The sequence below is a fragment of the Rhinichthys klamathensis genome, unplaced genomic scaffold, assembly GCF_029890125.1.
Source record: "Rhinichthys klamathensis goyatoka isolate OS25496 unplaced genomic scaffold, OSU_Roscu_1.1 h1tg000395l_1, whole genome shotgun sequence".
NCBI lineage: Eukaryota > Metazoa > Chordata > Actinopteri > Cypriniformes > Leuciscidae > Rhinichthys > Rhinichthys klamathensis.
In genome coordinates, this window is record NW_026606897.1 from 929,387 (window position 1) to 1,043,300 (window position 113,914).

The following is a 113,914-nucleotide window of genomic DNA, read 5'->3' on the forward strand; positions in this document are numbered from 1 at the left end:
TTTTTTTTACTTGAAATCTGTGAGAAATCTTGTCAGTACCAAAAGTCTTAATTTTACTAAAACACATTCATCCATCCATCCATCTTCTTCCGCTTATCCGGGGCCGGGTCGCGGGGGCAGCAGTCTAAGCAGAGATGCCCAGACTTCCCTCTCCCTGGACACTTCCTCCAGCTCTTCCGGGGGGACACCGAGGCGTTCCCAGGCCAGCCGGGAGACATAGTCTCTCCAGCGTGTCCTAGGTCTTCCCCGGGGTCTCCTCCCAGTGGGACGTGCCCGGAACACCTCCCCGGGAAGGCGTCCAGGAGGCATCCGAAACAGATGCCCGAGCCACCTCAGCTGACCCCTCTCGATGTGGAGGAGCAGCGGCTCTACTCTGAGCTCCTCCCGAGTGACCGAGCTTCTCACCCTATCTCTAAGGGATCGCCCAGCCACCCTGCGGAGAAAGCTCATTTCGGCCGCCTGTATCCGGGATCTTGTCCTTTCGGTCATGACCCAAAGCTCATGACCATAGGTGAGAGTAGGAACGTAGATTGACCGGTAAATCGAGAGCTTTGCCTTACGGCTCAGCTCTTTCTTCACCACAACAGACCGGTACATCGACCGCATTACTGCAGAAGCTGCACCGATCCGTCTGTCAATCTCCCGTTCCATCCTTCCCTCACTCGTGAACAAAACCCCAAGATACTTAAACTCCTCCACTTGAGGAAGGATCTCTCCACCAACCTGAAGTGAGCAAGCCGCCCTTTTCCGACTGAGGACCATGGCCTCGGATTTGGAGGCGCTGATTCTCATCCCAGCCGCTTCACACTCGGCTGCAAACCGTCCCAGTGCATGCTGAAGGTCCTGGTGTGAGGGGGCCAACACGACAACATCATCCGCAAAGAGCAGAGACGAAATCGCGTGGTCCCCAAACCTGACACCCTCCGGCCCCTGGCTGCGCCTAGAAATTCTGTCCATAAAAATTATGAACAGAACCGGCGACAAAGGGCAGCCCTGCCGGAGTCCAACATGCACCGGGAAGAAGTCTGACTTACTACCGGCAATGCGAACCAAGCTCCTGCTTCGGTCATACAGGGACCGGACAGCCCTTAGCAAAGGACCCGGGACCCCATACTCCCGGAGCACCCTCCACAGGCCGCCTCGGGGGACACAGTCGAATGCCTTCTCCAAATCCACAAAGCACATGTGGACTGGTTGGGCAAACTCCCATGAACCCTCCAGCACCCTGTAGAGGGTATAGAGCTGGTCCAGTGTTCCACGGCCTGGACGAAAACCGCACTGTTCCTCCTGAATCCGAGGTTCCACTATCGGCCGTATTCTCCTCTCCAGTACCCTGGCATAGACTTTCCCAGGGAGGCTGAGAAGTGTGATCCCCCTGTAGTTGGAACACACCCTCCGGTCCCCCTTCTTAAAAAGAGGGACCACCACCCCGGTCTGCCATCCCAGAGGCACTGTCCCCGACCGCCACGCGATGCTGCAGAGGCGTGTCAGCCAAGACAGCCCCACAACATCCAGAGACTTGAGGTACTCAGGGCGGATCTCATCCACCCCCGGTGCCTTGCCACCGAGGAGTTTCTTGACTACCTCGGTGACCTCAGCTACGGTGATGGACGAATCCACCTCTGAGCCCTCAGCCTCTGCTTCCTCAATAGAAGACGTGACGGCGGGATTGAGGAGATCCTCGAAGTATTCCTTCCACCGTCCGACGACATCCCCAGTTGAGGTCAACAGCTGCCCACCTCCACTGTAAACAGCGTTGGTAGGGCACTGTTTCCCTCTCCTGAGGCGCCGGACAGTTTGCCAGAATCTCTTCGAGGCCAGCCGATAGTCCTTCTCCATGGCCTCACCGAACTCCTCCCAGGCCCGAGTTTTTGCCTCCACAACCACCCGGGCTGCAGTCCGCTTGGCCTGCCGGTACCTGTCAGCTGCCTCAGGAGTCCCACAAGCCAACCAGGCCCGATAGGACTCCTTCTTCAGCTTGACGGCATCCTTTACTTCCGGTGTCCACCACCGGGTTCGGGGATTGCCGCCTCGACAGGCACCGGAGACCTTACGGCCACAGCTCCGAGCCGCCGCTTCGACAATGGAGGCGGAGAACATGGTCCACTCAGACTCAATATCTCCAGCCTCCCTCGGGATCCGGTCGTGGCTCTGCCGGAGGTGGGAGTTGAAGATCTCTCTGACAGGAGATTCGGCCAAACGTTCCCAGCAAACCCTTACAGTACGCTTGGGTCTGCCGTGTCTGTCCAGCTTCCTCCCCCGCCATCGGATCCAACTCACCACCAGGTGGTGATCAGTTGACAGCTCCGCCCCTCTCTTCACCCGAGTGTCCAAGACATACGGCCGCAGGTCAGATGAAACGACCACAAAGTCGATCATCGACCTACGACCTAGGGTGTCCTGGTGCCACGTGCACTGGTGCCACGTGCACTGATGGACACCCTTATGCTTGAACATGGTGTTCGTTATGGACAAACTGTAACTAGCACAGAAGTCCAATAACTGAACACCGCTCGGGTTCAGGTCGGGGGGGCCGTTCCTCCCAATCACGCCCCTCCAGGTGTCACTGTCGCTGCCCACGTGAGCGTTGAAGTCCCCCAGTAGAACGACGGAGTCCCCAGTCGGAGCACTTTCCAGCACTCCTCCCAGAGACCCCAAGAAGGCCGGGTACTCTGCACTGCCGTTCGGCCCGTAGGCACACACGACAGTGAGAGACCTATCCCCGACCCGTAGGCGCAGGGAAACGACCCTCTCGTTCACCGGGGTAAACTCCAGCACATGGCGGCTGAGCTGGGGGGCTATAAGCAAACCCACACCAGCCCGTCGCCTCTCACCATGGGCAACTCCAGAGTGGTGAAGAGTCCATCCTCTCTCAAGGAGTGTGGTTCCAGAGCCCAAGCCATGCGTAGAGGTGATCCCAACTATCTCTAGTCGGAACCTCTCAACCTCACGCACGATCTCAGGCTCCTTCCCCGCCAGCGAGGTGATGTTCCACGTCCCTAAGGCTAGTTTCCGTGTCCAGGGATCGGGTCGTCGAGGCCCCCGCCTTCGACTGCCGCCCGATCCTCTCTGCACCGGCCCCTTACGGCTCTTCCTGCAGGTGGTGAGCCCACGGGAAGGCGGTCCCACGTCGCTCCTTCGGGCTGAGCCCGGCCGGACCCCGTGGGGAGAGGCCCGGCCACCAGGCGCTCGCATACGAGCCCCAACCCCGGGCCTGGCTCCAGGGTGGGGCCCCGGCTGCGCCATACCGGGCGACGTCACAGTCCTTGTATTGTTGTGCATCATAAGGGGTTTTTGAACCGCTCTTAGTCTGACCCGTCGCCTAGGACCTGTTTGCCTTGGGAGACCCTACCAGGGGCATATAGCCCCAGACAACATAGCTCCTAGGGTCATTCGGGTACTCAAACCCCTCCACCACGTTAAGGTGGCAGTTCAAGGAGAGGGGTGGCAGTTCAAGGAGATGTGAAAACACATTCATATAAATAGCAAATCCAGAGAAACTGCTAATTTTGCAGCATTGGTCTCTAATTTTTTTTTTCCCAGAGCTGCATATTACAGCACATGGAAATAAATAGTTGCCTTTATATTTTAGTAAGTCGTGCCTAACAAGGGGATTATCATATTTGGTGGTCCTTGGCCACCAAAGATTGTATGTTAGACCCTATACCGACTAAGCTATTGAAGGTGCTTCCAGAAGTTAAAGATCCTCTTCTTAATATCATTCATTCATCTTTGTCATTAGGATACGTACCAAAAACGTTTAATGATTAAATGTTTGAAAAAAACGCAACTTGATCCTACAGAATTAGTCAATTACAGGGCGATCTCGAATCTACCTTTTCTGTCAAAGATACTAGAAAAGGCAGTATCCTCACAACTATGTTTCTTTTTAGAAAGAAATGGTATCTGTGAGGATTTTCAGTCAGGATTTAGACCGTACCACAGTACTGAGACAGCTCTCATCAGAGTCACAAATGATTTGCTCTTATCATCTGATCGTGGTTGTATCTCTATATTAGTGTTACTTAGTGCTGAGTTTGATACTATTGACCACAACATTCTTTTAAATAGACTCGAAAATTATGTTGGCATTAGTGGAATTGCATTAGCATGGTTTAAATCATACTTATCTGACCGTTATCAGTTTGTAGCAGTTAACGAAGAGATGCCATATCGATCACAAGTTCAGTATGGCGTACCACAAGGCTCAGTACTAGGACCGTTGCTGTTCACTCTGTACATGCTAACCTTGGGAGATATCATTAGGAAACATGGCATTAGTTTTCACTGATATGCTGATGATACTCAGCTCTATATTTCTTCACGCCCCGATGAAATGCACCTATTCACAAAATTAACGGAATGCATAGCTGATATAAAAAACTGGATGACAAGTAATTTCTTACTACTTAATTCTGAAAAAACAAAGAATTCTAATTATTTAACAAAAAACATCCTCACATAATAACCTAGAATACTGTCCAACACTTCATGGATGTTCTGTCAAGTCCTCGTCGTCGGTTAGGAACCTGGGTGTGCTCTTTGATACCAATCTTTCATTTGAAAGTCACGTGTCTAGCATCTGTAAAACCGCATTTTTTCATCTTAAAAATATATCTAAATTACGTCACATGCTGTCGATTAAAAATGCAGAACAATTAGTTCATGCGTTCATGACATCAAGGCTAGATTATTGTAATGCTCTACTGGATGGTTGCCCTGCGCGCTTAATAAACAAACTACAGGAAGTATAACCATATTAGCCGGTTCTGTCAACACTGCATTGGTATTTTGCACAAGTAGTTTGTTGAGGGTTGGTTTGTAAAGAAGGACTACACGCCTGCACACATATATATTCAAACGCGCATACCTATGCACTAAACGCATGATGCGCATGTGCACGCCGTCAGCGTTTTTTTTTTGTTGGGGTTTTTGTTTTCAAGGCTTGCACCTTGGAATCTATTTCAGGCTTTGCTTTCTCAAGCCACCAGGCACTGTTTTGTGCGGATGAGCGGGCCGGAGCGCGTTGAGGGTTTTCTGTTAGAACGGTGTCGTGTTAGCGGCCCTTAAGTTAATAACTAATGATCTTTGCAACAGAAGTCAATCAATCAATCAATCAATCAATCAATCAATCAAAACTAACTTTAGCTGGACAATAACTTTATTCTAGAGCTGCTGTAAAGCCAAAATAATCTCTGTTACTGTAATTTCCTATTACCACTGTAAAGCTGCTTTGAAACAATCTATATTGTTAAAAGCGCTATCTAAATGAAGGTGACTTGACTTGGCATCAAAAAGTTGGTTATTTTAACCAAAAAGGAATATAATTACCGAGACAGGCAATTTAATAGCATTTAATGAAAGATGATGACAAATTATAAAATATTTTTAGAGAACATTTTTTTTTCTTTAAAACAATGCATCCACCCTGATGTACAATATATGACCAACAAAGTAGTATATTAAAGTAAATACTATCAATTTTGGTTTCATGCTGTCTTTATACACATTTAAACTCCCTGTTTTCAAAGAGAGAGACTGCCACCACAGCACAGATCTGGCTCTATTAAATCAGAGAATCAAAGTGGTGCACTGCTTTCTCTAGAGGCTTTTCCAGGGCTCAGAGACTCTGCCTACACGGTGCCTAAACCATCTGAGCAGAGCTGGTTTCCCCCTCCACTCAGCCCAGTCCAGCCCTTCTCTGTGCAGAGCAGAGCTCCAGGGCCAGGGCATTCCGCTGGGCTGCTCCAGACCGCAGTTAAGCAGCTCCGTCTGGAGTACGTGACGGCATGCAGAGCCGCCCAAGTCCCTGCTCTCACTTTACAGTTCATCACAGAAATCATTAACACGTTTCATTCGGAGAGAGAGAGAGAGAGTATGCTAGGATATCAACACACCTAAGTTGCAAAACCTCTCTGCAATGACAATAGGGCTAAATGTCCTTTCTACGCTCAGCCTTAGGTGTCTTTTAGCTGGACATTTGCCCCTGAACACTGCCTGAAACGTAGGTACTATACGCTAGACTAGTATACTTTGCATTCTTATGGCGCTTTTCCACTGCATGGTACGGTATGCTTGGAACCTCAACAGAGGTGGAACCATTTAAAGCGAGCCATACCGAGCCGTACCATGCAGTGGAAAAGCTCCATATTAGTGTCACCGAAAGTGACTGTATTTCTGAAACTGGGGACATTTCCTCCTATCACTGAAACCTCGCTTGTTGTTATCTATGAATTTAAAAAACGGGGACAGTAGTAATATATATATAGTCACAATACATTTATAACATAAATAGTCACACTCAATACATTCGGGTACAGGACCCATAAAACTGTCCCTGGAAAATGAGGACGTCTGGTCACCCTGAAACCACGAGGGGCGCTATAGCGTGATAGCGTAAACAGTCTTCTTTTGCAGTATCTTTCAGTTTGAAGAGAATCTTTCAAGTTAAAGTTAAAAAAGATAAAGTTTGTTTTCCGCAGCTTACATGAATAACACTTTCGGTTTAATGGCACAGACATGTGAAAGTAACTCTAACGTCCCCCAGAGTTTGATACCGCCAGAACAAAGTAAGAGCGCACGTGACGTATGTTTTACTTGACAACGCGTTACCCAAGCGCTCGCGAGTTTGCATGATCAATTCTTTTTACTTAGAGGAATTTATTGTCTTTTTAAAGTCATAGGGTTGAAAATATATTTTTTTAATAAAATGGAATAATTTCTTCCAAAAAAAAAATTCCCCATCAACCTTGTCTATAGGCAAATGAAGTTCTGTGGAGGCTTCCTTCATGCAGTTGTTACCTTAAAGGGAGAGTTCACCCACAAATGAAAATTCTGTCATTTACTCACCCTGAAGTTGTTCCAAACCTGTATGAATTTCTTTCTTCTGCGGAACACAAAAGAAGATATTTTGAAGAATGTTTGTAACTAAACAGTTGATGGGCCCCATTGACTCACAATCCATAGTTTTTTTTTCTCCATACTATGGAAATAAACTGTGCCCCATCAACTGTTTGGTTCTCATTAGAGTTACAAATGCTCTCATTAGAGTTACAAATGATTTGCTGTTATCATCCGATCGTGGTTGTATCTCTCTATTAGTGTTACTGGATCTTAGTGCTGCATTTGATACTATCGACGACCACAACATTCTTTTAAATAGACTCGAAAATTATGTTGGCATTAGTGGAATTGCATTAGCATGGTTCAAATCATACTTGTCTGACTGTTATCAGTTTGTAGCAGTAAATGAAGAGATGTCATATCGATCACAAGTTCAGTATGGCGTACCACAAGGCTCAGTACTAGGACCGTTGCTGTTCACTCTGTACATGCTACCCTTGGGAGATATCATTGGAAGCATGGCATTAGTTTTCGCTGATATGCTGATGATACTCAGCTCTATATTTCTTTGCGCCCTGATAAAATTGACCAATTCGCAAAATTAAAGGAATGCATAGCTGTTATAAAAAATTGGATGACTAGTAATTTCCCTTCTACTTAATTCTGAAAAAAAAACGATATTCTAATTATTGGACCAAAAACCTCTGCACATAATAACCTAGAATACTGTCCAACACTTGATGGATGTTCTGTCAAGTCTTGGTCGTCGGTTAGGAACCTGGGTGTGCTCTTTGATACCTCTCTTTCATTTGAAAGCCACGTTTCTAGCATCTGTAAAACCACATTCTTCCATCTTAAAAATATATCTAAACTATGACATATGCTCTCAATGACAAATGCGGAACAGTTAGTTCATGCGTTCATGACCTCAAGGCTAGATTATTGTAATGCTCTACTGGCTGGTTGCCCTGTACGCTTAATAAAAACAAATTCCAGCTGGTCCAAAACGCAGCAGCTCTTGGTTCTTACCAGAACCAGGATGTATAACCATATTAGTCCGGTTCTGTCAACACTGCATTGGCTCCCTATTAAACATTGTATACATTTTAAAATCTTGCTAATTACTTACAAAGCACTAAATGGTTTCGATCTCAAAAAATCTGGCCAGTTGAGAATACTTAGAATATCAAAATCAACTACTGGGGGTAGATCCTTTTCCCATATAGCACCTAAACTCTGGAACAGTCTTCCTAGCATTGTTCAGGAAGCAGACACACTCTGTCAGTTTAAATCTAGACTAAAAACACGTCTCTTTAACATGGAATACACATAACACATTTTACAATTTCTATAATTCACATCATGTAAAATGATTGTTAGGCTGGATAAATTAGATCAGCCAGAACTAGGAACACTTCCCATAACACCTGATGCACTCTGTTTATCCCAAGGTTTACCGTAGTCAGCTGTATCCGGGCCGTATCCAGATCAGATGAAGGACCTGTGTAGACCACAACACAGCCCTGAAGTGTCAGCAGAGAGTCAACTACACTATCCCCTGCAAAGGCCTCCTCGACCTCCTCCCCTTCCCTTTCCCTCTGTACAGATGAAAACGTTATCAAAATGATTCCCGTTCACATGGATCCGCAGACACGACTAAAAACGCTGTATTATGCATGCCAGACAAGTAATTGGCAATGTCACTTTGTAAAGAAAGACTACACGCCCACACCCATATGCATTCAAACGTGCATACCTATAGACTAAAGACGTAATATGCATGCCTTTGCCGTTTTCACAGATTCATGTTTTTGAAGTTTACACGAAGATGATAACGGTATTGTTACGCATAAAACTTGCACTGTGAAACCTACTTCAAAATTTGCATTCTCAGGCCACCAAAACTTCGTTGTCGTGTAATGAAAAGCCAGAACGCATTAAAAGTTTTGTTTTCAGTTGAAAAGGGTATCTAATGACTAATGATTTTTTACAATGGGAATTAACCAATCAACGGACAATGACTTTCTTCTAGAGCTGCTGTACAGCCAACAATTTATGTTCCATTAATTTCCTATAATCACTGTGAAGCTGCTTTGAAACAATCTGTATGATTGCTCGGTGACTTGACTTCCCACTGTTTAAATCATTCTTACAATCCTGACAGTTGTCATAAATCACAGAAAGATGTACAGGCAAGAGCGTATTATGTAAACAAAGCAGTCTATTGTGAACGCTTGTCATTACATCAGAAATTCTGAATGCCAAGAAACTGCTGCTTTTGGTTGGGTGTCGAGTTGGCATTAACACAACAAACTTTTTTGGCTCTCAAAAAGATTTACATTACACGCAGCTCTCTCTCTTGCCAATTTGAGCAATTAGCTAAAAAATCGAAACGAAACAGCTTCACCACCTTCTGCTATGTTTTTAAAGTGAAATACTATTATTCAGAGCATGTTGCTTAAATGTACAGGAAGAGGAAAGAGATTTGTGTATTATTACGATTAAATTAACAAGAGGATAACCAGATTTGACTGTTTGGGTTAATGGTGCAGAAAAATATATTTTCGATAATTCCAGGTTCCTTGTTTTCACTGTAACACTGCACCAATATACATCATTAGTGTCATACAATACTACTTATTTGCTCACACAATGTATTATTTATTTTCTTTAAAAATACAAAGATACCTCTAAACATCAATATTTCATTATTAAAAAAGGACAAACATAAGTGATAGATACATAACACGGATGTTATTAATATGAAAAGCCTCTCAGCACGGAAACATCAAGTCTCAGCACTAACATACAGAAATGACCCTAAAATACATACATGGTAGAGTAAACCAGCAAAGCACAAACCTGAGCATTAAAAGTAAAGGCACCAGAGTTTTTCTCTCACATAAAACACAAAACATAACTTTGCTTTTAGGTTGCATTGTTGATTAAAGTGCAAACCAAGCACATTGTGAATGAGACACATCTTTTGTCTTTATCAAAGAGGATCATTCGCTAAGGCAACTCGACTGTACATCTATATATTTTCGAATATACAACTCCCTTGTGCAGCCCATTTAGTGGTTTTCCTCTTTGGAAATCATTAAACACCTCAACAGTGTAACATTGCCCTTGACAAACCACAGTATAAAAGCTGAATACTTCGGTGTTGATCATTGTTCGAATGACAGAAGCACTGAAATATAAATATAAAAGCACGATTGAATCGCATACATGATGCTTTCTCTGGCACTATGATACCATTCCACAAAAATGGAAAACTGTCATTCATGAGACCGCAGAAATGTTCAGAAATGTCCGTGTTCTTTGATACCAACCACAGCTGAAACCAAAACCACCCGAAACACTGACAATGAAATTGTTCAGCATGAATGTGTCTCGGAGAAAACAGAGTTTGTTTTGACACTACAAAGAAGATCTTATTAAGCTTAAACTGCCCATGAATCCTGGAGGAAACATCTGTCTCGAGCAGAAAATGTTCTGAGGTGGCGGAACATCTCAGGCTGTTGAAACAAAATTCATAAGTGAAACGGTATGTTTAATAAAACCCCTTATTATGTCCAATCCTGCTCTTCAAAGTCTTAGTGCACGCTGCAAGGCATTCTCCTTCGAAAATGAGTCGGTTGATGCTCTTCCTCTATTATTTTAGAGTCTCTTTCACTTTCACGAAGGCGTAAGCAACATATTCAAGTATTCAGACTACTGACACTCCTTGAGAGGTGGCGGTGAGGGCGGTGATGATGTCCGGCCGCTCGATGCGTGCCAGAGCGGAGCAGAGCAGGCCCAACGTTGACCCTTCCTGTTGGGCCCAATCAGTTAAGAGGGTGTGGATGGGGTCCTGGCCCCGTCCAAAGACGTCCACACGGTCCTGTTCGTAACCGAGCGTGGCGGCCAGCTGCCTCCAGCTCCGACTGCCCCCCTCTGCGAGAAGCCCCTCTACCTCCTCCTGCCTGTGGGGAGGCAGGTTCACATAAAGCCGCGTGTCCTGTTTGCTGTCCCGTTTGCTGCCTGCCGAGAGCATGAGAAAGCGATCAGATAATTACTAATCAGCCATTTAGCAGACACTTTTAGTAAAAGCAACTTACTAAGGCCCGGTTTACACCTGGTATTGAGGTGTGTTTTGGTTGATCGGATGACTTACTGACCTAACGCGTAAACTTTATGAGAAGCACGCTAGCCAGACAGGATTTAAAGTTTGTTGGCTGGAGACCCAAGTTTTGTTTGAAGACGAAAATGCACCAAGCACAATGTTCTCTCACCATTCCTGATTTCTAACACGCACTCACAGCGTTCGGTGTGGTCTTGCGGCTGTCAGAGCAGAAGCGAAAGCTGTTGCTCTCCGTGTGTTTTTCAGTCGTCTCCGGGCGCACTTATATGTAAATTGCGCAAACTTATTTTGTCCACTAGATCGAAAGATCTGAAAAACCAACACATAGACCCTCTCCTCGAAGAAATCAGGACAGAAGTGCTTGAAAGTGGACAAAAAAGACGGATTAAAGGTGCGTTCACGTGCTATGGTAATTATGGTAAATACCAAAAGCCGACGTGGAAAATGCACATGAACACCCCCTCGTGTGGTATTTTCCACTGGGCAGCTCGTAGAATATTTTGATGCACGAGTTGCCGAGATGAGATAACCTTTGACCTTTTCAAAATGGCGGAGAGCAACGCGAGAGTCGTGAATGGTAAAAATTTGTACTATTCATAATCTAGAAAATATACAGCATATTATTTACCGTTTGAGTTTTGATAAATCATTTTATTGCTGTAGCAGATGACTTAAGCAATCTAAAATAGTTTTAGCTAAATAACAGGTCTGGATCTCCATCTTTTTACCACATTACGACAACAAAAGCACTTGAACGCAACACACTGGTAAATACAAGTTCACAAGTGGAAAATATAATATTTTCCATAACACGTGAACGCACCATAAAATACCAGGTATAAACGGGTATGTGTCTCCCTCGTCTACTTGTGATCCGTTTGACCAAAACGCATCTTAATACCAGCTGTAAACAGGGCCTAAGAGTGACAATACATCCAAATACATGCAAAAACAAACATTCACCATAACCAGTGTAATCGAATTGTCCAACAAATGACTCTTTTGAACCGATTCTTTTTAGTGAATCAAAAACAAATTGTGCGACCAATGTAGCTGGATTTATGTTGTCTTATGAACTGGTTATTTTTAGAGAATAAAAAAAAAAAAAAAAAAAAAAAAATCCCGCACAACCATTGTAGTCTGATGATTCCCAAAAAGAGTCTTAAAAGTTGGATCTTTTAATAAAAAAAATGAATAAATAGAACAAATGACTTAGCAAGTTATTTTAATGAACAGTTCAAAAAGACGAATGAATAGTACAAATGAATCTTATGAGATGGTTCCTTTAATCAACAGTTCAAAAAGATGAATGAATAGTACAAATGACTCGTTTAAGCTGGTTGTTTTAATGAATAGTAAAAAGAGACGAATAAATAGTACAAATAATTCTTATTAGACGTTCAAAACAGCAAATGAATAGAACGAATGACTCTTGTGAGTCAGTTCTTTAAATAAATAGTTTTAAGTTTGCGGTCTTGATTTCTAGAATCAAGTCAAATCAGGAAACCTGTATGGATTCTCAGCCCTAGACAGTGTATGTGTTTAAGCGGTTCTCTCATACCTTTGCTGGGCTGGCTTTCCTGAAGGCTTTGACAGTCCAGGAACACGCCACTGTCGCTGTGTAATTTCTCTCCTTCCCCGGCATTATTCAACTCGCCAACCCGTGCTTTCACCAGAGCCTGCTTCTGCTGACATGACTTCCAGCTGAACACACACCCCCAATCACACACTTATTATATACAGTAAAAACCTACAAGAATAATATTTCACTCAACAGACACATTATGGTATTCTATATCTTACATATACAAGTAGAATGAATTTGTAAGTAAATCCTCTCGTAAAGCATAGTTTTTCTTCTTGAAACCGCTATATGACCTCACCATTTGTAGGCAACGTAGAGCAGGAGGCCGAGCACCACTGCAGCCAGTACAGACACGTAGACCAGGATGTTGTTGTTGCCCCCTTGATCCTGTGGTGTGAGTCGAGGGGATCCGGACCCTGGTGCTGGGCTGCTCCTGTTCTCGGTTTCATCACTCAGAGTCGGCCATCGGGGAAATTCCCGCGGTACATCAGAACCAGATGGCCGGGACAGGATGCTGAGGTCTTTTACTGCAAAAAGAAATCTAACAGAATAAATCATTTTGAACTGGCTTTATATATACAAATGAGATATTGAAATACCAGTAACTTTTATATATACTACCGTTCAAAAGATTAAAAAAATAAATAAAACAATTTTATTCTATAAGGATGCATTAAATTGATAAAAAAATGATAGTAAAGACATTTATAATCTTTCAAAAGAATTCCATTTAAAATAAAATCTGGAAAAAACTGTTTCACGGTTTCCCAAAAAATATTAAGCAGCACAACTGTTTTCAACATTAATAATAAGAAATGTTTCTTGAGCCGCAAATCAGCATATTTAACATTTTTTACTATATTACTGTATTAAAAAAAGCAGCCTTGATGAGCTAAGAGACTTTTTTCAAAAACAGTTTACCGACCCCAAACTTTTAAACAGTGATATATACAATATATATTAGGGGTGTGACAAGATCTCGTGCCACGAGATCTCGCGAGACTAAAATGTGACGAGATTTCCCGTCGTGTGAAAAGCTGTCTCGCGATATCGCCATGGCGTAGCGTGAGGGTGAAATAAGCATAGAATATTCAGCCGCTACACTCAGATTCGCCTCAACTGAGTGCAGCATTGCGCTTAATAAGACTAAGAGAAAACTGTTATTCATTTTTGATATTTATACTGTTTTTATTTCTATGTTCAATTTTTGTAAAGTCGTTCAATTAGGTCACACACAGCCTCAATCAGAAGTTCTGAAAGCACATAAATGTACAGTAAGGTCTGAAGAGACTCGTGTGAAATCATACAGGAGAAAAGCCAGTCAGTAAAAACCTTTTACAGTGGTTGCATATAGGCCTATGTCACACTTCTTGCTTCCGGAATGCGGAGTAGGGATTCAGAACTTCCGGTCAACAGTATTTCTCGATAAGGATTTAGATTATCAGCCATAAACCATCCGAGGTAGACTGACCACGAGCTATGAGGTTGTGAAACAAAGGTTTTTGCTCCTTTAGAAGCTATAAGTTCGTATGAAATCAACCTTGTTTTAAGAAAAACATGTTTTATCCGCGATCTTATGAAAAAAATACACTACCCACAATCCTAAGCGTAGCAGCAACGTCTGCTGATTGGTCCAACTCACTGTTACCATAGAAACGTTTACCTTACTGGCGAACGACACCCGCAGCTGTTGTTGTAGTGTACCGGGTGGCTCTGCATCAGGACGTAGACAGCCACACCTCAGCTTTCACGCTTTCCCGAAGGACGAAACACTCCGCAAGTCTCGGGTTAGGTTAATAAGGAGGGATGAGGGGCCTTCTTTTAATATTCTCCGGGGCAGCACTTTCGTTTGCAGTTTGCATTTTGAAACTGTTTGTGGAAGGCAGGTCTCGTTTCCAACTGATGTTCTTGAGTGATCCTCAGATCAACTGAATTAACATCACACAGAAATGATTCAGTGTGTGACACATTGTGTGAGTGTGAGAGTGTGTGTGTGTATTAGCAGTGATTGTTAGTGTCCAGCAGTCATGAGTTTGATTCCCAGAAAAGAAATGAACTGATGTGAAATTATCCCTGTAGCTCAATACTAATTGGTGAAATTGGCAATGTTGCAAACTCTCCCCAGTCTTACTTTATACTTTATAATATAACTTTGAGTTTAATTATTTTACAGTATAACAATAGAAGATTTGGTCCAGCGGTATCTATCGGACTAGGAAAAGCTAACCGGATGAGCCGTATCCCTACTAAAAGACGTACTTCCGGTCTTAAATTTTTTCGTGACATAGGCCTATTGTTTTCTTTCAATGCATTTGATAATTCATACTCATAAAGTAGACCTGAAATTACATGCATTAGATTATTAGTTAAAACATTTCAAAATGCACCTGCATACTATTTTTTCAGTTAAGAATTTTGTCATTGAGGATTTCTGAAAATTTTGCAAAAGTCTCATCTCGTTCTCGTAAACCCAATCTCGTGTCTCGTCTCGTGAGATACGTGTCTCGTCACACCATAAATATATATATATATATAAACTGAATAGATATAATCTGAAAAATGCATACATATATACTCCTCTGGTAGTTGAACTAAATGAGTAGTTGTGCAGTCTTCATAAAGAAAAGTGAAACTCATTAGACTCACAATAGTTAGACGTTTGAAGCACACTCAAGTACCCCCTAGAGCATTCAATCACCTAGATGGCAAAAAAATGCAGATGCTCATTTTAGCCTTCACGTGAAACCCACATCTGACACACATCTGCTGTGAGTGATTAACACATCATCAGTGTGTGCAGGCACAGCTGACAGACTAAATACCAGATCGAAATGTTGAAAAGTGTGGAATGGTCAGGAGGATTCATGCCTCCCACCCTCCATCCTGAAATAGATCGTGCAGGCGAGGCCACCCCACACACACTATCACACAGATGCATGCATTCTTTTGTCCACTCACTCTCTCTCTCACACACACACACACACACACACACACACACACCCCACAGGCTGCCTGTGCGGATCAAACACTCAGTGTGGTTGCCCTGACCTCGGCAGGTCAAGTGGTCTAACTGGTCACTCCACCCTGCAGAGAACAGAGGGCGACGTGGGATGCGACCCACTAACCAGCTGGTTAACCTCCAAACCGATTTAACACACCTCAGGCCATAGTTTAACACACAATCCAACGCGGACATGCCACTTTTTAAATGACAGTTTATAAAAAATAAATAAATAAATAAATAAATAAAAAAGGCGAAACAATTTAATATTTGATCTAACAAAATCTATGTGACGTGTTTATCTTCTTAATCTGATCATGACTGGATTGTTGCTAAGATCATTGAAGAATGAGCAGAACATCTGAAGTCAAAGTGAAAGCTGCATTTTCTCAAAAGCTTCTCTCTGACTGAACACAGGTGTCAGCCACATGTTAAAAATCTAACCATACACACTCACACACACATGCATAAATGTTTTTATATATAGCTTGGCACAAACTTCAGCCACAACACACATGCATATCGGGTTACGTTCACACACAGTCAGTGTTAATGACAAATAAAAGGTCCGAGATACAGGAAAAGGAAACTTCTTTTAAAAATCTAGTTCAAAAAGCAGGTCAAGTTCTTAGAAATGTACTCATGCTTTATATTCATGCTGGTTTTAAAAAACATTTATACCATTTTTGACAAAACAATAAGTACTAAGTTGTATTTTTCCTTACACCATGAATACATGGGAGTGCACACATTAATCATTATTTAAAGGGGTCATATAATGCCATTTTCATACAAGTTAATTTGATTCTTTAGGGTCTAAATGAAAAGTTTGTAATATACTTTAATTAAAAATTCTCATTAGTATTGTAAGAAAACACTAATTTTACCTGGTCAAAAACAGCTCTGTTTTCAGCACGCCGTTTCAGTGCATGTGTCTTTAAATGATAATGAGCTTATCTCACTCCGCCCCTCTGTTCTGCGGGCGTTTTGACTGGTTTTGACCATATACTGTAAAAAAAAAGGTTTTGACACAACGCACGTGGAGTGTTGCCTTGACAACAGTTGAGGGTATATTTTGGAGTAAGAATGGCAGCGGGAGTCTCTGAGGACACATCTGTGCAACCATATCAATTTGAACCGGAGTCGCACCCGGAACAAGATGACGGCCGCAAAGAAGTTCGACAATTAAGGCTCGAACAGGACGTTTCTGAATGGTTGGTTAACGTAATGTCACTTTGATCTATCTTTGTGTACTGGCAGGGTAGAGTAACTTAGTGAGATGTACGAACGCTAACGTTATGTGTTTACTGATGTATACGTACTCAGTTTGTAATAACACAATAACCATAACTCCAAACTCCGTTGTTCCAGGGTTTCTGCAGGTTTCACAAAGTCAAATTTAAGACTTTTTAAGACCTTTTTAAGACCATTATGAATTAAATTTAAAGGTGACCTATAATTCAAAATTGAATTTACCTTGGTATAGTCAAATAACAAGAGTTCAGTGCATGGACATGACATAGAGTGAATCTCAAACTGGACTGTTTTCGCGTTCTCATTTAATTCACGTTTATGAAAAACACCCCTGAAAAACGGTCGGTTCTCCACACAATACCGACTGTGACGCAATAGTCGGGATCATTAATATGTACGCCTCCAAATATTTGCTTATGCCAGCCCTCAATGCCAGGCGGAACTGCGCAGCCGAAGCATGGCAGTTGCTCAGTGTGGATGTACACATGAACACAAAAGTATTTTTTTAGTTCCTTCATCTGAGCCTCTGAAGAAACAATGGGTTAATTTTATTTTCTCTGGAAATTTTCAAACATTTCACCGACTGTTTCCTCAACTTGGGCCAATACAGAGCTGGCCTCGGATCGAGCTACCAAGCAACACTTTCTGATGTGTAATTGTTCAAGTTCAGACAGGTAATCTTTCTCTCAAAATCGTTCAATACTGTTTATGCATCAGTAAGTCAAGCCAGTGACTAAAATATCAGCTTCACATCGTTTCTTTTAGTAGGATGAAAATAATCGTATTTAAATTGTGAACAAATTATATACAGAAAGCGATCAAAGAACAATCTTTCCACACAGCGCGAGTTTGACACTTACCAAACTCGTTATGAAATCAATGACGCACGTTACTGCACAACGAAGCTCTTACTGTATTTACATCATCGTGTGTGCATTGGTGAAAGCTTTAGAGAGTGCAGAAACTGCTTTGCAATGATAAGATCTTCATTCTCGCGATCAACAGACTGTCATCTGCTCAATGCTCATCACGGCAACATTTTATGTGATGGGAATAGATCGAAATACTTTAATTAAAAACATCTCACGATTCGTTAATCTCGATAGCTGTTATAGTAAAAACGTATAATAGCAGTAGTAAAAGTATTCGAGAGAGTTTCACATGTAATGCGTAGCTATTTCACATGCAAGCATGTCAGCCAATCACAGCAGTGGCCGCGGTTACACTGAATCCCACAGCAGACACGCCCCTTCAAACAGAGTGTTCAAATCAGAGGCTACAAGCAGGCTAGGAAAAATGCCATTTATTTCTAAATTATGATTATTTTTGATCTAAAAAACATACTAACATTATAAGGGCAACCCAGGAAACATTATAAAATAATAAAAAAAAACATTCTAGGGCACCTTTAAGACCTATATGTCACGACATAAAATAAAAAAACGTACAAAGGAAACGCAGAGTCTCAAAATTACTTGCAAAGTAAATTAATTTATTCAAACTGAACAGTACTGAAGACAGCTTAGAATTTAGATGGATGCACAAAGCTGATTGGCTGTTGCATGTTGGTCTATTTTGTAGTCGTAATTAAAGTGAATTATATTTGGACTAGCGAAATAAGGAACTATATTTTAGACTTTTTTAGACTTTTTAAGACCCCGCGGAAACCCTGTGTTCATTATAAACGTGGGATTATGAATTATATTGAGAACGTCGTACATAGAAAACATGCCGTAATGTACCCTGAGTGTAATCCTTAGTCCCATTCATCGTGAAGCGTGCAAGCGATTTGCAAAGATTAATATAAAGGTTAATACAATTTTACACTCACTTCTTCTGGAGTTGCAGCAGAAACATGAATAGTTGGTACCGATTCTTTTTTCAGGAGCAGCTTCTTAGCAAAACCAGCTTTATACTGATCCTCGTTTATAAAGCAGTCTGGTGGGAAAAGATTCGCGAATCACGCAAACATGAAAGCATTGACGTTGCTCATGGGGAATATTCTCAAAACTCAGCCACTGCGTCTTCAGCGGTTCAGATTTAGGAACATCAAAATGACTGCTGTGTTCGTTATTACACCCAAGAACAGAACACCACAACCGCTTAGACGCCATTCTGCTCCAGCGTATCAACAATGACGGACTTTGATGACAGCTCGCTCAGGGCGGGTCTGTGTTGAAACGCTGCTGTCAATGAACAATCGTCGGAGGGGCGTCCGACCGTGTGACGTCACACGGTCGAACGGCTCGATTTGAGGCAGGGGAAAACATATAAGGAGATTAAAACAAAAACACTGGATAGATTTTTATCATTATATGATGGTTGTGTACAGGCACTGCCAACACACATTTCAGTACAATCAACTTGAAAAAGTATGTAAATATGTAAAACAAATTTTTTAAACGATATTATATTTGTTTCAAACTAAACTGTATATTTTACAAATTCCATGAATTCTATATTTATAAATATCATTATGTTATTAGGGGTTTATACCATATTGTAATATGTATATATATATATATATATTGAACTTACCTTGTCATGTTATAAAAAGGTCAAATAATCTAACATTTTTGCTAATATGATATTGTCTGTAGGGGCAGGCTCTATGATATATACCGTATATATTTTTTGTTTTATGTATTTTGATCATATGACCTGTTTTTCAGTTTACAGAAAAATGTTTTTTAAATATTTATAATATTTTAACACAACAGTTGCACAGTTTTTAATGAAATAATAAAATATGAACGGCAAATTACTTAAGGTTATCTTTTCATCCTTTTAATAAGGGTTTTGTCTTCATTATGATATCAGGACGGTTGAATCACCCTGTTTTAAGGGCTGCACGATTTGGGAAAAACTAGAATTTAATGAACAAAACACTCACCCATACAGACGGTGTCAGAATCCGGCTGGCAGGATCTGATCTCCACCTCTTCGTCACTACAGCGCGAACATGGCACGCAGGGTTTCCAGTCGCTCCTCTCCCTTGAGTAAGTCCCTGGTTTACACCGCTCACATACGGTATTTCCCAGCGGACCACATTCCCGAGCCACTCCACTTCCATGCACACACATGCTGCAGGCCGCGCACAGCGAGCTTGTGCTGTTTCCATCCCGCCACAGGAAGAAACCCTCACCGCAGTCACACTGGGTATCCTGAGTGAGCGTGCAGCGAGCCAGTTCAGGAATGCCAGAAGGGCAGCGGGCGCACAGTCGACAGGCTGAAAGACTCTCAGAGTCTGAGAACGACACGCCTGGGAGAGATTTAAAGTGATGATTTTTATCAAGAATATGAATGTAAACATTTGCAAAAAACAACAAAACTCACATTTAGGCATTTATTCAAAGTGTGTTTTAAAAACACTCACCATCTTTACACGGCTTACACTTGGTGTCTTCCTGGCCGCAGTTGGTTGCCAAGCCAGAGCCCGCAGGACACATGCTGCAACATTCTCCTGTTTTTGTGAACTGCTCACTGATACAGACCTTGCCAAAAGCCACCTGCAAAACATACAAGCACATGTCAAATTCAAATTAGCAAGAATAATTCAATGGAATGTGTAGCATTATTTTGCTCTCAGCGACATAAAAGACAACCCTAGGACACAGAATGACTGTCATTTTTTGGAACTCTCTCAGTCTCTCTACTGAGGACGTCACCAGAGCAGAAACAAGAAGATATACTGATCTTCAGCCAGACAGTTATGTTCAAAGAATGTGTGGAATAAATACAAAACTGTAAAAACCATATAAATGGTGATTATAAAGATTATAGGTAAAGAAGATTATAAAGTTCTAAACAATATAAGCCTGGTGGAGTACATCTTCATTAAGAGACTGACACTGACATATGTGAAAGGGGCGCTATGTTTTCTAACACACACACACACATACACAAACACAATTTTGCATTATAGATATTAGAACAGTAATATTATGTTTAGTTTAGTTTAGTTTAGTTTAGTTTATAATGACGTGGACAGTCCCTTTTGATAAAAAGAGTAGTTTTAGCCTCTACGGCTAATTTCCAGCTGTAGTCCCTGGCCAGTTGTCAATAGGCATACATCAAATAAAATACATTACATAACCGTTAAAGTGCACTATATGGAGAAAAATCCTGGAATGTTTTCCTCAAAAACCTTAATTTCTTTTCGACTGAAGAAAGAAAGACATGAACATCTTGGATGACGTGGGGGTGACTAAATTATCAGGAAATTTTAATTCTGAAGTGAACTAATCCTTTACGGAGTCTGTGTGACTTTACCACCCCAATTGGGGTATAAATACTAGTGACTGCGTGTAACAACACACCCTTTCAAACAACTATAAAATACGTTATTAAGAATGAGGCGGTTAGAGCGTGACTAGGGGATGTTTAAAAAGACTCCTCGTTCATGGGAATGGAACATTATGTGTATTTGCACCCAGTTCAAACAGAGGCATCAGCAGTGAGGACAGCGGTGCAGCTCGAGACCTCAGGGGAGGGTGTGATGTGTGTGAGTGCGTCTGTTTGGGTAAGAGAAAAGACTTTGATGTTCCCGCAGCTCTGCAGGTGTGATAGAGGAGGTCAGTTCTGCGGCATCTTAAACATGCATATGTTTAGGAAAATTACCCCCCACACACCCCCTCTGCTTCCCAACTGCCCCCTGGGGCTCTGACAAGAGCCAACAGATGCCTAACATGTAAAGCTCCTCCAAAGAGGGAAAGCAAAAACCCACACAGCCTCTCTGATGTCTCGCTCTTCTTCTCTCTGATCTCTGTTGGGACAAGAGAGCGTGTGTAAACCTGTTGAATGAGCGCACAAGCTCATAATCTCATTTAAACACTAATACACATTTGTACACAGCAGCCCACAGGGCAACAACCTTCACTTTGTGAGTAAAAAGAGCACCTTTATTCTGCATTTCAGCCACACTTGCCTATTGTTGAAACACCAGGATCTTTGCAAAGAAGTAAAGCTGAGTAGCGATTAACCAAATATTCAATACATTGAAAGGGACTGAATTTAAATGTTTAAGAATGTGCCATGTAAAAAATCCCATATTGTTGAACCACAGATTTTGATATTAAGGAAATGCCTCCTCGATGTCCATGGTAGTTGAAGTAATAAATAAATAAATAAAGTAAATAAATAAAATATATATTCCGTTCAAAGGTTTGGGGTCAGTAAGATTTTAGTTTTTTTAAAGAAATTATTACTTTTATTCAGCCATTTTGATCCTTCTATTCATGAAAGAATCACAGTTTCCACAAAAATATTAAGCAGCACAACATTGATAATAATCAGAAATGTTTCTTGAGCAGCAAATCAGCGTATTAGAATGATTTTTGAAAGGATCATGTGACACTGAAGACTGGAGTAATGATGCTGAAAAATTCAGCTTTGCCATCTCAGGAATAAATGACATTTTAATATATACACTGCCGTTCAAAAGTATGGGATCGGTACGATTTTTAATCTTTTTAAAAGTAGTCTCTTATGCTCACCAAGGCTGCCTTTATTTGATTAAAAATACAAAACACCCCCAGTAATATTGTGAAATATTACAATTTAAAAGAACTGTTTTCTATTTGAATATATAAAATATAATTTAATCCTGATGCAAACCTGAATTTTCAGTAGCATTACTTCAGTCTTCAGTGTCACATGATCCTTCAGAAATCATTATAATACGCTGCTTTGCTGCTCGAGAAACATTTATTATTATTATCAATGTTGAAAATAGTTATGTAAAAAAAATAAAATCAGGATTCTTTGAAGCTTTGCATCTCAGGAATAAAATACATTTTAAAATACATTCAAATAGAAAACAGTTATTTTAAATTGTCATAATATTTAACAATATTACTGTTTTTTTGTATTTTTTTTGTATTTTTAATCAAATGCAGCCTTGGTAAGCATAAGAGACTTCTTTTAAAAACATTAAAAATCTTACCGATCCCAAACTTTTGAACGGTAGTGTATATTCAAATAAAATAGTTATTTTGAATTGTAATAATATTTCACAATATTATAATATCAAAAAAAAAAAGTCTTGGCAAGCATAAGAGACTGAATTATTGAAAAATCTTACAAACCCAAAACTTTTGAACAGTTCTATAGTACCTGTCCAAAGTTGGGAAACTGTTGTTTTTAAGATGTCTCTTATGCTTGCCAAGGCCACATTTATTTCTTCAAAAATACAGTAATGTTAAATGTTTCACAGGAATAAATTACTTTTAAAATATATTCAAAAAGAAAACAGTTATTTTAATTTGTAATAATATTTAACAATATTATTGATGTTTTTACTGTATTTTTGATTAAACAAATGCAGCCTTGGCATTCCTAAGTAAACTTTTGACAGGTACTGTTTGAATTAAAACTAATTGGAAAAAGCTTTTGGGGGAGGGGTCCTATAAATAAGTATACATTATTTCTTGAAAAGATGGGTATAGACAGAGACATTTCTGAGCAGTACCATTGGAATGCACAGTTTTCCTAATGTGGTGTTTAATACTAACCAAACAAAGTAAGCTGAGGGGAACTTAACATCCTCAATGATGACAATATCTCACCATATAATTTGTACCTAAGTCTAGCTAAATAGAATGTACAAAGTGGGGACAAATGATATATCACTACACCCATAAACATTTGGGCAGAGCAGGAATGTAGTGCTCTGAGGAGGGACGGGGGTGGGCATGAATACAGACACGTCAGTGCTGATTCCACAAGAGAGATAATGCATATGAATGAAACGAATTCACACAAAACATCTTTGATCTACCCAAACATTTCGTTCCCTTTTCTGAGAGACAATGTCAGTCTAGATGCCACACTTCATAATGCCCCACACACTGAATGATGGGGTATTTCGTAAAGGGATAGTCCACCCAAAAATGTTAATTCAATCATCATTTAATAGTCCTTCCAAACCTGTATGGCCTTCGGGACACAAAAAGAAGATGTTTTAAAGAACTATTTTTGTCCATTCAATGAAAGTCAGTCGGGTCAAAAAGACAACATCGTACCCCATTAACTTTCATTGTATGGACAAAAACCGTAGAGACGTTTTTCAAAATATCATCTTCTTTACAGAACAAAGAAAGTCATACTGATTTGGAATGACATGAAGGTGAAGTAAGCAGGGGTCCAGACTAACTTTTCCACTGGTTGCACTGGTGCTACCAACTTTCTCAGTTGGTCGCACCAGCATATGATTTGGTCGCACCTTTTTTTTTTTGCTACATGCCATGGGGTTAATCAATGCATGCTGATGAATAGTGGTTTTAATGGACCAAGGCTAGCAAAGGCTTTCTGGGTTGCAGCATAAATACCTGTAATATATTATATTAAAAAAAACACATGTAATATATGATAATTATCATTGCCAAATTTCAGGATTTTCGTGGATTTTGGACAGTAATTTTAATCTGTAATTTTAAGCATTTTACATTTGAATTATACACTCTAAAAAATGCTGGGTTGTTTCAACCCAAATTTGGGTCTAATATGGACAAACCCAAATGTTGGGATGAAAATGTAATAAAAAAAAATTACAGTTGGAAGTGAAAGTTGAAGTTGGGTTGAAATTTTTAATTACATTTTTAACCCAACATTTGGGTTTGTCCATATTTGACCCAAATTTGAGTTTAAACAACCCAGCATTGTTTAGAGTGTATACATCTATCTATTTACATTTGAATTATATTCTATCTATCTATCTATCTATCTATCTATCTATCTATCTATCTATCTATCTATCTATCTATCTATCTATCTATCTATCTATCTATCTATCTATCTATCTATCTATCTATCTATCTATCTATCTATCTATCTATCAGCATCATCTTTCTATCTTTTAAAAATCATTAAACATTCAAATGTATGCATTACCGTTAATGTCTATGGCGAGTCACGCAGGCACTGGGCAACTCCGCAGCAGAGCCCGGGATAAAAAAATAGTCAGAATATAAACACTTATTATAAGCGTACCGTAGGGATTCAGGATAAATCAAAAACACGGTTTGGAAAATGGATTCATGATGTACTCGTTCATTTTGAACATAAGTTACGGACTGCAGCAGCTGATACAACGGCGTTCTGTTGCGCGAGCGTCCACTCGCACAAATGCGACCACATACAATTTTAACTCGCACATTCTCAAAAAACGGTCGCATATGCGACCAATTTGGTCGCAGTCTGGAACCCTGGAAGTAAGTAATATTTGTTTGGGTCGGTTGACTATGCCTTTAAGTCCAATGCTGTGTATGATATAGTATAAGCAAGCACATCTGTGCTGCCATGAGCGAGTTTGGAAAGAGCAGTCTGAATTATGAGAACATGAAAGGAGCTATGAGCCCCTAAAGGCAACAGGGATTGACCCCTCACTCCTTCTGGCCAAACATACAACCACAGACATCCACTGAGACTGACCGCTATCTTATCTCCCGCAGCCAACAGTAGCAGAAGATCCATTTCACAACAGGCTAAACACGGCCTCGGGCCTGTACAACTTCAAGATCATTTACAAAAGTGTCAGTTTGACAAAAAGTCAAAAAGTTGACAAAGACTTCTCTATCGAAACGAGCAGGGAACAAGAGAAAGGGAAGGAGGAAAAAAAGGAGGTTGTGAGTTCAAGAGGAAAACCGCAATTCTGGCCCCAACCGAAAGAAGTAAAGTGATGTGGCTAAATGGAAAGTCAAATTACTGAGCTGCGATTTATACCCCCTCGTTCTCCACAGACCAAGAGAAAATGATGATAATTACAATGCTCCGGATATCCCGGGCCCCTGCAGATCTTAAGCTGTGGTTGCCTATCAACCAACGGGTGGGGTGGGGGGTGGGGGTCTGCTGCTATCCCTGGCTCCCCCACAGACTGTTTGAACACACCAGGAGACATGGTTCTGGATCAGGCCAGAAGTATTTAATGCATTAACTACCACTGACCTGAAAAGGGTGCAAAATCATCAAGCAAAAAACGTTCATCGTTTGGGTTTTGAATTCGTCAGCACAAATGAATCAGTCGTTTTGTGATTAACAGTTTTAATTTAGAGTGAAAAAGCAGCTTTTTATTTTGGTGTTCGGATAAACGGGAATAAATCACAGGGCCATTTGTCTCTGCTTTGACATCTGCAGGGCGTATTTCTTTGAGCATAATTTATAATTTGGAAAACTTTCCAATTGGATGGTAAATATTCAACATTTTATACCCACTGAGAACAACTGCAGGATATTGCACTAAGTGTGAAAGAAAAACAATAAAGTTATGCTATGCAGGTCCCAGAGAGACACAGGGTGTTACTTTCCTGTCTTTGCTTTTGTGCCAGGAAACACCCAGGATTTATTAAAAAATAATCATAAAAAGAAATACATGCTCCACACACTTACCAATAACATTCTGCATAATATAAAACTGCAATTCTCAGACAGACTAACATGCTAGTTCAGGGAGAACAGGGAGTGTTGGAATGCAGTTGAGTTGTAACACCTTCAGTTTAACCAATTAGAATTTAGCCAAGATTTCTTTCTTAACCTGCTAGTTTGATCTAAAAAAAGTAAAATTGGATGCCTGACTTGTTGTGAAAATGTTAATGGATGCTAAATAAAGTGTCATCTGAATCAGTTTCTCTTGTTTAATGTGTAACACTTTCCGAAGTGTAGAAAAGTCAGTCAATATATGTTTTTTAATTGTTGTAAGCTCCAATTAAAAAAAGTTTCTATTCCTATTTGTTTCAGAATTTATTTTAAATTAGATTTTTTTTCTATGTTTAAATTAAAAAGTTTACAATGAAAAGAGGGTGGGTGTTTGTAGTTTGAACATGTAGCCTAAATTTGATGTTACTGCGTAACCGGGTAACGTTAGAGGTTATAACAACAGGCACTTTTTGTACTTCACATTAATTGACACAGTTTAGGGATACGTTTTTTAAAGATTTCTAAACTACTTAAATATGTAGCTTAAAAACATGGGCATACTAAATCAAGTTTTAGATACATGGCGCGCAAGAACATCAGTTACAGACCTTAGCAAACAGTGTTACAAGGTTACAACCCTCCCGGGCTCCCCTAATTAAAAAAGTAACTGGAAAGACACTATGTCGGAAAATATGAAAAGTTAAAACTATTTACAGCCATGCATCAGAAATTAAATAAAAAGCGAAACGAACTGTTACAAGTTTACAAGTCTTAAATAGTGCAGAATAACTCACCTTTACGGCCAAAATAAACACACAGAGTTGAAGTGCTGCCATCGCTTCCTTCATCGTCTTCAGGACTTTCCCTCAGTGTTTGGGAAATAAATAATGCAACGAGTCTCTTGTGCTCAAAACACACTAATGTTCATAACGACAAAGTATAAACATAAGACATATAGAGCAGCTGTTGAACGTATCTCGTACTCTCTTCCATATGAACCGTCTTTTTTTCTTCGAGACTTCCACTGAACAGCGCTGTAACAGTAAATACGGATAATCCTCGTAGGAAGCTTTAAAAGTTCACAACATCATCTTTCTTCTGTCTCCGCAGTCTAATCTGCTTGTTAGTGCCGATCCTTCACTCGACTGCTGCTGTGGTCGCGGTCAGCTGTCGACTAAATAGCTTTTACTGAAGGGGGAGAACATAAAACCCCCATATACGCGCGCACACAAAGAGCCTCACTCGCACGAGCTCTGTGATTGGACAGACTGGCGCGTGATGGAGAAAAGTTGATAAGTCAAACTCTTCTGTCTCATATAGTGCTCATTTATTACATGGTCATATTAGATATAGAGATGTTGCACAAATATTTTGAAATATTGTTTTTGCATTTTAAAAAATGTGTTGATATTTTCTGTTCAAATGTGTGTGCCTATTCTGTTTCCCCCATTTTGTTCAGTAGAGGCTTCAGTTAAGACTTTGAGATAAAAACAGACACAACAGACGTTTCAGGTCTGAGGGGGGTTTAAGTAACGTCGTAAAACTCAGTATGGGGTCTCGAGACTTCAGAGAGCAACAAATGGAGACTTCCCTCGCATACAATGATCATAGCGCTTCAAAGAATGACCGAGTAGAAGCGGAGGGAAAGTAGCCTAAAGATATGGTGTTCACAGTTCAGTTAATTCTTCGCCTATTCGTTTCGCCTTTTCCTTTCGTTCCCGATAGGTCTTAATGACTGGACTTAACGGTGAGTAGGCTACTGGGGAACACGTCTGAAACGTTTTTTGGAAGATGTCCTGTCAGTTTACAGAGAATTATCATTCTTGTTTTTTCTATGCTGACAATTTGTTAAAAATAACGTCAATTTTAAGATTTAGATATTAACCCTCAAATAGGCAAATTACCATTCCCATAAACATTTTTTTTTTTACTGCAGGTAAAGTAGGCTAACTGGAATATTCTTTGTCATATATTCATTTATGTTTAAACATAAAAGGGTGATTTTGTCCAACAAAGTGACAGCTTTACTGAGGCCCCATTTTACAATTAGCCTACTTCTGGTGTCTTAAATAAAAGATGATCCCTTTGTCAGAATATGACAGTAAGTACACAGTACTCGGAGGACCTACTGCTTCCAGTGAGATTCTGATGTGCATATGATGGGCTGCGGCTCAATCAGCTCCCTAGGTTGTGAATCAGTATATTGCATAGGCTACACGAATTCGGGGACTGGTGGTAAGGACCCTGACTCACTCACTACACATTGGGACAGTGAAGGCTCTAGGCAATGTCCTCAAATGTACAACTTTCTACTGGTAACAACAGCCGCACAGAAATCTTGCTGACATTAATTGTTTATTTAAAAGAACATTATGATACTTTGATTGTTACATATCCATTTACAACATTTCAGCTATAAATGTTAGCTATATTCACTAGGCTAACTGTCTAGTGATGTATGTTTATGCCGAAATACAACGTTATGTGTAGTGTTGGCTCACACTATTTATGTTTCACTCTTCAGAATTTCCAGTAAGAGAACATGCGAGCATTGATGCTCCCTGGTTTTCACGGTGCATTGTGGGACTTTTTAGGGAGCGAAGGTTTCAGTGCACTGGAAGCATTTTGCGATTGAGACAGCTCTTAAAATAACCGACTGTCTGATCAGTGCCCTGACTGTTGAACTAGGGAGCTGATTGAGACACACCCATGGAAACTATCCCATGAGGCCGCAGGAGAGAAGTCGTGAATGGAAGTGAAGCAATGCAACTGATGCCATAAGTCACGTGTCAATGGCAACATGGGGAATATAGTACGTCGGGATTGCATTCAGACTGCACACTATACAACATATGTTTTGAAAGTTTGCGAAGTATGCGCCTCATCAAATGTAGTAGCTACTTAGTATGCAATTTTGGATCCAGCTGCTGAAAAATAAGGAAGAAACCAGATTATTGTATTACAAACTGCAGTGATCTCACATTTTAATGGAAAATATGGTTAGGCTACCATGGTAATATGCCTAGAAATGGTTCAATGATTGAGTGACAAAACGTAAACAGTTCAGATGTTCATATTTGTCACAAAAAAACAACCCCAAAATTGTCTTACTTAAAGGGTTAGTTCACCCCAACATGATCCCAAAATGTACTCACCCTCAAGTCAGATGTATATGACTTTCTTCTTTCAGCCAAACACAATCTGAGTTATATTAAAACATATCCTGGCTCTTCCAAGTTTTTTAATGGGAGTGAACGGTACCTTAGATTTTGAAGCCCAAAAAAGTGCATCCATCCATCATAAAAGTACCAGGGTGTTAATAAAGGCCTTCTGAAGCGAAGCGATGCGTTTTTGTAAGAAAAATATCCATATTTATAACTTTTTAAACTATAATCACTGGCTTCCGGTAACGGTCGTCTGTGAGTCTAGTTTCGACGGAAGAGTGACCTCTGCCCCTTTAAGAGTGAACTAACCCTTTAAGACCCTTTCACACCGAGGAAAACAACCATAACGGTAACAATAGAGTTAAAGTCCACATCACAGCTAACAGATAACGGTACAGAGGAATGCTATTGTTGGAATCGCTTTCAGAGCGATTTGTTTTGGCATAAAAACATGTGGCGTCATAACTGCAGCGCATGCTTAAAATAAAAACAATGTTATGGTCCTCGGTGGGGACGCTAATATAGTTATTATTATAGTTATATTTAGATTTATCGGGCCAACACCCATGTGGATAATGGTCAACAGACGCTTAGAAGCAGAGAACTGTGAATTACAAGACTATAAACCCTCCAAAGATGCAAAGTCTTTGGCAGCCTGTTACCAGAGTGTGAATTTGTAGATCACAGCAAAGAAATCTTGAAAGATGGAAGATGATCATGGCCTGACAACGCAGAGACAGGATAAGGGGGTGGGGGAGACTGGGAGGCTTTGTGGTTGTTTGCAGGTTGTTGTGGTTCAGGAACTACCCAGACAACAAGTGATTGTCAAGACGTTTTAACCTACACCCCTTCCCCCACCTCTTGTTTTGGGGGTGGAGGGGAGATGCCTGGTTCTACTAAGAGCAAGGTGTCAAGCCCTCCTCCCATTGTTATCCACCCAGATCAGAGCAGAATTGCCACCATAACCAGCACATCCCATCTCCTCTCTGCCCCGCTGCATGTACTGACTGGAAGAGGCGCATTCCATCCTTCCATGCCAGAGTCCTCCCCCCCACCTCCCCTCCCCTGTCGTCCACTCAAACGTACCCCTTGGGGTGTTTATGGGTCAGCCAACAGGATGCTCGGCCCATTGAGAGATCAAAGGATTCCCGGCTCAGATAAATGTGGTGTAACTGTGACCTCTTCAACTCTTTAACACGTCAGGACAGGAGGAGGAGGGAATAAAAGGCTGAGACGTCAGGGAAAAACTGAGACTTGATTTGAAAAAAGAAAAGAACCTTTTTTAGGATCTTAAAGGAGTCAAAACTGAGGAGAAAAAAAATCAATGTAAGATCAATTATGATAAGTATTTCATTTTTATGATTTTTTTGTTGTATTTTTTAAAGTAAAAAATGTCAACTCAAGTCAATTTATTTAGACTAATATATTTAATTAAAAGAAACAATATACATTTACACAAACACATCACTCACTCAAGCAGAAATGGACATGTGTTCAACAGAGAATGGTTGTTTACATCTCTTTTGAAGCCATCATTTGTTCGAACAGACATGAAGCTTAAACGTAATTCAACCAGTTTGACAACATCATAGTCTTTACATAAAAACAATCATGGAGTGATTTAGTCGTAAGCGTTTCGTAAAAACGGGACTTAAACTCTTATGGCTTCAGTTTCTCATCACAAATCAAATTCTATCATTCGATCTTTAAGACTAAACTCAAACAAGACAGACTCTCAAGGCTCTGTGTGTGTGTAGCTGGGAAATACAATGAAAAATAATGCACACTTTCAAAAAACTCCCTTAAGTTACACAATATTACAGTAATCGTTTCAGTGGCAGTGTTTAAACTGAGTGATAGTGATATATTGTATTTAAGGAACAATTCACTGAAAGAAAATGATAATTCTGTCATCATTTATTCACTCTTACGAAGTTCCAAACCTGTATGACTTACTTTCTTTTGTCAAACACAAAAAGAGGATTTTAAAGAGTCCTCTAGTCACTCTCACTCTAGATGACTGAAGCATCAAAAAAAGCCATATAAAAAATTATACAGTAGCTTTGAATGTGGAATTTTAAGTCATCATTCATTACACTCTTCATAATAAAGGCTCCAAAAGGGGATTTTCACAGCAATGCCATAGAGAAATCATTTTTGTTTCCCAAAGAACCTTTCAGTTGAGAGTTAAAAGAACAATTTTTTTCTCGCGAAGAACATTTTAAACATCAAGAACCTATTTGGAATTGAAAGGTCCATGGATGTTAAAGATTCTTCGTGAAACCATCAATGCTTTTGAGTGTAACATGAACAAATTGTTCTTTTGAGTTTGAACTTTTCAGTGAACGATCCAGTTCACAAAGCCTGAAAGATTGGTCCGTAAATCAAACTCACTCATGTGTTCCGGTCACAGCAGTTAACAGCTCACCAGAGGCGAAGATTTTCAGCGATTAACACCTTAAATATTAGTTTGTTGTTAACACAACGCATATTGTACAACTTAATATATAGTGTGCAAGTTGTATGGACAACTTTTATGTCCTATTTGAAGCTTGAAAGACTCAGTCCTCAGTCATTGTCGTTCTAAAAGAGCATTCAGTACATTTTATTCCATGAAGAAAGAAATTCATACGAGTTTAGAACAATACAAATGTGAGTAAATATCAGGAAAAAAAACCCTTTAAACAGTGTGTATAACTGCTGGCCGTTGTGCTCGGTGCTTCCCTTTGTCTCTGCTGACTTTGCTATCCAGTACAGAGCAAAAGATTGAACGCAACCATCCCAGAGAAGCCAGCAAGATGTGTCCGAATACCCATGTGTCTCACAGACACCACTCATACAGCACAGCCTTCAAAGTATTCAGTGCGTCAAGAGAAAAAAACAACAACCCCAAAACATCTAGACAAAAAAATTCCAATGGTAACATAGACAGAATTGTGGCCCCAGCCAACAGACACATTCACAGGGCAATTAAGACTAGCTGGCATATGTTTCACATATTAATAATTACAGTGAAGAACACAGTTGAGGCACTTTGCGAAGTTCAAAAGTGGATAACATTTGAGTTTCTATTAAGATTCAGATTTTGTGTAAGCTAAATGAATTTGGAAATGAAGCACATTAAGCGGCATCCAAGGATGCTCTGAAACCATATCGTAAATATGAAAAGAAACCAAAAGCTTTTCATATCAAGTGCAATTTATGCCTATTTTAGAAAGCGCTACCCTACAGTGGAAGAACAAACAAGTGCACTCATTGACTTTAACATTTAAGAGGATATTTGTGATGGCTGTGTGAATCCCTCAGTGCACTGACAGGAAGGCACTTTCTTTTTTATAACACATAACATATGAAAGATGTACCCAGTGTGAGTATGGAGAATATCATCATTTTTATCAGCAGGACCTAATGAAATAAAGTGATAGTTCACCCCTAAATTAAAACCATGTGATCATTTACTCACCGTCATGTTGTTCCTAAATCTTTTTTTTTTTTGACCATACAATGTTGTTTTGGACCCCATTGACTTTAATTGGTACAAAAGACGATTCTTCAATATATGTAATTTGTTTATTTGTTCTTATTTTTTACTGACTCTTTACTTGTCTTTAACTTTTTTTTTTTTTTTTACTTTTTAGTAGTTAGGCAAACAGTTTTTGTTAGAAATTGTAATCAAGAATTATGACATTTCACTGGTATGTAAAATGCTGGTGTCAAACTTATTTATTAAAATACAATGTTACATAATCCAAAAACAACTAAAATAACTTGTTTCTGTGGCGACGTGACATTCATTAAAATGGGTTTATGAAAATATTAAAAGTAACTTTTTTTAAAGCCTATTAAATGTTAAAATGATAGCTATTAAATATACTGTGATGTTGAAAGGCTATAATTAATAATTTTACCCCCCCCCTCCCCCCCCCCCCCCCCCCAAAAAAAAATGTAATCATGATAACTTACATAAAAATGTTTGAATTTTAGATGAATTACTTTGATTATTTTTTTAATCAACTGACAGCACTAATATATATATAACTATATCTCTCTTCTTTTGTGTTCTGCAGGAGAAAGAAAGTCATACAGGTTTGGAACGACATGAGGGTGACTCAGTGATGACAAATTGTAATTTTCGAGTGAACTATCCCTTTAATATATATAATTTCATAATCAATCATAATTATGAACATTTATATTGTTTACCTGTTTTAAGGCACTGGTGGTACTGAATCAAGTCTCAAGACTTAGTAGGGCTCAAAGCGCTTCACATCCTTGGACAAGAGTGAAAGGATCTTGTTCCAATTTAGGCGTCACATAATTATTGCATTATACAACGCATCTGCAAGTAACTGTGCAAAGCAATACAAACACCCACACCCACGTATAAACACAGAGCTAAAATATCTCTGTCGGTGCCTGTCCCATGGAAAAATCTGGATTCATAGATTACATTGCTCAATATAAGAAGCTTTTCAAGTGTCAGATGGAGTACCAGTGTTGCTGTGCTGACCGTGATCAGCAAAGCAGAAGCAAAAATCAGCATAGGAAGATCTACTATACTATTAAACGGCTCAGGTGATTAATGGTTTGTCACTCAGTGACAGAGACGTTGAGCTACAGTGCCTCGGTCTCCAGACCAGTCTGTGATTCACAGGACAGAACATACTGCTTTTAAAAAGTTCAAGTTCAGTCTCAGCCGCCAATGCTCAAAAAGTTTGCCGCCTGATTCGCCTGATCAAAAATCTTTGGAATGTTTGTTTGTTAAAAGCAGTATAAATCATTGCATTGTCTAAAAGAATGTTCCCTTTTCATAAAAAAGTGCATGTTTTGGATGTTCACAACTGTTCCCATTATGTTCTCTTCTTCCCAATCTCTGATTGGAACTGCAGGAAACCAGACTGGAGGCAAAGGTTTTGCCGAAGGCACGTGGAGCTCATTTACCAGGAGGTTCAACAGGGTTGTATTCGGTCTCTCCTGAGGACACCTGGGAGATTCTGCGTGTGGAGCCCCACAGTCGCCGGGAAAACTGTCCTGATCGCACCTGAAGTAAGACAAAGGTTGAAATTTTCTTGAGAAAAGAAGGTGCTGATTCATTTTCTACATGTGCAGTAAAACATTTTACCAGTACATATATAATGAACTAACATGAGCTAATAATTTATAATATTACATTTTAGGGATGTCATTTTGAATAATTTTGTCTAGTACACCATAAAAACTAAATGTAATTAAAATATTATCTTTTGAAACAATATATATATATATATATATATACAAAATAATTATACACAGTGTACCCACATATATTATGTAAACAAAAACTTTTATTTTGGATGTGATTAATCACGATTAATCATTTGACAGCCCTAATATATATATAAGTTGTTTTACACTGTTTACACAATTTTTACTTTATATTTACAAAAGTTTACTAACTGTTACACTTAAAATGTTCACTACCGTTTCGGGTCAATAAGATTCTTTTTCTTTTAAGCAATTAATACTTTTATTTAGCAAGAACGTATTAAATTGATTAAAAAAATGACAGTAAAGACATTTAAAGAGTTATTTCAAATAAATAAAAAAAGCTGTTCTTTTGACCTTTCTATTCATGAAATAATGCTGAAAAAATGTATTACTGTTTCCACAAAAATATTTGTATTTATTATTTAATACAAATATTAAAAATAATACAACCATTGATAATAATAGTAAATGTTTCTTGAGCAGCAAATCAGCATATTAGAATGATTTCTGAAAGGATCACACTGAGGACTGAAGTAATGATGCTAAAAATTCAACTTTGCCATCACAGGAATAAATAACATTTTAAAATACATTAAAAAAGAAACCAGTTAGTTTAAATGATTACAATGGTCACATTACAAATGGTCACATTATTACTGTTTTAATCAAATAAATGCAGCCTTGGTGCGCATAAGAGCACAAAACATTTAAAAAAAATAATACCAGCTCCAAACATTTGAATTGTAGTGTAACAGTAAACTGTACATTATGCTGAAGTACTAACACTATAACCTTACAGAATATAGGTGACAGTTTCATTGGTCACTCCTTTAATGAGTAGCATGCATTTGATTTCAAACAGTAAAAAACTTAATGGGCTAAAAACCCTTCCACATACAGAGCCTCTCAAACTCACTCACCTCTTCTGGTTTTCCTGCTCCAACCACAATGAGTTTGCCATCCTCTAGGCCCACCAGGATATGACTGCTCTCTTTCGTGACAGACACACAGCGCACAGGGACCTTCAGGGCCAAGGGCGCCACAGCCAGATTTAAGCTACACACACACAGAAAGAGAGACTTGGGAATGAGAAGTAAACATGGACCCAGCTGCTGAAGATTTAATGTGATGACACAAAGGATTTAAGAATTCTTCTACAATAAAGATAAATAAATGAAAATGATCAAACGTGTTGTGCTAAGCTGGGCAGCTGTACGCCTACACTACCATTAAAAAGTTTGGGCTCAGTAGGATGTTTACACTTTTTTTTTTTAAGTCTCTTATGCTCACACAACATTCATTAGATCACAAATACCGTAAAACAGTAATATTCGTACAATGCAAAATAACTTTTCTATTTTAATATTTTTAAATTTAAATGTATTCCTGTGATGGCACCGCTGAATTTTCAGCATCATTACTCCAGTGTCACATGAGCCTTCAGAAATCATTCTAATATGCTGATTTGCTGCTCAAGAAACATTTCTTGTTGAGAACCGCTTAATATCGTGTGGAAACTGTGACTTCTTTCAGGATTCTATTCATTCTTTGATGAATAAAAAGTTCAAAAGAACACTATTTATTTGAAACAAATTGATTTGTAACAATGTAAAAGTCTTTACAATCACTTTTGGCCAATTTAATGTGTCCTAGCTGAATAAAAGTATTCATTTCTATTAAAAAAAACACCGACCCCAAACTTTTGAACGATAGTGCACAATAACCGTTAGAGGTGTGTTTACCTGTACAAGTCTCGAATGTGAAGGTTCCCCTGTTGTGTGCCCACGATGAGGTAGTCAGGCACCAGGTGCAAAGCTGAAATCTTCTCATCCAAGGTCTCAGATGCTAAGAGAGAGCCATTTACAGAATACACATGCAGTGCATACTTCTCCTACAGGCACAAAAGGCAAAAACAATCAATCAATGTAACAGTCAAACAACAGGGTTGAGACGCACTGCACTAATGGACCTACATATAAAAACAATATATGTTTTTTATTATTATTTATCTTTTTTTTTGTTGCATTTTTATAACGTGTTAATTTCCATTCTTACAATAACTTTTCGCACCGGGTAGTTCTAGGAACTTAGTTCTGGTTATTGACCAGTGAATTTCGGACATACTGTATGTGTTTTGTCTGTCATTAAAACGGCCGCATCTGAGGCAGTAAGTGCATCGCATTATGTTTTCATCAACTTACAAGTTATAAAGTTTATTGTAGCTATGTGGGTGCTCAGTATTTTTCTGTCATTTGGCCAAAATCCCATCGAAGTGCAACGCAGAGGCTATTTAAGACAGCATTGACTATGACTCGACGACAAATGCTAGCCTAAGACACTCCTCAAATACATAAAACATTAGCCTAAAAGGACTGGAGAAGATATATATATATATAGTGTTTCTTGAGTAAAGAGAAAGCTGTACTTATTCAAAGAACCAGTTCTTAATTTACCCTTGCATTGCAAACAAGCAGAGACGTTCCAAACTGTGTTCATTCACAATAGAAGTGGGGCGGAGTTACGAGGTTTGACTTACAGTGTGAGAAACCAATGGAGTAACAAGCTTTGGTCAAAAGCTCTTTTTAATACTTTTCATTGGTTAGATTCGCAACACCCACAGACAGACTTAAAGAGTAGTGGTTTATGGGGAAAAATAAAAATGACGAAAAATGAAGATACAAGGTTTCCGCCCGACAGCAACGACTTGGTTCTTTTGACAAACAGTTTTTAGTGGTCTGCAATCAATCAGCACCTTTCCAGCCGTGCGGCCCTCCATAACAGTCTGTGCCACTATGTGCCCCTCCATGCCGACCTCCAAGTGTGCCACAGGGGCAGGAACGCAGCTCTCACACGTTGGTCTCAGGGTCCGCAGGTACTGTCCACGACGCACACTGTGCATGATTACTGTGCCATCCTGAACGAGAGACAAAGACAGCAAGTGAGAGGAAACTCCTCAACCCTGATGGCAATGCAATAAAGTTCAACTCCTGAAGGGACATCTTAGAAATGGCTTGATTTAAACTGACCTTTGACCCTGAGAGCGCCATATCCAACTCAGTGCTGAGGGCGACACACGTGACCTCTTGATCATGTCCACAGAGGACCTGCACGGGCCGTGGAGACAGACCGCTAGAGAAACCACCCTACAGGTAATCAAAGAATATAATCACTAGTTATATTATATAATCATGCTGTAGTTCGGAATATTATTATATACACTACAGTTCAAAGGTTTGAGGTCATTTAGATTTTTAGTTGTTTTTGAGTCTCTTATGCTCACCAAGGCTGCATTTATTTGATAAAAAATACAGTAAAAAGCAATATTGTGAAATATTATGATCATTTAAATGACCTGTTTTTATTGTAATATTTTTAAAATGACATTTTTTTCTGAGATGGCAAAGCTGAATTTCAGCAGTCATTACTCCAGTCTTCAGTGTCAAATACTTCTAATATGCTGATTTGGTGCTCGAGAACTATTTCTTATTATTATCACTTGTGGTGCTTAATATTTTTGTGGTAACCATGATACATTGTTTTCAGGATTTTTTGATGAATAGAAAGTAAAAAAAAAACAGCATTTATTTGGAATAGAAATCTTTTGTGATATTATTAAATTAAATGTCTATACGGTCCCTTTTGATAATTGTAATGCATCCTTGCGGTATTATTTTATTTAGTACATTAATAATTTATTTAATAATTAAAACTGACCCCAAACTTCTGAACAATACTGTATCTCATATCAGTGATATAAAGTGAAGAAAATTCAGTTTATCAGTAAATTAACACATCTCGATAACAGCAAAAATATATATGCTACTAAACATACTTTTATTTAAAAAGTTAAATTAAAATAAATATTAACAAATTAAATTAAAATAAATATTAACAAATTAAAATAAAACAAAGGAATATAGTCTTCAATTATATCAATTAATCAAATACTGCTTCAAATAATTATTGAAGTAAATAATTAGTAAAAAATGATAAATTATGAGCAATAGAACAAAAAATAAATAAATAACAGAACAAACATAAAAATAACGTAAACAGTGTTTGATTTTTATAGGTTACATTATAAATGTCTTTACTGTAACTTGTGATCAATTTAATGTGTCCTTGTTGAACAAAAGTATTAATATCTTGACTTTTAAATTTTAGTTAAAATTAACCGATGGACATTTTGACCAAGAAGTCCAAAAAAAAGCAGCACGGACGCCCTTCACAAGCGTTCAAAAGCAGCTGTCTGTCAATGAGACAGAGAAATGTGTATCGAATTGAATCGGTACATGTTACTACGTAGTTACGTACTTCTGATATTTTTGTACTAACTTGGTACTAAAGTACAAGTATTTTGTGTTAGCAAACCTGCTGTAGGACCTGCCACACCATGCATGTGGTGTCCCGTGAGCCAGAGATGAGGTAGATACCACAGAGATCCAAAGCCAGGCACGTGACCACATCTAAATCCCACAGAAATGCACGATAATTAGTCATCATGACATGCGTTCATAATCAAATGCATTCTGAAATCAGCAATTTGTACCATCCATATTATGAATGGTTTAAATCAAGAGGGAGCTAATAATCATTAATAGTTCAGTTTCAGCAACAAAAGATTCAATGAACAACTCTGCCGTATCGGACAGCAGCTCATTTCATTTAGGATTTAGCTGAACAACTCCATCCAATGCCTACAGCTGCGTCTTGGCTGAGTACTTTTTCGTACAGACGGCTCTCACCTATGTGACGGCAGATCCTGCCCACCAGCTTGGCCTTGCCTAACATAGTGACCCGCAGGCTGCAGTCCCAGTGGCCCCCGCTGAACAGCAGACGCCCGTCACTGGACACCACCAGCACCTGGGAGCCCATTTCCACCCCTGGGGAGAGCGGCCCACTGAGGAACCGCTGGGTCCTAAAAACAGATCAAACAAAAGGTCAGTACCAACAAACGGGACTAAACTTGTCAGCAGGAACAGTGGGAGAACATTTTGAAATAGATCAATGTTGTGTTTAAGCATCAGATTCGACACATGTTAGCAAACCACTCATAAATAACAAGAAAGGCTTGGCAAAACAAATGAGATTTTACTACAAAGGACTCAATTTGACTAAAGAACATTATAGAGATGAAAGCAACCAAACCACCAGAGTTTGATGTCAAATAGCTGCTGTTTATGTGCTTCTATAAAGCTATAAAGGACCAGCGATGTCACCAAAAATATGACTTTCTAGCTAAACAAAACCTAGTGTTTAAAACTGTATGACATCCCTGATCAAAAGCCTCTGCACTTGATTATATAATGTGTTTAACGTGAATATTTGTGCTTGTTCAAACTTACTTTGGGTTGCTCACAGAGGGGTCTCTGGTGAAGGTGAAGTAATTGGCTATGTTCTTGTCGTAGGGCAGCCAGCTATGAGTGCCTATCATTCCATTAGCACTCACTGTCACCTTACAAACAGGACAAAAGCCATTCAAAACGGTGTCTGTTCTGTAACAAACTTACTGATGTCAGGGACCCCCAAACTCGATGAACCATTTGTGAGGGACCACCTTACTAAAATTTAAAGGCAGAATACACTACCGTTCAGATGTTTGGTGTCAGTAAGATTGAAAGAAATGAACACTTTTATAATCTAACAAATAAATTCAAATACATTTCTATTAATCAAAAAAATTTCAACAGATGATAATAGTAAATGTTTCTTGAGCAGCAAATCAGCATATTAGAATGATTTCTGAAGGATCATGTGACTGAAGACTGAAGTAATGATACTGAAAAGTCAGCTTTGCCATCACAGGAATGAATTACATTTTAACCTACATTTAAATAGAAAACAGTTATTTTAAATAGTAATAATATTTCTCAATATTACTGGTTTTATGGTATTTTTAATCAAATAAATGCTTCTTTCAAAAACATTCAAAAAATCGTACCAACACCAAATTTTAAACGGTAGTGTATATATTTTTTATGTTTACAGACCACTGATCTATAATAAATACATATGATATATATATATATATAGATAAGTGATAAAGATCCATGTACAGAATATTAAGAGTGAGAAAGACAAATTGTTTTCAAAATGATCTGGAAAATATGTATTTTGTGTTAAGTGATAGAGTAATGTTTGTATTGTAACATTTCAACATTTCATTTGTAACAATTGATTTCCAAATTATTTGTGCAAAGCTTTTCCAATAAATATCATTCCAAAGCAGTTTTACAGAGAATTATACATTTATAATCATGCTTGTTTTGTCTTATTTTACATCATTTTAAGTCATCTTGAGGGCCCTTTGGAAGTTTGCTGAGGCCCCCTAATGGACCCGGGCCCTTTGGTTGAGAACCACTGCCCTAGCATCTTCCATGGACCCACTTGCACCCTAAAAATCCTGTTCTAAGTAATTGGTTCATCCTAATCGAATATTAGTATACAACAAGTGAACATAACCGTGAACTAATCTTACCAGTATGTCAGAACCTGGGATGATAATGGAGCGGGTTTGATTTCTGGGCACCATGGCTTGCACTAACGGCAGACCATCACTCACCACCTCCACGAAAACAACATCAAAAACAATCACAACACAAATCAGTTTCACAAAAGAATCTCCTTAAATCAAACTCAAATTTGACATTTCAGCACATTATTCAGTTGAAATAAAATACTGATCAATTTGGACTTACCTCCTTGAAAGATCGGAGTTTACTGAGCTGATCAAAAAGGTTGGGGGGAAGTAAGTCCAGACGGGCCTGCCGCCTGAATGCGTTCTCTGCTGACATACGGGGAGGATGAGGCTCCTGAATAACACAGAGAGGGAAATGAGTTTATTAATGTATTAGTCAATGTTAAAATGAACATTAAGGTTAATAAATGTTTAGAAGTATTTTTCATTGTTAGTTCATGTTAACTAATGCAGTTAACTAAAGTTAATAAATGGAACCTTATTGTAAAGTGTTACCAATATTGGATGAAAAACTAACTGAAATAAGTTGAAGCACTGAAAATACTGAATGGAAATACACAAAAACTAAAACTGAAATTAAAGTGAATTCAATTAATTAAATAGTAATATAATATATATCACTGATTCTTGAGAGTCGGGAAAAAACATGTCCCACATAGAAAAGTCTAATTTATAGCAAAAATTAAGAAATTCATCATGTATGACATACTTACAAAGTTAAATCTAAAGGAATTGTATATACCTATCTGATTTTTAGAATAAACTTTTTTATCTTTTTGGGGAAAAGTTGTTTAAATGTATGGTCTGTGGTTAGATGGTCCATGTTATTGCACTTGTCCTCAGCAAGAGGTTACAATATTAACCATCCCAAAAAACTTTAAAAAAGCTCTACAATTGTGAAAACATATTTATCAAATAAAAATAAGGGGTATAAATATAAAAAACAATGCATGAAGTGAACATCAAACAATATTTTCCATAAATATCTGCCTATTAAAGTTGTGTCCTCAGTTTCTGTCAACCCCGTCAGATTTTTTCATAAAGCTCTTTAAATCAGGAAATATCATGGTCAGCTATATCCTTGAGGACCCCTTTTCATCTCCCTGTCTGTGGTGAATGCAGCATTACCACACATGCTCTGGAACGTTTTACATTTTTTAATATTTTAGACAAACAATGTCACTATTCCTATGGTCACAGCTGGACCATGTCAGTACCATCTTTCTGTTAAGATACTTTTTTTAAACCATAGTGGATTGAATTTAAGCATTTTAGTGAGGTTATTGGGACAGCTAGCAACTGAGGAAAAACTACCTAGCTGCAGTGTACAATACATGTTTTGGCGGGAAAATACATGCCCTTAGTTGACAAATCCATCAATAACCTCTTAATGTGCGAATATAATATTATTTGTGAATATAGTGAAGGGTTAAACTGTTATTTCAGGGTTTTATTTACACATAAATGCACATACATAGCATGCATTACATTATTTAACCATACGCATGTCCGACGCCTGCTGCTCAAGGCATAAGCGCAGGTTAGACAAAAATGAAAGCTAATTGAACCTGATTCTAAGCTACAGATTATGTGTTGCAGTATTGTTGTCAAGGAATGCCAATTTAAGATCACACCCAGTATAAAGTAGGCAGTGCAGGGCAATCACACATCCAACACACCCAACACACACACACATACGCACACACACACACACACACACACACACACACACACACACACACACACACACACACACACACACACACACACACACACACACACACACACACACACACACACACACACACACACACACACACACACACACACACACACACACACACACACGCCACTTTAAAGTAAATGGCTACTTACAAAGGAGGAAAGGAAGAGGAGAAGAGGTGGATGAGAAAAAGGAGAGCAGGAAGTGGTACAGGGGAGGTAGATGAAAACAGAGGGGGAGGAGGGCCCCTGGTTTCCCTTATTTATTTATTTTTTGATAGTTGGAAACGGTGTAATTTATAATAGTTGGAAACGGTGTATGTGCAATATCTTTATTATAGTTTGCTTTACAGTAAGTTCAATACTCTAATAACAAGGAGTAGTTTTAGTAGTAGTTTAAAGAGCACATCTGAGCACATCACAATGCACACATATTTTTTGTCAACACCGTCAGATCTTCATCAACAGCGTCAGTTTTTCATCAACAGCGTCAGTTTTTCATCAACACCGTCATATCTTCATCAACAGCGTTGGATGTATGTTTTTGTTTTTGTTAATTTTTTGGGGAAAAAAATGTTCTTCCTTCAGTTTATGTTGTTTTTGTAATAAAGGACCATCTGATCTACATCTTCTTATGTTTTATTTATTTAAGGAATTTGTTTTTACAATATTGAAATTAAAATCAAAGTTTGAAAATGCAAATATTTAGAAATCTGAGTTTTCAGAATAGTGTGAAATCACAACTTAAGTTTATATATTGTATTTTTTTTACATATCAGAGTAACTAAACACTATTACAATATACTTCAGAACTTTAGATTCTTGTTGGATTGGAAGAATTAAAACTGTATACTTTTTAGTGTGTCTGACGGAGTTGACACAAATTCAGTTCTGAAGGGAAACGTGTTTATTTGTTAAAAATGTGTTTTTATTTAGAACCTGTTCCTTTACATGGTTAAATACTAAATAGCCAAGACCTTTCTCTGCAGAAACATACAACTCTAATTGATATAGTGTGTATTTAAAAAAAAAGTTTTTTAAAACGTGTTTTCTCCCGACTCTCAAGAATCAGTGATATATGTATATATATATCCCACCTTGAGAAGCTGACAGGGCGTTTGACCAAAGTTGCTGATGATGCCTTCCAGGGCCTTGCGCTCGGTCTCATTAGCTATGGCGTCCAGATCTACTGCACCTGACAGCCAAAACACACACAATGATCTGCCATATTTTCCATGCAGGAACATGTTCAAACTAATACAAACTCATAAGATCGCCTCTTACCCTCATAAGTGCAGTAGTAGAAGACATTAAGAGCCTCCACTGCTTCAGGTCCTCGCTGCTTATACCCGAATATGAGATCTATCCACTCATGCAGGTGAGCAGACACATACTCACACTCCTTTAAACACACAGATATACACAAGGAGAAAGTGTGTGTCAGATGAAGAACAAAAGAGTGCATGTTTTAAAAGCATTTTTTCCATTGAGTCATTTATCCTGCAGCGTCACGGCAGAAATATATTTTTGCCATTGTTAATTGCAGTCTGAATTGGATGTGATTACATAAAAATACATGTTTTATTATATTCTACAAGCAAAAAACACAATATAAACACACATATACATACACACATATATATATATATATATATATATATATATATATATATGTGTGTGTGTGTGTGTGTGTGTGTGTGTGTGTGTGCTTTGAAATTAGTGTGTTGTGCATTGTGTCAGTTCCCACACCAAGGCTTTTCTGTGTTTCCTGATGAAGTCTTCACGTGAAGACGCCCAGGGTGGAAGCAACACATCATTGACCATGTCCTGATTCATTTGCAAGCATCCCAGATCAAAATCTGCACACAAGATATAATACAATTTAAAGTCCATTTAAAAATATCTGTGGCAGTGTGCTTTTCATCATTGACTCACTTACCGTTCAAGTTCTGCAGGAACTCTGGGAAGTAGAAGAACTCTGGGATGAGCTCCTTCACATCCGCCGGACTCTCCATTCGCGCCTGCCACGCTGCTGCTACTGAATGAAACTGCCTATCGGCACAATCAAACCTAAACACACACACAAACATATGACAATGTGCATGATTATTTAAAAACCATCAGGTAAACAACACTGCAACCTAGTGGTCATTACAAGGGAGTGCAAACAAACGTGATATTTTATTTACAATATTTATTATAAATATTTATAACATTTACAATTTGATGTTGGTGATCTACATTCCTGTATGGATATATAGTTTTATAGTTTTGGAGTGTCAAAACCATCAAACTAATTTAAATAATCAATTACATTTAAAGAGGACATATTATGCTTTTTCTTTTCTTTTTTTTTTCTTTTTCAACTTTCTTTAGCCCTGCAAAGTTACAAAGTCCACTCCAAAAGGAGTTACTCTCTATATATGTAAGCACTTTTTCTGAAATCCCTGAAATGCCACAAATGTCTTGAGTTTTCTTCCGGGAACATACACGTCACAATATTCCTCATTTAAAGGGGAACTATGCAGTTTTTTTAGCTTGACTGAACAGCTTCGGAGATATTGGAATGGTTATATGACTTTTTTCGGCTTGAATGGTGGCCGTCAATGGATCTATGTATTTATTCATGTGAAAATTCTCACCACTAACAACATATATTAAATCTCATTAAACGACAAATTAAACACAATGTGCTACTATTGTATACTATGTAACACGTCACGCCATGTCCAATCTGCGTGAGTGGTATTTACGACAGTAACGTTAAATACAAGTACTCCACAGCGACTCTAGGGGTCGCTGTTTGACAAAAACGGAATTCCTGCATAGTGTGCCTTTAAATGATTCCCTCCTAAGGTATATGCACTAAAAAGGTGCGAGGCCTGGATTAATTTGCATTAGTATTGTGTTGAAACTCGTGGTTATGGTAAGGGCGTGACATTTCCGAAACACGCTCTACGTGGTTGACCAATCACAACACACTGGGTCCAGCCGACCAATCAGAGCACATTGCACTTTTCGGAAGGAGGGGCTTCATAGAGACCTGAACTAAACAGAGCGTTTCAGACATACCTAGAAGAGACATGCTGCAACAATGCAGCATATGTGAAAAATAATGTTTTTTTGTTGTTGTTTTTTTACATTCAAGCATGAATTTGATCAGATCCCAAAAACAAAATCAAGGGCATAATATGGCCTCTTTAATGATATTATTAAGATTTTAATTCAATTTGTACCTCAGGTAACAATACTTGGAATGAATAAATGCACACACTTGAGAACAAATGTCTTCAGCTATACAATAATAATAATAATTGGAATGTGGCCCAAAGCAAAATTAAGCACACCCTTGAGCAGGGGTGTCCAATGCTGCTTGAAGGGCCAACGTCCTGAAGAGTTTAGCTACAGCCTGCCCCAACACGCCTTCCTGGAAGTTTCTAATAATCCTGAAGACCTTGTTTAGCTGGTTCAGGTGTGTTTGAGTTAAACTCTGCAGGATGTTGGTCGTCCAGGAGCAGGATTGGACTCCTCTGCCCTTAGCTTGCAGCATTTGCCCAGTAGTATGACTGCACTGGTGTGTGTGTGAGAGTGTGTGTCTTACTTGCCGCTCTGGAGCTGTATATGTAATGAGGTGAAGGGCTCTGTGCGGATCATGTAGTGCATGACGCCGGCAGCATTAGAGTAGTGTGTGCCATAATGGAACTTATCGATAGTGCCTGTTGGGTCCTCAAAACTCTCATACCTATTCAAACAACAAGAAGACACTTAGCAAGTCAGCTGAAAGACAAAACATTCTACATTACAGTGCTTTGCCTCATGAAAGATCAAAATATTATAATTTCCTTATTTAAATCTATTTATAAATCATGTTATAGCTATAGTTATAGCTATCGGCTTGTGGTATTGTTATCCATCCTTCTGGTTTTGTGATACACATATTGTTTGATAATGTGAATTCTGCAATAAGGACTGCAAGACTGTCTCACTTCTCCCTGACGTTCTGTGCATGGCGAGAGTTGACAACACCAATGGGTTTGGACAGATCTCTGAAAACCGCTTGGTCTTCCAGATCCAATTCAGCAGATGTGTAGTCACACAACACCCAGGGGAACTGAGAATACACACATGCACATGAAGAAAAGCGATGACTCGTGTAACCAGTACAATATCCAGCAACAACACCAGAATCCTGCACATTTAGATTTTTCAGCAAAATGATTTTAAATGCATATTTATCACCCATTTAATTGGATTAAATTAAATCTAGGGTTATTAAAATGTATTTAATTTTTTTTTTAATTTATATAAACATAAAAAAAAAAAAATTATTGAAAAAATAAAATAAAATGCGTAAATAAAATTAAGCTCGAGAAGCTGGGTAAGCTCCAACTTACCCACTACACAAGATAGGACAAGCGGATTAAAAAAAAAAAAAAAAAAAAAAAAAAAAAAAAAAATTTTAACAAATTTTAACGAAGTGAGAACAACAAAACAAAATATTAAAAACAAAAAAACAAAACAAAAACAAAAGAAATTGAAATGAAACGAAAACAAAAAAAACAAATAATTTTTTTTTACACAAAAACGACAAAATAAAACAAAACAAATTGAAATGAAACGAAAACAAAACAACAGCAATTGAAATGAAACAAAACAAATTGAAATGAAACAAAACAAAAAATAAATTGAAACAAAATGAAAAGAAACAAAAACAAATATTTAAAAAAAAAACGAAAACAACAAAACAAAGGCTCTGTAAGGACTCACCACTGGATACTGGGATAAATCATTGTATGTGCGACCAGCAATGGTGTTGAGCTGCATCAGATATTCAAAATTGGAGATCTCTCTGTAAATCCATCTCTGCAAAAGGAACAAAAATGAAAATAAACAGTTTGATTTAGAAGTTTTTTTTTGTGTGGTCCTTTTAACAGGTTTTTATTGGCAGATACAATACAAAGGGAATAGGAAATTATGGGGAGAGAGTTGGGAATGGGATTGGGACGCAATGCAGAACCGTTTCCAATCAGCATCTCCCATATATAAGCACCAAGGCTCAATGTGTCTGTTTGAGTTTCTGTTAATCAGAATAAAATGTGTTAAACTTTGTGTCCATTTTTTGATTCCCCACATAAATGGAAAAAAGTTGTGCTATGAGCATTCTTTCATATAAGGCGTACGTGAGTCAGGTTGGAGGCTTTCAAGAGCTCCTGAGGAGAGCGAGAACCAAAGTAGAACAGATTGGGCGGCCTGAGACCCAGGATCCTGGAGTAGACTTTGTTCCGCACCTGTGGGAAAACCCAAACAAATATAAAAACACAGAGACCTCAAATGCCAGCAATGCTTGCTGCCATCTACTAGGTGTCCTTTTCCAATGTCCACAGTTTGTGTGTAACTCACCCCCTTCCTGAAGTTGATGAAGTAGTGTGCCTGGTCAATGAAGAACAGCTCTAGTGCTGATCTCCGCAGGTTGTATCGCCTCAGGTGAACCTCCCTTAGCTGTGACAACGACCTCTTGAAATCAAACCCAATACCTGGATGGACAGTCAAAAGCATACGCATTATGATCATGAATCATTTCTTATCCAATACACTACTGGTCAAACGTTTGAAATAATTAATATCCATTAATGTTTTTGAAAGAAGTCTCTTATGCTCACCAAGACTGCATTTATTTAATCTAAAATACAGTAAAAATAGAAATACTGCAAAATATGATTACAATTTAAACTGTTTGTTTTTTTGAACATCAATACTCCAGTCTTCAGTCACATGATTCTTTCGGATATCATTCTAATAGCTGAGATTTGGTGCTTTTCTAATTATCAATTCTTATTATTATCAATATAGTATTACCGTTTATGCTGCTTAATGTTCTTGCGGAAACCGTGATACCCCAAACTTTTGAATTGTAGTGTAATCAAAATAAATAAATGATTTCTTATATTCAGCAAGCGCGCATTAAACTGATCAACTGGTCCGATACAAGGTGGAACTCACCTTCCTCTGTCTCCTCTTTCTCACTGCTGCCATCGTAGAAGTACAGGTGGTGTGTTGTGACCTCCAGGCGACCTGGTACCACGGCAACAATAGTGATGAGCTCACACTCCTCTGAGAGCACCAGCTTTTCCTTCTGGCTCTCCTCCTCGCCCTCCTCCGCCCTGAGGAATGACACACACCCTGCTTAACATACGCTCCGTCACAAAAACCCCAGCTGTTTGCAGGTACCAGAAAGGCTGAATCATTACTCAATTGATTCGTTCAAAGACACCGATTCGTTCAGGAACAAAACACAACTATTGTGTGTTACTTGGAGACGTGTAACAGTTGATTCTGCTTTGTTTTGGACAACGGAAAATAGAAACTAAAATAACCAGTAGTAATAAAGTTGATGTACAAAAATGACCAAAAAAACACACACACAAAAAACCAATAAACATTACAAAAGTACATAAGAAAATTAGAAACCTGAAAATACATAAAAATAAAGTATATATTAATAAATACTATAAGATTATAAATACTAAAAAAGCACTGGTAAGTTCTGAAACATGATTTGATGAGCCACATTTGAAGACATTATAATTTGCAGATAAGTACACATAATATGGATGAACCTCTTTGTCATGATCCCAGCCTGTGTTTTCCACTGCTCTTGTGTGGACTTTTATGTTATTTCCGGTTCTGTGCCATGTTTTGTAGGTTTTCTTGTTGACTATTTCTTTGATTGTTCCCAGGAGTGTTTTGTTTGCCAATTACCCCTTGTGCATTTAAAACCCCAGTGTTTCTTGTGTTCCTTGTCGAGTCTTGTCCTACATGGATGTTATGTTTGCTGCACTCACTCTGTTCCTGGGTACTCTGTTCTCCATGTTGGATTTGTTATGTTTATTCTATTATTAAACTCACTGCATTTGGATCCAGCTCTCCCTTGTTTTTGAGTTCACCCTATGTAACACTATTACTCGGTGGAAGAAATGTTTTATTCTCATTATTATTATGAATAAACTATATTTTGAAAACTGGGTGTCATATTGCTGCTGATGTTTCTAAGCCACACAAGGAATATTTGATTTTTAAAAATGTTAAGTAACATGCTAAAAGATATTAATTCTATTTATAAAATATCATTTTTATTCTATTGCTATTCTATTGTATTCACATACCAATTTTTTCAATACATAAAAATATGTTCCTCATATATTAGAAGATAATTCCTTGCAAGGGGTTCATCATATTTGGTGGTTCTTGGCATCAACCAGTTTAGTTGAGATCTCTTGGTTTAGATAACTTCCTTAAAGCAAACGAGTGCTCAGAATTACAGTAGGACACTCACTCTTCAAGGAAGACAAAATCCTCATCTTCTAGTTTGTCATCCTCCATGTCACTAACTTTGGCTTCCTTGGCAACAGCAAGAGGGAGGGGCTCGGTCGAGCTGCGAGGGCTGTCGGCTCCTGCAGAAGAAAAACAGCCCAGGACTTCAACATATAAACATGAACATTGAAATAACAAAGAGTTGAATGGAGAGAGATGATTTTAAAGTAACTGGTCTAGGCAAAAAAATAAAAATAAAAAAAAATTCACAATGGCCATTTACCAAGTCATTCTGAGATCTATTACTCCCTATTGTTTTATTCAGTATCATTCATACTGCAGATTACAGGGATACTAACCCATGTTATCTCTCAGTGCACTGGCATCACAGTGAGAATCAAAGTTGTAATTTGGCACCAGCTTCAGACGCATTTTAGAGTACGTCTCTGCACTCGACAGTTTCCATCTCACCTCTGGCTGAACCCTGAAACACAAACACTTCCACTCAGTCCATCACACATACCACAATATAATACTTCGATATACAGTATCAGTGTATACAACTGAACCTCACTTCAACTCGGTTTACGGTGGCGCTGGTTAGTGAGTCAACCTTCGGGACTGGTAACCCGAAGGTTGTGGGTTCGATTCTCAATACCGGCAGGAAATGACTGAGGTGCCCTTATGCAAGACACCGAACCCCCAATCGCTCCCCGGGCCCCACAGCAAAAATGGCTGCCCATTGCTCCGTGTGTGTGTGTGTGTTCACTACTCACTGCTCCTAATGTGTGTGCACTAACTTGGATGGGTTAAATGCAGAGGAAAAATTCAGAGTAAGGTTAACCATACTTGCCCTTCACATGTCACTTTCACTTTCACACACATATATACCGTATATAAAAAGTGGATGTGACATGTGAAGGCCAAGTATCATGTATACACTTCCCGACCAAAATTTTTAAAAGTTGCTGTTTGGATTTAAATAGGCAAATGCTTAAGAGTCTATGATTGGATGATTATCGCAGTGATTATTATGTTTCTAGCATGTTATAAGTTTGGCTACAGTTCTTCTAACCCTAATTGATGGAGTGTGTAGGTTTTCATTTCTTAAACAACCATGTAGGAAGACACATCATAGCCATATTCCAGGATGACAATGTCAAGGTACATCAGGCTCAGATTGTGAAAGAATAGTCTTAAATGAATAGAAAGTCTTTGGGATGTGCTGGAGGAGACTTTACAGAGTGCTGGACTCTTGCATTGTCAATATGGGTGGTGATGGCGCAGTGGATAAGAGACATGCCTTTGGTGTGAGAGACCCGGGTTCGAATCCACTGTGAGACACCAATGTGTCCCTGAGCAAGACACTTAACCCCTAGTTGCTCCAGAGGCGTGCGACCTCTGACATATATAGCAATTGTAAGTCGCTTTGGATAAAAGCGTCAGCTAAATGAATAAATGTAAATGTAAATACAAGATCTTGACCAAAAATGTATGCACCTCTTGATGGAAATAAGATCACAACATTTATTTTCATCAAGAGGTGCATCAATTTTCTATATATATATTGGCAGACTAGATCTACTACACTGCTGCTGCTGTTGATTATTGCTGTTGCTGCAGAGCAAGTACGTACTTGGTACTGCCATTAGATAAGATATGCTGCTGATGTAAGCAATAAGGTACGAGGGCTGTGCTGTATCGTGAATAAGTCACGATAACGGCTGAAGGGCGTTGTTAGGCACGACGCGAAGCAGAGTAAACCCCTTCAGCCGTGACTTATTCACAATACAGCCCTAGCCTTGAGTCCCTTGTTGCTTTTACAAAACGGTTACCACGCAATACAAATATTAAAGCCAAAAAATATATGTATCAATGCAACTTTCATGAAGTAAAATCACTAAAAGCCTTCCTTCCGCTGGAAAAAATAGTCCGTGAACAGCAACAGAAGTTACATTATTTTGTCATTAGATGGCGGCAAAGACTTTCTTTATGAGTGAGTCAGTAGAGAAGAGTTTTAAATCAAAGGAACTTAAACTTGTGAACACGGAGAAGAAAGACTGACAAATGACTAGCGTGTCGGGCACGGGAAACCCCCAAAACTGTTAAAAGGACAAGATATCGACCGATCAGCTTGCGCAGTGACTGAACTGCTGTGTATACTACATATATACATAAATATCTATAAATGAGAAATAAAATAACAAAATACTTCAACGCATCATATTCACTAAGCATCAGAAAGGTTTAACGCATGCAGACCTGAGGGCCCATGCTCCTCTCTCACTGCTCAGTAATCTACGCAGTGATTTCCAGTGCCTCCACACCACCTCCTGCTGGCCGTTAATCATCTTCTGCACAATGTGGTAGCGGCTGTTCTCTGTGCGCACTCGTTTTAGGTACGGGTTAATGATGAGCTCCTGGAAAGAGAAGAGCACAACCAGTCCATGTTATTAACTCATCTATCATAAACACTTATGTTTTTGGGGTTTGGGATGTGTAATAAATAATCCCAGTATTCCCAAGCAGTAAGCACTCAAGGTTTGCTCCATGTATGGATCAAACCAGCAATCCTCTCTTTACCAGCCTAACACATTCCCTCTGTATTGGAATAACTGGGGTTAGCAGACACCTGAAACTTGGCTTTGCAGTCAGAACGGTCCTTGTCTCTTCTCTGCGCAGTGCTCATGAGGTCATCAAAGCAGGAATTCCAAAAGTTGGACATCAGGTCGTGACTCTTTCCAAAAGTGTCTAGCTCATACTGCTGCATTGTGGGCTCCACCTACAGGCATACATTTTGAAAAACATGTCACATGGTTAAAATGGATATTTCTGCTGTGCGAATAAGCCATGTTTGAAGTTACTGTTAAGCAGCTAATACTGGCACATCTGTGACCACACATCAGAAATATATATTAATGTGTAAATCTCATTTTTGTAGAATTGTTTGGGAAAAATATAATATAATAATAGTTCAAATTAATCCTTAAAATAAAAATTAATTTTATTATAAATGCTTACAATTCATTTAAAATGATTCAAATATTTTTACAAATTGCAAAAATTGTTAAAAGTACAAATAATATAATATAATAAATTAATGCATAAAATAACTTTAAATAATAATTGTAATTATTTCATAAATGTATACAATAATACTCAAAATAATGTGTAATATATGTATATATATAATTACATAATGCATACAATAATATGAATAAAATATGTATTTTATTTATATTATAAATGTATACAATTTATTTACAAATATTAAAATACTTGATCATTTAAAATAAATTGTAAACATTAATAATATAATTAAAATAATAATGATTACAGATCATCTTCAATCATATTACTGTTGTTGATATTTTGCTTCTTTCATTCATAGTGAAAATGTATTGTACTGTATCAACCTTTAAAAACAAATTTAATGAACACGACACATTTTAATGCTGAACAATCAAAACACAAACATTTTACTCTCTCTCTTGTCACCTCCCCTCACCTATATATATATATATATATATATATATATATATATATATATATATTTGGGAATAGTGTAAAACCTGGTTTACGTCCCGATTTAAGGCATGGTAATATACCGTGTGATTTGTATACATGAACATTCCAAACAGGGTAGATTTATAACCACACACAGTCACACTCCAGCCTTCATAAATCTTCTCTAGGTCACTCTGCCGTGATGTCTGTTTCATTTAAACGCATGGTTTGTTTTGGATTTGTGAGATGAGGCGAATAAATCTGAATTTTTCTATCTTGTTTTGGCACTGGATGAACAAAAGGGTCTAAATAAAGAGTTCATCACTACAATGGAAGCGGATTAACCGTCAAAGTGCCCTCATGCTAAAACAAACACACGTCCATTGAGTAAGTTATTCACTGTTTTAGAGAGAGGGGTCTACAGCTCTGAAACCAGTCGAACAGCTTTAGGTGAACTTAAATGAATCCAAGGTGATTATATAATATGCAATAAATGTGAACAAGGCTATGGGTTATATCAACGAAAAAAAGTGCTTTAATCCTTCACGGCTGAGCTTATCTCGTGTTTGACTGAGAATGAGGGCTGAGAGACTTATTCTTGTCGTTCTGCATCCAAAAAAGGTCAAACAAAAAAGGTTTGTGGTAACATATACTGACACGGAAAAGCTGCCAGCTTATCATAAGGTAAACAGTCTAACTGGGTGTCTGCTAGGCTGTGTGTGTGTGAGTAAGATGGGGCTGTACTGACGTGGTTCTGGAAGAACTGCTGCCACTCAGCAGTGCTGCAGTAGTTCTGGAGGTCCTGGGCGAAGGAGGGGCTGCCGTTGGTGGCGGGGAGGTTGGGGAGCAGATTCTGAAGGGTGGTGCGTTCCGCATGCTGGTCCAAAAGCGTTCGGACGATGGGCACCAGCGGGCTCAGCAAAACCTCGGCGCCTGGGTCTGAACCAGAGTTTGCTGGCCAAAGTGGTGCACCAAGACGACCCAGCAGAAAACACACCTCCTCCCAGGACAGACATAGCACAGTTTGCAGCAGGCTATGAAGCTTTAAACATGCCATCTCACACACCTAAGGAGACAAAATTGTAGATATTACATGTTACTGTCATGATTTTGGGGTTGTCTGTGTTAAATGCCTTTTTTCCTGTCAACATTAGGCTTTTATTTTGATATGTGTATTGTGAAAGTATTTTGAATATGATCAGAATGGCATACAATCATATTACGTATTATTATTATGATTTTTTATACTGTTTTAACCTATGGCCATGAAAACACGTAATACGCATGTGCATGACGTCATCGTTTTCACAGGTTTTGTTTTTGTTGTTTACATGGAGACCGTTTTCAAAAGTTTGTGTTTTCAGGCATCCAAAACGCCGTTGTCGTGTAAACGAATGACCAAAACGCATAAAAAGTCTTCGGTTTTTAGTTGAAAACGGTGTGGTGTAAATTGCCCCTAGTTTATGTGTTTCTGTTCTTTTTTGTTGTCCGGTCTTGTCTTTGTTGCGGTTGTGTTTCGTTTGTCTAACTTATTTGGATTATCTTCAGTGTGGATTATTAAAGCATTTTGAACCTGATTCCTTCAGCTTTGTGCGTTTGTATACAGCTTAGTTGTGACAATGCACTTTTATAGAATACTGAGATGACCTTTGTTAACAGGTACTACTGTGCAGGGTACTGTATCCCACAATGCCTTGCATTTGACTTGTCAAGTTTGACGAGTTAACACGAGAATACCAGCCTTGATCATTTGAGCGGCTTCCAGCAATTTCGAAACTCAAACAAATGGATGATTGATGACACAAAAAACTATGGTTTTAATTCCTAAACATGGATGCCATTCACTTTAAACAAAACAAGCGATGCGAAAAAGTAATGTGACAATGTAGCATACTACCAGTTGAAGTGCTTATCACTGCAAAATGCATCCCATCTTACATTAAAACAACAACAGGGAGTATATAGTACACAAGATGCAGTTCACAATAAGCTATTATTCCTTTCTGAACATGCACAGCATCTAAAATCATGTTTTAACTGCATGAATTCTCCAAATGATTGTGCACACCTGTGTCATCCCTTGTTAGTCTTGTTTATCTACTCATGTTTGCCTCTTATCTTTGTCTAAAGGTTTATTTCTGAAATACGGCTTTCGCGGTGAGTGGCACTTGGTTGTCTATGCTTATTATAGAGTTCCTGTGAGCACAGCAGATCTTTATATGAGCTCATATGCTGAGCCATTTTCATTTTACGGTTTTAAGGATGCATCTATGCTAGTTCATTTATTTTTTGATCCAATTATTGATTTCTATGAATATTCACACATGCTTTATGGTCAAAAATAAAGTGTCCCTATTATGCTTTTTTGGGGATATTACCTTTCATGCAGTGTGTAATTTAGCTGTTTTATATAGTTTTTATAATTATAGCTGAAACATATCGTGAGAAAAAAGGTGATGCTGCAACATATGTTATACGAAAATTAAAGTTTTTTTTTTTTTTCAAATTCGGACTTTTTTCACAAACAACCAAATTTTTTTAATTAAGGAACATTATACTAAAGGAAATATTTACAAGCTTAGTGCTGTATAAACAGACAACCTGAAAGGAACAAACATGTTCATGAACAGCAGACTGAAAGAAGCCATGAGGCAGGCACATGTTTTCCTGAACTGCCCAACAGTAATTCAGATCCTCAGTCAGTTGATATGATCTAATTTGAGTGTGGGATGGGTTTGAGTAAGTCTGGAGAAGAACGATAAAAAACCCCACACATCTCCATATACGGACATCTGCTCTCCATCGGAATGAACTAAAGCTACTTAAAAAAAAAAAAGAGAAGCTCTTTAAAGCCCAAAAGCATATCTAATAATTCTGAACATGACCATGGAAAATGTGTGTGAGTTTTAACACTCCACCTGAGAAAGGGAGTATAACAAATTTCAACACCATCATTTATTTTATTTAGTTTTGTTTGACACTGTCATAATAATCATTCAGTTCACCCCACATAATAAGTAAAAACACATTTGTAAATGTCAAAGAACAAGAATTTTATAAAACAACCCTGGAATCCCTGGTTTATCTAGTAAGATGTGTGTATATGCGTGTACCTGTGGGTTCTGATGCTGCTGAATGTATCCAGTGATGATACGCAGGCCAATCAGAGACATCTCTTTGAGCTCAGCAGACCCGGCTGACCCTGGGGTCGTGTGCCACGCCTGCAGCCTGTCCAGAAGATTTACCACCCCTTCAAAGATCTGCCACGAATATAAAGCAACACCAGAAGAAAGTTTCCTTAAAATGAGTTATTTATATTACATATATGATTATACAGTACATATGAGATTATATGTGAGTGGGATAATGTGCTCATATTGTCTCACTACCCAGATCCTTACAAGTTGTGTGTTATACGTTCAAAAGTTTAGGTTCAAAGATTAACGGGTCAAAACGATTTTTTTAAATAAGCAATTAATACTTTTATTCAGACGCACTGAATTGATTGAAAGTGTAAATATAATTAAAAAAACATCAATGTCAATGTTAATATATTTATATTTCAAATAAATGCTGTTCTTTTGAACTTTCTATTCATCAAATTAGTTTTTTTTTTAAATCACCGTTTCCATAAAAATATTAAACAGCACAACTATTTTCAACATTGACAATAATAAATGTTTCTTGTGGATCATGTGGCACTGAAGAGTGGAGTAATGATGCTGAAAATAAATCACAGGAATAAATTACATTTTAACATATATAAAAAGTTATAATACATTGTTATAATATTTCACAATATTATTGTTTTTTACTGTATTTTCCAAATTGGATTTGTGTGTAGTGTGAACATCCTCATTCTGAGTATCCTTCAACTTCTTGTTTCAAACTCTTCTGGCGTTGGAATAAGTGAGTTATAAATTCTCAGAGTAAGAATATATCAATCCATTCCTAACCTTCTCACTCCATAGTGTTTGATTGTCAGTGCCCTCGGCGAATAGAAAGTCCTGGAGCAGTCTGAGGAGGCGAAGCAAAGAAGGCACATGGTGCAGAGACACGCCCTGAGAGTCCCTCAAATCTGACAGAGACGACTCCAGCATCATCTCCAACAGACTACAACACACATAAGACACATGAGGCATCTGTACCACCCCCACCAGCTTATAATGTTTGTTCACAGCCACAAAACAAAGACAATATCATTTCTCTTGAATAAGTCATCAGACAGGCACGCCCTAAGACTTACAGTAAAAACAAGCTCTATGCTGATGCAATGCTGAAGCCACACCACAAAAAGCAACAGCCCAGTAGCGCAAAGAACTTCTGCCCTCCAGAGATCCCCGCCCTGCCCTCATCTGAACCAAAGGAATCCCAAAAACGCTTTAATGTACGGTACCTCCCTTCAGCCTCTGATCTCTCCTGGATTTCAATTCTTATAATAGGGGCCATTTGCAACTTAAAGGTTCTCTAAGCGATGCTGGGTGACGTCACTTCTTGTTGACGTTCGAACTATTGTCAAACAAAACGGAGGCTAGCTAGACCCTCCCTCCTCCTCATCCGCACACTAACCCCCAAACCACACCTCCAAACCCTTCTTGTCGGTCATTGGCTGGAACAGTTTGTTATGTTTCGTGGTGTGGGTAAGCCCAGTTTGTTTTTGTTGCCGTTTGTGGAGCCTGGGGTGTCTGCAGAGACTGCGTTTTTTTTACAGTGTGTTCAGGGCACAGGCAGCTAGCGGATAGTGAGGAGATGTTTGCTGTATGTGACAAAAAAAGTTTTGACCTAAAAAACGCGTGACATCGCTTAGAGCACCTTTAAAGAGGCCATATTATGCCTTGATTTTGTTTCTGAGGTCTGCTAGAACAGGTTTTCATGCTTGAATGTTAAAAAAAATATTAAAAAAAAATGTTCCCACATATTTTACATTATCGCAGCACCGCTCTTCTCTCTCTTCTCTTCCGTCTGTCAGTAATGTGTCTCTTCCCAGTTTAGTTCTTGTGTTTATGAAACCCCTCATAAAAAAGAGCAATGTGCTCTGATTGGCCGGCTAGACCAGTGTGTTGTGATTGGTCAACCGCTTTGAGCGTGTTTCAGAAATGACAATGAGTTTTAACGCACTACTAACGCAACTCAACCTCATCCCCTTTTTTTGCGTATGCCTTGGACGGAAATAATTATAAAGAGGAATATTGTGACATGTACGTTCCCGAAAGACTACAATCGAGCTCAGAAACAGTGCTTACTGCTATAGAGAACAACTCCCTTTGGATGCTCAAACAGCAACATTACACACTAAAGAAAGATGAAAATGTAAAAAAAAGCATAATAGGTCCTCTTTAAAAACCCCATTAGGCTCCAGAGGACGCTTTAAAACATGCTTTACAATGTTTTACAAACAGAAAAATGCCCATTTCTGTGCAACCAATAGTATAGTATTTTATTTTCAGATTTCATCCAAAATATTTTAATTTGTCATCGAAGATGAACGAAAGTCTTACGGGGTTGGAACAACATGAGGGTAAGTAATTACTGACAGAATTTTCTTTGGATGAACTAACCCTTTAAGTCCTCTGCCTTCTATTTTTCTGTTAATCTGCTGTACTTAGTGACAGATCATTTCGTCTGTATTGTGATGTACATCTATTTCTGTTTTATCGCAACTTTAAAGTCCTTAGCGCATCTCTCCTCATCAAGCCGCACAACTTGAGGTATCAGATGCAAAATTTAAATACTTTGTGATAGGGTTTTGTTCAAAGTTCATTCAGTTTCAAAAGGTTAAATCTTCAAAGTTCAATCAGTCTGAAAAAAAAAACATCGGTCTTCATTTTAGCTCTCTGGGACAGAGGAATTGTTAATGCAACATTAAAACCATTAAAGTTCTACGTTTCTGACCTGCGTTTGATGTCGTCAGGTGGCCGCACCAGTTGGCAGGACGAGCCAAGCTTGGTAAGGACTGAGAACACCTGACCCCTTTCTCTCCATATCACATCCTCAGACCCCTCAGTGCCACTCCACAGCACAGAGAATACGATGTTTGTCAGCAAATTACACAACTCCTCCTCTGGAGCCTAATGGGGGGGATAAAGAGGCACGTTTTTAGCTATCAGAGTAATCAAATTATCAAAAAGTTTGACTCATGTGTGTTCTGAATGGATATTAGCACATTATTATGTGGTTGCTGGAGGGGTTCTGGGTGGATGCAAGATGGTTACCAATTAGCCCATATGAAAAGAGCTTCAAAAAACAGGTTAAACCAGCCTAGGTTGTTTGCTGGTCTTAGCTTGTTTAAGCTGATCTTGCAGCCTGGCCAATCTTGTCTAGCTAGTCTGTTTTTTCCAGCATGGTCCATGATTTCCTGCTCCCTACACTCTGGTACATCCTTTAATTATTGGGTTTCAATCCAACTATTTTATTTTATGCAAACTTTAAACACTGAAAAAGTAACTTGGTTTACTTTTATCATGCTTTTTACTTTGCTTTTCATTTGGTCTATAATTACGCCCTGCTATATTGTCTGTTATCCTGTTTCAGCGTCTAAATCCCGAACTTACCCCGTCAATTTTTATTCCCTACATTATTTTACTAATATAGTCCACTGAAAGAACAAATGAAAATGAGTGAGCGAATTCAGACAACTTGTGTGCCAGAAGTGCTGTAGATGCCATATTCATTCAGTGTGAAGCTCACAGTGCATGGGTCTAGCAGCTATAGGCGTTGAGTGTACATCTGTTGTACACTTGATTTCGAGTAGAGTGCAACTGGGATCGAATGTGTGTACTCGATAATGTCCACTATAGTTTTGGACTCCAGTACAAATGGCTGTCCCCTTAAATAGGGTATGGGGGTGATTTCGGACACCGCCAGGGTGTTCAGCATGTACCTGTGGGTTGGATGTGTTGGAGATGGTGTCTGTAGGTGGATCAGTGCTATAGCTTGTGTCGTCCAGAACGTTGGACAGACTGGAGCTCTTGCGTGGTCTCATGCCTGCGAAGGTCTTACTGTGCTCCAGAGGAGAAGGGGTCTCTGGCTGGCTACCCACAGGGGTCTGAGGTCCCTTTTGGAGTTCCAACTCAAAGGGTGAGCTGAAGGGCGAGAGAGGCTGATACACACTTTCCTCTTCCTCTAGCAGGCGGGACGATGATGGAATGTCCACGGTGTTGGACAGGGAGGACGAATGACTGCTTTGTTCTCCAGAGTCAAATGGCTTGAAGTGTAGGGAACCGTTCCTGAGTTGTTTGGTTGACGGGGGAGACTGGGAGAGGTCAGAGTAGCCCTCGGACACATCCTGAGTTTCTCCTTCTTCCTCCTCATACTCCTCTTCATGGTGGGCAGTGAGGGAGATGTAGACGTTCTGCCGAGTGTCCTCCGTTACGCTGTCCTCGCGATGGAAGACGGGTCTGGAAAGAACGGGGTCCAGCGAGGTGGTGGGGCTGGATAAAGAATTGGATTGGCTGCGAACGCGAGACTCGTACGATTCTTTGACGTAGAGTTTGGTGAGAACATCCTGCCAGCCTGATTGACGAGCGAGCTGCTTCACATACTCTTCATTAGAGTAGATCAAGTGGAAGAGCTACAGGAATGAAAGATGAAGACAGAAATGTTAATTCATTCATATAATAATTAGGCATTTAGATGAGTATGTATGTGTATGTTTAGAAATAGTGCATGTTTAAAACTGCTAAATCAAGACTGTCACAGTGTTGTATTTTGCAAGGGAATCTATATTGTCAGATGGAATGTATCTTCCATTAAAACGTGTGAAATACCCGAGAGATTCGTTTTGTTTGGCGGTGTGAACTTGATAAGATGAATTGCAGAGTGACTCAAATGTTGCAACGGTAACTATGCTTTTTTTCTTTTTATTGTGATATATTGTTCTAGCTAACCAAAAGAACCTTTCTTAACCAATTAAGGTAAGGTAACAAGCAAAACTGTTAGCAACCTTGTTAACCACAAAGGCTAACTGAAGTCACAATCTTATCCCATTTTGGTTTGTAATGGATGATCATGAACGTACTTATTATTATGATATATTGTTCTAAATTATCAAAAGAGCTTTTCTTAACCAGTTATCGCTATGCTAAGGTGGTAGGCTTAGCAAGTTTGCTAACCAAAGGTTAACTGACAAACACAAAGAAAAGGAAAAGCTACAACACCTCTTAAAATACCCTTACAATGGTTATATTAACAATGGTTTTATTATAGTAAGAGTGTAGAAACCATGTTTTTTTTCGGCGGATTGATTACCATTCGTATAACCACAGTTTTACAACAAATACCATGGTTAATTTGTGGTTACCATGGTTTAACTACCATAATCATGTTTTTTGGTTTTATTTGTAGTAAAACCATAGTTACATTTTCATTTTCAGCATTCACTCACCTTACGACAAATATCTAGTCGAACACTAAGGTCGGCGCGATGGGACAGATACACCACTGCCAACAGGTCTCTAAAATTAGGATTGGGATCTGCACAAAACAGACAACAAAACAGACCAATCAACACCTGAAGAATAAGTTGAAAACTACTGCCCACCTTTTCTTCAGTTTACCTGTGGCGAGCACCTGCTCATACAGACAGCGCACAGTTGCCATGGTGATGGGGACGTCTCCAAAGGAGCAGACCAGCCCAAGGTAACTGGAGTCCTTAAGTTTGATGCGCAGTTTATTGCGCTCAGGTACACGCTCACTCTTCAGGACTTTGTACATGACCTGCAGAAGAGCAGAAGAGATGTGTTAATATCACACTGAAAGAAACTGATCTCATCGTGATGATTTCAATGACTTAGTGCATCTCAAAACATGCCTTACTGCAATGATTTCTGCAACATTTAAAGTGTTTCTCACCCGGAATAATCTCTCACGAGCCTCGTCGCCATAGTTGTGTTTGAGGAGCTGACAGTAGAGCTGCTCCACCCCTCGATCCAGAAGAACCGTCACAGCCTGCTCACGTGGATGAGGAGAACTCCTCAACACAGTGTATAACACATCCAGAATACTGATCAACTACAGAGAGAGAGAGAATATTCAGTCACGACTCTGCAAGCTCTAGTCCTACCAGAATATTCCCATAATAATAAATGAAGAAAAAAAATCATTTAAAGAAGAGTTTCTGTTTTAATCTTTATTTTTCACTGTAATCACATTTGTCACAAAGAATTTGTCTTAAAATGTTCAGTAAAGTTCAGTAATGTCTTTTTCCAAAGTAAAATATTAAACTGACAGTGACAAAGCTAAATGTTGTGTCAGTGTTATTTTAGTAACATTACAGTTTTCCTCAATATATTCAATTAGATTTTATTTTTATATTTTCTATTGTAATTTTAATTAAAGTTTTTAATAATATTTTGTAACATTTTTATTAGTTTTTGTTTTTAAAATAGGTCTGTATAGTTTTTGTTAAGTTTCCATATTTAATTGAATTTAATATTAATTTATTTCAAATAGTGCAAATGTTTTCTATGGTTTTAGTTTTAATTAATGATAAATGTGCAATCCATGGCATGCCAAGTAATTATTTATGGGTCAGTTTGACCCTCTTTATGAAAACCTGTGGTGGTCGTACAAAAATTGTATATTTTCCTGATCCTATGAAATTGAGAAATACTTTTATACTTGAATAATACAGAATTAGATTCACTATTATTATTATTTTCTATTGAAGAAATCTACAAATCATATATTATTTTTGTGCATTCTAGGGTTAAATATATTCCATTGGTTGGGCAAATATAGTCCCGCCCCCAAAATAGCACCATTGGTTGATTTAATGTGTCAGGCTGGTTGAGATACTCAAATAAACAATGATCTGACACAAACAGACACCGTTTAATCTTTTCAGGAAGTCAACCTAGCAGTGTCTGACTACTAACACCTATTTTTCTGTCTCTTATGAGTTTCCATGGGAGTTAGTATACTGCTTTTGAAGGCAGATCACTGTAAACAGAGCTAGAGTGGTTCACCTGTTGCTCGTCCTGCACTATAGCAGCGTAGGCTAGTACACTGTGCAGCTCCTCAGCAGTGGGAGATTTCAGAAGGTCCTTCAGCAGAGAGAAAAGAGAGATCTGCACCGTCCGCCTCTCTTCAGACAGAGGACTGCCGTCCTTCTCCGCACTGTCGACCCCCCAAAAAAGTATAAACATCTTACATCAGCATTAGATGTTTCATTTTTACATGGATCTATCACCAAAATCATAATAGTACAATTTAAATCTGAACGCACCTGTAGTGTGACCGAATCGAGTCCAGGATGTATTGAACACCGTACCTCTTGCGCGTTTTTAGCTTGCCTTCATTGATGACAGTGGTTAGGTACTGCACATGACCTACAAAGCAACATAAATTCAGAGAAAGGGGTTTGGAATGACATAATCAGGTAAATAATAACAGACGTATCCTTTTTAAGTAAACTATACCTTTAGGGCCTGATTGCTATTTGCATTTAATACCAAACAGTTAAAAAAAAACAATGGCTTATGCTATTGTGATGTGTCGTGGTTGTTAATGTTTTTTTTTTTTACCCAGACAGACAGCAAAGTGGCTGTGGCTCCAGATCCTGAAGTCAAAGAGCAGGTACTGGTACAGTTGTGATAGGAGGGCGTTGTTGCCCTCGTTGGACACCTGCTTGAGCAGGAACTGACAGGCCATCAGAACGCTCATGTCCATCATACTGCTGGGGACCTGGAAAAGACAAATACGATCAGAAAGTGTTTGTAGCTATTATAGCCATCCATCAATTTGTAATCAAATAAACTAAAGCGATTTCTGAGAAATTTAAATCAACACCTAAACAAACAATTTTGTGAATATTTTCTAGATGTGTGTTCGGTGTGTGTGCTGTTTCTACATAGTCCTGGCTATGTAAATAGGAGAAAAAAACAATGTGGATTGGACCGATCCGCAGAGCACCAAAACATTATTGTAGCCAATCATCAATAGGGGCGTATATGCTCATGATGGGAGAGGAGAGAGAGCGAGCAAGGGGGACATTTGTAGAAAGACTGTAGAAAGAGAGATGGCTGAGAGACATTACAAAAGAGGAGGTCAGAGGAATAAAATTGGAAGAAGAAGGGTTAAAACCAGGCAAGAGCTTTAGGGCTGAGCAATGAAGGGAGGGGTGTGTTTGTTTTGGCGTCGATTTCAAATATCAACATTGTTTCTCAGAAATCGCTTGCTGCACTTTTAAATGATATGATGATTTATCACATTATATGCATATATCAATATTTGCAGTGAAAAGCATTCAAATATTTAAAAGTTTCTGGTTCAATGAAACATGAGACACATATGTTGCATAGCGTCTCAATTCAATCTTGAGTGCTCTGATGGTAGGAAAACTCTTTTACCTAAGAGATCAGGAGGCTTGCTTAGATATATATATATTTTTTGCATTGTATATTTTTTTACTTAAAAAATATAAATAAATAAAAATAATATAGCGCAACTGTTTTCAACATTAGTTATGTTTACATCCACCTATTTTTATACACATTTTGGGATATAGCATAATAAATGCTGGATGGAAACACCAAGATGCTCATAAATTCTAAAAATGTGCATTAAAAAAAACGTATACGCTCAAATAACAAAAAAGTCACGTGACTTTGCCTCAACAATGGATATGATTGGATAACTGGATTAACCAGTGGACTGATCTCGTTGCACAGCATCTCAAATGTTGGTTTGATCATTCTGAAATGCCTGAACAAAAGTCTGTTATCAGAATGGTATAACGGCCTCCCAAAACTGCCTCACATGATTGTGTTCCCAAACACCAGGCATCCGAACGCAAGATAACATGACATTTATTGCATTTTGCCTGTGCGCTCCAAGTCATTTATGATGTAGGAAAAAAGAGTCTCAGTGGCTTCCTCGATTGCAGCAACTTCCACTTTTATTACAGATATTTTTAACCAATTTCCCAGGAATTTACGATTTTTTCCCTCTTAAACACATGGGATGGAAACGGTGCTTTATTCGCAAATGTTTTATGCGATATTCCAAGTTAAATTCAGAACTTTGGATAGAAACATAGCTATTGATAATGATAATACATTTTCCTTAAACACAAAATCAGCATATTAGAAATTATTTCTTAAGGATCATGTGACACTGAAGACTAGAGTAATGATGTTGAAAATTCAGCATAGCTATCACAGGAATAAATTAGCATTTTAAATATATTAAAATAAAAAAGAGTTTTTTTGTAATAATATTGTGATGATATTTTACAATATTATACTGTTTACTGTATATTTGATCAAATAAATGCAGCCTTGGTTAAAAACATTAAAAACCACAAACTTTTGAACGGTAGTGAAAATATTTATAAAAAATATTATCAAAAATGGTATTAGATATAGTTTTAAATTGGCCTCTGGACAATAAAATCCCGTGGGCTTTTTGGCCTATATTCGTGTGCGGATCTCTTTTTTCTTATTTTTTTATATATTTTTAAGTAAAATTGAATTTAATGCTTGTCCTACATTAATGTATATAATTGACAGCCTGAGTATTTATGCCTGAGGATGGTATACTTATGTAACTGTGTGTGTGTGTGTGTGTGTGTGTGTGTGTGTACTTTTCAACTCTCAAACTCAAGAAACTCTTCAAAGGACTTCACTGGCCTGTCAAGTCACAGTACATCAGATGCCGATTAGATACGACTTTTAATTCTGTGGAACAATATAAGCCACGGCTGAGCCTAAGGTTCCGCAGCAGATCAGCATCTGTTTCTATCAACTTCAGCTGCTGTTTAATTACATGCTGTATCATTTTTACTTATCAGCTTCTAATCAAACTACCTTATTAATATCATGTGCCTAGTAACTGATCTTCGTAAAGACAACTATGCAGCTTTTCTCTATATTGATTACGTTAAATGTCACACAGAAGTTGGATTGTGCTGTTTTGCTACACACGTGAACTCTTGATTTGAATGCATTTGCACCAGACGCTCAAACACTGCTTGGTCATTTCTTGAAAGATTCCTGGCACCAGATAAAACCTTAACGCATGTGAAACTGTGGTTGTGTGTGTATTGTGCAATATCATGAGATTGTTAGCACAAGTGTTTCCTAACAGGATGCTACACCTTGAAGACACTGTTAGACCTCCAGACACCCTCTCTATTGACCAGCGTGCGTGTGTGTGCGTACCTTGCCGAGCATGGCTCCGATGATGGGCGGCCCGTGGCACTGGAGCAGACTCTCCTGATTGGCCGGGTGGTTGCGCAGCATGTTCTTAATCATCAGCAAAAACGCTGCCACACTGTTCTTCTCTAAACGGCCCTCTAACACACAAACACACACACACACACCAGCAATTGGTTTTATATCAGTGAAGTGCAACATTGACAAATAACTGCAACAGTAGCATTACATGAGAAATCAACAGCCAAAGGAAATATAAAGTTTAATAACAGAACAAGAAAAACACAATCTTGCCTTCAGCCTCTTGCGCAGGCATATACACACATACGCAAACACTTAAACACAACTACATGAATCACTAACTCAGAGCAAAAACAGCATGCTCAGAAAATATCAATGGTGACTCATACTGCAAATACAGAAAATTTACATCATCAATGTGCCAAGCAGCTCAAAGAGCAACATAACAAGCTGTTAATGGTTCATTCTGACATGCTGCAGACTTCCATTAAAATAAGTTCGATTATTTAAAGACCCTTAATATATTTTTTCATTGTGACATTATTTAAATGAGAATTAAACGCTTTTCCCTCAGATTTTTCACTTTAATGCGTCAAAATGTTTTACTTCGAAGTCTGTTTGTAATTCTCAATGGTGATTCTCATCTAGGTTCTAAGTCCTGTAATAAAATGTAATTTTTTATATGCATTACAAAAAATAAAATGTATTTACCTCTACAATTACTGTAAAACAATGACTTGTTTATTTTCCAACAAATACTACCAAGTTCTATATATATATATATATATATATATATATATATATATATATATATATATATATATATATATATATATATATACATACATACATACATACATACATACATACATTCACCTAAAGGATTATTAGGAACACCATACTAATACTGCTTTAATACTGCCATACTAATACTGCCACCATACAGAACTGCCTTAATTCTACGTGGCATTGATTCAACAAGGTGCTGAAAGCATTCTTTAGAAATGTCAGCCCATATTGATAGGATAGCATCTTGCAGTTGATGGAGATTTGTGGGATGCACATCCAGAGCACGAAGCTCCCGTTCCACCACATCCCAAAGATGCTCTATTGGGTTGAGATCTGGTGACTGTGGGGGCCATTTTAGTACAGTGAACTCATTGTCATGTTCAAGAAACCAATTTGAAATGATTCGAGCTTTGTGACATGGTGCATTATCCTGCTGGAAGTAGCCATCAGAGGATGGGTACATGGTGGCCATAAAGGGATGGACATGGTCAGAAACAATGCTCAGGTAGGCCGTGGCATTTAAACGATGCCCAATTGGCACTAAGGGGCCTAAAGTGTGCCAAGAAAACATCCCCCACACCATTACACCACCACCACCAGCCTGCACAGTGTTAACAAGGCATGATGGATCCATGTTCTCATTCTGTTTACGCCAAATTCTGACTCTACCATCTGATTGTCTCAACAGAAATCGAGACTCATCAGACCAGGCAACATTTTTCCAGTCTTCAACTGTCCAATTTTGGTGAGGTCTTGCAAATTGTAGCCTCTTTTTCCTATTTGTAGTGGAGATGAGTGGTACCCGGTGGGGTCTTCTGCTGTTGTAGCCCATCCAACTCAAGGTTGTGCGTGTTGTGGCTTCACAAATGCTTTGCTGCATACCTCGGTTGTAACGAGTAGTTATTTCAGTCAAAGTTGCTCTTCTATCAGCTTGAATCAGTCGGCCCATTCTCCTCTGACCTCTAGCATCAACAAGCCATTTTCGCTCACAGGACTGCCGCATACTGGATGTTTTTCCCTTTTCACACCATTCTTTGTAAACCCTAGAAATGGTTGTGCGTGAAAATCCCAGTAACTGAGCAGAGTGTGAAATACTCAGACCGGCCAATCTGGCACCAACAACCATGCCACGCTCAAAATTGCTTAAATCACCTTTCTTTCCCATTCTGACATTCAGTTTGGAGTTCAGGAGATTGTCTTGACCAGGACCACACCCCTAAATGCATTGAAGCAACTGCCATGTGATTGGTTGATTAGATAATTGCATTAATGAGAAATTGAACTAGCCTGGGAAAACCCAGACAACTTCCGGCAAATTTAGATTTGCTCTGAAAGTTAGTCTGGCAAAGAGCTCATTCAAACTCATTTCCAATCCGCCGAAATCGAGGCACCAATCAGAAACGTTGGGGCGGGCTTTACACGATGACGACAGCGCTGGGAATTTTGAAGCAGATTTTGTAGCCTACATTACAAAGATGGATGCCGCCGCCGAACATCACTCGTTCGAATCAGCTATCGCGTCTGTTTTAAGCGATTTGAACGTTTCCTTTTTGTTAAAAACCGAGCAAAGAACAACACTCGGAGATGTTTCTGCCGCTCTGCATACGTCATCTCCTTCATCGCTCTGATTGGTTTTAGGTCTATCCGCGACGTCCATTGGTGACGCCCCTCTGGAAATGATTTGTCTATGACGCTTTGCCAGACCATAACTCAGTTACAACTGAGAATGGTCTGGTTTTAACCAGGCTAAAATTGAACAGGTGTTTCTAATAATCCTTTAGGTGAGTGTATATAGATAGATTGATAGATAAATAGATAGAACTGACCAGATGACTTCCCCAGTGGCAGAAGCATGCCGGCAGGACCCCTGGAGGACGTGAGCTCTGGCCCGAGAAGATCTGAAGTCTCCTGACCTACAGTCTCGCCCTGATCCAGTAAACATACCTGCTCCAAAAGGGGCAAGAGAGCACCCATCCCACCTACTGAGCTCAGCACATCCTACACATTAGACAAGATAATACAACTTAATTAGCGGTTACTTCTCCTGAGCATAAGCTGTTGAATACACACAAACTCTGGTACACACAAAAGGCCGTACTGGTGTCAGGAATAGATAAATCATTCTGATCTTAAAAGACAATAAAGCTCAGTGACAGACATACTTTGACGTCCCAGTTCACCACTCTGTGACCAGTCAACCTGCCATCGTACAGATGATTCGGGGACAGATCCAAGCAGATCTGACTCTTAAAGGCCTACAAGACAAAAGAATGTGGGCAATCCTTCGATATAAGGCTAGTAGATATTATTGTCATAATATATACAGTGGGGTCACAACTGAAAATCAAATGGGATTCAAAACATTTGATAAACTTGGAAATAAAGTTTTAGGATTTAGATTTTTTTTACTCAAAAACTCTCTCTCTCTCTCTCTCTCTCTCTCTCTCTCTCTCTCTCTCTCTCTCTCTCTCTCTCTCTCTCTCTCTCTCTCTCTCTCTCTCTCTCTCTCTATATATATATATATATATATATATTACTTTAGACTTTTGAACCTAACTTTATATTATATTTATTTTATATTACTATCATTATAAATATACAAAACATGTATATGGATCAATGAGAAGATAATTACCTGTGGGGTATAGTATAGCACTAGTTTACTGTTGACTTCTGACGGCTCACCATCAGCTTTGAAAAGAGATACGTTATTGGGACCTGAAAAGCAGAATGAGAGAAACAGAGATAGACATATTTAACGTTTGTTTCTTTGTGGTTGGAGCCGTGAATTAATGCTTTATATGTAGGAATGTCTCATTCATACCTGCAGTGAACAAGGCTCGTGCCTGAGCAGGCTGCAGAGCTTCATGGCAGATGAACGCCGTGGCTAAAAGACCACCCAGTGATGTAGGAGAACCCCATGCCGTGTCCTGAAGCCCTGCCGGAATGGTGTGGACCGGACTGTCACGACTCAAACCTGGCCTTCCCCCTGCGGCTGCTGCAAAGGATGCTGGGAAGGACTGGGAGCGTGCAAGGGTAGGCGGCCCAGTGTGAGCTGCAAATGCCATCTCGGAGGGCGAGTGGGACGGGTTGGTCAAGGTTGGCGAGGTAGTCATAGTGGTAGTAGTCCGGTGTCCAGCTGACCCAATGCAGCAGGAAGTGAAAGGCTGAAACATTGAAAGTCAAAAAGACCAATAAAACAAAACATGTTGATTAAAAACAAAAAAACTACTGCAAACAATAAAACTTACTCACCTCATTCAGAGAAGGAAAGCGCAAGGGTGCTGTTTTACAGTGCTCTCCATCCACATAAACAGCGACCACATTCTGTCCAAAAGGTCGACGGCCAGGAACGTGAACTATGGCGACTGAGTGCTAGAGTGAAGAAAAGAAGGGTAAGCATGAGACTTTGCATATAGACAGTGGACTTGTGCAGATCCAACTTTACAGTGCCAGTGTTGTTATTGTTAACTAAAACTATGAAAAATAATTTTCGGTAATTGAAATAAAATTTGCCTTGGCAAATGACTGAAAAATATATTTTTTAAGTTTAAATACTAAAATAACTAAAACTGCTGTTTCCTATGTAGGATACAAGTCAAATCTCCTATCTACTTAAATACTGCAGCAACAATACATGTGATGGCTCTATTAAATAGGTGACAGATATTTTTTTTTTATATAACTCAAAGGGACTGTCTTTCCGCAGCCATTTTGAGCAATGTTTTTATAGTTTCATAGTCATACAAGTTCTCAGTCTTCTCTTCATATATTGTAAATGTGTGTGTGAGTTATCTGCAAGATTACTAACCCAGGCACAGTCATTGAATGGGTGTTCTGGCAGGGAAACGGCCATGTATTCTTTTTTGGTACATACTGCAACCACCAAAACTTCTTCTGTGGTGAAAAAAGCTTCAAAGCCAGTTCCGCTTGCTGTGAAGAAACTACACACAGGACACAATGCAGCTTTAAAATGTATAAATACACAGACTAGTATAGAATCTTGTTATAGATTAGTACAAATGTACTAGACTCATACAGGTACACAATATGTAAAAACATTGAATATTATTGAATATTCACTGCTTACTCGCTATGATTTTGTTTGCAATATATAATTGTGAACAAATTACGGTCATGAGAGTGCTAAGACAGATATTTCAATTCAATGTCATCTCTGATTCAAACCTCAGTAGTAAAATTGTTGTTATAGTTAAATTCCTAAGTTGTAATTAATTGATGCAGACAAATTAAAAAGATCAAATACTGCAGATGCACGATATACATGTTTACACACACATTGACAAAGGTAATATGTATTGTTGTACATAATAATGTTGTGATGCCTAAACTGATGCCTAAATGGAATTTATTTTAATATAATTTATTATAATTAGCAATTAAATCAATTTCAATAAGTATTTGCGTAATTGTATTAGCACAACCATTTTCAACTGTGATTATAATAAATGTTTCTTGAGCAGCAAATCAGCATATTAGAATGATTTCTGAAGGATCATGTGACTGAAGACTGGAGTAATGATACTGCAAATTCAGCTTTTCCATCACAGTAATAAATAACATTTTAAAATCTATTAAGATAGAAAACAGTTCTTTTAAATTGAAAAAATATTTATAATTTTTTCACATATTTATCTGATAGTAAAAACAGTAAATATTGTGAAAAATTATTACAATTTAAAAGAAGTGTTTACACACACACACACACACACACACACACACACACATATATATATATATATATCAAAAAGACATTATAAAGATGTAATTTAAACCTGTAAAGCTGTTTCCTGCGTGGTCCCTTTGCCATGCGAACTGCATTATCCGGGTTTGTCAGGTGGGATTCTGAGTAGTAGTGCTGGGGTGGAGGAAAGTCCGTGTTGAGGCACAGCCAGGCATGGAAAGCAAACGCACTCCCTGACCAGCGTTGTATAGCTGGCACCATAATACCCGCCATAGGGGGCATAAGGTCAAAATACTGCAAGGCGCTGCGCCCACCCTCCCCACGGGCTGCCACGGCGGAGAGCACCCTTACAACGCGCCCGCAGTACGGGTGAGGGGGTGCACCGGGCTCAGTCCGCAAGAGCTTCAGCAGACTCTTCAGTTCACAGGGCCGTAAAGAAAGAGATCCCAAGTCTTGAAGCAAGCCCAGGAGGGCGTCCGCACACTGCCGGTCAAGCCGCTCCGGGGGTTCGGAAAGCACCTCCTGCAGAGCGCCCACCAAGCCCGCCTCGACGGCTACAGTGCGGCAGGACAGAGTTCCTCGACACACGGCCGCCAGCCACTGAGACACCAGCAGCTGCAGAGAGCGAGAGCCCAGATCAGGCAACCACTGTAGAAGCAGGAGCAAAGGCTGTTCGTTACTGATGCCCAACTGCATGGCCTGGGAATACTCTCCTTCAACAGCCTGAGAGAAAGAAGAAGGAAAAAGCAAAAAATTATGTAAGGATACAAGTTTTTTTTTTATAGCACAGTGACTCTATGTCATGATTCTTGAATAATCCAAAAACTGCATTTGATGAAGAACTTGTTCGACGTTTTATAAGTATGCATGTGTGTAGTATGAATTCAGTGTTACTTTACAGATTATTATAGTATTTATAAAAAAAAATTAAAAATTACATAGTGTAGCTTTAACGATTGGTGACCTTCAATATCCGTCATGTTCTCCACAATTTCCGAATACTAACTAAGACTCTTCTCCTGTGGCCTAGTGGTATAGTAAAGTGTCCATCGGATGCACACTTCAGAATCTTGGTGGAAACATTAGATTTTCCATCTACTATTTTTTTAATACTTTGTATGCGGACATGCTACTCATTTGACATTGCTTTTCGCATACTATATAGGATGGACGCAGTTATATTTGAATGTGAAACATTTTTTGAAATGTGAGTCAAAGCCATCCAAAATGTGCAGTGCTGGGAGTCCTCTAGGACCGGGATTGAGAATCCCTAATATAGAACATTTAACAACAACAGAAGTTGACCAATGCGCTTTACAGGTAAAATATAGGTAAAATAACAAGAAGCCTAAACACTTACACACATCGTACATCAAATTACCTTTTACAGGGACAACTTTCGCGCAGTTCTTCACACAATTGCTACTGTATCTTTTCAGAAGGCTTTTAATATAATTATTATTGAATAAATTTTTACTTTGCTTTGAAAAAAAATTAGACCATTCTAATTAAATCTAATTCAAATATTATGGAATTTGGCTAGTCACGTGATCTCAAGATGGCCGCCCCCATGAGGTGACCCTATCTATAAACTGTTATAATACTTGTAACTTGACCCTATCTATAATCTGTTATAATACTTGTAGCTACCTTAAGCTGACTGACTGTTAAAACAGCCCAAGCATATACACAGGCCTAAAGATTATTTGACTGCTTTTAATAGGCTGCTGATATTATAGGAGTCCTCATATCATGTGAGTGTAAATTATTTTGATTATATGGTTAAAAAACACTTTTTCTTACATTATGTGTAAAAAAATGGCAAAAGGTAAGAAAATTAATGTCACACCATCTTTGATAGTATACTCAGTCTACGAGTCTACTCAATATGCAAACTTCAGGCAGATCCATAGACCACAATGCAACACGATTGAGACGTCACAGCAGATCACGCTTAATTTACCCCTACCCTACACAACTTTAGTGCATGATATTGGAGTTAATTTGAATTTTTTAACCACATAATACTTGTAGCTACCTTAAGCTGACTGTTAAAACAGCCCAAGGATATACACAGGCCTATAGAATGGAGCGTAAAACATATTCTTAATGTAAATAATAATTGCAGATTCCAAGTGATCAAGGGCTTAGGGTGTTTCATTTGAACCTATTGAAAGGGTTCCGCCAGTAGTGGGCACTTGTGCAACGTAAGCAATGACATGCATCGTGGTGAATGAGATGGAGGGAAGTTAGCGAGGGAAGGGTATAAAAGGGTATAAACAGCATTAGTCTCTTCTCACTTACCATGTTCATCAGCTCCTGCAGGAGTCTTTTGGTGGGCTGTCCTTGACTTTTCAACACATCGAACAACTGTGAGTAGCCAATTCGTTCCTTAAATACCTCCTGGGAAGACAAACCATACAAAACCAGTTACATTACAATTGAACACACACAGAGTACAATGGGAGTTTTTCCCACCCAGTTACCCAAAATAAACCAAAACACAAAAGTTATTATATAAAGTAGAAATGTTTTCCAAGTGGGAATATCCTAAAAAAAACAACAACAGAATTTTACTTTAAATTTAAGTTAAATAAAAAAGTCCAGTCCACTATGTAAATTGCTTTCACAACGCAAGGCCACCAAGATTATTTATTTAAACTATGCTGCAAAAACTGAGAAAACAAAAAGTTATAAATCTTCATTGTGCTGCAGTATAATGTTTGTATTGCAAAGATGGTGTTATAGAAGAAAAGGGCGGCACAAACTATATTTGACCCAACAGCAAAGAGTTTAGCTAATTATAATAGAGGGCATTTACATAAAGAAGTAGCAGTTTAATTCTGAAAATAAGTCAGGAAAAGCTACTTTATTTCAAACTTTGCAATTATAAATACACTTCAAGAGAAAAAAATAAACAAAAAATAGGACATGGGATTATGATACTTTTTGACCTGTAAGTACCATAAAATAAAAAGAGGAGGTTATAACGTCACCACGGGTGACCTGGTTCTGCACCACAACATCAAATGTGCTGATAAGATTAACCACACGCGCATAAGGGGCACATTTATCACACGCAAGCACTTTGACTTATCATGCTGATAAGACGAGCGGCGTCTCTAAAATGACCTTTCAGAGACTTTAGGAGAAACATACATAACGAGAGAAGAGGAGGTGTGAGAAATGAGTCTATGGAGACATGTCATACCTTGGCAGAGGGCGAGTTGCTCATAATGGCGGTGAGGACTCGAATGGCGTGTACTGTGATGCAGTCAGAGCCCTTTTCCCAGACCTACACACACACACACACGCAGAATACACATATCATTTAGTGCACAATCTTCATATAATCTCATATGTTAAATGATTAGTTCACCCGAGAATAAATATTCTGTCATTATTTAAGCATACTAATGTATTTCCAAGCCCATTTAAAGAGACCAAGGCCGTGACATTTCTGAACGTAACACGGAAACAAAAGAGAATTTAAAGATTCGATGATTAATGATGACTTATTTTTTGGTCCGTTATCGTATGGCTTCAGAAGACTTTAGAAGAATGGAGTGCACAAGTCATATGGACCACTTTTATTCTGCATTTATGGTGTTTGTAGTCCATTTTAGCTTGACAGACATGGTCACTGTTATAAGAACTGCATAAAGATACTTCAGAATTTCTCCTTTTGTTTCCATGGACAAAAACAACAGAATATGGGTTTGGATTGGAATGACATTTAAGTAAGTAAATAATGACATACGCTACCGTTCAAAAAGTATTAAGAGTTAGTATTATTTTATATAAAAAATAATAATAATAGTTTTATTCAGCAAGGATGCATTAAATTGATAAAAAATTGCAGACTTTTATATTGTTACGATTTTTTTTTCCAGTTTCCACAAATATATTAAGCAGCACAACTGTTTTGTACATTGATAATAATAAGAATAAATGTTTGAGCTCCAAATCAGCATATTAGAATTATTTCTGAAGGATCATGTGACACTGAAGACTGGAGTAATCACAGGATTAAATTACATTTTAAAATATATTAAAATAAACAACAGTTATTTTAAATGAATAAATATGTCACAATTTGACTGTTTTAACTATTTTCGATCAAATAAATGCATCCTTGGTGAGCATAATGGCATTTGTGTGAAATATTTCTATTAATTGAAGAGTTTCAGAGAGAAGCACAAGAGGTTAATAAATTCATAAATTCTGAAAACATGCAACAGTTTTCTCACTTTAACCTTGAAATATTTACCACCACTCAACCACAAATATCCCACCAAAGACCACCAAATGAAACACACACCAAACGTTACACCCACAGCACCACAGCCAGACTAGACATGCTAAAAATCTAGAAACACTCTGCAAACTGCAAAACAACATGCAAGGTGACACGGCCTTGCAATAATACATCCAAAGAACTTCACACATACTCTCTCTCTCTCTCTCTCTCTCTCTCTCTCTCTCTCTCTCTCTCTCTCTCTCTCTCTCTCTCTCTCTCTCTCTCTCTCTCTCTCTCTCTCTCACACACACACACACACAAAACCACCATCAGCAGGATCCTCACCCTCTGTGTACTGACACAGCACTAAACTTTAAAAAAGTACTCAGAAGGTACCATGGTATCAAAGCTACAATTTCATGTTACTATATGATTACCATATTTATATACGACAGTGTTACTATTGTTAACTAAAACTATTAAAAAATAAAATATAAATATTAGGAAAAAAACTATGCAAAGATGACATCTTTCTGTGAAAAAAAACTGTAATGAGTTTAAGTTGAATACAATTACTAACTGAAATAAACTAAACTAAAACTGAAATAGAAACTAATTAATTAATAAATGACAACTATTTAAAAATATATAAAAAGCTAATAAAAATGACAAAAGCACTCAATGTACTAAAATCTAAACTAAAAAATTAAATAATATAAAATATAAAACATAATAGAATAGTATAATTGTATATAAATAATATTAAAATAACACTGATATACAAGGGAAATAAATTAGTTGACATCTAATACTTTTGACAAAGTTACCATGTCCAATGGTGTGACATGTTTTTGCAATTTATTCTACATCATTTGGGAAGATAATATGGTACCTTGGAAGCCAGACTGATGGCAGGTTTATCCTAAAATATTGATGTTATGCATCAAATACCATTAGAACACGAGTGATTACCATCAATCTCACATCCAAATACCAAATATCATGGGATGTATTACCATGTATGAGAACCGCATAATGTTGTAATTTTCCACATTTCTTTTGTTGCATTTAAGTCAACTGTGAACTAACTGACACATGCAAAGACACGTGTACATGCATACAGATGTTTTGCTACTGTGTATTGCATGTTTGTGGAACGGTGTGGAGTAGGTTACGCAGAATCTAATGTTGCTCAATCAGCAGTTTTTCTGTCTGTGTATTTGTGTGTTTGTCTGCGTTTGTGTCAGTCGAGTGAAGGGTGGGTTTCCTGCTGACGAACGCCACACTGATCAGCGGTGAAGGGAAAGTACCTGCTCCACTTCAGCCTCTGTGAGCAAACGTGTAGTGAGGTCACATTGGCCCTCACACTCCACCATAAACCTGTTACTCTGATAGAGCTGCAGGACGGACGCACATTCACACACGCACCGTCACAAACAAACACATGAACACAAGTGAGTCAGAGATAAAATAAGCAAGCAGAAATTAAACTTACTGATAAATAAAGCAAAAAGAACTGAAAAAGATTAACAAAGAGAAGCTTTTTGCAATCCTCATTACACAACATAATGCCTTACAACACACTCAAAAACCACCCAGCTTAGCCAAACCAACTGTGATCACATACAAACCAGTGACCCAGCACCTATATTTCATCACCTGACGGAAACAGAGGCTGCACTACAAATAATTAGTATTCGTCACTTTGACGCACTGGGTTGTAAATTGTCTGTCATGCTGTCAATTTTTATCTGTCTGTAAAATAGTGTAAAGCTTGATGGGTCAATGACAAATCTAGCTTAAATGCATGTTCCAAGTTCTTAGAATTGCAACATTTGTATTAATATTGGTTTGAAAAATGTATACCATTTTCTTATATCAATTTATATAATATTCAAGAAAAGTATTAATTTTATGACTTAAAATGATAATGTGGTGTAACCATCAAGTAAAAAGTAGAAACATATTTTAAGTGTACACATCTTAATCATTATTGCAAAAACATTTTTAAATATAGTTTATGGTGAAAAGTATTTTTGTGCAAATATCATGATTTTGTTTTTTATAAATATCATTATATTTCAGTGAGTTGTACCACATGACTTTTACAACTACCTCAGCTGAACTAACCTCGCCTTGTCAAAGGTATTTTAAGATACTTATTGACCTTGACACACAGTCATTAGGGTTTGCAGGGATCCACTCTATGATATAATTTCCTCTTTATGTTATGTTTGCATTGATTGCATCACCTGACTTTGATTTGGCAGACATATTTTTCAAATATTTATTTATTAAAAGAATTAAAAACGTGAGGCTTTTAATATTGGGACAGTTTGACATTATTTGGTAACACTTTATTTTACAGTGTCCTTGTTAAACATGTAACATGTAGTACCGGTAACTAATACCATTTACCATTTACATGTAGATAATTATTATTACTCAGTACTTAAATGTATCATTACACTGTAACACGGACACCTTAAAATAAAGTGTAACCGTGAATTTTAATTCAGAAACTAAAACATGTTCAAATGTTCAAACCAATGTATGCATAAATTAAACCTTTATTGTATTTTTGAATAAATTAATAGATCTAGACAAAAAGAAATGCCATTGACCATGGTATTTCTGAGACATTTTTGTCTTATCAAGCACTGTGTTGCAGTTTTTATTCTGCTCACAAAATGTGAAAGAACAGCTTCAAATCCCTACTGACATCCTTTAGTGGGAAACTTTCTAAAGCAGGGGAAAACATACCTTAGAAATACCTTATGTAAAAATGATATAAACCGTTTCTAAAATTTGATAAATGATGAAAACCTTTCAGTTAAAGCAACCTCTGGATGGAACCATAGCAAATCTGTGGTTCAGATTAGTTTTTTCAAGGACAGGTGTCTGCTTGTTATCTTTCAGAAAAAACACCAGCAGGTTGCCACATTTCCATTGCCAGCCATGAGAATGGTTTGAATCCTCAGGGCTGGTATTGTGAAACGCTGCTGCACATATCTCAGAGGGTTTAAGTAGGCGTTCTGACCTTGCTGTTCTGGATGAGGCGGAGGATGTGCTCAAAACAGTTGTTAGTTAGAAAGATGGCCTGCAACACCGGCCGGTCTGAACACTGTAGGATCTCTGGGATAGCATCTGCAGGGCAAAAACACAAGAACATTCAGACTTCTTGACCTGTGCCCTCTAGACAGATAAAACTAAATGTTTTAAATGCAACCAAACAGCTGTTCAGATTGGTTCAACTTCTCTATTCAAATTGTTTCCAGAGAACTGTCTACAATTACTCTGAACTTCTCCAAAAGAGAAGGACGTTCACCACAAACATAATATAAATGTTTAAACAACATCAAAAATATCAGACACAGTGATCTGGGTTAAATATTTAGAATCAGAAGCACTACAATTTGCCATGTATGATACAATTTTGTTGAGTTGACATACAATCTCAACGATTTCTTTCTTGATGCAAAATGCCAACAGTTTCATCATGATGTAATATCACATTACATGCTGAATACTATATACATATACATACATACTATACTCCACATAAAACTATTCTAAAAGGCATTTTGCTATTTGTTTCAAAATTATAATGCATGCAGTTTGATGACCTTATATTAATTGAATATTTGTGTTTTAAAAATGTATGTTAATTATAATTGAACTAGTGAAGACAGAAAAGGTGTTTAAAAAGAGTCAAAAGTTATTTAAAGGAAATGATGAGAAGGTAGAGGACATATTCTGCCCTACAAAGCAAAAAGGCAGTAACTGCATTTTTGGTCAAAAATGAGTTATTATCATTTTCATGACATTCAAGGCATCCTTTGTTATGTGACAAAACATCTTATCTCAAATGTGTGTCGTTTTGGAGAAAAATGGTAGTCGTTTGTACAGTAACTGCAAAAAGCCCTAGTGAAACAAAGCAAGAGTACAGTAACATCCATTACTGTATTCTTGTTATGTTTTACCTAACAAAAAAGAACCGTGTTGCTGCGCAGTGTAGTTACTGTTGCCATGGTGAACACACAGCTGATTTCGCGGCATCACGGGACGGTTTTAACATTTGCGATTTCACGCTTCTAACTTCACACAAATTTAGTTTGAGATGCAGTGTTTCCCCCAATTGTTCCCCTACCAAACTAACACACACACACACATGCGCGCGCGCTGAAGGACGTGTGTAACGCTCGAGCTGTTTTTTTGCCTGTATGAGGACAGGTCTTCACGGCAACCCGTCAAAATAAAAGTTCGGTTTAACTTGACAGAAATATATTACTGCTGTACAGTAGAATTTAGAAACGTCTCAATGTAATAATAATACTAACACTAATACAAATAAATTAAGATTAAAACTTATTTTTTCTTCAATGTTTTAATTTTAACAGTAAAGCTCATTGTGCAGCATGTTGTTTGACCAAAAATCTTTGTTTTAAAATATTGTTTAAGTTTAAGTTTAATAATAGTTTATAATAAAAGTTTCATGATTTCAATTAATTAGACATGATTTTTGATTACTAAAAATTTACACCACATATCCGTAACACGCCTGCTCCGCAACACTAGTTTCCCAACACAAAATTTTTGAAAATGTTGTCCAAATGGTTCCATTTATTTCAAACACAGTGTATCAGACCCAGAGCCCAAGTTGTGGCAAAATAGTTTTTGGAGAATCTGAAGTTACTGCCTTTTCCCTTGGTATGGTGCCACGTTTTTGGTAAGTAATACAAAGCAAGAATACAGTAACTGCAAAATAGGGGTAAAATATCAAATTAAATATGAGGATTGATATGTACAAAGAATAAGCTAATATAAAGTAACAAAACAGCCACATGTCCAATAATCTACCTACAACTACTTAGGCTGGATGACAGGATAACTTTAAAGTCATTTTTCTCTGTTCTGCACTCTGCGTAGTTACTGCCTTTTTGCTTTGTAGGGCAGTATTGATATGCACTTTCCCTCACATTTTTTTAATAACAATATAATTTCAACAGAAACCTAGAGGATATAAAGTTCTAGAGGCAACATGAAAGCTGCGCTGAATAAACTAAACTAAAAACACAAACAGACCTTGAGAACCTAATAAATGCAAACAAAACAGACAACTCATTTACAAAGCAAACAAGCCAATGCATTACATATAATGATTTGTTTAATGAAAGGGGTGTGTTCAAATATCTGTAATCCTGGAAGGCCGCACATGAGGGTGAGTAAAAGAAGACAGAAATAATTTTTAGGTGAATTATACCTTTAAAACGATTTATCATAAAATGGGGACCTCCCACCATAGAAAAACACTGGATACTTTAAATGAACACTTGAAACACAAAGACTAAGAAGAACTAACCAATTGATGACTGACCTAAGTTTATTGTATCTTTACTTTGAAAGAAAAACTAAACAAAAACATCTTAAAGGGGTCATATAATGCCATTTTTGTACAAGCTAATATGATTCTTTAGAGTCTAAATTAAGACTTTGTAATATACTTTAATTGAAAATTCTCATTAGTATTGTAAGAAAACACTTATTTTACCTGGTCAAAAACAGCTCTGTTTTCAGCACGCCGTTTCAGTGCATATGCCTTTAAATGATCATGAGCTTTGCTCACCCCGCCTCTCTGTTCTGTGTACACCGTTTGTAACACAATAACCATAACGCGTTGTTCATTATAGACGTGGGATTATGAATTATATTGAGAACGTCGTACATAGAAAACATGCCGTAATGTACCCTGAGTGTAAACCTTAGACGCATTCATCGTGAAGCGTGCAGCTAGCGATTTGCAAAGATTAATATAAATATTAAAGGTTAATAAAACGTTACACTCACTTCAGTTATTTTGGAGGTTCAGCAGGAACACGAATAGTTGGTACCGGTCCAGGAGCAGCTTCTTAGCAAAACCAGCTTTATACTGACCCTCCTCGTTTATAAGCAGTCTGGTGTGTGAAATGATTCGCGCAAATATGAAAGCATTGACGTTGCTCGTGGGGAATATTCCCTTCGAAAACAAACTCAGCCACTGCGTCTTCAGCGGTTCAGATTTAGGAACATTAAAATGACTGCTGTGTTCCTTATTGCACCCAAGAACAGAACACCACAATCGCTTAGACGCCATTCTGCTCATAGACAGTGCTCCAGCATATCAACAATGACCCTGCTGGTCCGCGTGGACTATGACTGACAGCTGGCTCACGAGCGAGGGCGGGTCTGTGTTGAAACGCGGCTGTCATTCAACAATCGTGGGAGGGGCGTGCGAGCTTGTGACGTCACAGGCTCGAACGGCTCGATTTGAGGCAGGGGAAAACATATAAGGTGATTAAAACAAAAACACTGGATGGATTTTTATCATTAAATGATGGTTGTGTACAGGCACTGCCAACACACATTTCAGTACAATTAACTTGTAAAAGTGCATGTACCATTATATGACCCCTTTAATTGTCCCGATGAACACTTCAAGTTAACATTTGAAACCCAAAGACTAGTGGGTTTGGGTTTCCTCATCATTTACTCACCCTTGCAAACATGTATGAAGTTCTTTATTCTGTGGAAGGGCTGCTCGATTGTGGAAAAAATCCCGATCATGATTATTTTAGTAATAATAATTGAAATCAAGATTTTAACACAATTATTGGTGGGCGATATGGTCAAAGTCTTATTTCAGATATCATATATATGTATCAGTGAAATTTCACACTTACAGATACTTCAGCATAAACTAATACTAGGTTAATTAATGTACAGTTCCTCAAAACAATTATAGAAGACAAGTAAACAGTCAAAAAGAAAAAAATAATAATAATTATAAACAAAACTGGCAAATAAATACAACTAATTAAATAAACAGTGGTTTAAGTTTTTCAGGAAGATCAGTGGTATTCAGTTAAGTAATAGCTACTATAAATTGAATATAATCAAATGTAAAATAACTGCACAGTGTTCACTGTACATTAAATACAGATTAATCCTTAATAAAGCTACTTAAGTTATTCAATCAAGAGCAGTGGGTGATTTTCTCTATGTCTTTTGTTGTTTGATTATCATTAACGACACAAACAGCAGCAGGTTTATTAGGCTGCTGTCACTTTAAGAGCTGCATGGAATCAATATATTGATACACATCCTATTTTCTTCCAACTGTTTACATTCACTTAAGACGTTAACGACTGAGTTTACATGAATACTCGCTAAAATGGCATTTTTGTGTGTATTTGACTGTTTAGGCCCACACCTAAAGCTCAAATTATACTTTGATTCAGAGCCAAACGCAGATAAGCAGAGTGCGCACACAGAAAAGTGTCTCTTTTGCGGCTTAATGCACTTTTAATAACACTGTTTAATATCAAGCACGTCTCGCAGTTTAGCAACAGTAGACTGCATTTTACAACACTTGCTTATTTGGCTAATTTGTATGTTAAGTTTTTGGGCTTTAAGGGAGGAGCGAAAGCGCACTCATGTGATGGAAAGAAAGGTGCGCTGTACGGAATGTGGCAGCAGCACAATAATCGTTTTACCTCAATTATCTTGTTTTCATAATCGTTGGAAGCCAAAATCGAAAATTGAAAATCAATTACGATTAATCGCACAGCCCTATTCTGCAGAACACAAAAGAAGTAGTCAATGGGGTGCAATTTTTTATCTTTATCTTCCTTTGTGTTCCACAGAAGAAAATCACACAGGTTTGGAATAACATTAGGGTGAGTAAATGATGAAAAATGTTTAAAGTTAAAGAGTGATGGCAAATATTCTCTTACTCAGCATATGTTCGAGAAGGATAATGAGGTTATCCTCCCAGGCCAGGATATCTCCCTGCTGGCTCTCTGGTGGCCGGTTCCAGTTGAGCAGCTGGAAGTAATTGTCCAGTACAGTCCGGATCTCCACCTGCCTATCGCATGGGTTGCTGGAGTGCAGAAGGTGGATCATTGTGGTCAGGCACCGCAGGGACATTCTAAGCAGCCGAGGGTCCCTGGGCTCTTGCGGGGATGAAGCAGGACAGAGGCACCAGGAACGCAGCACAGAAATGAGGTCCTTCACAGCCTGGGGGGTGATGGAGAGAAGGCCGTTCCTCTGAAACACACACACACCACACAAATGACAGCAAGTAACAGACTCATGTAGTAAGGTATGTGGTTACAAAATCAGGGGCCCCTATGAAACCCCTCAGAAGATAAATCATGTAAACAGGGCCAAAGAGTCTAATTTACCTTGCAGCCACTGATTACGGCTCCCTGTAGGTGCACCAGCCTCGCCACGAGGGGCTCTGGGATTAGTTCACTCTCTTGTAGGTAGTCTGTGGGTGTAACCAGTCATTTAGTGACAAGAATCTTAAATAGGTCATGACATGAGGAACGTCTTGGTTACTGATGCAACTCTCGTTACATAGACACATGTCATGTCAAAAAGACTGACAAATGAGGTCTCACTTGGGAGACCCAATCCCCTCTGAGTTTTAGAAATATGGCCAATGAAAATGGCGAATGGAATTTGCATGCCGAGCCACTCCCCGTACATATGGATATATGAGATGGCGGCACGCATCAACTCATTCAGGTTTATGCTGAGGAGCCGAGACGAGGAACTCGGCCATTCAGCTGTGATTCAGGGTTGTGGCAGGAGGAACATAATGTCTCTGTTCCCTCCATCAGGGAACAAGACGTTCCCTATCTTTCAGTCACATTCGACGTTATGATGAAAAGATTGACAAATGGGGTCCCATGGAAAGCGCCACAACCACTGAACTGTGTTACGAGTGATGGAGATGCAGATGCTGGCAAGATGTATTGTGCCCTTTTGGCAACTGATCCCATTAAGTCGTAACCTTACTAGTGCCCCATGTAAGCCTATAATTTTAGTCCTCCATGCCAACGGGATGGAAGGGACAGGGCTTACCATGGAGACAGTCGTAGCTGCTGTTCCTTTTACATGTTATTTCACGGGAAGATTGTTTTGGTCCTTAATTCCCATTTGCTTTTTTTCAGCCATGACCAGTGTCATTAATGCTGGGAAAGCGTACCTAGTACAATGGAGAGGGACGCTACGGAGGCCACCTCCTACCCGTAGGGAGGAACATGTGGAAATACACATATAGACTGACCCGTGGGGCAGTGCAAAATATGGAAATACCTCTGAGGTAGGTCCTGCTTAGAAAGGAATGGAACTACTACAACTAGCAAAATCTGCCCAGGGAAAGACACGGGTTTACCAACTGGGAAACCGTACCATAGAAGTATACACTTTGAAGGGGCGGCAGTGGCTCAGTGGTTCATGTGGGTTGTCTACAAACCGGAAGGTTGGTGGTTCAATCCTCGGTTCCACCTGACCAAGTGTCGAGGTGTCCATGAGCAAGACACCTAACCCCAGCTGCTCCCGACGAGCTGGATGGCGCCTTGCATGGCTGCCGTCGCCCGTCGGTGTATGAATGAGTGAGTGAATGGGTGAATGTGAGGCAAATTGTAAAGCGCTTTGGTGGCCATTGGGTCTGCAGTCCATTTACCATTTACCATTTATACACATATGGGATTACCAAGGGGGAAGCACAACATATGGGGCATCTAGCCCTGTACAGGGGCTGACTGAGCGGGCATGCACTCGAGTACTGGGCCTGGTGTCGGACAACTCCATCGAGTCTGACTCCCGGAGAATGAACGGAGGAAACTCAATCCAGGATTCGCCAAGAGGGGAACTCACCTGGAGAGCCAAGAAGGCCCTCGTATTCCCCCTTAGAGGGGAATGGCGCTGTAAGCGAGACACCGAGCCAGCCTTCCCACACATTATCTGTTTGTACCCAACACACCGGAATAAACCAGCTCTACCTGGAGATTGTAGAATCTCGTGAAGATATTAGGTGTCGCTCAGCCCACAGCTTTGCAGATGCTCTGGCAAAGAGGTGCCACGTGCCAACGCCCAGGAGGAGGCAACTCTCCAAGTGGAGTGAGCCCTAACCAAAGAGTATAGAAGTACCAAGAGGCAAAACTCTGTTGCAGTTTTGACAACAATCGCTAGATGGCGCTGCTGTCGCCATTTTGGACTGAACCAACGGCTTTTACCGTTAGCGCAACTATACAGCATTAACATTATGTCTGGAAATAATTGGTTAATAATTTGGTAAAAAGTTTTTACCAGTCAAGAAAGATTAATTAAATTATAATAAAACTAAAGACTAAAACATATAGAACAGCTAATATACTTACCATTGTCACTCTATTTGTAGTAAATGTGTGCACTTTACTTGCACAATGTTTGATTTGTTGTGTGTAATGCAGGCAGAAATGATGTGGTGATCTACTTACCATCACCAATTTTATTAGTTAATTTTGTGATGATCTTCTATTACTATTAAATATTCTCTCTTGACTAATGTGTTGTCCCTTTCACCTACTCACTGTTCATTGTGTTTTGCCATTTTCAAGGAATTTGTCTATCATTTCATGAGGAACATGGGCTGTTGTTACTGGTCTTGTAAAATTGTGCTGTGTATGAAAACGGGAGTTATCCCCAAAGGTTATTGGGTGTAAATAAATAGCCTATTTGACAGCTTCATGCTCTATGACTAAATTGTTTAATTACAAACTGATCCAAAAGCATTATTTTGTTGTACATTATTCAACACGCCGTTTTAGTTTAGGCTATAGAGATATTAAAAACTAGAAACTACTATTTAGTTCCCTTAACCACTTTTGAATTGGAACCGGTATCGTTCAATTCTATGACTGCTGTGTTGCGTTCAGTCCAAGATGGCGGAGCTGCAGCTCTGCGCATGGGTGAGTTTGTTGCAATGGAACGTTCTATTGAGTTTCGCCTCTTGGTACTTCTATACTCTTTGCCCTAACTCCAACGGGACATGGCTCGACTTCGGATTGGTACGTGGGCCAACGTCTGCTTGGAGACACCCTTTCCCTTCTGCTGACCTCCAAAAGCAGACAAAGATGTAAGAGAAGTCCATGTAAACATGCAGGGTGCAAACAGGACACAGCAACGCAAGGGCTGAGTCTGTCTCCTCCGGGGGCAGCGCTTACAAGTTCATCCCCTGGTCCTGAAAAGGAGTGCTGTTGCGGTCTCATATGCATCAATCCGAGTGGCATGACTATCAATATAACAGCGCGTCAGTGCTGAACTGGCTGAATACGTTCACGGGCAAAACAGCAGTTCCACTGAAACAATTTCAGAGACTCCTGGGGCATATGGCATTCCACAGCCATATGGAATGCCATATGCCCCAGGAGTCTCTGAAATTGTTTCAGTGGAACTGCTGTTTTGCCTATGAACGTATTCAGGCAGTTCAGCACTGACGCGCTGTTATATTGATAGAGTCCAATTCCATACCGAGAAAAGAGATGCTCTGCACAGAGGAGAGCTTGCTCTTTTCCCAGTTGACCCAAAGCCCCAGATGGCTGAGGTGCCTGAGCACCATGTCCCTGTGTTTGCACAACAGATTTCGAGAATGAGCTACAATGAGCCAGTCGTCGAGATAGTTGAGAATGCGAATGCCCACTTCCCTTGACGGTGCGAGGGCAGCCTCTGCGACTTTGGTGAAGATGCGGGGAGACAGGGTCAGCCAAAAGGGGAGGACCTTGTACTGATATGCTTGACCCTCGAAGGCAAACAGAAGAAAAGGTCTGTGTCAAGGCAGAATCGAGACGTGGAAGTACGTGTCCTTCAGGTCGATTGCTGCAAACAAATTTTGGGGATGAACGTATGTGAGAATGCTTTTCTGAATTAACATTTTGCTTGTGAAGGGTCCGGTTCACACACAGGACAGGGACAGCACTTTGTCTGCCAGGCTTTGCCTGCCACCAAGGTAAAGATGAAGCCACGGAACCTGGGGGGATGCCTGGCGAACTGAATCACATAGCCGAGTCTGATTGTCCGCAAGAGCCAGCAGGACGGGCTAGGAAGCACTAACCAGACTCTGTGCAAACAGCGTCAAGGGGACAACCTATGTACCGGCGGAGGGGCAGCGAGGGGGAGTGCTGGGGCCGAACCCGGGAAGCGCAGCGTCCCGAAGTAGAGGCAGTGAGTGTGGTATGACACTTACCTGGCTCCAAGGATCCCGGAGGCAATGTATCCTTGAATCGCAATGTCTTGGCTCGTGGCGAATGTGGAAGGGGGGGCTGGGGATAAGGAAGCATAGCGTCACTCACTGCCAGACCACGCCCTCTAACCCCCGTGAGAAAATCTGCGCCATTACTCGGCAGCTTGACGGCACAAGACACTGCAGAGGAGCGGGAGGTCCGTGGGGACTGGCCCTCTGGAAACGCTACCACTGTAACCCTCAGATCTCCCAGAGTGTTAACCATGCCCATAGCGTGCATTGTGCAGAGGCAGTGTGCTGGGTAACATCAGATGGGACTCCAGGCTTCACGAGGAAGGACAGTCGCGAACGCACTGTCGACATGGTCATGCCCTAGCAGGGAGGGCATGAACCATCCAAAAACACCGTCTCAGCATGCTCTCGCCCCAGGCATGACACAGTGATCGTGGCTGTCAGATGAAGACAGGAAACAACTGCATCCAGAAACACGCGGACAGAAAGGCATCTTTAACCCTTTGATGCGTACGATCACACCAGTGTGATTAGAACATTCAGTGCATCATACAGACTATTTAAATTGACAACGTGTTTTATTCTTATTAGATACACATTGTATAGGTATTAGGTAACTATAAAACTTACTCTATTCTTCTCCCACTTCTCTGATTGGGGCTCAGAGGTGATTGGGGCTCCCAAGTGAGACCCCATTTGTCAGTCTTTTCAACATAACGTCAAATGTGACTGACAGACATGCAATAACATTTTCTTTGATCTTGAAAGTCATGTCATGAACCCTTTAAAACTGAGCATCTTTCGTGCAATTGTCATTATTTTAATGTATGGCACAAAAACATATTTTGTTATGGAGAAAGTTAATTAAAAAATTTAAATTCTGTCATCATTTATGACTTATGATTTATGTCTTTCAAAACCTGTATTCATTTATTTTTTCGCTGGACCACAAAAGATATTTTGAAAAATGTCAGTGTACATTTTGTCCATATGATTAAAGTCAATATTGTTTGACAGAAATTTCATTTCTTAGCGAACTATCCCTTTAAAAAAGAATTTTCATATAATGGGAACCGCCTACCAACACTGGTTGGCAAACAAAGAAATAATAAACACCAAAACAAAACAAAAAACAAAGCAAAGCAAAGCAAAACAAAACAAAGAAAAGACAAAAAGCAAAAAAATAAACAAAAAGCAAAAAAATAAATAAACAAAACCCCAAAATGTGAACCTGGAGTGTTTTTTTTTGTTTTCAGTTTTAAGTGAATTGAAGTGCGGACCACAAAAACTGATATGTGAGTTCATATGGCCAGCCTTCCTCTGGATGTAGGGGTAGAAAAGTAGAGTAGAAAATCTAACAAACCTTATATAATCAATTACACCAATACATTATAAACACAATGATGATAAACCTTTTGGTGAAAAACACCTTTTCAGCACAAGAAGCTAGTTTACCTCACCTCATGACCACAGGCCACTTGGACCCACTGTCGCTTGCCTACTAAACCAATATAGGTGTGGAAGTTGCTTCACAGAGCTTTTAATCACTTGGACAAAGCTTGTAACACTGTCAGGATCATGTTATTTGTTTTGGCCATTGCCTGCAGGCTGCAACACAGTCCTGCTTCTCATATGTGTTCATTTGTGCTGATGAGGGGACCGGTTGGAATCTAGCCTCAAATCTAACGTCTTGATCCCCTTCCTCTCTCTCTTTCCTGTCTCATCTGTCATGCACATTACATCAATAGTCTTTACAAGACTTAATTACTCAATAGTTCTTTACAAACAGCAAGCCATTTTGTCTCCTGTGAGGCAGGATGTGTGATATCTCCCGGGATGTGATTAAGCGAGTAAATGGGGGTAAAGATTGTGTCAGAAGGCAGGAGTGGGTGCAAGGGTGTAGATTTGGTTTGAACATTGGGGGGGTTGAAGTTTGGGTATGCCTCCTGATATTGTGATCATGGTATAAATAATAAGGGGGTTTTAATGCATAGATTTAAATATTGGGGGGGGGTTATATCCCCCCCATCCCCCCCACAAATTACGCCCCTGAGTGGGTGACATACCGTGGAAGAGCAAAGGAAGCTCCTCTGGCAGAACAAGAGGGGAGAACTTATACTTGCTTCTCTCCAACATACTGACCTCCTCCCTGAAAAACACATATCAAAGCTCTTTGTGGAAATACTTGACACATTCTTACTTATTACTCAAGCAATAAGCTACAGGACACTGCAATAAATCATCTTAAGAAGCATAGAATATTAAGACTTGTTATTTTTCTTTATTTTCTCAACTTGCTTTTTTCTAGTTTTAAGCATAAATCTACCAAAAAGTAATGCATTATTTAATAATAATAATAAATGGCAGTACAATAATGTTATCATGTTGTAATACCGGGGTATTTTGATATATACATCAAGTTCATTAATCTACTTATACACCATGGAATTGACCTGAATTATGTTTATTTTTCTTGTTTTAATCAAAAATCTCTTAAAAGTAATAAACTATTAAATAATAATAATAGCAGTACAATTATGTTTTCAGGCTGTAATACCATGGTATTTTATACATTTCATATTCCACGGTACTTTACAGAATGTTATTACCATAATGGCTGTTTCCATAAGAATGTGGTAACACTGTAATACTTTACTACAGTACAAGGGACTACACAATTCTTCTGCCAATTACCAAATTATACTGTTTACGGAGGCCAAAACAGTGACTGTTAATGAAATTCAATTTATGTTTAGTCACTGTTAAACAACAGCTTTTAACATCCAATCCATTTGTAGAGCTGGAACTATACATTTTATAACACACACTATTCCATGAACTTCACCTTAGTGGATGGGTAGAACAGTGCTGTTTGAAGAGATGCATCGGTGCTGTGAGGAGTTTATGCTTTGTGTAATTCAGGCAGTTGAGCATAAGAACGCTTAAGAATAAGAAGCTGAGAGGTGAGGTCTGGGTGTGTTATTAACTGTTAAAGTGGAGCTGAAACAGAGCTTGCCACTCACAACGGCTCCTACGCATTCCTATTGTGGTTTAACACCCTGCCCAACTCACAGACGCACACACACTCACCCTGCCTGCCGTCTCCTCCACGTCTGATAAGGGTCAAAGAGATTTTCGCACAGCAGCAGGCCGTGTTGTACCACCGACTGTAAAGAGCTCTGATCATCTGGCTGCTTCTTCAGCTGTAACATACATACACGTGCTTGACTGAGTCTTGTGAATACACAAACCTAGCTTGTTATCACAGAAACACTCCTTTGAATAAAGTAGAGGTCTTCCACCCAAAGATTCAACCTGTTAGATCAGAAACCTATAAAAGCACAGTAAACACGTGTATAGTAATAACAATATCTGCATAATATACAATTAAGTGGACAAAAGTTTCATTGGTCTGTTTAGAATAAACAAAAAGGAAATGGAAATGACGCAAACTAGACTCACATTTCCCACATTTATCAGCAGTGGTGCAAACCACTGTGAAACAGCTTCACAGACTTTTTGACTTCTTACCTGAGACAAACAGAAGTTTAGGAGCTTGATTGTCTCAAACACAAACCCAGGGGTCTTTTCAGAGTCTACATTCTCCATATTCCTGCAGGCAGAGATTTCAAAAGGATTCACACATCAGCACTGGTGTTATTGTACACTCAAGGAAGATCCACACCAAATGTGCAATTTAGCATAAACCGCTGCCTTGCGTTATTTCTGCTGTACGAAGATAGAAGCTTATCGACAGGGGTTTGAGCCACTGGGGCATTGTCACAAAGAGAATGATGGCGTTCACTATCTGCTCCGTGGGAACTGACCTGCAGATGATGATGAAGAACTTGATGAGGAGCAGTGGGTGTGGAGCAGTGTTGTTCTTGTCCTGCCCTGACATGTGGAGGGCACTGTGCCACAGCTGGGTGCTGAGGAACACCAATACCTCCTTGGGGAGGAGGGGAACATCGGCGCTCCATTCCTCCAGCCTGCAGACAAAAACATGTTTGTTTTGCTTTTTTTGTTTGTTTTTGTTTTTCTGTTGCTTTTCATTTTGCTTTGCTTTTTGTTTTGTTTTGATGAAGGATTGATAAATAGACATAAAAAAGTCGAAGTACTGTTTGTTTTATTTAACTGAAGTCATTGAACATAAGCCTTGGTCATCCTTGTTTCATCTGCTCTTTTTAAAAAAAAGTTGGCAAGTTTCTTAGGCCATTGCATCACAATCCATTAACATATTTCCAGACAGCCTCATTTTTTTTTCTTCACAATTTTAAATTAGTAGCCCTTGCTGAACTACAACACTGGGCTAATCTTTAGATCACAGATCTGGTGTGTATAGGTAAGTTTTCAAAAGATGGATTTATTTTTTTTCCAAACTCAGAAACCGTTAAATAAGCAATTAAACAGATATAGACCGCTAAACACCATCCATCTGGACCTGACCACCTACAGATCAACTCCCTGTGTCTATGACATTTTGATAGGTCAGCATGTAACTGACTCACCGACGAGGCTCCGTCGACTGCACATCAATGATCTTCTCAAAAGATGCCACAAATGCCTCCAACCACTGCTGCAGGTAAACAACATCTTTCTGAAAGACAGAGAAAGAAAAAGGGAAAGAGTAAGAGACATCTTTTGACAGGACAGCCCCATTGTCAGAGGAATGGGTTACGAAGAAACGCACACTTTTGCCAATCCAAACTGAAAAGTTCCACTTTTAAAACCACTTCTCCAGTCCATTGTGCTCCGTCCAGCTGTTTTTGAACACATACTTTGTGAAAACTCCCATAAGAAATGCATCTGATCAGGGTCAGGTGAACCCGAAACCAGCTTATTTGGTGTTTCCTTGAGACCCAAATCAACTAGTACAATCAATAGTCTCTCAGGCAACCCGCCAAATAGTCAAAATTATGTAGTTTTGCTTTTGCACATGCGTAATAAGTCTTTGCAGCACAAGGTTTCACTAAAGCATGACTGGGCACTATCTCCAAAATCAGAGCATGCACACCCTTGTGTTAACACAACAGGAAACTACAAAGTATGCAAACTTGTGCAATGTAACAGTGGATACTGTGAATTCTTAATGCAATCAATGCAGTGACACCCATGCTTTTTTCAATAGGACAAAAACAAGTAGTGTTCGCTAGTGCCATTTTAGTCAGATGAAGAGCTGTGTTGCTCGAAACGTTACATTATAGTATTCTGGTGAGCCCAATATATATATATATATATATATTATTATTTTTTCAGCGCAACAGTGTGCTGAGCTTTTGTATTTGTTTAAATACATTTTTAGGTCAAGAACCTGCATTGCAGATATTTTTGGATGTGCATGCTTTCTATGTTTTTTTTTTGTTTTTACAAAAATAAGTAGCACTTGCAATGTCTCCCATTAGACTGTTTGTGCAAATATAAAAGAGTAAATCTGATTAAATATGGTTTGATAAAAATATTGAAGTCTTTACACTCTCAAAGGGACATATTTGTGCCTTATTTATCCATGAAAGGTTCATAGTAGTACATTAAACATACACATTACAACTTTAAAGTAGTATGTATGCACCTTTAAGGGGTAGATGGTACAGCGTTGTCCCAAAGTTGTACTGCCATAGTGACAAGCTGTTGTACTCCTAAGGGCATCATTTAAAAACATCACAACATTTGCCATATGCAAACATTTATATGTAGTTTTATTGGGTTCCTTGATAAATAGATCTCATTATCGCCACCATTGCAACCTAATAATCTGCAAGAAATTCTCATTGTCTGCCTTCAAATCATATTGTTGTTAGAATTCCCTTTTTTTCAGCTGTGAAGCATGACCAACTGGTGCATAAACCTTTAGTCATACCCTGCTATTCGATCTTATGAATCAATTATAACTAAAACAGGAGGCCTAGTTAAACAAACCGCATGTCCTGTCTGGATAATTTAATGAGATAGTCTTTGTAGAACACTTCTCTAGCATGGCACTAGCAATGGGTTCAATTCCAAGGGAATGCACGAACTGATCGAATGTAGAACTTGAATGCAATATAGGCAGAATGCAGTAGAATCGTAACTCCTCTGACAATAAGTATTTCCAGTCATCATCAATGAATCAAAATAACTGCTGATATAATTCAACTTCTGACGAAGAGATGACAATAACCTTTATTGTAAAGTTCTGTTGAGAATGAGTCAAAAGCAAGAATGTGTATCAAGACGAACAAACCCTTGCATGTGACTGTCACTTGAAAGCGGCCGGTGGAAAAAATTTCAAAGAGCGAGGAGCTATGCTTAGCTTAAATGATGCGGCTTGATCCGCCCACTCATATAGGGGAAGTTGGGCTGTCAGCAGCTTCATAAAACACTCTCTGAAATGTACACACTCTGATAACAAAATACAAGGGGCTTCTGGTATACTAAACCAATGTGCACTACAGCAGAATGCAACTGTAAAATAACATTAAACCTGCTCAAGGTGGAAAAAATGGAACTTTACCAATTGCTGTTCATTTAGGGGCCAGTCCATGTCTCATGGCAGGTGATGTGCGGTGGAGGGGCTCTTGTTACCCCGGTCTCTGCTGAGCCCCCACCAAGTTGGTTCTAAAACGTCCAGAATGTGTCCACTTGTTAGCCTCAGTATCAATCAGAATCCATCATGACGCCTCAGTTTAGACGCGCTGGCTCACTTCTCTGCTCTTTTCTGCTCTCTTGCTGTCTGTACTTCTGTCAAGGAACCAGGAAATGGCAAGTCACTTTAACTGAGCCACATTTCCTGTCTTCTCTCAGCTGGGCTTATCGTCACCATGTTCGCTTCCTTCCACAGCTTTATTGGAAGAGTGTGTATCACCTTGTCATGAATGACAACCGGTAAGCTATGGTGTACCTGATGCAACCTTTCACAACATTTTTAATGGGAATTCTGTCTTTATTTATTCTCTTTCATGTTGTTCAAAACCTGTATGACTTTCTTTCATTAGAGGAACACAATGAGAAATTATGGATGGGGAATGGAGCTTTTTAAAGGGATACTCCACTTTTTTTTGGAAATAGGCTCATTTTACAACTCCCCCAGAGTTAAACTGTTGAGTTTTACCGTTTTTGAATCCATTCAGCCGATCTCCGGTTCTGGCGGTACCACTTTTAGCATAGCTTAGCATACATCATTGAAGTGGACAAGACCATTAGCAGTTCTCAAACAAAAATCACCAAAGTGTTTCGATATTTTTCCTATTTAAAACTTGACTCTTCTGTAGTTACATCGTGCACTAAGACCGACGGAAAATGTAAAGTTGCGATTTTCTAGGCTGATATGGCTAGGAACTATACTCTCATTCCTGCGTAATAATCAAGAAACTTCACTGCCGTACCATGAGCGCAGCAGGCGTAATGATATGACGCAGCGCCTGAAAATAGTTCCGTTGTGTTGACGGAAGGTGGCCTTCCTGATTTCTACTATGATCGTAAAACGATCCGAACTTTCCATCACGGACGCGACATGGGGCGTGGCAGTATCGACGATACCATTTTTTATTTCGATTTCGATACCATTGAATTAATTTCGATCGATTTCGATTTAATATCGAAATCGTGACACCCTTAGAAGAGAACCCTAAAATTAAACTCTTGAGACGGAACTGCAGTTGAACTGGTATTGACTCACTCTCTGCCGATTGATCACTTGATCCTAACTAAGTGCCGAGCTTAACAGGGGGGAAAAGCCAACAGTGTGTCCCTGTGGATCCAGTGTTGCCTACTGTTTATATCATCACCCTTAATGAGTTTTCCATTTTAAGCTCTGGCACAATTATATCCAGTAAATTAGTTTTTGAAGTTAGTTCTTGACACAGATTTCATTTATTGAGAATACCAGATTTACAAGACCATTTTGGACACTTTTCTGAGAAAAAAAAATAGAGTTGAATATATATATATAGGTCCCTTTGCCTGGCATTTGTGTATGACTGTGGATTAACCCATTAAACTGTGTTATGAATGATATATATATATATATATATATATAAAATAGGCTAACATATAATAATATATAGATCATAATATATAGATCAATAAGTCATGGCGATGTATGTTTATCCATTACTTTAACTCAAAATAATTTAACAAATTTCAACATAAACAGTTATAAAATAAAAATTTGGGAAAAATGTTTTGCAGTGTTCCTAATATTATTTTCCACTGGCAGATAAAATATGTGAGAATAACTCTTTTTATGTACAGAGGTTGGGTGGTCTTATAACTGCTGTTACTCGACTAGATAATCCGTCAGGGTTGCTTGCTTCATTTCAACAGAATTAAAATAGCACTTTCTCAAACTAACTGTCAAAAATAACAACAACAGACAACATGCTAAATCATTTTAATTGATAACTGGAAATGAAAATGTTTCATGCAGATCTCAGAACTGAAACTATTGTGAAACCATTGCAAATTCATATTCACATCCATATGTGGAAAACACTCTTTCTACATGAAACTTTAACTACTTCTGACGTTTCATGAATAAGGTACACAACTGTCACGGTATGCAGATGTGAACCCAAACGCAGACAGTAATAAATAAAAAAACACGGATTTATTAAACAGACAGAAAACAAAGACCCACGAGGGGGCAAACGAACGTTGACAAGACTAGACTAATAAACTTGACAATAACATGAGACTAGAACTAACAGGCAGGATACAAACTCTGATCACAGGAATACACAGCTCACAGAACAGGATGACAAGATACAAAACGAACAAGCACCGAGTAACAAACACAAGGACCTTAAATAAGGGACATCATCACAAGGGCACAGGTGACACAGATGAACAATCAAGACTAACGATGAGAACAAGGGGCGTGGTAAACAACACAAGACAATGCAAACACTTAGCCCAAACCACAGGCCATGTGTTTGCACACACAACATGAGAACAAATCCTGACAACAACAAATCAACAAAGTCAGCATATGGAAACTAAAATTTGGTCGAAATACATTTTAGATAATGTGTGATTATTATTTTTGGCACTTAATAATAGTAAATAAAAAAAACTTTTTATTTAAATTTTTGAAAAAATATGTACGTATACATTTTTGAAGAGAATAATAATAATAATAATAATAATAAATTTTATTTATAACGCACTTTACATCAATTCAATGACCTCAAAGTGCTACAATGCAAAAAAAAAAAACAGAAACATTAAAATAATACTATTTGCCATAAAAGGCTTTTCTAAAAAGATGGGTTTTAAGGCCTTTTTCAGAGTCCACAGACTGTGGGGCCCTTAGATGGACAGGGAGAGCATTCCAGAGACTGGGAGCAACTGAACAGAAGGCGCGGCCACCCATAGTACGAAGCCTTGTCCTCAAAGGCTGGAGGAGGTTGGCCTGTCCAGAGCGGAGATAACGTGATGAGGAAAGGGGGGTGATGAGTTGTTTGAGATATAGGGGGGCAGTGCCATGGAGGCACTGGTGAGACAGAAGGGAAACTTTGAACTCAATCCTGTACTGAACAGGAAGCCAATGGAGCGATTTGAGGATGGGAGTAATGTGGTGGTACTTCCGCACACCCATCAGGATCCTAGCCGCACAGTTCTGAATGTACTGCAGCTGCTTGATGTTCTTGCCTGGGATCCCGATGAGGAGTGCGTTGCAATAGTCCAGCCTGGAGGAGACAAAGGCGTGGACAAGTTTTTCTGCATCGGGGAAAGTGAGCATTGGGCGGAGTTTTGCAATGTTCCTGAGATGAAAGTAGGACGTTTTACAGAGATATTTAATCTGGGCCTCAAAGGTCAAGTGAGGGTCCATTCTGATACCAAGGTTTGTGACTGAGGATGAAAGGTGGATGTCATGACCAGAGAAGGTGATGCTGGTGATGGTGGATGACCGGGTCTGGTGCGGGGTGCCAACAAGAATGGCTTCCGTTTTTGAGCTGTTGAGTTGTAGAAAGTTAGCAGCCATCCACGTCTTTATCTCCTCCAGGCAGGTGGAAAGTGTGGAAGGGGCTGCAGAGGAGTTTGGGTTTGTTTTGATGTAAATTTGGGTGTCATCAGCGTAGCAATGGAAAGATATTCCATGCCGGCTGATGACATGACCAAGGGGGAGCATGTACAGCGTGAAGAGGGTGGGGCCAAGGACTGATCCTTGAGGGACACCACAAGTGACAGAGTGTGTGTCCGATTTAGCAGCACCCAGGGCTACATACTCAGTTCTGTCCGTGAGAAGTTATAGAACGTGCATTAAAAAATTCAAGAAAAATATGTGTTTGATCATTTTTCTTACAATAATTCTTACATATGTTATATGCCAGTGGCAGTTAATATTAAGAACATTGCAAAAAAAAAATTTTTATTTGGTTACAGAATGGAAATCAATAAAAATTAAGAAATTCGAATGAGATTATTTATGTCTTCCAGTCTAATCCTGGGTGTCATAATTTTAGCTAATGGTCCATTTTTTTCTTACTGGGGTGAAATCATAAAATTTTTGGCAATAAAAACACATTTGATGTTGAAATTTTGACGTTGTGTGATTTTCATTTTTTGATATAGTCAGCAAAGTCAAAACCGCTGAGGTGGAACAGACCAAAATCCCCATTTCAAGGGGAAGATGGAGACATTTGATGAGTTTAAAATGAAATGCTTTTCATGCGAGATTAATTCCATGTTAAGACATTATTCTATCAAATTGGTCTCTTTAATGAGTACCCAATTCATGGAAACTAATTGCTATACATTTCCCTTTTCCATAAACATGATAATTGTCTTGTGATGATTTAAGGAGAGTTAGTTTAATTCAGGTCAGTTCTTGAATGGTATATTTGAGTTCAGTGGTATTCTCTGAAGATGGCAAATCACAGATGAGCCATTCTGTTTGAGATTCCTTGCGGCTCTCAGCGCCTGCAGCTGCTCAGCGGACACAAAGAGAGTTTTTCACCCGGTTTCTATTAATTATTCTCAATGTCAGTAAACACATGCCCCAGGACACATGTGAAAAAGACTTTTCACAAGGCAAAACATTAAAAATACTTTAGCATTCAACCGTTTTCATGATTATTTAAGACAAATTAACTCTATGCACACCTAGAACGACTAAAAAGGCTCAACCAGTCGCACCATGTAGGCTATGTGGCTTCCTAACAGCCCATACCGCCACAAGCCTCACCCACTATAGCAACAGTATAATGTCTTTTAAAAATAACCCTAAAATAAGGAAGCAATCACTTCCTCTTATTAGGTTATAGGGGATCAAAATGAGTATAGAATAAATAGTAGCTTCATGACATACCATTGAACAAAGTAGTGTAGCTGAATTACTGTTCCTAATTAGCCTTCTTCCAGATGATTGAAGCTGTTAAATGAGTCAAAGAGGGTTAAATATAGTTGAACAGTCCCACGGGGAAGTCTCGGAAAGTACTGGAGCTCCTTGACAGCAGCGGCCTGGACTTATCCCTCCACCTGGGGTTTTTTGAAGTCTCTCTCAGTGTGGATTGCCCTGCAGCATTGAAAATGTTACTGCACCTCTATTGAACTGTTTTTTACCAGGCCTGCCGATTTTGGTTTTGTGGAAAAAAATGTACCAAACAAAAATAAGATGAGAAAAATAAGAAGTCAACGTTTTGCTAAATGTTACATTGTCTCAACATTTAGGTATGATATTATGCATCAAGGCCAGACTTTAAAAGCAACAAATTCACTCAGCTCTCAATTCCCTGCTACATCTCTTTAACCACCTAGAGATCTTGGTTTCAGTTAGGTATAATAGAATAAATGTAGTATCACTTCCAAAACCAAAGTCATATTCAAAATGTGTCTTCTGCACACAGTATAATAATCATATGTTTGGTGATCAAGTATGTGTTTAATGTTGTAAATTGTGTCAATTGTTTTTAACACATTGCTAACATGTATTATCACATATGTTTTAGCATATATCATGTATCATGATAATTGCTATCATGTTTTAGCCATAGATGTACAGTATATATACACACACGTAGATTCCTCATCATTAGCGGCTGTTTCTAAGGGCCACTGTAAGTCTGTAAACACTTGAGACGAGAGCAAGTGTTTGTCTCCAACCATAGTTATTCATTCACAAGTATGCATATCTACTATATGAGCAGACATACCGACTACTGATTTCTTGTCATCATGATTGGCCGATACCGATCCTGATCATTCAAACATTATATAAGTGATGCAACCTCTCTATTGACTGTCACTGTTAACCCTTTAACCCCTGAAGGCATTTTTAATGATTTTTTAATGATGTAGCATACTTAAATGTAATGGCTTATAACTCTACAATCAATCAATCAATCAATAAAACAAGGCATCATCAAGTACATGTTTGAAAGAAAATAGATTTTGATCACGTTTGGAGGATCTTGTTACTGCTGCGAAAACCCCAGAAAAGTTATACAGTTTATTGATTTATTTTGTTATTATTCATGCTTGACATGATTAGAAAGTATATATGACAGGTAATAAAATCAAGTTTGGGCTTGTTCACAATCATGTCAAATTTTGTGTTATGACATTTGGAACCATGGTAACCTTTTTATCAAAAGTCCAAAAACCTCTCCAAACAAATGATCAAATGTTTTAGTGAACATAAAAACTACAAGTGTAAATGCCACAAAGCATACAACATTTATAATAACATATAACAATAGATCCTGATTGATGAGAGATGATCTTCCAGCGCTGTTTCAGCTTTGCGCTTCTATTCTATGGCGCACGCACGGTAGGCTAAATCAAGACCTGTCAATCTGAGCGATCGATCCAGTGACAGTCCAATCTTTACACATCGTCCCTACCCTACCGACCACACCTGAGATCCAGATTCCATTGGTATAACTTTTTTAAATGACGTTAGAAAACACTGCATTATGATCGCGATGAGTTTGGATCCCGGAAGTCCTAGCTTTAGCAAAGCAGCATGCCATGATGTCACTCCTTGATAATTTTCTCAAGATCTGAGCATCATGTTATGTTGTGTGTGGACTCGTTTAAATCGATACAACCTTCTTTTTTAAATAAAGATGTGCGATTTACTATGGTTTAATAATGTTTCGCGAAGTTACAAAGCAGAATGTGGCGCAAAAGCCTCATCTGTATACTATTTACATATGCACCGGCGGCGACATTTTAAAGCAACACCAAGTAACTTTTCCTCTGCGGTCGCCCTACAGGTTGGAAGCGGAATTGTCCATTACCGCTGAGGTAAATAATTTATCCTACCGCAGCCTACTGTCGCACGCACGCTCACTGTTTATCCAGCACCGGCTTTGGAATGAATGATGTCCACAGACAAGCAGGGATGTAGTGGAGGCTAAACTCACGTAAACGCCGTTTACGCACCTCCCAATATTCGGAAATAGCGTTTACCCACCTCCAAAGTGCGTTTATCCACCTCTAAATTGCGTTTATCCACCTCTAAATAGCTATAAATTAAGCTTATGTCGTTTTAGTTTCATATTGTTAATTATTAGTTAGTTTCTTAGGTTGTTAAACCTAAGACGAACTCTTTCATATTGCGCTGCATTACTGTCAGTGTTGTTGACTATTACTGATGGTGGTTGCGCTGTTGACGCTCGCGCAGCCTCTCGAGGAGAAATCTACACAAATGAGCGCACACACACACTCAGTTAACAACATACTGCCTATAAAAAATCTTAATGTGGATTTTTTTATATTTTTAACATATGTTAAGCAACCTCAATTATTTTTCCTGAACACCATCACGATTGAAAATGTGACATTGATTTCCTACAACAGTTCAATAAACAGTTAAAATTAAGTCACTTACACTTTAGATGCAATATTGGCTGTTTTTGTTCTGTTTCAGCAGCGAAAATAGTTCCAAACAAAAATCACAGCAGAACCACGGCGCATCTCACAGGAACACTCAACCTGTTTTCATTACTGAATGATTCAGCATTTTGAACGAATCGATTGAGTCAAAGATTCAATGACCCATTCGTAAACATCTGTCTCAATCTTGAATGAATCAGCCGTTTGAACAAATCGTTTGAATCATGAATGAATCAATGACTCACTCATTAAGACGGTCGCCTGCCGCCACCTACTGGCGGTTTCGTGTTATGTTTAAAAGTAGATCATTCTTTCCAACGTTTCTTATTTGTAAATTTAAATCAATTTCATAACATTATTTTATGCAATTGTAATTTTTCAGTGTAAATGATTTAATTTGATCAGCCCTATAGTGTCTTATTATTCGAAATAATTGAATTTATTGATCAAATTTAGGAATTTAAAATGAAAGATGAAGCATACATTTAATAATATTGGGGAGGGGATGCCCTTTAAAGGTGCAAATATTACAATATGCCGATTTAAATATCAAAGCTAATTGAACACTGATGAGAATGTTGTTTCAGAATAAAAAAAAATAAAAAAAAAATAAAAATCCTGACGAGAAACTTTTTTACTCGGACAAGTGAATGACAGATTTACTTGTCCTAAGGTCAGGACAAGCATATGAAAAGGCTTAATGTCGAGCCCTGCCTAATAGCAATGTCATCAGGACATCAGGATACAAATACGCAGTGGCCCACCTTACCGGGTGACCACGTCGTGGTCCACCAGAATTTATAGTTTACCCACCTCTTTTTTTAGCACTGCACCTCTGCAGACAAGGTAGAGTATGTTGCTTGATTTCATGAAAGTATGATGTATTGTCGACATCAGAAACTAAGAAAAACAAAATAATGACTATTGTAACGCTTGACGTAAAGCAAGTCAAATTTGTAGTTTTCTTATTGGAACTACAGGAACGCGACCCGATCTGGCAATCTTACATAGCGTGGTTATAGCAGATATAGGACCACAAAGCGAATCCAGAGGTGCCTTTCACCCTGTTACGCCTTAATGAACCACTGAAACGATTTTGGAAACATTATTTTAAGGTAAAAAATCTTTCATAGTGTTGCTTTAAGGTTTTATATCATTAAAGCTGCAGTCTGTAACTTTTGGCGCTCTACCGGTTAATAAACAGAACTGCATGCGTCTTGCAGAAGAACGTTGTAGCTGGAGCTCCTTCTCTCCGTTTATGTCTATGACGAGTCACGCAGGTACTGGGCTACTCCGAAGTGGTACAACCAGTCTAAAATAGTCTGAATATAAACACTTATTATAGGTACTGTAGTGATTCAGACAAAAACACGGTTTGGAAAAAGGATTCATTATGTACTCGCTTATTATATACATTTTGAAAACAAAAAAAAGTTATGGACTACAGCTTTAAATTGTGATCGGTTTGTGAGATCGGCCAAATTTAGTGACAACCGATCGAGTCATAGAATGTGATTATCAGCCAATACCGATATGCGGCCGATCGATCTGTAAAAGTTGATCACATTTCATTTTAAAATGTATAGCTTGGCGGTTATTAAAACCAAAGGCTGCACAATGCTGTGGCCTTTTTGATGAAAATTCATTGATTTGTTAGTGTGAGTGATGAACTACATCATGTTGGCCGTTCCAAGATGGGAGACGCATTGACATGTCTGGAGCGGCAAAAGCGGTATCTTCATGTCTATGGTTTTAGCATATTGCTACCATGTTTCTAGCATGTTGCTAGTGCTAGCATGTGCCCAGCGAGTCTCTTTAAATTAGCTAATAACACAAATAAGAACAGATTAGCATAATAATAATAAAAAACACAGTAGCACACAAAAATATATTCTAAAATATAATTTTTATTATCTCGATTTTTTGATCATGCTGTAAAGTGTAACAACAACAATCATCAGGCCGTTGGCCCTCTGCAGGCATTTGTTAATACATAATGTACATAAGTTGAATAATATATTATGTAGATTACATAATGTATTTTAACAGTGTTGTTCAATAAAACCATATGATTACTTGCTTTTAAAACTTTATTTGAACCTATTATTATTATTATATATTTACAAAAAAATATTTTAAGTCATTTTAAAGGCAATTGTTCACATGGGTCTATTTTTATTACCACAAAAAAGTATCAGATTACTCGATTAATCGTCAAAATAATCAACCGATTATAATACCATAAAAGAAACAGTGTCTAGCGGCCTACTATTGGAACAGAACTACAAATCCTGCTCTCCTGTTTCATATTGGTCACAGGAAAAACTACTGTCTGGAGCAAACAAGCATACATGTAGACTCATAGATTTACATAAAAAAGAATTAGATCTCCCAATAAAACACCATGCAGTTGAGTAATAAAGAACGTCTTGCAACATAAAAACAAATCCACTGTACAAAAACAACAACAATGACACATCAATGCAAAAGCCTGAAGTCAAGGCTTAGATCACAGCTTTCTGGTTCATCCAGACAGTCTGCTTGTGTGCACATCCTCAGCCACTTTAAGCGGGTGATGAAGTCAGTGGCTGTGTCAATGACTCAAACAAAATATGTGTGAAGGTCATAAAACGCATTACAAAATCAGGAAGTATAGCAAACTTTTTTTAGTATCTTTTTGATTAATCTGTTGTTCAAAGTACAGGTTGTGAAATTGGGTTTGGGTTTGACAGTGCAGAGTCATTCTCATGTCTGCTTAACGTTACATACTCAGACCCTGATGGAAATCATTTTGGTGCTATGGGCTGTAGTAGTGCATTTTCTAGAAATTATTTCTGTTGATAAAAATATTAGTGAGCATGAGTGGACATTGGCAGTTATACTCGGCCTCTAATCATGTAAATATATGAACATATCTTTAGAAAGATCTAGTATGCACTACTACAATTTACAGTAAGCACACAGTGTGAACTGCAATGTACAGTATGCTCTATTTATAAAGTTTTTTTTATTCTTCAAAACTGAGCAGTGAGTGACCTTAGGCCTTAACAAAGTGATACGTATGCACTTTGTAAACGCTCAAACCATTTCAACTGTTTGGAAGCTTAGTCAAGTGACGATAACATATATAAAAAAAAGGAAATTAATAAATGAATTACCCTTTAAAAAGGTTCTAATATGTACAATTTTGGTACCAATGTACCTTTGAGGTATTATTATGCACTCTTTAGGTACAAAGGTGTACCTTTTGAAAGGGTACTGCCCCAGTGACAGCTTTTGTGCCTTTTTTTCTGAGATTGTATGGAAAAAACTGGCAATCCAATATATCAGTAGCCTGGATGCCAGCCCGAACCCCGCCCACAACATTTTTTGATCGGGAAGTTCGGTCTGGACTCGCTCCATTGAGGAGTAATTATGATCGGTTCAGAAATCGTCGGGCCAATCAAATTGCCAGGGCGGGCTTTATACGATGATGGACAGATGATCTGCAGGGACGTAATCATCACGTTATCAAAGAGCGCTTGGGTTGAACTGGTTTCCCTCAGAGATGAGAACTGAGGCCACTGCAGCTGGAGAACTGAGATGTAGAGATTCCGCTATCGCGTCCGTTGTAAAAGAAATCGACAGCGCATTCATTTTAATAGACGAACATAGAACTGCAATCAAGGCATTTGTCGATCGGAAAGATGTGTTTGCCGTCCTTCCTATGGGATTCGGCAAAAGTTTAATTTATCAGCTGGCTCCGATGGTAACTAAGAAGATGGGACGCAATGAAAACCCTGTGGTCGTTGTGGTTTCTCCTTTGGTCGCACTCATAGAGGACCAAGTAAAAGAAGCAACACTCGTTATTTTACTTCTTCCAGCGTGCGTGCATTTGAGTTCTGTAGTTGACAACTGTGCTATGCAAAGTAGTTGACTTACTGCGTTGCTCTCATTGGTTGTAGGTCTATCCAATTGAGTGCAGAGTTTTTTTTTTTTCTGGTTCGGTTAAGACACGCCTCATAATCAAAGCCCTATGAAGCAGTATCAGACTCACATTCTGACTAGAATATGAGTATGACGAAGTCAGGCTAATATATCAGCAAAACTCTTCAAAGTTATTTAATTGAATGGTAAGAACCTCATCCATCAAGTGGATGGCCTGGATTACACAACACTCTTTAAAAAAAAGGTTAGGGTTATGGATTTGGCACTATAGATGCCAATAAAGAACCTTTATTTTTAAGAGTGAATGTTAAATTAGTTCTCTGGGCATTTTGCTTTAAGTATCTATTAAAGTATTGAACTATCCAGCACAAAATCTTTTTAGATTTGTTTTTAAGAAGTTGCTCTTTGTTGGCTCCACCACACTGGGGAATCCGAGGGCCGTTTCTCATTGCTTGCAGGAATGTGGGGAATAGATAAAACGAGAGCTGAAAATGCTTTTTAGTGCCTCACATGCACAACGCTGGCATTCACACCATATTAAAATCAAATAATGCCACCTGTACACAAACATTTGTCTTAAACGTGACGTAAATCTCAAAAACTTGACTTACTGGTACTTGACAATGGTACACAATGGCAGTTGAAAGAATTGAGGTGGGTGATGTATTTTCACCGCTGCCTACACAAGGACTCTCAGCCTATTGTGACAATATACTAAAATCTATTGAGATTAACAAGCAGGTAGAACAAGTCTGTAAAAACATAGACACCTGTCAAGTCACCCTCCTCCTAGAAGGAACATGTGTGAGGAGCAACCAACAAATGAACATTTTTTGTAATATAACGTAATATGCATATGATTGATGTTACTCTGAGGGAGCCCAGAAGGTCTGTATACTTCATGTTGATGGTAACATAGAATTGGTGAAAAATTCAATGATGTTCTATCATTTACTCATCCTCATCTCAACCCTGTATTATTTTTTTCTTCTGTGAAAAACAACATGTGATATTTTGTTTGACGCTTCTGTTTTTCACACAAAGATGGTGATTTAAACTGTTAATCTCTGATAATCTACTCTTCTGAATTTTTTTTGCACTTGTATGAAAACTTTTAAGGAAAGAACCAGTGCCAATTAACATCAAACGTCTTTATAACAGATAAAAATGTGTGCCTTTAGATGCGCACCAGGTTTGATATCATTGACGCAAAATTACATTGGTTATGTCATGTGACATGCAACAACCAATGCAGAAATAATTTCAGGTTTTTGTTTTTGGACCTTTGCAATAAATCATCGTTCACTTTCCTTGTGTGGAAACCAGAAGCTCCAGAATCTCCTTTTGTTTACACACACACACACACACACACACACACACACACACACACACACACGCACACACACACAAAGTTAGACATTGGAAGCTATAAATGACAATATGTTTGTTATTTTTGTGGGACTGTTTCTTCCATTGTAGAAATTAGAAAACTATTTCTAATACTGATCCAGACAACTAGCTCAAGATTTGTACATCATCTCCATGAAGGTCTTCCAAATATCAGATGCTCATAGAATATAGTGTTAAGTTAACCCTCAAAAATCACAACAAACAAACACAAGCGTGTTATTTTCCAAAACCTCTTCCTCAATTGGGCTTCAGCTGAACTGAACTGAACTGGTGTGATGATGTGTACCATGTATTTGTCAACTCAAAAACAGGTTGTTCTGGGAGGTTACAAATGGTAGCAGCAACCATGACGGGAAGTGGTTATCACATCAGTGTTGTCCTCTGAACAGCACTCTCAAGAGGAAGTGGTCTGACAGAGAGGCAGCATTGCTCTAACAGCCAAATTAAAAAAGGCTGGCACCACATTACAATACAGCAAGATCATCAGAATGACATGACATTAAACTTAGCTGTTCTTCACATATTGTGTACTGCTGCCTCTGATGGGGAAGGAGTATTCAGTTCTAAAGTCAGGCAGCCACATGCATTCGTATTATGAAATCACAGACTCACATGTGAAGACTCCTGTCATAACAGCTTATAAAAATGTTTAATTCTACATGGCGTGGGTCACCTCATGGGGGCGGCCATCTTGAGATCACATGACTCACTCTATCTTGGTAGCCTTTCTGTAATTTTGTACTTCCTCACTAAGGGTGTACTCACACTAGCCAGTTTGAACCGTGCCCGAGTGCGTTTGGCCACCAAAGCGCGGTTCGTTTGACTAGTGTGAGTGCTCCGAACCGTGCCCAGGCGCGGCTCGATTATCCGGCCCTGGCCCGCTTGGAAGAGGTGGGCCAGAGCACGGTTCAGTTGGACTCGGGCGCGGTTCGCATGCAGTGTGAGCGCTAACCGTGCCGGAGCACGGAACAGGACGCGTGGCGTCATGGTTTTGCGACGCTCCAAAACCAACACAGTCCGTAATCAAAGATGCAAAGTCCTTGCTGCACTTCAGCTGGTACCTTGCAAACCTCCTCATACGAGCAGCACGATTACGTGAAAATGTTCGCGCCACTAAGGCGACGCATCTGTTTAACAACAGGCTGTGGACCACCGTGGACCAAACGACACAAAATTATCCACAAAGAAAACAGAGCGATGGACTTCATTGTGTTCAGAGAGCGCCGCTCTTCTTGTTTGTTTATCCCGAAACCGTCGCACGCACCATAATGACGTAAGCGTGCTCCGGCACGAATGCTGAAACCCTATGTGAGTGCAGGCCAGAGGGGGAGTGGGGAGGGGGGACAATCGTACTCGGGCCCGGTTCATGGCAACCGTGCCTAGTGTGAGTACACCCTAAATGCATTAATCATGTCTGACTGCAAATGGCACATATCTATAGCAGCAAACATTTGATTTTATGTAATGCTACATCCACACCACTAGGTGTCAGTAAGTCCAAAATGAGTGCCATATTGATCAGAGGCAGAATTAAAATATTACTAAATACATCAGATACAGTAAACAAAAATTACAGTAGATCTTTTCTTCCATATTCTGAAAGTAATAAATTATTGAGGAAAAAGTAGGATGGGGACTTGATCTACGCATCAATAGGCTTTATGCCCAGCTTCACTACTTCCTGAACTTCAGCCAGCTCCTTGTTTCCTGTCTGACATTATTGGACAAACTGATTAACCCAGGTGTGTCTGGTATTTGTTACTGGTCAGGCACACCTGGATTAATCAGTTTGTCCAATAATGTCAGACAGGAAACAAGGAGCTGGCTGAAGTTCAGGAAGTAGTGCAGCTGTGCATACAGCCTATTATTGATTGGCTCTTGAGATGTGCGCGTTGCACTCAATAAAGCCAGAAGAAAGCAAGCTTGCTGGGATGGGGTTTTCACCAGAAGATCCAGGTATGATATTTTGATAAAAACGAGGTCAAAACTTTTTTTGAAACATTTTTTTTACATTAATTGTTTTAGAAAATAGATTGGGTAACCGTAAATATTCATTTCATGATGATTTTAAACTAACAACCAGACTTTGGTATAACATGTAATTGCAAATGATACAAATTTAAAAGAAATAAAAAAGCTTAAAGAAGGTTAACATTGTTGTGTCAGTCCAAATTTACTAGCTTCCCATGAGACCTCATTACATTGGGAGGACAGGACACAGGACTTATTCTATGGTCAAATGACTTGCATAATAGGTGAGGAGAGGTTTAAATGGATTTAAAATAGAGCACAGCCTCATGAGCCCAGAGAAAAACAAGTCCATTTTCAACTATCCAGTCGCCCTTATCCAGTTAGAATCTGACAGACAGACAGTCGCAAGCAGTGCCATTAAAATTGGTGTTTCAAACAGAGTTTGAATCATGCGGGGGAAACCAACCCATAAATATGAGTGTACAAAAATCACATACAGTTCACCTTTTATCATTGTTTAACGGAAAATCATATTTATGTCATCTACTTTGCATGTCTGGTATGTGTAGATTTCTGTAAGCTGTGTGTGAGCAGTTATTAATAAATGGGAATGTAATGACAAAGGGTTCCTTGGATTATACCATGAATGAGATCTCGAGAAACATTCTAAACTATCTGGACAACTTTGTGCCAATGGCAAGACCAGACTAGAACACTACTGCATAATTCATACAGCTGCTATTCCATGCAATCTGCTAATACAATTTTTTAGAGTGCAAGCACCAAATTAAAACAGTGATCTACTAGTCAACATTTCTCTATGGTGACCTTGTGCTTCTTGTATCCTGCACCTGCTGTTTTGGTTACCATGGTAGCCATTCATAAAGAATACTTCAAATAGTGAGCCATTACAGCTGACTTCAGCTGCTGACCCTAAAAAGTGATCATGACAGAGTTGCAGATGGAATACATGGATGGATGTCTAACTTTACATTTTGTTTTAACAATATAAAATAATCTCTCTCAGAAATATGCAGAAGTGCAATTTGGTCTTTGTATACACCGCCAGAGGGTGTTGTCAACAACCATTCTTCTTGGGGCATGTCCATTTCTTATTCATAGTGAAGAGAAGGGTTCTTCCAGAATAGTTCAATGAACCAGTTAAAAAATGATTCAGCGATTCTTTTATGTCACAACATAATCAAGTGTCCCCTGATATCCTGGCCTGTATTATTACATATTCTAAATATCTCAGAAAATAAGTCATGGGTGCACATATCGATGTTGATTAAACTGTATAAAAAAATTTTTATGGTAGGACTTTATCTGTTGATAATCTATTTTTTGTTGATTAAGTTTTATTATTTGCATTGTAATTTCATGGCCCCCAGTTCAGTTTGTTGCAACCAGGATTTAGCTCATAAAAACAAAGTCATAGAACTGCTGATAAAACTGTAAACTCTCAAAACCGTAAACATTCAATTTTAGATTCAACGAATCTGTGAACCGTTGACAAGTATACTGCTCGGACCATAGACTATAGACAGAGTACGCCTGTACGACATCGGCCCAACATCGAACGTCAGCCTCCCTCCCTATAACATGGCAGAGGCATTGGCCAGCCATAGGCAGATATCTTTATCCATGAAATAACAGTTGACATCTTGCAGCGGTTACGTCATTTGGCGCCAGAGTGTGCGCAGTAGTGAACCTGAGGTGGAGTGAGTCGCGACTATACTAGAACATCCTTTTTTTTAGCGGTCGTGAAGTAATTACTTATTCAGAATAAGTACCTACTCAAGAGAGTATCCAACTTCATACGCAGCCTATGGCTTCACTTTTCAGAATGTGTGCAGCACACTTAATGGCTCAAACCGATTCGTGAACTATTGTTTAGACCGAATCGTTTGTGAACAAATCGTTAGAACCCGGTTTGACTCATTCACTGAAAAGATTCAACTTGATCTGTTCTCGAATCGGACATAGCTAATTTAGAAATAAATCTAAAACATCCCAGCAATAACATAGAAAATTAATTATTTAAATAAACGCTAACGCTTTAGATTACAGCCCGGAAAAGTACTGCGTAATTAAGACGAATTTACAGCGTAACTTTCGGTAATTATAGTGTACCTATAAAGTGACTGCGTAAAGTTTGGGAAATAAAGGGGTAACAACTAGGAGAATAATAAAAAAAAAATTATACTGTAAGTATTATAGAACTAAGGGGTACTTATTCTACTATTATGATATAACAATCTTACATTTGGGTGCAATTTGGCGACCACATTCACTGCCTTTTTGTAATAATTGGCTTTTTTTTTTAATTACAGGGTACATATCAAAAGTTACACTGTAAAATCGCTTTAATTACTCAGTACTTTACGAGCTGTAATCTAAAGCGTTACCAAATAAACTAAACAGTAAATAAATAAACAATTCAAGTTTAGTTGAAGTGGGCTACCCACGGCAATGTAAAATTAAAACATGAATTAATACATTACTGTTTTATTACTGCCGTTGATTTTATTATTATTTTATTGACTTTATTACACAGTTATTATCACCGTAAAAACAACAAAACCGCGAATTTGTGAAAAAGGTGACGTCACGCGCATGCGTATTACGTGTTTAACGCCTACTGGCCAGTCATGAATAATACAGCGATTTAAAAGTTTTTGCGGATCCGTGTGAACGGGATCGTTTTTTATAACGCATGTCGTCTGTCCGCAAAAAAAAACAAAAACGTGTTTAGTGGGCTACATTGTTGTCGTGTAAACGTAACTTATCTAAGAGACGTGAGGAGAAAGAAGAATGACATTACCTGGCTCACACAGGTAACGTTAAACACTAGAACTGTACAGGATAACTGTAAACATCAAACTGATCTGTGATGAACTGTCGTGCTTAGCTAAAATATCACCAGTCTGTCATCACAACTGTCAATCGCTTCATAACAACATAGCCTACTAATGAAATATTAAGTGAGCGTCAAATGTTTTCACTGTGTACGTGCACGCGCAACCTTCCCAAAAAATAACCACAGGCGCACTTCCTGAAACTGTTCCAACACAAAGGGGCAAGGAATTATGGCGAATATGTTTGCCATATAACTATATATGCACGATGAGACACAATATTAAATGACAGAGGCAAGTTTGTGACAACATTAAACTCAGAAGGCAACAGGTGTCGAGCGGCTGGCGCGTTCGCCTGCTCATGACTCACCTTAGTGTAATATAACATCCACAGCTCGTACAGTCGCTCTTTCGAAGCCATTCTCACTCGCCTTTCTGCGTATTCCTTCCACTTATGCGTCAATCAAACCATCTGAATATACATCCACAAACGAAGTATCCGTGGATTGACTCAGCGAAGATCCAGGGAATTATGTTTGCTAGAAACAGCATGCTGCTGTACAGCTGTTAACTACCTGGTTGCCAAGCTCTCCCAAAGTTGCATGTCTTAGACGAAGGGTGGGTCAAAATGAAAATTCCGAGCTGAGAAACTAGAGAATGTAGAGTGCAACATTTGAGAAATGTCGCTGAATAGGCGCTGGATAAACGTGCATCTGCTAGAGGAATTCTAAGGGAGTTAAACGCACTTGTCAGTGCATGCAGAACCCTGTTCACACTGCCCTCCTCTTGAACATTACAGTGGCAGTAGAGAGCAAACCGAGGAAGAGCCGGGAGGAGTTCTGCCTGCTTCAAAGCTGCACACAGATTAAGGAAAACCAGTAAGCATCAAAGTGTCACAGCGGATTGTGAAAATTAGCAGGGATGGAATGGCACTGCACTGGAGCGCACATACTTTTCCTGGTGGATTGGTTTGTGGAAACAAAATTTAAAGTAAGAAGTAAAGATCAGAACGTGATATATAACACACACACACACACACACACACACATGTCAGGTTTACTATAGGGACTCTCCATAGACGTAACAGTTTTTATACTGTACAAACTGTATATTCTATCCCCTTACACTAACCCTACCCTTAAACATACCCATCACAGAAAACTTTATGCATTTTTACACTTTCAAATAAAAAAAATAATATTCTGTATGATTTATAAGCTTGTTTCCTCATGGGGACCTCAATGTAGGTCCCCACTGTGACACAAGTCCCCATGAGTCAGTGTGCATTCAGGTTGAAGTCTCCACCGGGAT

At 38.8% G+C, this 113,914-nt stretch overlaps 2 protein-coding genes across 4 annotated transcripts; both read right to left on the reverse strand.

Annotated features, from left to right (window-relative positions):
- Positions 1-9,464: 9,464 nt before the first annotated feature.
- On the reverse strand, positions 9,465-27,420 carry nradd (neurotrophin receptor associated death domain). The gene is made up of 6 exons (XM_056234488.1): positions 27,015-27,420; positions 20,186-20,318; positions 19,703-20,071; positions 12,853-13,081; positions 12,531-12,673; positions 9,465-10,869 (listed from the first exon to the last, which is right to left on the reverse strand). Exons 1-6 carry the CDS (start codon positions 27,066-27,068, stop codon positions 10,556-10,558), a joined length of 1,242 nt encoding a protein of 413 aa, XP_056090463.1. The 5' UTR covers positions 27,069-27,420; the 3' UTR covers positions 9,465-10,555.
- A 6,869-nt stretch (positions 27,421-34,289) lies between these two features.
- Positions 34,290-113,405, reverse strand: nbeal2 (neurobeachin-like 2). Of its 3 annotated transcripts, XM_056234465.1 has the most exons (56): positions 112,974-113,405; positions 95,110-95,336; positions 93,128-93,216; positions 92,447-92,608; positions 92,151-92,232; positions 91,710-91,822; positions 90,686-90,768; positions 84,781-84,866; positions 84,331-84,643; positions 79,599-79,705; positions 77,869-77,955; positions 75,530-75,613; positions 74,623-74,721; positions 72,410-73,041; positions 71,425-71,557; positions 70,869-70,988; positions 70,438-70,780; positions 70,249-70,331; positions 69,776-69,868; positions 69,440-69,611; positions 66,810-66,943; positions 64,173-64,332; positions 63,875-63,977; positions 63,615-63,765; positions 62,500-62,658; positions 62,205-62,364; positions 62,033-62,121; positions 60,530-61,219; positions 59,542-59,717; positions 57,606-57,762; positions 56,763-56,909; positions 54,398-54,715; positions 52,775-52,924; positions 52,405-52,562; positions 50,502-50,626; positions 50,165-50,282; positions 48,832-48,992; positions 48,232-48,365; positions 48,012-48,119; positions 47,599-47,694; positions 46,818-46,942; positions 46,433-46,573; positions 44,771-44,901; positions 44,581-44,690; positions 44,116-44,233; positions 43,929-44,026; positions 41,330-41,443; positions 41,110-41,196; positions 39,977-40,086; positions 39,377-39,549; positions 39,003-39,097; positions 37,658-37,774; positions 37,384-37,545; positions 36,374-36,522; positions 35,552-35,687; positions 34,290-34,425 (listed from the first exon to the last, which is right to left on the reverse strand). In XM_056234465.1, the coding sequence occupies exons 2-56, from the start codon at positions 95,137-95,139 to the stop codon at positions 34,318-34,320; spliced, it is 8,379 nt and encodes a 2,792-aa protein (XP_056090440.1). In that variant the 5' UTR covers positions 95,140-95,336; positions 112,974-113,405; the 3' UTR covers positions 34,290-34,317. The 3 variants fall into 3 exon arrangements, with proteins under 3 accessions (XP_056090440.1, XP_056090439.1, XP_056090441.1); XM_056234464.1 differs by lacking the exon at positions 95,110-95,336; XM_056234466.1 differs by lacking the exons at positions 77,869-77,955; positions 95,110-95,336 and having other exon boundaries at positions 112,974-113,404.
- Positions 113,406-113,914: the final 509 nt, after the last annotated feature.

What these genes read in the sequence shown, in the direction of transcription:
- nbeal2 (XM_056234464.1), bottom strand. Translation starts at nt 113,024, where the DNA reads ATGGCTTCGAAAGAGCGACTGTACGAGCTGTGGATGTTATATTACACT. An exon ending in CATTCAATGACTGTGCCTGG is followed by an intron (nt 70,989 to 71,424) that starts GTTAGTAATCTT and finishes TCTTCACTCTAG; the next exon opens with CACTCAGTCGCCATAGTTCA. An exon ending in TGCACTGAGAGATAACATGG is followed by an intron (nt 50,283 to 50,501) that starts GTTAGTATCCCT and finishes TTTCTTCTGCAG; the next exon opens with GAGCCGACAGCCCTCGCAGC.
- nradd (XM_056234488.1), bottom strand. Translation starts at nt 27,068, where the DNA reads ATGAAGGAAGCGATGGCAGCACTTCAACTCTGTGTGTTTATTTTGGCC. An exon ending in TTCTGACACCGTCTGTATGG is followed by an intron (nt 13,082 to 19,702) that starts GTGAGTGTTTTG and finishes TTCTTTTTGCAG; the next exon opens with TAAAAGACCTCAGCATCCTG. An exon ending in CTCTACGTTGCCTACAAATG is followed by an intron (nt 12,674 to 12,852) that starts GTGAGGTCATAT and finishes GTGTGTGTTCAG; the next exon opens with CTGGAAGTCATGTCAGCAGA.